This window comes from Bos grunniens, chromosome 4 (genome assembly GCF_055505025.1).
Source record: "Bos grunniens cultivar Pamir isolate PY7600 chromosome 4, Bosgru_T2T1.0, whole genome shotgun sequence".
In the NCBI taxonomy this organism is placed as follows: Eukaryota; Metazoa; Chordata; class Mammalia; order Artiodactyla; family Bovidae; genus Bos; species Bos grunniens.
This window is the reverse complement of record NC_141168.1, coordinates 32,367,411-32,511,589: the sequence shown is the minus strand read 5'-3', so window position 1 is coordinate 32,511,589 and position 144,179 is coordinate 32,367,411. Positions and strand designations below refer to the sequence as shown.

The following is a 144,179-nucleotide window of genomic DNA, read 5'->3' as shown; positions in this document are numbered from 1 at the left end:
TCAAAAAGAGATCAAAACAGAGATGATTTCCTCTTTATTCCCAATTCTATCCTGCCTTCAAGCCTCCACTACATTTCTCAGGAATCTGTCCTTAGCTCTCTTTCTTACTTGCAGTCCCTGTTTCCTTATTTCCATGTATTTCTGATGATTCCTAAATTATAACTCAGGCTGCACCCACCAGTCTCCTGAGTTCCACTCCCCAATCCCCAATGCTTCCTGTATATCTCCTTTGCATGTTTCATAGGTACCATATCTTAAGCATATCTTTATCCCAACAAAGTTTACCATCTCTCTTCAAGCCTGCTTCCCTATTCCATCATCAATCCTTCTTGATAGGTGCCATCTTTACCCTTCAGCTCTCTCAAATTTAAAACATCAGGGTCATCTTCTTCCACCCAACTATATTCAATTCCCTGGTGGCTAAGATGGTAAAGAATCCACCTTCAGTGCAGGAGACCCAGTTTGATTCCTGGGTTGGGAAGATCCCCTGGAGAAGGAAACGGTAACCCACTGCAGTATTTTTGCAGAAGAACCTGGTCGGCTACAGTCCATGGAGTTACACAGGGTCAGACATGACTGAGCAACTAACAGTTTCACTTTCACTTTCATTTTCAATTCAGTAATTGATCACTTAAATCTAACATTCTGCTTCTAAGGTGTTTCTTGTATTCACTATGTCTTCATATCTATTCTGCTTCAAGCCCTTAACATTTCTTTTCAGGACTCTTGCAACAGAATCTTTAATGGTTTCTAATCTCTACCTCTCCAATTAATTCCCTAAATATAATAGTAGGCTGTGATATTGTGATTTACAGTGTAGAACTAAACTAAAATGGAGTCACTTATGTTGAGGACAAAACGGAGTTGGCCAATGCAAGTGCATTAAAGAAGAAGAAACTTAACATTACCCAACATCAGTTGAGGGAATTGAAAGCTCACTTTAGAAACCAGAAGAGGACATCACCAATTCTCAAACATCAAGTCTGTTCCCAGCAGGTTTGGACTTCCTTGTTTCTCTAACTCAGTTACCTGATCCAAATAAGGAAGAAGACCACAGGCAATCAACCAGTTGAAAAGATAAACAACTTCCAGTTTACCACATAAAAAATGCTTGGTCTGTGAGCAACTCAAAACTCAGCCTTGAGTTTCTAGATTGAAACCCTTGTAATAAACTCATCTTTCAGCTTTGTTTTTTTGGTGTGCAGAGTTTGGTTTCTGACAATATGAAAACACGTATATCTGACTTTCATCCCTGTTTCTGGCATGGAGCTCCTAGGATGGAATTTCTAAGTGATGAGAACATAAAAGTGTATTTTTGTCATGTTAAGGAAGTGACTCTTGGAAAATGTTTAGGATGGGGGTTGGTTGCCAGTAGAACCAAGTATCTGATTAAAGGGTTAAAACTTTCAGCCCCTACCTGAGCCATTTCCCACTGCACCTCCAGACAGAGGAGAGGAGATTGTCAGCAGCATAGCAAACAAAAGGCAGAATTAGTGTTGATGACAACTGAACTAGAATTATAAAAAGGTAGTGAAGACTGTCTGGAGAAGGAAATGGCAACCCACTCCAGTATTCTTGCCTGGAGAATCCCAGGGACAGAGGAGCCTAGTGGCTGCCATCTATGGGGTCGCACAGAGTTGGACACGACTGAAGCAATTTAGCAGCAGCAGCAGCAGTGAAGACTGTCAGGTGCGTGTGGGAGGCTTCCCAGGTGGCTTAGTGATAAAGAATCTGCCTGCCAATGCTGGAGACATAGGAGACCTGGGTTTGAACCTCAAGTAGGGAAGATCCCCTGGAGTAGGAAATGGCAATCCTCTTCAGTATTCTTGCCTGACATATACCATGGACAGTGGAGCCTGGCAGGCTGCAGTCCATGGGGTCACAAAGAGTCGGACACGACTGAACAATTGAGCATGCGCACACACAGTGACGACTAGTTTAGACTGACACAAGAAAGTGGCTCAAAGTCTTTAAGGTTTACAGATACATTTGGAATGGCAACCACAAAGTGGTCTGATGGGAGACGTTTTGAATATAGAAATTGCAATTCTTCTCAACAATCTCCCTATAGAACCATTAAGGTTTCACAGCTCTTTGGTATTCTTTCCACCACGCCTCAATGCCTGAAAGTCAAAGGTGAGTGAATACTTGGCTTCAGACTTTTTAGGCTCTGAGGTACACCACAGTTATGATCTTAGACTTGGTTAACACGTCCTCAGGGTTAAAATCATTCTTGACTGTGTGCTTTCCTCTCTAACCTCAGGTTTAGCAGATTCATTTTTAGTGAATAGTAAAACTTAAGCTAGAGCTCTATCTGAGAAGTCCCAAGTCATTTAAAATGCTAATGTATTTATCCTGTCACATCAGTTTGTGAAAAGGGTAAGATAAAGACTAAAATGTCTAACAGAATTATAGAAAAGAGATAGACCCATTAAACTTTTTAATACTACTTTCTCAATCCCCAAATGGATGCAGTACACTTTTAGCAAGAGGAAGGATTCATGTTTCATTTATTAATAAATTCATCTATTCAGGTCAGTTCAGTCACTCAGTCATGTCTGACTCTTTGCGACCCCATGAACTGTAACATGCCAGTTTTCCCTGTCCATCACCAACTCCCAGAGCTTGCTCAAACTCATGTCCATTGAGTCAGTGATGCCATCCAACCATCTCATCCTCTATCATCCCCTTCTCCTCCTGCCTTCAATCTTTCCCAGCATCAGGGTCTTTTTCAAGTAGTCAATTTTTCGTATGAGGTGGCCAAAGTATTGGAGTTTCAGCTTCATCATCAGTCCTTCCAATGAATACTCAGGACTGATTTCCTTTAGGATGGGCTGGTTGGATCTCCTCGCAGTCCAAGGGACTCTCAAGAGTCTTCTCCAACACCACAGTTCAAAAGCATCAATTCTTCTGCACTCAGCTTTCTTTATAGTCCAACTCTCACATCCATACATGACTACTGGAAAAACCATAGCCTTGACTAGACAGACCTTTGTTGGCAAAGTAATGTCTCTGCTTCTTAATATGCTGTCTAGGTTGGTCACAGCTCTTCTTCCAAGGAGCAAGTGTCTTTTAATTTCATGGCTGCAGTCACCATCTGCAGTGATTTTGGAGCCCCCCCAAAATTAAGTCTGTCACTTTTTCCATTGTTTCCCAATCTATTTGCCATGAAGCAATTGGACCAGATGCCATGATCTTAGTTTTCTGAATGTTGAGCTTTAGGCCAACTTTTTCACTCTTCTCTTTCACTTTCAACAAGAGGCGCTTTAGTTCTTCACTTTCTGCCATAAGGTTGGTGTCATCTGCCTATCTGAGGTTATTGATATTTCTCTTAGCAATCTTGATTGATTCCAACTTGTGCTTCATCCAGTCCAGCATTTCGCATGATGTACTCTGCATATGAGTTAAATAAGCAGGATGACAATATACAGCCTTGATGTACTCCTTTCCTGATTTGGAGCCAGTCTGTTGTTCTATGTCCAGTTCTAACTGTTGCTTCTTGACCTGCATACAGATTTCTCAGGAGGCAGGTAAAGTGGTCTGGTATTCCCATCTCTAAGAATTTTCCAGTTTGTTGTGATCCACACAGTCAAAGGCTTCATGTTTTCATTTATTAATAAATTCATCTATTCAAAGGACATTAATTAAACATACTCTAGACACCAAGCATTTTATTTTGACACATAAGACATTAAATTTTTTTTTAAATAAATAAGCTGCAGTCTCAGTCATTAAAAAGGTTGAGGAGACGATCAGTTAAGGAGCAATTACAATATAATGCAATATAGTAAGGAAATCACTGATAGAAGTAACATGGATGCTATGAGAATCCTCCTATGAAGTCAAGTTATCAAAGGGAGTGAGCTAGGAGGAGAGCAGGTGGTGGCCTCAGAAGCAAAGCTTGAATGTGAGATTAGAGATGGTTGCCCTGTAGCTCTTAAGTCAGCTCCCTTATTGTAAGAAAGTTTTTTCTCTCCTCAGGAGAAGAGGAAACTCAATTAGAGTAACAATTGTCTCTCTTTGTGCCTTAACTCACTGTACCCTTATGCAGATTCAATGGTTGGTATGAATGTAAATTTGGAGGAACAACCCATGCTGGACTCGACTCCACCCTTTTTCCTTTGGGAAGCCCTAGCACCATTCTCCTCATGCCCTCAGGCAGGGCTCCCTCTGTCGTGGGAAGAAGGGGAGGGAGAAAGGCAAGCTCCTACCCAGTATTGCTAGAAACTACGTGCTTCCTGATTCTTGGGTTCAAAATTATAAGTTTACGTGGCATATGAACCTAATATTCCCATAGAAGATGGAACTGCTCCTGAGGATTTGAAACCCCAAGTTGATTCTATTCCAGAATATATGCCTCTTTGAGATGGCTGAATCATCAGCTTTACTTTTTTTTTTTTATTATTAAAGAGAACAAGTTTAAGAGTCAAGTGTGAGTGAACTTAGCTTAAGAGTCAAGTGTGAATGAACTTAGCACCCACATAAGAACGAATCTTCTTCTCATAGTGCTTATTCTAAGGGACAAGAAGGATGGTTTGAAAGCCAAGAGTGGAAAAGGGTGTGCTATCAAGACAGTCATCAACTCTTCATTTAGGATGTAGCATGCTTGCAGGGAATACTGGAAACAACATGGTTTTGGAGTAAAACAAGGATCCCAGTTCTACAGTTGCCATTTGCTTGTAAGCTTCTTTAAGCCTCATTTTCTCATCTATAATATAGGACCTGCTCATGCTTGATTGCTTCAGTCGTGCCCGACTCTTTTCAACTCCATGGACAGTATAGCCTGCCAGGTTCCTTTGTCGATGAGATTTTTCCAGCAAGAATACTGAAGTGGGTCACCATTTCCTCCGCCAGAGCATCTTCCGAACCCAGGGATTGAACCCACATCTCTTACATTGGTAGGCAGATTCTTTATCACTGAGCCACCTGGGAATCCCACCAAAAGAGCACACTAATACCAATCTTGCCAGGATATTATGAAGATTAGAAATGTGTTTGTAAATGTATAGCAGCATCATGTGTTTACAATGTAATCATATACTAGATGCAAGCTGAAGGAAGATGTCTCCTTGTAAAATGAGAAAAATGATAGACAAGGATTGAAAATAATTGTACCATGATTTAAACCTACGCCAAGAAAAGGAAGTACAAGAAACTTGCCTCAATTTGATACAGTTTGCCTTCGCCAGTTATTCACAACATAGGGAGGTTTAGTTCTATCACAGAGACAGGAGCCAGCCTGGTATGTGCAACATGGAGAAGGAGAGCCTCCTGCAAGAGGTGGAAGCCAGTGTCTGTGGATCTTGACAGACGTGCCAGGGAGTTAACCTGAGTCCTCAGGTTACAGCAAATCTGAGAACACATCTAGCATCAGTTTAAAAATCTAAATATGACAAAATGCCAGCTCTCTCTAAACATTTCATTTTTGTTTTCTGAATTCTTATTAACAGATACCCCTAACTTAGATGTCACTGAAAAACTATTCATGAGCCTATAAACATCTTTTCAAATGTGCTCAGCTAAATCAAAGTATGTTTAAGCAAATCTCTTCCAATCTTTAGTAACCCCCATATGCTAAAAGTTCTCTATTTTAAATAATTTAAAGTAGAAATTTCAATAACACAGTGAGATAAACTGTTAATACAGTAAATGTGTATAAAAATAAATATTGTCATAAAAGTAAAAATATATATTCATTCAACAAATATTGCTTGCATGCTAAATACACGTACTGATCTTGGTACAACAAATGAACAGCATGAAGGTCCTTCTTTTAGTTTCTCCTTGAGGCTAAAAAGATTCAATTCCAAGCCAATTTGTTCAACAGTAATTTAAAACTGGTAAATCGATCAAAGACTGATTGGAGAACGTAGCAAATTTTGTAGTTCCATCAAGGAGACATTCAGGTGCAACAAAGGATGGACTCTCCTTTAGAGCCTTCTTGTTCAGTCACTCATTCGTGCCCGATTCTCTTGCTTCCTGACCCAGGAGTCAAACTCATGTCTCGTGTACTGCAGGTGGATTCTTTACCACTAAGCCACCAGGGAAACCTTGGGACCTAATTACCAGTTGCACTTTTCAGATTTTTTTGGTAAGTTACCTACTGACTCTGTACCTCAGTCTTGGGCTGAATGAAAGGTGGCTAGATTAAGCATCAGAGGACATATGTACAAAGAATAATTTTAACTAGATTGCAAAAACAACCAATTAATGAAAAAATGAACTAGTGAAAGTATTCATGTCTTAAAGAAGACTTACCCTATGAAGAGAATTGATTTAATTCATATCATCCTTGTCTGCCTCTTAACAGTTCAGAAGGCTTCTTCCCATGTTTGATGTTTTCTTGCCAAAGCATTGTTTTGTTTGTTTGTTTGTTTTCAACCCTACTGCTATTAGCTGGATGGCAGACATTTTTTTCCTACCAAACTGGAGAGGAAAATTCACTAGATTTATTTTTCTCTCAGTATCTCTAAAGTTTACTTAAGTAAACTTCATCTCCACATTTACTCTAATGAATCCCTATTCAAGGATTTTCTCTGAGAACACAACCATATCTTTTCCCAAGGACACCATCATTAATTGACTGTCTATCAGTTACAAAGCAAACTCGAAAGAGTTTGCTCAGGTTGTACATTTACATAACCATTTCATTCCAAGAATTGCTGAGACCTTTGCTGGCAAACATACCACTAAGCAAACGCGACATATGGAGATTCAGTTTCACCTAAAAGATAAATTGAGAATATTTTTCTTTACAAAAAGAATTGTTGTAGGCTTTGTTCTGCCAACTCTGATGCATACCATCAAACACATTTTTAAAACATTATTAAAACTGGGATTTCCCTAGTGGTCCAGTGGTTAAGATTCTGTGCTTCCTTCATGGGGCACGGGTTCGATCCCCAGGTGGGGAACTAAGATCCCACATACCACATGGTTTAGCCAAAAAACTTTTTATTTTAAATTATTAAATACTGTCTAGAAGTTCACTCTGTGAGGTACACTGGAGAATGACTGCCCCCAAGGAATTTACAATTCAGGTGGAATAGAGCTACATAAACAACTAACTATAGCTCAAAACCTTTAAATCAGCTAGAAGTAGGGGTTTAAACAATATGTTGTAAACATAGAAAGCAGAGAATAATACACTCTGATTAAAATATTAGTGAAGATTTTCCAATTACCATATCATACTACTACTACTACTAAGTCACTTCAGTCGTGTCCGACTCTGTGCGACCCCATAGACGGCAGCCCGACAGGCTCCCCCATCCCTGGGATTCTCCAGGTAAGAATAAGCATTAACATATCAGAAACATTTTGATAAATGCTGCAACAGACTGTCTTGGTGTCCTGCTCAGAACTCCTGCCATCCTTGATGTACCCAAACCCTAGTTGCTGTAGAGTGCTTCAGCTAACAATTCACACCTCCAATCTCCTCTGGAGGCATGCCTGGGATGACTGAAGCTTATCTTGACACCATTTGTCCCACTGCAATGGCCAATGATTGACTGGACAGGAATCTAACAGCCCCACTCCCCGTCTCAAGATGGGACAGTGTTTGTGGTACAATTTACATTTCAGAATTCCCAACCATATCATGATGACACTAGACTCTTCCTGAAACTACCAGGGATCAGATTCTTCCACAGCTCCTTCTTGTTCTCTATATTGTTTCCATTCCTCAGATTTTACTCTGAAGGAGTTACAGGCCCCAGATTCTACTAGCTGGAACCAGGAAAATATGCCTGGGAGGGTTGCAAAGGGTGCTGGACCAAGGGGTGGCATAACATAAGGCTGGATAAAGCAGAGTTTATCAATATGAGGGCACACTTCCTGTAAGACAGACTCTAATATCCTGTCAAGAGCCTCAGTCCTGAAGCACGGCTGGGGAGGTTTTTAGATGCTTGGGAAAGTGTTAGCTCCCATGAGATGGGTAGCGATACTGGAATTGTCTGGCAGTGTGTGAAAAGAGAGCAAAAGCTCGGGAGATGGCCTTGCTAGAGTAGACCAAAACTCCCAGTGGACTGTGTTTTTGGAATTCCCAAAGGACTCTCCTTACTTGGTAGATTAGCTCCTTGGCGGTCTTGACCTCAAAGAGCAGACCCTAAGGTAACAAGCCATGTCCCTCAAGGCAGATCTTTCCAGTTGTTGCTGTTCAATTGATCAATTGTCTCTGACTCTTTGACCCCATGGACTGCAGCATGCCAGGCTCCCCTTCCTGCACTATCTCCTGGAGTTTGCTCAAACTCATATCCATCAAGTGAGCGATATCATTCAACCATCTCATCCTCTGTGGTCCCTTTCTCCTCCTGCCTTCTGTCTTTCCTAGCATCAGGGTCTTTTCTAATGAGTCAGTTCTTTGCATGAGGTGGCCAAAGTGTTGAAGCTTCAGCTTCAGCATCAGTCCTTCCAGTGAATATTCAAGTCTGATTCCCTTTAGGATTGACTGGTTTGAACTCCTTGCTGTCCAAGGGAGTCTCAACTCTTCTTCAGCACCAGAGTTCCAGAGCATCAGTTCTTCGGAGCTGAGCCTTCGTTTTGGTCCAACTCTCACATCCGTGCATGACTACTGGAAAAACCATAACTTTGACTATCAGACCTTTGTTGGCAAAGTGATATCTTTGCTTTTTAATACAGTGTCTAGGCTTGTCATTCCTCCAAGGAGCAAGCGTCTTTTAATTTCATGGCTGCAGTCACCATCTGCAGTGATTTTGGAGCCCAAGAAAATAAAGTCTGTCACTGTTTCCATTGTTTCCCCATCTATTTGATCTCTCCAGCGTACATGATAAAGGAACCCCTGGTCAGTATGGCCAAATGGAAGGAGTCTGAATTGCAGTATATATAGATCAGCTGTCCTTTACAAAATAAAAATACATGGGGCATAAGCAAAAAAAAAAAAATAGAAGGGAATTAAAATATTTTCAAGAAAGTCAGTGAGACTAGAAAAATGATTCTGAATTAATCAGAAATGCCCCTCCATCTTAGAGAAAAGCAGCAACAATGGATGTGAATTCAATTCAGAGGGTTTATGTCAGGGCCAGATCAGACCCACATCACCCAGTCCCTTCTCTGTTCAACCCTATATCTCAGAGTGGATCAGGGACCTGATACATGAACATGAGACTCTGCAGGCAGCACAGAGCAGAACCTCTCCGTGCCTGCAAAAGCTCTTTCCCACCAGTAGGAAAAACCCTGTTGATGGGACTGAGTGCGCCATAACAAGAGCAATGACAGCATGAGCAATTACAGCCTCAAAGATTGGCACTTCTGTTATTCCATCACAGAAGGTGCATTTGGAGGCATTGACACATGGTTTGTTGGGAGGAACATAATGTTGGCCCCAAGAAAAGTGCTCCGTAGCCATGAAAAGTATGGCCCTCTTCCTAGCAACATCTGTCACCTTTGCCATACCCAAAGTGTTGTCACTGTGGCTTTTATCAGAATGCATTTTAGGCTTTCCTTTTAGGCAAGCTATCACACTCACATCACCATCGACCCTATTACAGCATTTGCAGAGACATATGGAAAGAAGAGCGAGGAACAGGATAGCTTTTGGAAAAGTGAGAAAAGGGCAGAGCCAAAACTGGTTCTCATCGTTAACCCAGAGTTTACCCAGCATGGAATTCTAGAAGCAAGTATGTTTGCAAAACAGAAGAAATGTTCATTCCTTTTATATCATAAATGTCTTGAAATAATCTCTGTTCAACAGCTGTCATACCTGTGCTTAAAGATCATGTAAATCAGTACAATATATACAAAATAAGGTGCTCCGAGTTTGCACACACTGGCAGCTCCACTCTAAACACCACACATGATCTGTATGTCTTTGGTTATTATCAAATCTTTCCTGTTACATATGGAGCTCAGGCCAGTGCTCTGTAACCACTTAGAGGGGTGGGATGGGGGGTGGGGGGGCGGTGGGATGCGGGGGGTGGGAGGGAGGCTCACAAGGGAGAGGATATATGTATATTTATGGCTGACTCACATTGTTGTAAGGCAGAAGCCAACATTTTAATTGGAGCAATCATTTTCCAATTAAAAATAAATTTTAAAACAATAAAAATCTTTCATGTTAATAATTTTTTATATTTGAAATCAGTGGAGCCTATTGTCTCTTTAAAAATGCATTGAAAACAGCAAATCTGGTTTGATTTAACTTGACTTGTTCCTAGATTTGCTTATCACAGCAAAGCAGCCACAAGATAGTACCACAATCCTTCGTGACTTTATGCCAACCATCTAGTCCCTCTGAGCTGTAAACGTGTCATCTGTAAGTCTCCTCTTGGAATTTATAACTATAAAATTGCTGACTTTTGGACCTGATATTCATGTGTAAGTTATTTGCAAGGTCATGAAAAACCCATGTCAATAAAATTGAATTAAAGTGGTCTATTGGACAGCGCAGGAGCAGCCCAGAGGAGCTACCCAATGTCCGAGGTCACGGGCAGCGGCCAGGAGGGGCTACCCCCTGCCCAAGGCCAGGGGCAGTGGCCGGATGGAGCAACCCCACGTCCAAGGAGCAGTGGCCGCACAGGCGCAGGAGGCCCTAGAGGAGCTATTCCACGTTCAAGGTCAGGAGGGGCGGCGGTGAGGAGATACCCCTTGTCCAAGGTAAGGAGCAGCAGCTGCGCTTTGCTGGAGCAGCCGTGAAGAGATACCCCACATCCAAGATAAGAGAAACCCAAGTAAGATGGTAGGTGTTGCAAGAGGGCATCAGAGGGCAGACACACTGAAACCATAATCACAGAAAACTAGTCAAAAAACTAGTCAATCTAATCACACTAGGACCACAGCCTTGTCTAACTCGATGAAATTAAGCCATGCCCATGGGGCCACCCAAGACGGGCGGGTCATGGTGGGGAGGTCTGACAGAATGTGGTCCACTGGAGAAGGGAATGGCAAACGACTTCAGTATTCTTGCCTTGAGAACCCCATGAACAGTATGAAAAGGCAGAATGATAGGATACTGAAAGAGAAACTCCCCAGGTCAGTAGGTGCCCAATATGCTACTAGAGATCAGTGGAGAAATAACTCCAGAAAGAATGAAGGGATGGAACCAAAGCAAAAACAATACTTACTTGTGGATATGGCTGGTGATAGAAGCAAGGTCCGATGCTGTAAAGAGCAATATTGCATAGGAACCTGGAATGTCAGGTCCATGAATCAAGGCAAATTGGAAGTGATCAAACAGGAGATAGCATTAGTGAATGTCGACATTCTAGGAATCAGCAAACTAAAATGGACTGGAATGGGTGAATTTAATTCAGATGACCATTATATCTACTACTGTGGGCAGGAATCCCTTAGAAGAAATGGAGTAGCCATCATGGTCAACAAAAGAGTCCAAAATGCAGTACTTGGATGCAATCTCAAAAACGACAGAATGATCTCTGTTCGTTTCCAAGGCAAACCATTCAATATCACGGTAATCCAAGTCTATGCCCCAACCAGTAATGCTGAAGAAGCTGAAGTTGAACGGTTCTATGAAGACCTACAAGACCTTTTAGAACTAACACCCAAAAAAAAAATGTCCTTTTCATTATAGGGGACTGGAATGCAAAAGTAGGAAGTCAAGAAACACCTGGAGTAACAGGCAAATTTGGCCTTGGAATACGGAATGAAGCAGGGCAAAGACGAACAGAGTTTTGCCAAGGAAATGCACTGGTCATAGCAAACACCCTCTTCCAACAACACAAGAGAAGACTCTATACATGGACATCACCAGATGGTCAACACCGAAATCAGATTGATTATATTCTTTGCAGCCAAAGATGTAGAAGCTCTATACAGTCAGCAAAAACAAGACCAGGAGCTGACTATGGCTCAGATCAAGAACTCCTTATTGCCAAATTCAGGCTGAAATTGAAGAAAGTAGGGAAAACCACTAGACCATTCAGGTATGACCTAAATCAAATCCCTCATGATAATACAGTGGAAGTGAGAAATAGATTTAAGGGACTAGATCTGATAGACAGAGTGCCTGATGAACTATGGACGGAGGTTCGTGACATTGTACAGCAGACAGGGATCAAGACCATCCCCATGGAAAAGAAATGCAAAAACGCAAAATGGCTGTCTGAGGAGGCCTTACAAATAGCTGTGAAAATAAGAGAAGTGAAAAGCAAAGGAGAAAAGGAAAGATATAAGCATCTGAATGCAGAGTTTCAGAGAACAGCAAGAAGAGATAAGAAAGCCTTCCTCAGTGATCAATGCAAAGAAATAGAGGAAAACAGCAGAATGGGAAAGACTAGAGATCTCTTCAAGAAAATTAGAGATACCAAGAGAACATTTCATGCAAAGATGGGCTCGATAAAGGACAGAAATGGTATAGACCTAACAGAAGCAGAAGATATTAAGAAGAGGTGGCAGGAATACTCAGAAGAACTGTACAAAAAAGATCTTCACGACCCAGATAATCACAATGGTGTGATCACTGACCTAAAGCCAGACATCCTGGAATGTGAAGGCAAGTGGGCCTTAGAAAGCATCACTATGAACAAAGCTAGTGGAGGTGGTGGAATTCCAGTTGAGTTATTTCAAATCCTGAAAGATGATGCTGTGAAAGTGCTGCACTCAATATGCCAGCACATTTGGAAAACTCAGCAGTGGCCACAGGACTGGAAAAGGTCAGTTTTCATTCCAATCCCAAAGAAAGGCAATGCCAAAGAATGCTCAAACTACTGCACAATTGCACTCATCTCACATGCTAGTAAAGTAATGCTCAAAATTCTCCAAGCCAGGCTTCAGCAATACATGAACCGTGAACTTCCAGATGTTGAAGCTGGTTTTAGAAAAGGCAGAGGAACCAGAGATCAAATTGCCAACATCTGCTGGATCATCCAGAAAGCAAGACAGTTCCAGAAAAACGTCTATTTCTGCTCTATTGACTATGCTAACACCTTTGACTGTGTGGATCACAATAAACTGTGGAAAACACTGAAAGAGATGGGAATACCAGACCACCTGACCTGCCCCTTGAGAAACCTATATGCAGGTCAGGAAGCAACAGTTCGAACTGGACATGGAACAACAGACTGGTTCCAAATAGGAAAAGGAGTGCATCAAGGCTGTATATTGTCACCCTACTTATTTAACTTCTATGCAGAGTACATCATGAGAAACGCTGGGCTGGAAGAAGCACAAGCTGGAATCAAGATTGCCAGGAGAAATATCAATAAGCTCAGATATGCAAATGACACCACCCTTATGGCAGAAAGTGATGAGGAACTCAAAAGTCTCTTGATGAAAGTGAAAGAGGAGAGTGAAAAAGTTGGCTTAAAGCTCAACATTCAGAAAACGAAGATCATGGCATCTGATCCCATCACTTCATGGCAAATAGATGGGGAAACAGTGGAAACAGTGTCAGACTTTATTGTTTGGGGCTCCAAAATCACTGCAGATGGTGACTGCAGCCATGAAATTAAAAGATGCTTACTCCTTGGAAGGAAAGTTATGACCAACCTAGATAGCATATTCAAAAGCAGAGACGTTACTTTGCCAACAAAGGTTCGTCTAGTCAAGGCTATGGTTTTTCCTGTGGTCATGTATGGATGTGAGAGTTGGACTGTGAAGAAGGCTGAGCGCTGAAGAATTGATGCTTTTGAACTGTGGTGTTGGAGAAGACTCTTGAGAGTCCCTTGGACTACAAGGAGATCCAACCAGTCCATCCTGAAGGAGATCAGCCCTGGGATTTGTTTGGAAGGAATGATGCTAAAGCTGAAACTCCAGTACTTTGGCCACCTGAAGCGAAGAGTTGACTCATTGGAAAAGACTCTGATGCTGGGAGGAATTGGGGGCAGGAGGAGAAGGGGACGACAGAGGATGAGATGGCTGGATGGCATCACTGACTCGATGGACGTGAGTCTGAGTGAACTCCAGGAGTTGGTGATGGACAGGGAGGCCTGGCGTGCTGCGATTCATGGGGTCACAAAGAGTTGGACACGACTGAGCGACTGAACTGAACTGATTCCAGGTTTGGTTCTTCAGAAGCAGAGCTGAGGTAAGAGACTGAGGGAGTTGTTTATTAGGGATGAATACCTGGGAAGGGAATAAAGAAGGAGTAGGATGGGGTGGAGGAAGAAAAGGAACAGCGATGCAGGACAAAGCCTTGGCCAACCCAGTGGGGTGATCTGGAGTGAGTATTCCAAATGGGGTAGGTATAGCCAGGCCATTACACTTGCTTCATGATCTGTTGAAGACCATATAAATCAGTATAATATATACAAAATAAGGCGCTCAGCATTTGCACATACTAGAAGCTCCACTTGAAGCCCCACAAGTGATCTGTATGCCTTTGATTATTGTTAAATCTTTCATGTTACACAGGGAGCTCAGCCCGATGCTCTGTGATGACCTAGGGGTGGGATGGGGGTTGGTGGTGGAAAGGAGGCTCAGAAGGGAGGAGATCCATGGATACCAGTGGCTTCCTACAGCTGAAAGAAGCTGAATGCAGTGGCTTCCTACAACTGAGAAGAACCCAGGTGGATAAAAACTGGAGGTTGTCTATTTAGCACACTCTCTGCAGTGGAGCAGCAAGTTCTCTCTTGAAACTGGCTCTAGATGCTATATCTCTGTGTCAACCACACAGTTTCAGAGTAATGTTACCCTCTGGGTCCCAGCAGCAGAAAATATTTTCTGGGGGTAGTTCTTCCTGATTCATGCCTCTTAGATTAAGTTCAGCCAAGTATGAGTTCAAAATAATAAAAGTAGCAAACACATAAGCAAATAAGCCAGTGTGAGAGAGAATTGGAAAAAAATAATAAAATATATTGACACCACACAAGACTTGAATACTGACTAGAAAATTTTAGCTTAAATTGAATTTTAAAAGTAAAGATATATTGAAAGTATAATTGAGAAATAAAAAGCTGTCATATTGACTGGGTAACTTCATACAATTCTCTGGAACTAGATTTGAAATTCTAGTACAAATTGTTAGTCTATTAGGAAAATTAATTTAGCAGAATTGGCTCAATTGAGATAAAAAAAGTCCAAAGAGACTTTAATCATAAAAAGATTAAGAAAATTGTAAAAATAACTTTCATGTTAAAATGTATGAAGCTCAACTAGTTTCACAAGGGAATTTTATTGGATTTTTCAAGATCAAGTAATCCTAAAGCTATTTAAATTATTTAAACCCTAGGAATAAAACTGAAAAATTATTTTTATGAGGCAGATTCACATTTAATGTCAAAATATGTTAAAAATTGCACAAAAAGTATAGAAAGATATCTTTTGAAAGACATCTCCTTTCAGAAAATTAGTACAAAAATTTCAAGTGATTAGCAAGGACACTTGAAAAATAAATTAAAAAACAATGTATCATGACTAACTAGCATTTACTTCAGGACTCTAAGGTTATTCATTGTTGGAGATCCAGTAATATATTCATCACATTTAAAAAGTAAGGAGAAAAATCATGGATTTTTAATGAAAATTTGACAAAATTCAAACTCCATTTAAAAACCCCACTTAAAAACGGTAACCTACTGAATATACAAAATATTTGCAAGTCATACATCTGATAAGACGTTAATATTCAAAATACATAAACAACTCATACAGCTCAACAGCAAAAAGAAACCCCAAACAATTTGATTAAAAAATAGAGAATCTGAACAGACATTTTTCCAAAGACATACAGATGGCCAACAGTTACATGAACAGATGCTTGACATCACTCATCAGGGAAATGCAAATTAAAACCACAAGATATCACCTCACACATGTTAGAATGGTTATTATCAAAAAGACAAGAAATAACTAGTGTTAGGAGAGGGTAATGGCACCCCCCTCCAGTATTCTTGCCTGGAAAATCCCATGGACGGAGGAGCCTGGTAGGCTGCAGTCCATGGGGTCGCTAAGAGTCGGACACGACTGAGTGACTTCACTTTGACTTTTCACTTTCATGCATTGGAGAAGGAAATGGCAACCCACTCCAGTGTTCTTGCCTGGAGAATCCCAGGGACGGGGGAGCATGGTGGGCTGCGGTCAATGGGGTCACACAGAGTCGGACACGGCTAAAGCAACTTAGCAGCAACAGCAGCAGCAGTGAGAATGTGGAAAAAAAGGAATATTTGTGCACTGTCAGTGAGACTGTAAATCGGTACAATCACTATAGGAAACATTACAGAGGTTCCTCAAAAAATTAAAAATAGAACTATCATATGACCCAGCAATTCCACTTCCCGGTATTTATCTGAAAGGAACAAAGACACTATTTCAAAAAGATATATACACGCCCATGTTCACTGTAGTGTAATTTTATAATAGCCAAGACATAAAAACAACCTCAGTGTCCCTTGATAGATGATTGGACGAAGACCGAAATCAGATTGATTATATTCTTTGCTGCCAAAGATGGAGAAGTTCTATACAGTCAGCAAAAACAAGACTGGGAGCTGACTGTGGCTCAGATCATGAACTCCTTATTACCAAATTCAGACTGAAATTGAAGAAAGTAGGGAAAACCACTAGACCATTCAGGTAGGCCCTAAATCAAATCTCTTATGATTATACAGTGGAAGTGAGAAATAGATTTAAGGGACTACATCTGACAGATAGAGTGCCTGATGAACTATGGACTGAGGTTCGTGACATTGTACAGGAGACAGGGATCAAGACTATCCCCATGAAAAAGAAATGCAAAAAAGCAAAATGGCTGTCTGGGGAGGCCTTACAAATAGCTGTGAAAAGAAGAGAAGTAAAAAGCAAAGGAGAAAAGGAAAGATATAAGCTTCTGAATGCAGAGTTCCAAAGAATAGCAAGGAGAGATAAGAAAGCCTTCCTTGGCAATCAGTGCAAAGAAATAGAGGAAAACAACAGAATGCGAAAGACTAGAGATCTTGTCAAGAAAATTAGAGATATCAAGGGAACATTTTATGCAAAGCTGGGCTTGATAAAGGACAGAAATAGTATATATCTATACAATGGATCATTGCTCATTTGAGAAAAAGAAGAAAATCTTGTCATTTGTGACAACATGATAGACCTTAGGGCACTATGCTAAGTGAAGAGAAAAATCAGAGAAAATAAGTCAGAGAAAAATCAAATGCCATATGATTTCACTTATATGTTGAATCTTAAAAAACAAACAAACCCTAAGCTCATAGAGAGAACAGATTGCTGGCTACGAGAGGCACAAGGTAAAAGGTGGGAGAGATGGGTGATGGTGGTCAAAAGGTACAAACTTCCAGTTATAAGAAAAAAATGAATCTCGTAATGTAATGTTCAGCATATCACAATAGTTAACACTGTTGAATAACACACAGAAAAAGTTGATGTTAGTAAATCTGAGTCCTCATCACAAGGAGAATATTTTTCCTTTATTTTTTTCTCCTTTCTCTTCTACGTATTGTGTCTGTAAGAGAAGATGGATGTTAGTTGAACCTATTGTGGTAATCATTGTACAATATATGTAAATCAAGCCATTATGCTGAACTCCTTGAACGTACTTACACATTTTCCAACCTAGTACAAATCTGTTCTTGTCTTCCTGCTTAGAACTGAAATTTGATAACATTAAAATTGCTTAACCGTGACTTAAGGGGGTATAAATGATTCAGACTCTAGGAGGAAATCTTTCAGCATTTCAGCAGACTTTTCTACTCTTTTTAAGTAAATCTTCCTCATTGCATCTTTCTGATGTAAAATCTATTGCCTTTGCTTTGAGCATTGGCAGGTGAGAAATCCCCCTGAAACTGTGTGCAGTTGACTCCTGACAGGAAGTGAATGGAGCCTGAATAAAGCATGGAAAATCATGACTAACCAATTCAATGGCAGATTGCTCTATGACTAGAGAGAGAATTGTAACTTGGAAAATAGCAAGGCATTTAAGGCACTTACAGCCAGTCCTCCTTTCTGCATCCTTAGAACTCCATAAATTCCACTCCATGAACAAAACCAGATTCTTAGGTTTGAACCTTTAAGCTCTTCTTGGACTCCTCCCTTTGCTCTCGCCACAACAGGTAGATCAGCTGGTCTCAGTGAGTCTTTTCTCATGTGGTCTCCCAAATCCATCCCTCCATTCCTGTTTACAACTGTTCTAATTCCATTTTGAGTCACTACTTTCCTTTGCTTCTCCCAAACATCCCATAAATTGTAGCTGGTTGAAGATAAGAAGAATGATGATCACTTTTTCCATCAAATCAAATGTTGACTCATCTGTAAAGTTCACAATACCTACTCTCCAGAGAATGACGTAAAGGAAACTGGTCAGGCCAACTTTTTCTTTCAGTCTGAAAATCTTAGTTGACTTTGGCAATCCTGGCTCCTCAGCTTTTTTTTGATAGTGTCCCTGTTTAGGGCACTAAATTCAACTTTTTCATTTTTACATCAAATTCAAATTACTCACTGGCTATGTCCTCCAAGTGGACATATATCATCTATTCGGATTATTTATTTAAAAAAAATAAAAGAGAGAGAGCGAAGATGAAACAAATGAAAAGGAAAAAAAAACGCTAGTGAGTAGAACCCAGAGTCAGTGGGTCACATTTAAAATCCACTCAATTCAGCCATACATCAAATACTCTTTTCACTATATTCAAGTCCAAACTCTCATTATACTCAGGCTTTTGCCACTTCTCTCTATCTTAACCCTGTATCCCATTATATATACAATCACTTGGCCTGGAAGTAGGCTTGCTTCACTAAGTCCTGCTTTACTATTTCCACAACTACAAGACAATTAGCTTTTGCACACTACCAAGCAACTGAGTTTTTCCCAAAGAACTCAAATAATCCTTGAGTTCTATGCTGACCTATTCACTCCCAGACAGTGGTTTTATCTGCAGAATTTCACTCATTAAAGAGATGGTGGGTTACTTCAGAGTCTATGAACATGGAGTTGGCTGAGGTGCCACTCACCTACTGAAATGGAACATTTATATGAATAAGCTAGGGAAAGTCTGCACAACATTTTGCATCCTTCCGTAGACAACAGACAACACTAAAGCAAGAAAAGTCAAACTTACCATTACTCTGTCTTGGGCCCGACTTTCTGTATTGGCCATGAAGACGCACTTCAGAGAATGCATCCATATTTTACTAGTTTTGCAGTTCCTTTGTACTTTAATTTAGCTGAAATTCAAAAAGCATATTTTTGGACATGTGATGCTTAGAACCATGCTAGGCTTTGTGGGAAACATTATTTCCTTTATAAGTTTAAAAAAAAAAAAAAAAACCTGAAGAAAGCAGGAATGTTATTTAGCTTGAAAATGCATCATTTTTAATAATACCAGTTAGAAGTACGTACTTAGAAACTAGGAGAAGAATGTGACTTCCAGGATGTTTTGGTCACTATCTGAGAATGTAAAAATGTGTTCTACTCCTTATCGGTCAGTTTCCAGTGAAGAAAACAGAAATTGTTCTAGGTACTTCCAACAAAGAAGGATTTTGTTCAGGGAATTGGTAATGAACGTGTTAGCAGGTCTGGCTGAGCAACACAGAGACAGGATGTCACTCAAAGACCAGGAAGCTGCTGCCACTGAGGCTCCAGAGCCAGGAGGTTAGACTCACCACTGACCCTACTGGAGACTCAACCACTGCAACAGGGAAGGACTAGTCCCAGCTGCTTGTCCTAGGTTTCCTGTGCTAACTCTAGAGAGCAGCTGTCGCCAAGGCTGCTGGATCCACCGCCACCACTGAAGAATCCTGCCACCACCAGGGCCAGGAACAGAGGAACACTACCTTCCTCCTGCCTTTTGTTTCACTTCCATTACTCCGACTGGAATGGCTATCTGAAATCCAGCCCTCAAAAGATTCTAAGAAAATGGTTCCAATCTTCCTGAAAACAGAAGAATGCATGGAAGAGAGGGGTTGTGGTTGAGTATTAGCAAACAGGGGACTTCCCGGGTGGTACTAGTGGTAAAGAACCCACCTGTCAAGGCAGGAGACATAAGAGATGCAGGTTCCATTCCTGGGTTGGGAAGATCCTCTGGAGGAGGGTATGGCAACCCACTCCAGTATCCTTGCCTGGAGAACCCCACGGACAGAGGAGCTTGGCGGGCCACAGTCCATGGAGTCACACTGAGTAGCACAGAACTGAAGCGACTTAGCACGCACACACTAGCAGACAGTCCCTGGCACACTTAGACATTTTAAAAAGAATATAAAGAAGGAATTATACCATTAAACTGGCTTGTATCTTAACAGTTCCAGGTTAATTCACATCTTTAAAAATGCCCGTTAAAAGAACTGTACATAGTTTGAAGAGAAACTTCCTTCTTAGAGAATCAGTTCAGTTCAGCTGAGTCGCTCAGTCATATCTGACTCTTTGCAACCCCATGGACTGCAGCACACCAGGCCTTCCTGTCCATCACTAACTCCCAGAGTTCACTCAAACTCATGTCCCTTGAGTCAGTGCTACCATCCAACCATCTCCTCCTCTGTTGTCCCCTTCTCCTCCTGCCTTCAATCTTTCCCAGCATCAGGGTCTTTTCAAATGAGTCAGCTCTTCGCATCAGGTAGCCAAAGTATTGGAGTTTCAGCTTCAGCATCAGTCCTTCCAATGAATATTCAGGACTGATTTCCTTTAGGATGGACTGGTTGGATCTCCTTTCAGTCCAAGGGACTCTCAAGAGTCTTCTCCAATACCACAGTTCGAAAGCATCAATTCTTCAGTGCTCAGCTTTCTTCATAGTCCAACTCTCACATCCATACGTGACTACTGGAAAAACCATAGCCTTGACTAGATGGACCTTTGTTGGCAAAGTAACGTCTCTACTTTTTAATATGCTGTCTAGGTTGGTCATAACTTAGAGAATACTACATAGTAAAACAGGCTATTGACTTAGTTGGCTTTTAAACTCTACTTACAAGAAAAAATAAGTAAAAGCCAAGTTTATGTGGTATATCATTAAGCCAATCTTCAGTTAAAGAGATTTCTAATGTGAAACTTTTTTGCAGTGAAACAAGAAGCTAAAACACAACATCATTCATTAATCCACTCAACAGTTTGATAAGGGATGGCTCTATTATTCTGTGGATAGATCATGAGAATACCCATGGCTTTATCTGGACCCACACAATTGAGATAATCTCCCAATGAATAATCACAGCGTACTGTAATGTGGTATAACAGACATTTGCACAAAATACAATAGAGGCATAGAGATGGAGTGAGAGAGAGCATTAGAAGGCAGGAGTAATAGTATATGTAAAGCTACAGATGCATGCAAAAAAAATGTGGTGGGTTTGGGAAGTGCTATTGAACTGTCTCCCAATATCAATTTCATCTTGTTACTTTTCTGTATCTCCAGCCTTCCATCAGCCTCCCTTAACAGTAAAAGTCTTTACAAGGCCCTGTGCATTCTGCCCCCTGCCTGCTACTTGGACTTCATCTCCTCTCCCATTGGCTTTCTTGCTGCTCAAGCCTCAAGGTCTTGGCTCTTTCTGTTCCTCTGCACAGATCTCTCCACCTCAAGGTATTTCCTGGTTTACTCCTTTGCTTCAATTAGGTTGCTGTTCAAATACACCCCATCAAAGAGCCTTTCCTGACCACTGTTACTAGTAGAACTTCTCTCTTCTAACCTTAACTGTTCTTAATGGTATTTATCTCCAGCTGACACTATATATTTATACTTTTATGTTTCAATATATTCAGCCCTCCGTATCCATGAGTTCCACATCCACAGGCATGGAGGGCCGACTATACTAGCTATTTTATATTCAATATAAGAGATTTAAGCATTCCCTGGTGGCTCAGGCAGTAAAGAATTCACACGCAATGCTGGAGACCTGGGTTTAATCTCTGGGTTGGGAAGATCCCCTGGAGGAGGGTATGGCAACCCACTCCAGTATTCTTCCCTGGAGAAACCCATAGACAGAGGAGCCTGGAGGGCTATGGTCTATGGGGTTGCAAAGAGTTGGACATGACTGAGCAACTAAGCACATCACAGCACAAGCATCTGCAGATTTTGGTATCTGCAGGGGTTTGGAATCATTCCCTGATGTTATACTAAAGGACAACTGTACTTATACATACTTATGTATTTGTACATTACATACATATTCACTCGCATTATGTGTTACTTATCCATTATTTGTCTCCTCCCCTAGACACACATATGGGTTCAAGGACATTGCTTCCTTCATATACTGTTGTGCTGTACCTCTGTACCTAGAACAGCCAAGTACTCAGCAGATACTTAACAATCACTTGCAAAATGAATTAATACATAACCAAATAAGCAAAAGAACTGACAAGCAGCAGAAAGAGTGAGGACCTGTATAGAGTACTCTGGTAGGAAAACAGAATGTAATATGAGGGAATCAGAACCTTATATTTGAGGTCAAAGAAGTGCCACCGGAATGAGTGACTACATGGGAGGGTAAGAGGGAGCCCCCATCCATTATCCAGGTTCCAAATTTTGCTTAGCATTGGCCCTTGGGCAAATCATTGTGGCTTTTCGATTCAAGAGGAAATGCTTTTGCTATACTTAGGAGACTTGCAAGGGAGAAACTCTACCTAGTGTTACTTCAAACTTCAGCCTAAAAAAAAAAAAAAGGAGATATTTGCTTCTAAACATTGTAGCCAGAATAAATTATGTGAAGGATAAAAATATCACAGAACTCTGGTTGTAAATCCCCTGCCCATCCTCCCTCCCCAATCATTGTCTCCCACAATAATTGCAGGGAAATCTCTTGGAGATACATGTAGTGAAAGCAATCAGTTCTAAAGAAAAAAGAGAAAGGAGCGGTGGGATTAAAATTAGAATGATGACACGGTAAGTGAAATTAACACCAGAAAGGGAAAAGGGCTTGAAATCCAAGTCAGCCTGACAAGCCACAAGCAACAGTACCACTCACACATCTATTCTCCAGCTGTACTGGTAAGATTGGAGAAAGTTATGCCTTTCCCTTTCCCAAAGAACCTCTCCCCATTAACCACCCTGGGTATTCCCGCTCCCAAACCCTCACCAGACACTCTCATTCCTTGCCTCTGTCTCCCTGACTTTGAATCCAGGCTTGTTTTCCTTGGTGCCTTGCCAAGAAAAAGATGTAAATTCCACATAAATGTGAAACAGGACCGTGAAGCCCCTTCTTGGTCTAATAAATTGGCTTTCCTGGCTGAATATTCATTGGAAAGACTGATGCTGAAGCTGAAGCTCCAATACTTTGGCCACCTGATGTGAAGACATGACTCATGAGAAAAGACCTTGATGTTGGGAAAGATTGAAGGCATGAGAAGGGGACCACAGAGGATGAGATGGTTGGATGGCATCACTGACTCAATGGACATGAGTTTGAGCAAATTCTGGAATGTGGTGAAGGACAGGGAAGCCTGGCATGCTGCAATCCATGGGGTTGCAAAGAATCAGACGTGACTGAGTGACTGAACAACAACCTGGCTGCTTACTTAACTGGAGCACTAGCACATAGATTTTTCTCAATTTGTTCAAAATGTAAGACACTTAACAGAGGACATTAGGGAATCTAGATTGGGAATCAGGATACCTTCTGAGCCCCAGTAGGGCTTTGTAAGATGGTTGAAACACAATACAAGCAGCTTACCTTGTTATAATCAGTATAATGATGTAAATTACTTATATAGATAGGCACAGATAAAAGTGAAATTAAAATGCCATTAATGAATATCACCATGCTCTGTTCTGTTCTGTCCTGGTGCACTTTAAAGCTTTTGAGAATGAAAAGGCATGTTGATGAAGATGAAGAAAGTGTACTAGAATAGATGCCTAATTAATCACTTTTCTGGTTTAATGAAAGTTCTCTTCAATTCTCTGCCTTTTTTCAAATGAATTGGGATACATAAATGCAGAGAATTACCACTACAATAGACTTTCTAGATTTAACAAACAAAAATACAGCAAATAGACATTCAGATTTAACTGGATGTTTTGTGTGTTATCTGGCAACTCTGCCCCATGAGGAGCTTGTCTTATTCAGTGTCATGATCAAAAGCATGGCTTAGAGACATACAGCTCTGTTACCTTAGTAGATAGTTTAACCTCATCAAATTTTTGCTCCTTCATATTCAGAATAATTACTTAAAATATACCTCATAGAATTATTTTGAGGATTAAATAATTCAGAATGGTGTTTCACACAAAGAAAATATTCAATTAATTTTTTATCATCAGCACCATCATTATTATCAAGGGATGATAAATTTTTAACCAGTTAATGAAATTAATTTACAGAGGATTATACACAAGTAAAAATTCAAGCAAGTTTCCATATTTTGATTTTGTTTTGTTGTGTTTTTACTTTAGGAATTGCTCTTGAAACTAAGAACAAAGGGTATATAAAATTATATAAATATTAAAAATATTGACTTTTAATTTCTATATTGGCTACCTAGGAGGAATGGGGAAGGAAACAGAACAGGAGGTGATGAAACAAAGAAAGTCAAAAACAAGCAGATGTGCTTGGTTTGGACTGCATGGTATCTTAAAAGTTATTTTACAACCCAAAAGTTTCAAGTTGTTTTCCAACACTTAGAGACTGTATATACACAGTTCTGGTTCCTCTGGACAAGTCAGATCCCCAGTCCTTGAGCTGCCTTTATTAAGTGAAGCATGTGCATTCCAGTTTGCCCTATAATCCACCAGACTCTGAGGCTTCGTGTCTTAGTTGCCATCATTCATTGTACTTGGTACTGTTTTCATTCTTAGACCCCGTCAGTTTTACTCATTTATGTTTCCTGCTTGGCACAACACGGGGGTCCAGGTGTGGTTTCTGATTGCATTAAACCTCCAAAATAATCTCTAACCCAACTCCAAGCCACCCAAATAAATGAAACATGCAAGCAAAGAACTGGTGGGCTTGATGAGATAAATTAACTTCAGACAAATCACCAAGACCAACAGACTTTGAATATCTTTGCTCAATTACCTCCTAGAGGAATTTTGAAACCTTTGTACCTCTTGTACATTTTTATGTTGAAATTTTTAAAATGCTGTCATATGGCTTAACAGTTGAAATGATATAATTTCTGGCATAATGTAAGTACTGTTTTAAATAGAATTCATATCATTCCTTTAAAAGCGTCTGAGGGACTCTAAATAGGATTGCATATTTTCAGCATTTTATATTGAAATTTTAGATTTTAAGACTCAAAGATAGTACAGAATGCTCTCTGAACCCTTCCCCCAACTTTTCCTAATGTTCATATCTTACATAATTTTAGTATAAGTATCAAAATTAAAAAATTAACATTGCTTAAAAAAAGTATTAACCAACACTAATGATGAAAGACTAGATTAGACTGCCCTAGCTTTCCCACCAATATCCCTTTTCCAGTCTAGGGTTCAATCCAAGGTGTGTATGTATGCTCAGTCGTTCAGTCATGTCTGACTCTGCAACTCCATGGACTACAGCCCACCAGGCTCCTCTGTCCATGGAATTTTCCAGGCCAGACTATTGGAGCAGTTTTCCATTTCCTATTCCAGGGTATCTTCCTGACCCAGGGATCAAACCTGTGTCTCTTGTATCTCCTGCATTGGCAGGTGGATTCTTTACCACTTGAGCCACCTGGGAAGCCCATCCAGGCTACCACATTGGGTTTAATTGTCATGTACCCTTAGCTCCTCCAATCTGTGACAGGTCTTTGGTCTTTCTTTATTAGCTTTCAGAATCTTGACACTTTTGGGGAGTACTCATCAGTTCAGTTCAGTTCAGTCGCTCAGTCGTGTCCGACTCTTTGCGACCCCATGAATCGCAGCATGCCAGGCCTCCCTGTCCATCACTAACTCCCGGAGTTCACTCAGATTCAAGTCCATCGAGTCAGTGATGCCATCAAGCCATCTCATCCTCTGTCGTCCCCTTCTCCTCCTGCCCTCAATCCCTCCAAGCATCAGAATCTTTTCCAATGAGTCAACTCTTCACATGAGGTGGCCAAAGTACTGGAGTTTCAGCTTCAGCATCATTCCCTCCAAAGAAATCCCAGGGCTGATCTCCTTCAGGATGGACTGGTTGGATCTCCTTGCAGTCCAAGGGACTCTCAAGAGTCTTCTCCAACACCACAGTTCAAAAGCATCAATTCTTCGGCACTCAGCCTTCTTCACAGTCCAACTCTCACATCCATACATGACCACAGGAAAAACCATAGCCTTGACTAGATGGACCTTTGTTGGCAAAGTAATGTCTCTGCTTTTGAATATGCTATCTAGGTTGGTCATAAGTATTTTATAAAATGTCCCTCAATTTAGGTTGGTCTCATATTTTCTCATGGTAAGACAAGGTCATGGATTTGTTGGAGAATTCCACAGAGATGATATTCTCTTCTCATTGCATCACATCAGAAACCACATGATATATCAATATGCCTTATTACTGGTGATGTTTTCCTTCATCACTTGGTTAAAGTGGTATCTGTTGGCTGTCAGCTTAAAGTTACTACACTTTCATTGTAATTAATATATACTTTGAGGTAGACACTTTGAGACTACTTAAATACCCTATTTCATCCATTGGGTATCCATGGATGGGTCTTGCCCATGAAAATCACTCTGGTGTTCTACAGTGATTTTCTGTTTCCCTTTTCCCTTCTTCATGTATTAAGTGGAATTCTTCTGTAATGAACAGTTTCCCCAGTTATTTATTTACTTATTTATATTAGCATGGACTCATGGATAGTTATCTTATTCTTTGGGTTATCAAGGGTTCTCCAGAGAGACAGAATGAACAGAATATGTGTGTGTATATAAATATACACATATATACACATATCTGGGGTATGGGTGTGTGTGTGTGCATGAAGAGAAACTGAGAAAAGAGTTTCAAGGAATTAACTCACACTAATGCGGAGGAGCAGGTCTAAAACCTACAGTTCAGTTCAGTCACTCAGTCGTGTCCGACTCTTTGCAACCCCATGGACTGCAGCATGCCAGGCTTCCCTGTCCATCACCAACTCCTGGAGCTTGCTCAAACTCATGTCCTTCAAGACGGTGATACCATCCAGCTGTCTCATCCTCTGTCATCCCCTTCTCCTCCTGCCTTCAATCTTTCCTGATCTTTTCCAATGAGTTAGTTCTTCATATCAGTTGGCCAAAGTATTAGAGTTTCAGCTTCAGCATCAGTCCTTCCAATGAATATTCAGGACTTATTTCCTTTAGGATTGACCGGTTGGATCTCCTTGCAGTACAAGGGACTCTCAAGAGTCTTCTCCAACACCAAAGTCAAAAGTATCAATTCTTCGGTGCTCAGCCTTCTTTATAGTCCAACTCTCACATCCATACATGGAAAAACATACCGGAAAAACCATAGCTTTGACTAGGTGGACCTTTGTTGACAAAGTAATGTCTCTGCTTTTTAATATGCTGTCTGGGTTGGTCATAATTTTCCTTCCAAGGAGTAAGTGCCTTTTAATTTCATGGCTGCAATCACCATCTGAAGTGATTTTGGAGCCCCCCAAAATGAAATCTCTCACTGTTTCCATTGTTTCCCATCTATTTGCCATGAAGTGATGGGACTGGATGCCATGATCCTAATTTTCTGAATGTTGAGTTTTAAGCCAATTTTTTCACTCTCCTCTTTCATTGTCATCAAGAGACACTGGTTCTTCTTCACTATCTGCCATAAGGGTGGTGTCCTCTACATATCTGAGCTTATTGATATTTCTCCCGGCAATCTTGATTCAAGCTTGTGCTTCCTCCAGCCCAGCTTTTTTCATGATGTACTCTGCATATAAGTTAAATAAGCAGGGTGACAACATACTGCCTTGATGTACTCCTTTCCCGATTTGGAACCAGTCTGTTGTTCCATGTCCAGTTCTAATTGTTGCTTCTTGACCTGCGTACAGATTTCTCAGGAGGCAGGTCAAGTGGTCTGGTATTTCTCTCTCTTTCAGAATTTTCCACAGTTTGTTGTGATCCACACAGTCAAAGACTTTGGCTTAGTCAATAAAGTAGTAGTAGATATTTTTCTGGAACTCTCTTGCTTTTTTGATGATCCATCTGATGTTGGCAATTTGATTTCTGGTTCCTCTGCCTTTTCAAAATTCAGCTTGAACATCTGGAAGTTCATGATTCACATACTGTTGAAACCTAGCTTGGAGAATTTTGAGTATTATTTTGCTAGTGTGAGAGATGAGTGCAGTTATGCGGTAGTTTGAGCATTCTTTGGCATTGCCTTTCTTTGGGATTGGAATGAAAACTGACCTTTTCCAGTCCTGTGGCCACTGCTGAGTTTTCCAAATTTTGCTGGCATATAGAGTGTAGCACTTTCACAGCATCATCTTTTAGGATTTGAAATAGCTCAGCTGGAATTGCATCACCTCCACTAGCTTTGTTCATAGTGATGCTTCCTAAGGCCTACTTGACTTCACATTCCAGGATGTCTACAGAGGAGGTCAATAGGCTGGAGTTCCAGGAAAGAGTTGTAGTATGAATCCCAAAGCAGTCAGCTTGCATAATTTCTTTTTGCTCAAGGGAAATCAGTTTTTGTTCTATATTCAGGACAACTGATTGGATGAAGTCCATCCACGTTATGGAAAGTAATCTGCTTAATCTCATCTTTAAAAAAAATACCTTCACATAAACATATAGAATAATGTTTGACCAAATATCTGGGCACCATGGTGGAGCCAAGTTGACACATAAAATTAATCATCACAGGTTATAATCTTGTGACTATTATTTATTTGGTTTCTCAAAAATTTCCCTTTATCTATTAGGAGTTCCTTCAGATTGGCTCTTATGGTCTCTTGACAAGCTTCTTTCCTTGTGTACTTTTCTAGTTCCTGAATTTATGAAATATCCCAGGCTCATTTTGTATTAATATTGTACTTGATCCAGCCCTAGAACCAACCACTTCTCCAAGGAAACGTGTTCTTTGTATGGAGAAAGCTATTTAGAAATAAAGACTGAGACACTAGGTGCGCTTACTGCTACTGGGGTATCAAAGCTTGTAGGACCTCTTTGTGGGCAGAGTTAAGAAATATGTTTATGTACACTTAGCTACGTATATGCTCAAATACATGATTATTTCTGTATCTATCTCTTGGAATATTTCAAAACATGAGTTTACATTGATATCTCTGACTCCAGTTTAGTGCCACAGTTCTAGCCTTCCCTCTTTCCTTATTTGTCTTTCTTCAATAGTTAAAAACCTTTGCTAACATTATGCACAACATATTTTTTTTTTACTCTTAGCTTACATATAAAGTAGTTTCAGTATTGCTAATCCATACCCCTGTAGGAAACAAATTTACCAACCAGTGTTCAATGATCATGTTTAGTAATTTGGTCTTATATTATCCAGTCAAAACTCTGCTTTTCAAAGCTACTTAAGTCATTTCCATTCATTCCCACTTCCTTCCGTGTGGTTATGACATTCCTTTGAACTAGTGAAAATCATTTGTCACAGTCTATTGGATGAAGTACAAGCTGGAATCAAGATTGCTGGGAGAAATATCAATAACTTAGATATGCAGATGACATCACCCTTATGGCAGAAAGGGAAGAAGAACTAAAGAGCTTCTTGATGAAAGTGAAAGAGGAGAGTGAGAAAGTTGGCTTAAAGCTCAACATTCAGAAAACTAAGATCATGGCATCTGGTCCCACCACTTCATGGGAAATAGATGGAGAAACAGTGGAAACAGTGGCAGACTTTACTTCTGGGGTCTCCAAAATCACTGCAGATGGTGATTGCATCCATGAAATAAAAAGACACTTACTCCTTGGAAGAAAAGTTATGACCAACAGTTATGACCAACCAGCATATTAAAAAGCAAAGATACTACTTTGCCAACAAAGGTCCATCTAGTCAAAGCTATGGTTTTTCCAGTGGTCATGTATGGATGTGAGAGTTGGACTATAAAGAAAGCTGAGCACCGAAGAATTGATGCTTTTGAACTGTGGTGTTGGAGAAGATTCTTGAGAGTCCCTTGGACTGCAAGGAGATGCAACCACTCCATCCTAAAGGAAATCAGTCCTGAATATTCATTGGAAGGACTGATGCTGAAGCTGAAACTCCAATACTTCGGCCACCTGATACGAAGAACTGACTCACTGGAAAAGACCTTGATGCTGGGAAAGATTGAAGGCAGGAGGAGAAGGGGACGACAGAGGATGAGACAGCTGGATGGCATTACCGACTCAATGGACATGAGTTTGAATAAGCTCCAGGAGTTGGTGATGGACAGGGAGGCCTGGGTGCTACAGTCCATGGGATCGCAAAGAGTCAGACACAAGTGAGAGACTGAACTGAACTGAACTGATCTTCCACCTTTAGTTCCTTCCACATCATAGTCAATTTTTTCTTTTTATTTACATGCAACAGAATTCTCTCTTGGCTGTGGACTGTTCTGTGAGATTTTACACAGTCCTATATCTAATACCATGATCTTAACATTTTGCTGTTTATTAATTTTTTTCTATTTGAGTCAAAATTAACTTTATAGCATTACTTCCATCTTATCTGGGATGGAGTATACCACTAGAATAAAAAACCTAGTTTTACAGATCATGGTCACTATTTAGACTTCATCTACTTCACATTGTTTTTCTGAAGGCCAAATGAGATCATCATGTAACATTGTGTGGTAGGAGATACTGGCTTCAGGCTTTTGGACTATCATATATTTCTTTCTCCTACAGAAATATAGTTTTGGCTCTTGTGGATATTAAAATGCATAAATTCATCTTTAAAAATAAAATGAAATAAAAATAAGTGATCTTTCATTATCCAAGCTTATTATAGGATCTCAGGGATCCATATGTTGATTCTAAAGATACTTTTCAAAAGCCAAATCCATACATAAATTTACACTGGCAAGAGTCCTTTCTTCCTGCTGTAGTGCTTTAAAATTCAAATGCAAAGAGACCATCCTGAAATTATCTTGCCTTGTGAGTGACATTCTCCATTAAGGCCTAAATTTACCTCCAGCCCACATAGATCCAGTGTTCACAGAGTTTGCTGCCATGAATTTTAATAGCTGGAGTGAAGAATAGTGAAATAAAGGTTTGAGAGATTACTTGTGCTGAAAAACCTTAGCCTCACATCAGTTTAGATATCCTTTCTGAACATTTAGTTTCAAAGAGGGAGATTTACAGAGAAACCAACTACAGACTTGGACTCCAGAAAAAATAGGAGGCATGAGTCAATACACCTACAGAGGGTAGCCTGTCTTTTGTCACCTGAAATCAAGAATGGCCTTGAGGAAAAATGCCTTATGGCACCTCTCAGACAGTAAAGCTGGAGTTTAAGAGAACGAGGTGAAATAAGATTTCTATAGTGTATCCCTATATAAAGAATGTCAAAATTTATGACAATATCTATGAAAACAAAGGGCTTCCCAGGTGGCTCAGTGGTAAAGAATCTGCCTGCTAAGCAGGAGACCCGGGTTCAGTCCCTGGCTAGGGAAGATGCTGTGGAGAAGGAAATGGCAACCCACTCCAGTATTCTGGCCTGGAAAATTCCATGGACAGAGGAGCCTGGCAAGCGGCAGTCCATGGGGTTGAAAAGAGTCAGACATGACTGAGTGACTGAGCACACATACATGGAAATAAAGAATAAATATTGGGTACAAAGTTAACTGCAATATTTCAGGTATCAAATGAGAGACTGTCATTTTAAAAATGCTTCTCCATCTTCACTTGCAATGGAACAGAAAGCATAGGCGTAGTCTGTGACATGAAAAATGATGAGTTAAGTAATAGGAATTTCCCAGCTGGGAGGACTTGTAGACTGTGGAATGGTTAACAAGTGAAGGTGTTTTCATTAGTGAAAGCGTTTTTGAATCCATATTCACTTTATATTTATTGCTTCCTTTTTGGGGAGGGGAGGGTGGTGGGAAAATGCACTTGATCACTAGAAGAGTTCACCTCCCACTGATTATGAAAAGAACAAGACTCATGTCTGCCTGCAATGTGGGAGACCAGGGTTCGATCCCTGGGTCAGAAAGATCCTCCTGAGAAGGAAATGGCAGCCCACTCCAGTACCCTTGCCTGGAAAATCCCATGGACAAAAGAGCCTGGTATGCTACTGTCCATGGGGTCGCAAAGAGTCGGACACGGCTGAGCAACTTCACTCACTCACTCACCATAGAAATAGAAAGCTAAGAAGACATCAGATCAGATCAGATCAGTCGCTCAGTCGTGTCCGACTCTTTGTGACCCCATGAATCGCAGCACGCCAGGCCTCCCTGTCCATCACCAACTCCCGGAGTTCACCCAGACTCAAGTCCATCGAGTCAGTGATGCCATCCAGCCATCTCATCCTCTGGCGTCCCCTTCTCCTCTTGCCCCCAATCCCTCCCAGCATCAGAGTCTTTTCCAATGAGTCAACTCTTTGCATGAGGTGGCCAAAGTATTGGAGTTTCAGCTTTAGCATCATTCCTTCCAAAGAAATCCCAGCGCTGATCTTCAGAATGGACTGGTTGGATCTCCTTGCAGTCCAAGGGACTCTCAAGAGTCTTCTCCAACACCACAGTTCAAAAGCATCAATTCTTCGGCGCTCAGCCTTCTTCACAGTCCAACTCTCACATCCATACATGACCACAGGAAAAACCATAGCCTTGACTAGACGAACATTTGTTGGCAAAGTAATGTCTCTGCTTTTGAATATGCTACCTAGGTTGGTCATAACTTTAAGAAGACATAGGTGGTGAATATTATTGGAAAAAACTCTGAGGTGAAAATGGGCTTGTTTATAAAGTAGACAAAGTCTGATGCTAGCACAGTTCGCCTCCCAGTTTCCTCTCATTCTTATGTTGCCAGACCTTGCACCCTGCCTCCTGGTCAGCCAGTTCCTCTAGCATCCTAACACATGGGGTTAATCCTTTCTCTTCTCTAGCCTCGAGCCTCCAAAACTCAGAAATCGAGGGAGGTTTGCATGCATGTGGACCTCTTCTTGTTCTCTTCCTTATATATGCCCACAAATGCAAGCTGCATCATTGTTTTCTTATTTTGTAACTCCTGAGGATTTTTTTCTTCCCTTCTCTGTCATCCTTCCTAAATATCCACATATTGTGTTTTATGTTTCCAAGATCTTGACTGTGTCTTGTGAAGATGCAATAATACATGTAAATGATAGGTTGTGCATGTGTCTCCAGATACTCCAGGATTCTACCCCAGAAATTCTGACTCACTAAGTTCAGCTTTTTTTAAAGATCCCTTGGTGACTTCAGTGGACTCTCTACTTGGGAACAAGTGATCAATAGATATTTCAAAGGGAAGTTATAACTCACTCTGACATTTACACCAAAATGAGAAACAGTTATCTTGATCAAGTACTTTTAAAAATACTAAGTACTATATCTGTTTTCAAGTTGAAGCAGGCTCTTCATCCCTATATCTGTAGGTGTTTGTGTGTATGTGCATGTGTATAATCTCATTCTCTCTATAGATAGATTGATATTTGCTTCTTTCCTTTTTCTACTTTCCCTCTACTTTAATCCCTTTCCCTACTTTCTTTCCCCTCTATCCTCCTTTGACCATACTATAGATTTATATGCTCAAATGTCTACAGAAGTTAGGCCAGTGATGGCCCCAGACATTCTGCACCAGGGAAGCTGAAAGCCAGCAATAATGTGAGAAAGGAAGGCAAATTCAGCAATTTTCAACCTATAATACATGGCCCCAGGACAAGGAGGGCACATAAACAACTTCTGAGGGCACGTGGACAACTTTTAAAACTTCCTATAGTTATGAAGGAATTAACTTCACATACCTCCATCATTCATTCGCATTCTTTACTAAAATCAAGAAGACTCTATTTTCCATCTCCCTTTTCACAATATCTCATCTCTTACCCATGTGAAAGAAAATATAAAGGCTGAAAATGGATTTTTTTTTAACTTAAGTGTGAGCATTTCCATTTTTCTCAGTATTCACCCACAGAATGAGTGATTAGGTGGAATAAAAAGTTACTGTAAATAACTGAAGAAGTACCACCTCATTCTAATTACAATAAGACCTGCAGATGCAAATTTAAAGTTATATCATCTAAACTCAGAAAAAATAAAGCATATAATGAAGTAATAAAATTAAAAACCTAGTACAGTAAAATGTATATAGATATACACACATGTTTCATAATATATATATACACATTATATATAGTATATATAATAAAGTCTTCACTCCAACCTTTTAATTCACTTCTTAAAATGTTTAATATTTACCATAGTCTATAGTACATAAAAATACACAGTAACTACTGGGTCAATTAGTTTTTAGTAGTGTATACTTCTTTCTTTTTTTAGTATCAATACATCAGAAAAGTTTAATCTTAAAATCTAAAGAAATTAATGGACCTACTTCTGACATTTCATACAGAATTCTTTTTAAATTATTCCCTAAAGCTGAACATTACAGTCTAATTTATGAATGTACACCCATTTGTTCAAGCAATACTATGCCTTTTAGTATCTTCTTTGCTTCATAAATAATATTAGCTAGTCACCCAATGCATTAGTAAAATTAAATAGTGAATAATAGCTTATGATTTATTATTGTCTTTAAAACTCTCCAAGAACTTAATTACAGTAGTTATATTAGCTACAGTAGTATTCATTACATTAGTTCTTATATAATTTTAATCTTGAATTGACTGCTTTTCATAATCTTTAATGAGATTTATTCCATAATTTATCTCAGTTTTATAATATCCTGTAAGTTCATATATAGGTAATCGTTTATGTAAACTGAAAAAGAGAGGCAGAATTTCTGACAGAAGTGAAATCTAATTTGACTGACTGTGCTGTCTTTGAAGATATATATGTAAGTTCACTTGCTCAGTCATGTTTAACTCTGTGACCCTAGTCCACCAGACTCCTCTGTCCATGGGATTCTCCAGGCAAGAATACTGGAGTGGGTTGCTATTTCTTCTTCCAGGGGATCTTCCTGACCCAAGGATTGAACCTGTGTCTCTTATATCTCCTGCACTGGCAGGCAGGTTGTTTACCACTAGAACCACCTGGAAAGACGTGCATTCCAGCACACGATTCATGAATTTAAGTGATTTAATGACATCGCCAAAAAATTGGAATTCCAGTTTATATGACTTTTTGTTGCAGAGAAGTAGGACTGTGATCAATAAAAGACTTTCAAGCACTAATATATACTGATTTCATCAAGATAAAGTTCTGTAAGGGAAGTAGAATTGTGAAAATATAATGTACATATCATCCTTGAAAAGGTGGTTACATGGACTATGAGGAATATCCAATTGCTATAGTATTAGTTTCACCTTGGAAAACAGAAAAAGCATTATTCCCACTTTTGCAACAAAGAAAAACCTGAAAAAATGTCAAATTAACAAATTTCCTTTAACCAATTAGATCACTAGGGCTACAAGACAAACAAATGACAGAAATCTGATGACACATGCCTACAGGAAGAAGTAGTTGCTTAACTGCAGTGGATGCTGTCAGATACCACAGACACCAGTAGAGAGCCAGCTGAAAAAATTTAATAAGTTACAAAGGGACGAGCGTAGGCTAGTGTGACAAGGTGAAGCTCTTGAAGGCCAGGTACCCACAGATAAAAGGTCTTGAAATCTCTTGCATGCTTTCCTCCATAAATCCCACAAGGCACACACTGAACTGACAGGGAAGAATCTAGGGAAAGTTCCCTTGTGGTTCAGTTTGGGAGAGGATCAGCAACTGCCACAGAACTCTGAAGAACCATTTCAGATGTTACCCTTCTCCTGAGTCTATCCAAATTCGGATCTGGTTTGTGTTTCTTATAGACTTAAAATTCTGGAAATGTAAGCACCACAGACATTGTCTGGGTCAAATGGTTCATTGCAAAGACAGAGAAATTAAGTTACATATCCAAAGTTAAACACATACCACAATGCAGCATCAGAACTAAAGCCCAAGTCTCTTCAAGTGTCCCATGGATACTTTCAATAACACCTCATTCTCTAGCTTCTTTATGAATATACATTCCAGCCTAAACAACATATATGGGGACACTATAAAATTGTAAGTGAGATATGCTATTCAACCTTCAGAATCAGTCACATTATTTTAGCTAATGTGTGTGTTTTAGAGCCACACATAATGCTAACTGGCATTTCTACTTTGGACAGGTGATTTCTCTAGGCATTTTTCTCAGGCATTTCTCTACCTGAGCATTGCTGACAAACAAAAATACAGACCGTTGCACAACATTCATTATTTGGTTTCCTGAATGGCACCCCTTCCCAGAGATATGGTCAATCTCTTTCAATAAATATGAACTTTTCAGAGGCATATTTACTTTCACTCATAATATCTCATCAGAACAATTCAGAGAACAGGAAAAGAAAGTGAGAGAGAAAAGAAAGAAAACTTGGAATGATTTGACATTAACAGTTGAAAACATTCAACATGTAGATTTCATAGATGAATAAACTACTAAAATAAATTTTGTTTGAGTGAACACTCCTTTCTTAGATTACTCAAACTACTCAGCTTTAAAATTCTAATATACTCATGCATTATTTCAGAGGATGTAATTTTTATGCCCAAAGTCAAATCATGCATTGCATATATAATTGCATATGAATAAGAACCTGCCTCAAACTTTTCTTCTTATAAATGTGCCTTTAGGTTATATGAATCTGAGTAATATTATATGCACAGCATCAAACATATAAAAGATATAAGACTGAACCTTCATCTTGGAAAATATAGATTTTATTCAAAGAGCAGCACTTGACTGTTTTGCATTTTTATAAAATAAAATTATATTGCAGTTACAACATAATACATTTGTTGAATACAGCTAAAGCACTGCCTAGAGGGAAATTTATAAGATGAAACTAATCTATGAGAAAAGGAGATTTTACATCAATTTACTAAATTTCACATGAAGATTAGGAAAAAATAAGTAAATTAACCCCTCAAAAGTAGAAACAATGAATTAATAAAAGAGCAGGTGCTAATGAAATATACAGCAAACAATAGAGAAATTCAATTAAGGTACCAATAAAAGAAGGGAGAAACATCTTTTCAATAAATGGTATAAGAACAACTAGATATCTTCCATAATAATAAAAACCAGAAAACTTTAGAACTAGAGTAATTTCCAGTTACTAGTTACATTTGAGTTATATCATTCAAACTTTGATATTATTCACAGGATCACTGATTTTTATATATGATTTACAAGCATTTTAAATAGAGTTTAAAAAGAAGATATGCATAAAACACAACAATTCATTAAGAGTTTTACCATGTGTTATGCAAGAGTGTTAACATTCTAGGGAAGGGGTGCAGGATGAGGGGCAGAGAAAGTGAAGGAACAGATAAAAGTATTGTATGTATAGACTTAGTATCCAATAGAAATTATTATAAATATTTAAACTGTATTATTATTTGAATATTTTTCATCACATGCATGAGTTAACTTTATATAAAATAAATTTCCTTTGTAATTTCAAAAGAAGAAATCGAAAAGCAAAAACATAAAAAATTTAAAAAAGAAATTTTGATCAACCCCTATCTCACATAATGTACAGAAATTAGTTCAAGATGGATCAAGGACCTAACTATAAAGCTTAAACTAGAATGTAGAAGGAAATAATATCTGCTCAACTTTGGGGAAGGAAAACTTTTCTTAGAGGGGAAACAAAAAGTATAAACTGCCAGAGAAACAGTTGATCAGTTGGATTTTAACAAGTTGCAAACTGTTACTTGTAAAAAGACACCATTAATAAAATTAAACAGAGAGCCATGAACTAGAAGAAAATATCCAAAATACATGTATCTAACAAAGGACCTGTATCCAGAATTTATAAAAAACATTTACACCTAACTAATAAGAAAAACAATTCAATTAAAGAGTGGGCAAAACACTTGAAAATACATATTCCAATAGAATGCATAAGAATGATCAATATGAACCTGAGAGCTGTTCAACATCATTAGCCATCAGGGAAATGCAAATTAAAATTACCAGATGTCACCTACCTCCAGCAACATGACAAAAAGGCCAACAACCACCAACTGCTGGTGAAGATGCCAAGCAAAGAAAATTCTTGTATATTGTTAGTGGGGGTATAAAATAATACAACCAATTTAGAAAATCAATTAGCATTTTCTGCTAAAGTCAAAAGGAGAAGGCAATGGCAACCCACTCCAGTACTCTTGCCTGGAAAACCCCATGGACATGGATGGAAGAGCCTGGTAGGCTGCAGTCCATGGGGTCCCGAAAAGTCAGACACACTGACGTGACTTCACTTTCACTTTTCACTTTCATGCATTGGAGAAGGAAATGACAACCCACTCCAGTGTTCTTGCCTAGAGACTCCCAGGGACGGGGGAGCCTGGTGGGCTGCTGTCTATGGGGTCGCACAGAGTCTGACACGACTGACGCAACTTAGCAGCAGCAGCAGCAGCTAAAGTCAGATACACGTAGCCGACAACCTAACAATTTCAATTATTTATATTTAGTCAATAGAAATGAGAGCATATGTCTCTTAAAAGGTTTGTTAAAAGAAAGGAGATCAGTCCTGGGTGTTCATTGGTAGGACTGATGTTGAAGCTGAAACTCCAATACCTTGGCCACCTGATGCGGAGAGCTGACTCATCTGAAAAGACCCTGATGCTTGGAAGGATTGAGGTCAGGAGGAGAAGGGGATGACAGAAGATGAGACGGTTGAATGGCATCACCAACTGGATGGACATGGGTTTGGGTGGACTCCGGGAGTTGGTGATGGACAGGGAGGCCTGGCGTGCTGCAGTTCATGGGGTCTCAAAGAGTAGGACACGATTGAGCGACTGAACTGAACTGAAAAGAAAGTTCACAGAAGCTTATTTATAACAGCCAAAAAAAAAAAAAAAACACTGGAAATAATCCAAATAAAATATCACTCAACAATAAATATGAACAGGCTGCTGAGACATCCATTAGTGAATCTTGGAAATGTTACATTGAGCAACAATAAACTAAGCACAAGAGTCTTTCATAAAACCTAAGAACTGGCAGTGCTATTATTGGATGATTGAAATCAGACAAGTGATAGTCTATGGTGGGTAGGAACTGACTATAAAGTCACAAAAATACTTTCTGAGGTAACATAAATGTTTTATAACTTGATGGTCTTATTGTATACACAGGTGTACATATTTTTGGAATCTATTGAATAATACATTTGGGATCCACACATTTCACTGCTTACAAATTTTACCTCAACAATAAAATGAAGCAGTAAAATTAATTTCTTACGTACACTTAAGTCATTGAAAATAAAATTTGTTACTATAGGTATTGTTGGGGGATTTGGGATCCTTTTCATGAGTCAGAGGTTGCCAGATTTATGTCTTTTAAAATACAGTTTTTACTTTTAAATAAACAGTTTTTTGCTAGCTTTTATCATAGCATTTTTATTAGCATGTTGATGTTTTTAAAACAAAGTACTTCTATGATGTGTCAAATACCCCAGGTCACTTTCCTTTTCTGCACTTCTGTAACTCATGGAGGAAGACCGAAGAGTATGTGGCATTTTGGCCTACATAAGAAAGTTTATCCTTAAGAGTTATTCACAAGGAAAAGATTGTTTAAATGGCAGATCAAAATGAATTAAGTCAAATAATAATGTCATTAAAAAGCTGGAAAAAATAGCAGACATTAAACTGTGCTAAAAGTAGTATCTTTGGAATTTTGCCCAAAGAAAACAATTACAAAAATATATTGTTAACATAAAAAGGGTGAGGATTTTGTAACCAAATCAGCATTTTTTTTATTCTTTATTAGAAAGCAACTTAAATTTTTTTTCAACTCAAAGGTCTTTTTCTGGCTACTTGCTGTGCATCAGTTCAGTTCAGTTCAGTCACTCAGTCATGTCCAGCTCTTTGTGACCCCATGAACCACAGCATGCCAGGCCTTCCTGTCCATCACCAACTCCCAGAGTCCACTCAAACCCATGTCCATCCAGTTGGTGATGCCATCCAACCATCTCATCCTCTGTTGTCCCCTTCTCCTTTTGCCCTCAATCTTTTCCTGCATCAGGGTCTTTTCAAAAGAGTCAGCTCTCCGCATCAGGTGGCCAAGGTATTGGAGTTTCAGCTTCAACATCAGTTCTTCCAATGAACACCCAGGACTGATCTCCTTTAGGATGGACTTGGTGGATCTCCTTGCGGTCCAAGGGACTCTCAAGAGTCTTCTCCAACACCACAGTTCAAAAGCATAAATTCTTCTACACAGCCTTATAGTCCAACTCTCACATCCACACATGACTACGGGAAAAACCATAGCCTTGAGTAGACGGACCTTTGTTGACAGAAATTAAATGGTTTCTTACACTGGGAAACCAACTCCAGTCGGTTTTATTCATATCAATTTAAAACCAAGTAAGAAGAACAGAGCTATCACCATATATAACATTTTATTCTAATAATCAATATTTTTAAAACTTTTACATTGTCAGAGAATATTTGTAAACTAATAAAGCCTAAAAAGTTTAAGACCACATGCAGTGCTTTGTTTCAGAGCCTCCTGAAGTTTGAGAGAATTACTGGCTTTACAAATTAGAAAAGAGAGAATTAGCGAGTTGTTGTCTTCCTAAAATTGCCCAGCTGCCTCTAATTTGGGAAAGATAAATGCAGGTTAGGAAGACCATTGGGAGCTGCCAAACAGAAGCATTAGCAGGAAGCCAAGCTGAGTGGGAGGAGAGACAGAGCAATCCATCTGCAGATAAAGCCCCTGTGAAGTTGGGGAAGTTTTTTCTGAGTAAGTGCCACTGAGAGTTCATAATAACTTCTTGAACACTTGTACAGTTCATAGCTGCAAGATCTCAGCAGTAGCTATTCACATTTTCTACAGCTGAAAACTTCACCTCCAGAAGGTAGAGTTCAATTCTCTTTTGAATCACTTTCATATACATTAAAAGGAAACAGTGAGGACAAGGGATGACACTCGGACAGAACTAGGATACAATGGCTTTGGACAAATGCCCACTGCACCATGTCATTATTGTACATTAATAACCAGGTAGGGTGCTAAGAAAATGACCAGTCATTGAAGGGCAAACCTAATATCGTGTGTCTCCTATCAGCATATTGTTTTACTTGACATATGGCCCCAAGGCATAATAACTAGCCCATATTAAACTCAAGAAATGTATGTTGAATAAATGAGTAAATAAATGAATGAAGTACAGTTGGGCTAACCTTGAAAGATAACATAGGATTGGAATAAGCAGAAACAAGGAAGTGAAGGTAGAAAAGAAAACTGGGGAATATCTAGCACGTGAAAAGGCATTCTATCAAAGAGAGACAGTCTTATAAGTAGAGACAAGAACAATTTGAAGAGCTCTTAGGAAAAAATAACCCAATTTCCTTCTTTCAATTACTTGTTCTTATACCTAATTCAATTCACAAATCCAATGCTGGTTTGAAATGCCAAACTCCAGTATATCATTTTGTTGGAGAGTCAGAAAAAACACAGACTTCTGAGCTGTACAAAACTTATATTCTGTTCAGATTGATTTGTGTCTGCATCCCCTATATTCATCTTCACATCAAGTCACTTGAATCAGCAGTGATTAAACATTGCTGAATTCAGTTTTGATACACTCTCACTTCAGCTTTGACATGATGTAAAAACGTCAACTCCCTAGAATCTGAGAATAATCACTCTTTGCATGTATTTGTTAAGATTATAATTTAATTCTGAATTGTATGTGGGAGAGAAGAAATTCAAATTCAGTTTACATTTTACAAACATCTTGCAACAGCTGTCTACAAGATCCTATCAAAAGCAGATTTTGAGGCTTTGTAATTATCACAAACTATTCATGTTTAAGAGGTTCATAATTCATATATTTTCCTTTCCTGATTATATAAATACATATTTATGAATGAAAATATTTAAAAATATGAAAATATTTCCTTTGAACCATTAAGATTGAAAGTTGAGTACAAGTATATATTTTTTAAGTTAACATTCATTGATAATATTTTAATCTATTTTTATGTGCATCAGATGTTGTATAAGAAATGTTTTGAAATATTGACTGCATTAAATTTAAGTTGGTAAAAGGATTATCAGAATTCTCTCCAAGTCAAGAGCATCCAGGGGACTTCTAATATCCAGTGCAGCATGTAAAAGCCTAGAAGTCAGCATTCTGCCCTAACAAGTAATAAGCTAAACAAACTGAAAAATCAAGAGATCCTCTTAGATCTGTAAGAAAAGTAAAGTCACAGGATGAACCCCTACCCCCAATATTGGACAGAATGACAGACAAATACAGAGAATTACAACCTATTGGAGCAGAAGCCTCTATGGGAACCAGTGCCTGGAGAGGCAACCTGAATTATAACTGATGAATTGCTAGAGGCTCAGTGTGGACCCCGTCTGAGAGACAGAAAATCCAGGGGGTGGTCCTAAGATGGTGGAGGAATAGGACGGGGAGACCACTTTCTCCCACAAATTCATCAAAAGAACATTTGAACGCTGAGTAAATTCCACAAAACAACTTCTGAATGCCGGCAGAGGACATCAGGCACCCAGAAAAGCAGCCCATTGTCTTCTAAAGGAGGTAGGAAAAAATATAAAAGATAAAAAGAGAGACAAAAGAGGTAGGGACGGAGATCTGTCCCAGGGAAGGGAGTCTTAAAAAAAAGAGAATTTTCCAAACACCAGGAAACACTCTCACTGGCAAGTCTGTGGCAAGCCTTGGAACCTCAGAGGGCAACATGACTGGGAGGAAAAATAAAGAAATAATTAAAACCCACAGATTACGTGCCCAAGGGTAACTCCCAGTGGAGAAGCAGCGCAGATGCCCACATCTGCCACTAGCAAGCAGGGGCTGGGCAGGGAGGCGCAGGCTGCATTGCTAAGAGTAAGGACTGGGCCTGAATGCCCCAAGGGCAATCTGAGGGAACTAACTTGAGATAGCAAACCAGACTGTGGGATAGCTACCCTGCAAAAAACCCTAACCTAAGACACTGCCAGGCCCGCTCACAGAACAAAGGACTGACTAGAGCTATGCGAAAAGCCCTAACCTAAGACACTGTCAGGACCACTCATAGAACAGAGGACTGAGCAGAGCTAGCCGGCTGAGGACTGGCCCATCCCCCGCTGGAGACAGGCAGGCGAGGGCAGCCAGAGATGCCAGAGAGGCATCATTTACCAAACTGCAAGCAGGCTTCGTTGTTAACCAAGACTTCCTGGGATTCTGGACGGTCGACATCCACCTGAGAAGGTGCACCAGTTGTACACCCAGAAAATCGAATGGCAGGGACAGGGGAGGTGATAGGTCCCAGCGACCATGCTCACCAAACACCTGGCCACCTAAGCTGCTCGAACCTGGGAAGGGCACAAAACGCAGGCCCAACCGAGTTTGCACCTTTGAGGACTACCCGAGTACCTGAACCTGAGCCGCTTAGACCTGGGAAGTGCATACAACCCAGGGCCAGCCTCAGACAGTTCCCGACAGAGCAACCTAGAGCCTGACCAGTGTAGACAGGGAAAGCACAAACACCGTGAGCGGGGACAAACCCAGTGTGGCCAAGACACTGCGAGCACTCCCCACACATGCCAGTGTTATTTGTTTGCAGTGTTTCTCCCTCCCCACTGCACAATTGAACAAGTGAGCCTAAAAAACTGTCCACCACCGCCTCCTTGTGTTAGGGTGGAAATTAGACACTGAAGAGACCAGCAAACAGAAGAAGCTAAAACAGAGGGAACCGCCTTGGAAGTGACAGATGGAGAAGTCTTGAGGCTACTGTAAGAATAAGACTAAAAACTAGAGGCAGGAGGCTTAAGTCCAAATCCTGAGAACACCAGAGAACTCCTGACTCCAGGGAACATTAATTGATAGGAGCGCATCCAATGCCTCCATACATACACTGAAACCAAGCACCACCCAAGGGCCAACAAGTTCCAGAGCAAGACACACCATGCAAATGTTCAGGCAACACATGAACATAGCCCTGAGCTTCAATATACAGGCTGCCCAAAGTCACTCCAAACCCATTGACATCTCATAACTCAGTATTGGACACTTCATTGCACTCCAGAGAGAAGAAATCCAGCTCCACCCACCAGAACACCAACACAAGCTTCCCTAACCAGGAAACCTTGACAAGCCACTCGTCCAACCCCACCCACAGCAAGGAAACTCCACAATAAAGAGAACTCCACAAACTGCCAGAATACGGAAAGGCCACCCCAAACACAGCAATATAAACAAGATGAAGAGGCAGAGAAATACCAAGCAGGTAAAGGAACAGGATAAATGCCCATCAAGCCAAACAAAAGAGGAAGAGATAGGAAGTCTACCTGATAAAGAATTCTGAATAATGATAGTGAAAATGATCCAAAATATTAAAAACAAAATGGAGTTACAGATAAATAGCCTGGAGACAAGGATTGAAAAGATGCAAGAAAGGTTTAACAAGGACCTAGAAGGAATAAAAAAGAGTCAATATATAATGAATAGTGCAATAAATGAGATCTACTCTGCAGGGAACCAACAGTAGATTAACGGAGGCAAAAGACAGGATGAGTGAGGTAGAAGATAGAATGGTAGAAATAAATGAAACAGAGAGGAAAAAAAGAAAAATGAATTAAAAGAAATGAGGACAATCTCAGAGACCTCTGAGACAATGTTAAACCCCCCAACATTCGAATCATAGGAGTCCCAGAAGAAGAAGACAAAAAGAAAGACCATGAAAAAATACTTGAGGAGATAATAGTTGAAAACTTCCCTAAAATGGGGAAGGAAATATTCACCCAAGTCCAGGAAACCAGAGAGTCCCAACAGGATCAACCCAAGGCGAAATACCCCAAGACATATATTAATCAAATTAACAAAGATCAAACACAAAGAACAAATATTAAAAGCAGCAAGGGAAAAACAACAAATAACACACAAGGGGATTCCCATAAGGAGAACAGCTGATCTTTCAATAGAAACTCTTCAGGCCAGGAGGGAATGGCTGCTGCTGCTGCTGCTAAGTCGCTTCAGTCGTGTCTGACTCTGTGCAACCCCATAGACGGCAGCCCACCAGGTTCCCCCGTCCCTGGGATTCTCCAGGCAAGAACACTGGAGTGGGTTGCCATTTCCTTCTCCAATGCATGAAAGTGAAGAGTGAAAGGGAAGTCACTCAGTCGTGTCCAACTCTTAGCGACCACATGGACTGCAGCCCACCAGGCTCCTCCGTCCATGGGATTTTCCAGGCAAGAGTGCTGGAGTGGGCTGCCATTGCCATCTCCAGGAGGGAATGGCAGGACATACTTAAAGTTATGAAAGAAAATAACCTACAGCCCAAATTACTGTACCCAGCAAGGATCTCATTCAAATATGAAGGCGAAATCAAAAGCTTTACAGATAAGCAAAAGCTGAGAGAATTCAGCACCACCAAACCAGCTCTCCAACAAATACTAAAGGATCTTCTCTAGACGGGAAACACAGAAAGGGTGTATAAACTTGAACCCAAAATAATAAGTAAAGTAAATGACAACAGGATCATACTTATCAATAATTACCTTAAATGTAAATGGGTTGAATGCCCCAACCAAAAGACAAAGACTGGCTGAATGGATACAAAAACAAGACCCCTATATATGTTGTCTACAAGAGACCCACCTCAAAACAGGGGACACATACAGTCTGAAAGTGAAGGGCTGGAAAAAGATATTCCATGCAAATAGAGAGCAAAAGAAAGCAGGAGTAGCAATACTCATATCAGATAAAATAGACTTTAAAACAAAGGCTGTGAAAAGAGACAAAGAAGGACACTACATAATGATCAAAGGATCAATCCAAGAAGAAGATATAACAATTATAAATATATATGCACCCAACATAGGAGCACCATAATATATAAGACAAATGCTAACAAGTATGAAAGGGGAAATTAACAGTAACACAATAATAATGGGAGAAACTCACACCTATGGATAGATCAACTAAACAGAAAATTAACAAGGAAACACAAACTTTAAATGATACAATAGACCAGTTAGACCTGATTGATATCTATAGGACATTTCACCCCCCAAATAATGAATTTCACCTTTTTCTCAAGCACGCATGGAACCTTCTCCAGTATAGGTCACATCCGGGGCCATAAATCTAGCCTTGGTAAATTCAAAAAAATTGAAATCATCCCAAGCATCTTTTGTGACCACAATGCAGTAAGATTAGTGCTCAGGAGAAAAATAGGAGAAAAACTATTAAAAATTCCAACATAGGAGGCTGAACAACATGCTGCTGAATAACCAACAAAGCACAGAAGAAATCAAAAAAGAAATCAAAATATGCATAGAAATGAATGAAAATGAAAACACAACAACCCAAAACCTGTGGGATACTGTAAAAGCAGTGCTAAGGTAAAGGTTCATAGCAATATAAGCATACCTCAAGAAACAAGAAAAAAGTCAAATAAATAACCTAACTCTACACCTAAAGCAACTAGAAAAGGAAGAAATGAAGAACCCCAGGGTTAGTAGAAGGAAAGAAATCTTAAAATTCGGGCAGAAACAAATGCAAAAGAAACAAAAAAGACCATAGCAAAAATCAACAAAGCCAAAAGCTGGTTCTTTGAGAGGATAAATAAAATTGAGAAACCATTAGCCAGACTCATCAAGAAACAAAGGGAGAAAAATCAAATCAATAAAATTAGAAATGAAAATGGAAAGATCACAACAGACAACACAGAAGTACAAAGGATCATAAGAGACTACTCAGCAATTATATGCCAATAAAATGGACAACTTGGAAGAAATGGACAAATTCTTAGAAAAGTACAACTGTCCAAAACTGAACCAGGAAGAAATAGAAAATCTTAACATCCATCACAAGCACATAAATTGAAACTGTAATCAGAAATCTTCCAGCAAACAAAAACCCAGGTCCAGACGCTTCACAGCTGAATTCTACCAAAAATTTAGAGAAGAGCTAACACCTATTCTACTCAAACTCTTCCAGAAAATTGCAGAAGAAGGTAAACTTCCAAATTCATTCTATGAGGCCACCATCACCCTGATACCCAAACTTGACAAAGATGCCACAAAAAAAAAACTACAGGCCGATATCACTGATGAACATAGATGCAAAAATCCTTAACAAAATTCTAGCAAACAGAATCCAACAAGACATTAAAAAGATCATATATCATGACCAAATGGGCTTTATCCCAAGGATGCAAGGATTCTCCAATATCCGCAAATCAATCAATGTAATACACCACATTAACAAACTGAAAATTAAAAACCATATGATTATCTTAATAGATGCAGAGAAAGCCTTTGACAATATTCAACATCCATTTATGATTTAAAAAAAAAAAAACACAACCCTCCAGAAAACAGGAATAGAAGGAACATACCTCAACATAATAAAAGCTATATATGACAAACCCACAGCAAACATTATCCTCAATGGTGAAAAACTGAAAGCATTTCCCCTAAAGTCAGGAACAAGGCAAGGGTGCCCACTCTCACCACTACTATTCAACATAGTTTGGAAGTTTTGGCCACAGCAATCAGAGCAGAAAAAGAAATAAAAGGAATCCAAATTGGAAAAGAAGAAGTAAAACTCTCACTGTTTGCAGATGACATGATCCTCTACATAGAAAACCCTAAAGACTCCACCAGAAAATTACTAGAGCTAATCAATGAATATAGTAAAGTTGCAGGATATAAAATCAACACACAGAAATCCCTTGCATTCCTATACACTGATAATGAGAAAATAGAAAGAGAAATTAAGGAAACAATTCCATTCACCATTGCAATGAAAAAGAATAAACTACTGAGGAATATATCTACCTAAAGAAACTAAAGACCTATATATAGAAAACTATAAAACACTGGTGAAAGAAATAAAAGAAGACACTAATAGATGGAGAAATATACCATGTTCATGGATCGGAAGAATCAATATAGTGAAAATGAGTATACTACCCAAAGTAATCTATAGATTCAATGCAATCCCTATCAAGCTACCAATGGTATTTTTTACAGAGCTAGAACACATAATTTCACAATTTGTATGGAAATACAAAAAACCTCGAATAGCCAAAGCAATCTTGAGAAAGAAGAATGGAACTGGAGGAATCAACCTGCCAGACTTCAGGCTCTACTACAAAGCCACAGTCATCAAGACAGTATGGTACTGGCACAAAGACAGAAATATAGATCAATGGAACAAAATAGAAAGCCCAGAGATAAATCCACGCACCTATGGACACCTTATCTTCGACAAAGGAGGCAAGAATATACAATGGAGAAAAGACAATCTTTTTAACAAGTGGTGCTGGGAAAACTGGTCAACCACTTGTAAAAGAATGAAACTAGAACACTTTCTAACATCATTCACAAAAGTAAACTCAAAATGTATTAAAGATCTAAACATAAGACCAGAAACTATAAAACTCCTAGAGGAGAACATAGGCAAAACACTCTCTGACATAAATCACAGCAGGATCCTCTATGATCCACCTCCCAGAATATTGGAAATAAAATCAAAAATAAACAAATGGGACCTAATTAAAATTAAAAGCTTCTGCACAACAAAGGGAACTATAAGCAAGGTAAAAAGACAGCCTTCAGAATGGGAGAAAATAATAGCAAATGAAGCAACTGACAAAGAATTAATCTCAAAACTATACAAGCAACTCCTGCAGATCAATTCCAGAAAAATAAATGACCCAATCAAAAAGTGGGCCAAAGAACGAAACAGACATTTCTCCAAAGAAGACATACAGATAGCTAACAAACACATGAAAAGATGCTCAACATCACTCATTATCAGAGAAATGCAAATCAAAACCACAATAAGGTATCATTTCATGCCAGTCAGAATGGCTGCTATCCAAAAGTCTACAAGCAATAAATGCTGGAGAGGGTGTAGAGAAAAGGGAACCCTCTGACACTGTTGGTGGGAATGCAAACTAGTACAGCCACTATGGAGAACAGTGTGGAGATTCCTTAAAAAAACTGGAAATAGAACTGCCATACGACCCAGCAATCCCACTTCTGGGCATACACACCAAGGAAACCAGAATTGAAAGAGACACGTGTACCCCAATGTTCATCGCAGCACTGTTTATAATAGCCAGGATATGGAAGCAACCTAGATGTCCATCAGCAGATGAATGGATAAGAAGGCTGTGGTACATATACACAATGGAGTATTACTCAGCCATTAAAAAGAATACATTTGAATCAGTTCTAATGAGGTGGATGAAACTGGAGCCTATTAAACAGAGTGAAGTAAGCCAGAAAGAAAAACACCAATACAGTATACTAATGCATATATATGGAATTTAGAAAGATGGTAATGATAACCCTGTATGCAAGACAGCAAAAGAGACACAGATGTATAGAACAGTCTTTTGGACTCTGGGAGAGGGCAAGGGTGGGATGATTTGGGAGAATGGTATTGAAACATGTATATTATCATATGTGAAATGAATTGCCAGCCCAGGTTTGATGCATGATACAGGATGCTCGGGGCTGGTGCACTGGAATGACCCAGAAGGATGGTATGGGGATGGGGGTGGGAAGAGGGTTCAGGATGGGGAACACATGTACACCTGTGGCGGATTCATGTCAATGTATGGTAAAATCAATACAATATTTTAAAGTAAAGAAAAAATATATATAAAATTCATGGGACCAAATCATCAGAGATATCCGCATTTTTGTTAAGTTTTATTTCCTGGAGCTTTACAAGATTCTCACAATGAACACCAGAGAAAACTCCCCTCATGCTTCTAGAAAGCTGCATGGGGAAATGAATCATTTCACAATATGCCAGATTATTCTGTTCTTCTGAACATAGTCTGCCCTGTGGAGAAACTAACTGAGACAGACCTACTAGGACTTTATCAGAGCCTAACTGACCAGGGAGAAGGGAAATGCCCAATTTCGTCTCACTCTAGTCCATCCTGTCCCACTAAGTGAAAAAGAAAAACAGAAACCAATGAGTACCTGTGAAGTCACAAACCAGACTCACTAAAAGATTGACACTCAATCGTGGAACTAGAGAACACTTCCCCTCCCCCCACACCTTATCACCACATTACTGAAGTCTTACATTACAGCAGTTCTTTTTACCCAATTAGTGCCCCATTACTTAAAAAAAAAAAAAAAATTACAACACACACTAAAAGACAAAAAAACACAGTTTGAAGAGATACAGCAAGCATCAAGACCAGACCCAGATATGGCAGGGATATTGAAATTATGAGACCAGGAACCTAACACAGCTCTAAATAATATGCTAAGGGCTCTAGTGGATAAAGTAGACAATACGCACAATAGATGGGCAATGTAAGGAGAGAGATGGAAATCCTAAGAGAACCAAAACAAAATGCTAGAGGTAAAAACACTATAATAAGTGCAGATAAAATCAAAACTTTTGTTTTTCTTGTTCTTAATCTAACAGATAAATTTGTTAGATTAGTTAAGATTAATTAATTACGGAGAAGGCAATGGCACCCCACTCCAGTACTCTTGCCTGGAAAATCCCATGGACGGAGGAGCCTGGTGGGCTGCAGTCCATGGGGTCATGAAGAGTCAGACACGACTGAGTGACTTAGCAGCAGCAGAGCCATGGCCTCAGGTGCAGGAAGGACTTTGAGCCGGCCCTTCTCGACCCCCGCGCCCCCACCACTAGCCGCCTGGGGGCCAGCTTCCTTCTGCTCTAGGTCTTCGCCCCTCAGATACTGTTGACTCTTGATTCCAGGAGAAAAAAAAATCCTGATGATGTGCTTCTGTTGTAAATTTTTGACAGTTTTACACAGAAAAAAAAAAAAAGATTAATTAATTAGCAAAATGTATTAACTATACACACATATATATGCTTATGTGTACTTATATACATAATACCTACTACTTATATACATAATACCTAGATACATTATATCTACTACTGTGGGCAGGAATCCCTTGAAGAAATGGAGTAGCCATCATGGTCAACAAAAGAGTCTGAAATGCAGTACTTGGATGCAGTCTCAAAAACAACAGAATAATCTTTGCTCATTTCCAAGGCAAACCATTCAATATCACAGTAATCCAAGCCTATGCCCCAACCAGTAATGCTGAAGAAGCAGAAGTTGAACGGTTCTATGAAGACCTATAAGACCTTTTAGAACTAACACCCAAAAAAGGATGTCCTTTTCATTATAGGGGACTGGAATGCAAAAGCAGGAAGTCAAGAAACACCTGGAGTAACAGGCAAATTTGGCCTTGGAGTACGGAATGAAGCAGGGCAAAGACTAACAGAGTTTTGCCAAGGAAATGCACTGGTCATAGCAAATACCCTCTTCCAACAACACAAGAGAAGACTCTAAACATGGATATCACCAGACGGTCAACAATGAAATCAGATTGATTATATTCTTTGCAGCCAAACATGGAGAATCTCTATACAGTCAGCAAAACAAGACCGGGAGCTGGCTGTGGCTCAGATCATGAACTCCTTATTACAAAATTTAGACTTAAATTGAAGAAAGTAGGGGAAACCACTAGACCATTCAGGTATGACCTAAATCAAATCCCTTATGATTATACAGTGGAAGTGAGAAATAGATTTAAGGGACTAGATATGATAGACAGTGCCTGATGAACTATGGACGGAAGTTTGTGACATTGTACAGGAGACAGGGATCAAGAGCATCCCAATGGAAAAGAAATGCAAAAAAGCAAAATGGCTGTCTGGGAAGGCCTTACAAATAGCTGTGAAAAGAAGAGAAGTTAAAAGCGAAAGAGATAAGGAAAGATACAAGCATCTGAATGCAGAGTTCCAAAGAACTGCAAGGAGAGATAAGAAAGCCTTCCTCAGCAATCAATGCAAAGAAATAGAGGAAAACAACAGAATGGGAAAGACTAGAGATCTCTTCAAGAAAATTAGAGATACCAAGGGAACATTTCATGCAAAGATGGGCTCAATAAAGGACAGAAATGGTATGGACCTAACAGAAACAGAAGATATTAAGAAGATGTGGCAAGAATACACAGAAGAACTGTACAAAAAAGAGCTTCACGACCCAGATAATCATGATGGTGTGATCACTCACCTAGAGCCAGACATCTTGGAATGTGAAGTCAAGTGGGCCTTAGAAAGCATCACTACGAACAAAGCTAGTGGAGGTGATGGAATTCCAGTTGAGCTATTTCAAAACCTGAAAGATGATGCTGTGAAAGTGCTGCACTCAATATGCCAGCACATTTGGAAAACTCAGCAGTGGCCACAGGACTGGAAAAGGTCAGTTTTCATTCCAATCCCAAAGGAAGGCAATGCCAAAGAATGCTCAAACTACTGCACAATTGGACTCATCACACATGATAGTAAAGTCATGCTCAAAATTCTCTAAGCCAGGCTTCAGCAATGCATGAACCGTGGACTTCCAGATGTTGAAGCTGGTTTTAGAAAAGGGAGAGGAACTAGAGATCAAATTGCCAATATCCACTGGATCATCAAAAAAGCAAGAGAGTTCCAGAAAAACATCTATTTCTGCTTTATTGACTATTGCAAAGCCTTTGACTGTCTGGAAAATTCTGAAAGAGATGGGAATACCAGACCACCCGACCTGCCTCTTGAGAAACCTATATGCAGGTCAGAAAGCAACAGTTAGAACTGGACATGGAACAACAGACTGGTTCCAAATAGGAAAAGAGTGCATCAAGGCTGTATATTGTCACTCTGCTTATTTAACTTATATGCAGAGTACTTCATGAGAAACGCTGGGCTGGAAGAAGCACAAGCTGGAATCAAGATTGCCGGGAGAAATATCAATAATCTCAGATATGCAGATGACACCACCCTTATGGCAGAAAGTGAAGAGGAACTAAAGAGCCTCTTGATGAAAGTGAAAGAGGAGAGTGAAAAAGTTGGCTTAAAGCTCAACATTCAGAAAACGAAGATCATGGCATCCAGTCCCATCACTTCATGGGAAATAGATGGGGAAACAATGGACACAGTGGCTGACTTAATTTTTTGGGCTCCAAAATCACTGCAGATGGTGATTTCAGCCATGAAATTGAAAGACGTGTACTTCTTGGTAGGAAAGTTATGACCAACCTAGATAGCATATTCAAAAGTAGAGACATTACTTTGCCCACAAAGGTCCATCTAATCAAGGCTATGGTATTTGCAGTGGTCATGTATGGTTGTGAGAGTTGGACTGTGAAGAAAGCTGAGTGCCGAAGAATTGATGCTTTTGAACTGTGGTGTTGGAGAAGACTCTTGAGAGTCCCTTGGACTGCAAGGAGATCCAACCGGTCCATTCTAAAGGAGATCAGTCCTGGGTGTTCATTGGAAGGACTGATGCTAAGACTGAAACTCCAATACTTTAGCCACCTCATGCGAAGAGTTGACTCATTGGAAAAGACCCTGACTCTGGGAGGGATTCGGGGCAGGAGGAGAAGGGGACGACAGAGGATGAGATGGCTGGATGGTATCACCAGCTTGATGGACATGGGTTTCGGTAGACTCCGGGAGTTGGTGATGGACAGGGAGGCCTGGCATGCTGGGATTCATGGGGTTGCAAAGAGTCGGACACAACTGAGTGACTGAACTGAACTGAACTGATACTTACATAAGGGAAACAAATGACAGCTGCAATACACGGGATGGAAGGGAGGAAATAGGATTATTTTGTTGTTATAAGTCACTACGACTACCTGTGAAGTGGTACAGTGGTATTTGAAAGTGGCCTCAAATTAGTTGTAAAGGTATATTGCCAACTCTAGGGTAATCACTAAAGTGTGAAAAGGTTAGTTACTCAGTCATGTCTGACTCTTTGCAGTCCCATGGAATGTAGCCCATCCAGCTCCTCTTGTACATGAAATTTTCCAGGCAGGAATACTGGAGTGGGTAGCCTTTCCCTTCTCCAGGGGATCTTCCCAACCCAGGGATCAAACCTGGGTTCCCTGCATGAAGGCAGAATCTTTGCTGCTAAATAGGGAAGTCAACAACTAAATAATATGGGAACTATGAGAAAATTTAAAAAACAAGTATATCTGATGAGACCATAAGAATATTAGAGTAAATATAACTAAGAAAGGAGAGACAATAGATTCATATAAAATACTAAATTAAAACCAAAAATAGCAGAAAAAGAACAGAAAACAGAGTAAGAACAAAGAACTTATGTAACAGAAAGAAGGTAGTAACAAACATGAAAGATATTAAAATTATTCCAGCTATATTAACCATCACTTTGAAAGTCACTGTTTTAAATGCACCAATTAAAAAACAGAGATTGTCAATGTGTATCGTCAAACAATACCTACCTATATGTTGCCTCCATAAAGTGAAAGTGAAAGCCGCTCAGTTATGTCCAACTCTTTGCGACCCCATGGTCTGGCTCCTCTGTCCCTGGAATTCTCTAGTCCAGAATACTGGAGTTGGTAGCCATTCCCTTCTCCAGAGGATCTTCCCAACACAGGGATTGCAGGTCTCCTGCATTGCAGGTAGATTCATAAAACTCACCTCCATAAAACTCACTTTAAATACAAAGACAATTTTAATACAGATGAAAAGTAAATGAGTGGAAAGAGATACTCTATGCTAATACTAATCAAAAGAGAGCATGAGTAGCTACATTAATTTCAGATCAAGCAGACATCAGAACAAGGAAAGCTCAGGGATAAAGAGCGGAATTGTGTGTGTGTGCATGCATAATATATGCTCAGTTGTGTCTGACTCTTTGCGACCGTATGGACTGCAGCCTTCCAGGCTCTTCTGTCCATGGGTTTCAGGCAAGAATACTGGAGTGGGTTGCCGTTCCCTACTTCAAGGGATCTTCCTGGCCCAAGGATAGGACCCTTGTCTGCCTGCGTCTCCTGCGTTGCAGGCAGATTCTTTAGCACTGCACCACCTGGGAAGCCCCATAACGAGTGGCGTTACATAATGATAAAGGGGTCAATTATCCAGGAGGACATAACAGTCCTTAATGTGTATGCACCTAACAACAGAGCCTCAAATTGCATGAGTCAAAAACTGATAGAACTGCAAGAAATAGATGAATCCACTTTCACAGTTGGAGACTTCAATACCCCTCTATTATAAATAGATCCAGTAGGCAGCAATTCAGTAAAGGACGTAATTGAATTCAACAACACCCTCAATCACCTGAATATAATGGATATCTACAGACTATATTCTCCAACAGGATATACATTTTTCTCAAGCCAAGAGCATCCACTACATTATTTTCTTTTCTTTTCTTTTCTTTTTTTTTTGCTAAACTCTTAAAATTTTTAATATGCTACTTTAACTGTGAAATAGTTTAAGTCTGAGAACTCTGTAAGAGTCCATGATGCCTCAGTACTGTACCTTAAATAAATTTTTTTCTGCCCTTCAGAACTAGAATTTTTCTGCTTGTATATGTCAAATGGAACCATAGTAGGCTGCTATAGTGGATTGAATGGTGGTTCCTAAAACCAAGTAAATGTGACTTTGTTTGAGCAAAGAATATTTCCAGATGTGATCATGTGCTGATGTGAAGGATCTTGAGATGAGATCATCCCAGATTAGCCAGGTAGGATCTTAATCCAATGACAGGTGTCCTGATAAGAGACAGAAGAGAAGACACAGACACACAAAGAGAAGACAAGGTGACAACAGAGGTATAAATTGGAGTAATGTGGTCAAAACAGCCGAAGAATGCCTGGAGCCAGCAGAAGCCAGAGGAATTCTCCCATAGGACATAGAGAGAGAAAGACGCTCAGCTTACACCTTGATTTCAGGCCTCTGGCCTCCAGAACTATGAAAGAAGAAATCCCTGTTGCTTTAAACCACCTAATTCATGATAATTTGTTACAGACTCCCTAAGAAACTATTCAATAATACAGCTGTCCATTTCATGCCTGTAGATCTGACTGATTACCAATTAACCATTGTTATAAATCCTTGCAGGGACTCTGCCCCTAGGGTTCTTATTATAACTCTGCCCACTGTTTTCCTGATGGTTAAGTTTCAACCTGGCTTCTAGCACTGGGGATTGCATTATTCCCTTTAAATCAGGCTGTCAGATATCACTGCAGCCACCACTGTCATCTCCAGTTTTCATGGAACAGCCACCACAAATTTTTCAAGGATGCTAGTAATCCACTTATGCTCGTATTTGTTAAAGCCTTGGTGAAGATCCTTTTTTTGTGCAGTGTAGACACCATTAAGACATGTCTGAGAAAGCTGCACATAACACTGCAACAAATCTTCCTGAGTAATGTTTTCCAGTGAAGTTCAGGCATTTCAAACTCACTGATACAGGCTGAGTTTTGAGTTTGCTGCTACTGCTGCTAAGTCGCTTCAGTCGTGTCCAACTCTGTGCGACCGCATAGACGACAGCCCACCAGGCTCTGCCATCCCTGGGATTCTGCAGGCAAGAATGCTGGAGTGGGTTGCCATTGAGTTTAGGCTCCAGGTAACATATCCAGCAATTCTCACAGCTTCAAGCCGACACATTAAATCCTGAATTCTAGGCAAGAACTTCAATTTGGCTTGATACAATCTTGTGTTTTACCCCTTTTAGTCTCATACCCTTACAAAAATTCTTGCATGGACACCCCTGGCTCTAAGTAAGAATAAACACAATCCTGCAACTCTTTCGGTATACAGTACAGGCTAACTCATACCAGACTGTACCTTTTTCTTCCTCACCAGTATACTTACCTTAGCAGGAAATCTAACCTAGGTGCACATCTAAGTGACAACTCTACACACCTTACAGTTAGGTTCCAGGCTTAATCCTTACCATCTCTTCTCTCTATAAACAGGAGATAATTTCTTTAAAGTTTTCTTAAGGGCTTTCCAAATTTCTCTCTGGATCTGTGTTGGACATTCAAGATTTTCAATATATCCTTTTCTTTATGGATTCTCTCTAGTGTAAGAAAGACCATCTTATGACACAATCTTTGTTATCAAACTAATTGCCTCAGCCCTTTGACCTCCCTAAGCTTATCTTCCATCTTCACCCCATTCCATGCCTCCACTGGTGATGCACTGAGAAATCATGATGTTATTGCACTCTCCATATTCAGTTCAGTTCAGTCGCTCAGCTGTGTTCAACTATTTGCGACCCCATGGACTGCAGCATGCCAGGCCTCCCTGTCCATCACCAACTCTTGGAGTTTACTCAAACTCCATGTCCATTGAGTCGGTGATGCCATCCAACCATCTCATCTTCTGTCATCCCCTTATTCTCCCACCTTCAATCTTTCCCAGCATCAGGGTCTTTTCAAATGAGTTAGTTCTTCGCATCAGGTGGCCAAAATAATGGAGTTTCAGCTTCAGCCTCAGTCCTTCCAATGAATATTCAGGACCGATTTCCTTTAGGATTGACTGGTTGGATCTCCTTGCAGTCCAAGGAACTCTCAAGAGTCTTCTCCAACACCACAGTTCAAAAGCATCAATTCTTTGGTGCTCAGCTTTATAGTCTGCATATTCTATATGTTCTATATACTCTGCATATATTCTATATATTCCGCATATTACTAGTGTACCATTTCCTGGATGAAGGGTACCTTCATGCTCCTTAAACCTGTGAGCAGCTCAAGCCTAGGATTACATTTTAAAATCCATTTGCTGGGACTACAACTGGTACCAATTACTGTTTTGTTCAGGGTTCAGAAGGAACCTGTTAGCAGACTCAAACTGGCTAATTTGAGAAGTACTTAGTAAAAGGACTATTTACAAAGATGACATGGTTTAAGGAAATAAAAAGGTGAAGCACCTTAACCTAACTACAAAAGAACGTCATTATGACCCGTAAGCTGAAGAAGTAAAAAGAAGGAATGATCCTCAGAACTCAAAGAGAGTTGTAGAACGGGAGGGTTGGCCATCCAACTAGAGCTGGCATCTGGGGGCGATAAAAGAAGTCACTTGCCAACAACTGACCAAAAGCCAGGGGAATAAATATCCCTACCTCTTTCTCTCAGACCTCAAACTTCCTTCTGATGCTTCCTATTGATCAAATCCTACTAAGTGATATTATTTACTCATTGGGGCAGTGCTTAAAGATAAGCCTCCGAGGGCACAAAGCTGAGAAGGGAAGGAAAAAGGGAAGAGATGAAAAGGCACATGAAGACTATCCAGGGAAACCAAATACTATTACATTTTTTTGGATTTGGTTTGTTAATGTTTTATTTAGGATTTTTGCATCTATATTCAGAGAGAAATTGGCCTATCGTTTTCTTTCTCGTGTTATCCTTGTCCAATTTTGATATCAGGGATACGCTGGTCTCATGAGGTGGGGAGTATTCATTCTTTTTATATATATTAGAAGAATATCTCTTAGAATCAGAATCTTTCATTCCTTCGTTGCTCAAAAGTGACACGAGATGATCTACCTAAATTACATAGAGCAAAAGCATTGTTACATAATCCTGCCTCACTTCAAATGGTTGGAGAATTGCCATCACCCACCCAGTGTTCCTGGAAGGACAAGAGAAACAGTATTTTCTACTTCTTGACTCATTTCTCTCTTTTTTCATTTTGAAGGTTTTCTGAGTCAAGAACTGTGAAGTATCTGAAATGTTACCCTAACCACAAGCTAACAAGTTTGGTGCCGCATGTTCATAAACGACAGGAGAAGACATGAAACTCCTGGGTCAGAGATAAAGCACAATTTATTGTTCACAGAAACAACAGCAGCCAGAATATCAGCATTTTGCCCTAATTCCCTCAGGGTGAGACAGGCACACAGTGAGCTGCTTTACAGGTTGAGAATGCGGGCTGAGAGATGCTGAGTCTTTTATAGGGAACAGTAAACAGTATCTCTGTCTTCTAAGACTGCTTGTTTTACAAGTATCCTTGGAAAAAAAGAACTAAGTACTTCTACTCAAAAGACATGCAGAAACGTTAAAAACCTGTGGAGAACTGTTTCCCAATTGACTTTTTGTTTTAAACCTACTTTCATACCTAATGTAGAGATTATTAATTTATATTGTGAAAAGCAATTTACCAAAATAACTTCTTTTGCTCTGTTATTTTTCTTCTCAATTTTATCCTTGATATGAATATTGCCAATTATTTTGGAGTTATCAGTTCAGTTCAGTCACTCAGTCATGTCCGACTCTTTGCGACCACATGAATCGTAGCACGCCAAGCCTCCCTGTCCATCACCAACTCCTGGAGTTCACTCAAACTCATGTCCATCGAGTCGGTGATGCCATCCAGCCATCTCATCCTCTGTTGTCCCCTTCTCCTGCAGCCAATCCCTCCCAGCATCAGAGTCTTTTCCAATGAGTCAACTCTTCGCATGAGGGGGCCAGAGTATTGGAGTTGCAGCTTTAGCATCAGTCCTTCCAGTGAACACCTAGGACTGGAGTTATAGGAGGTGTCTATTTGCATATGACTGATATAGTGTTGCTAAATATCCTTAAATGTCATTTTATTGGGGATACATATCTGGCACACAGCTTGTAATTCACTCCTTTGATACCACATGAGAATAACTGTCCTTTACTAGAATTTTAACCCATTCAAATTTATGCACTGTGATATTTTTAATCTTGTTTTTCTCTCATGTACACCTCCTTCCTCTTAACCTAAAAGACAAACATACACACAAAACCTCTTTATTTCACAATAGTTCTCCTCTTTGCTGCTATTCCCTTGTCTCTCTAGAAATGTGGGGTTTATAATTCCATTTTCATTCTGCTAGGAGTTGCCTTTAAATATTTTAACTACATATTTGAGTATCTTCTTTCCTACCTACTTATCCATTTGCTCATCTCCCCTTGAAAAGATCTGGAACACTTTATCCCCCTGGATCTTCCTACAACAGAATTTAGTTAGAACACTCAGGGTATTTCTGTTGTTTTTGATTCAGATTTTTGTTTTTTGCAGTAGAGACATTTTTTGAAAAATTATTTGTGTCCATTACATTGTTCCATAACCATTTAAGTGATGATCCTTTAGAAAGAATCTTGAAATTTTAATGCTCACCGCCATTTCTCAAACAGACTATCATGCCCAGGTCATTCCTCCACAGTGTCGAGGTCAGCTGGAGTACAGAATGAGTCCATACAGACGGATGACATGCCTCTTGCCTAACAATGTCTTTCTGTTGTTTTCATCCCCCCGCCCCCCAAAAAAAAATTGCCTGAAAGTAAAACTCTCAATTCATTTTTTCACACTCAAAATTCAAAATTCTTCAATAGAAATGTTCCTCCTTTACCTTCTGGTATTTAGCACTGGGGAAGATAAATCTAATGCTATTGTTACTGACTTTGTGTGTGTGTCTGTGGTTTTTCCTCTCCAACTTGAATGTTTATAGAATTTGTCCAAAATTTTTGAAATCCAGAAATGTCATGAAGTTGTGTCTATGTATGTCTCTATATTAATTTTCCCAGTTCTTGGTAGACACTTTATACAGTTAAGGATATATGTCTTTTTAGTTATGGAAATCAGTTTTAAATCTTCATTAATTGTTTCTCCTTCTATACTCCATTTTAGGCTTATGCTATTTCTGGGGTGGACAAAAAAAATCTGTTAAACTTACTGTTTTGCTCATTTACGTCATTTCTCGAAAATTTCCTCTGAATTCCAGGGGACTCTCTTATGCTAAATCACCCAATCTCCATGTTAGTTTTAGCTTTCAAGTACCAGATCTGTTCTTCATTGCCATCAGTGTGTTTTTGTGATTCAGCAACTATTTATTTATTATTTAAATAAATAATAAATATTTATCTATTTATTTATTGTAATTATTTAAGTAATAGTAATTTTTCCTAGTATTTTTCCCAAAGGATGAAAAATGCTATTAAATGTCCTTAACATAGTTAAGAGATTTGTTAAATAAATATGTATTTTCACTCCTCAAAAGGATCTCTTTGATTTTTGAATCTTTGCGTATATGGTGACTCTCCTTTCTTTATCAGCTTGTTTTTGTGATACTGGGATATATCTTTGCTCTGTTCTGTTGTTTAGGCCTTTATCCATATAATACAGTCCTCATAAAGGAGAAGGAAGGAAACCCCTTCTGTGGTTTTTCATTTGTTAGTGGGCTAGGGGAGGCATGCTCATCAGGTAATAAACTAGAAGAATGCAGATACTTTACTTCAAAGGCAGGGGAATTAACTTCTTAGCTAGTTGCTTTCAGGTATCCTGAGACCAGGGTTCTGTAATAGCAGGCCACAAGTGAACTTCTTCCCTGCTGATTGCCCTCCAGCCTGACACCATCTCCCACCCCTTCTGCTGTGGATATTTGGAGATTTGTATAAAAAGACAGCTGTAGTTTTAGCGAGATGAAAAAGAATTTACCAGAAGACCTGACTTTATCAAGGAAAGTCTCTCTGCTGTTGAGCCTATCTTTTTCACTCTTTGTGGTTATTTTCCTAGCCCTAAATTGAGGTGCTGCCCTTTTTCATGTATGATCCAACAGCTCTGGTTGCTCCCCCACCTCAGTTGTACTCCACCATTCTCCCATCACTGTGAGCAAGAGCTATATAGTCAGATGCCTTACTCCAGGGCAACAGAGGAATGCTCACAGTCTTCTACTTGCCCTTCTCTGATTGTTTGTACATTGATTTTACCTTTAATATGATGTACATGAAATTTTAAATAAATTAATGTAGAAAAAGTAAAAATAAAATGTTCTCTTTGAAATAATTTCAGTAACAAAATTATATTTAAATTTCACACTAACAATAAAGCAATGGGGATGTTTTCTCCATAAAACTTATGACAGTATAACAATTAAAATCAATAAAAGGATAAAATTCTACTTCTGTATTGTGTGACCTCTGTATTACTCTATTAGCAGTGGACAAAAATTCTGATCATCAAACAAAGAGTCCTGGATCTTCTAAGGACCAGGCCTGTGGACTTCTAAAATCTTAGTTGTTGGTTCTGACTGATGCTTCTTTCTGATTTCCTCTACTTCACCATCATCAAGTAAAAATGAAGCCAGTAGCGGAATTTGAGAAAAATAGTTCTTAGCCAGGAAGTGTTTGTGTTTGATCTTGTGAATAAACAAGGGTTCATATCCCTGAAAAGAAAAAAAGTCAGATTGTATTAAATGTCACTGATAAATCTTGCCAAACAAAAACACGTTTATGCCTCAGTGCCTTTGCTTGTCAGTTCTTTCAGCTCAGGAAACTTTTTTTTCCCTCACTTTGTCCATCATTTTACAGGGCTCAGCTTTTGATACTTAAACCTGGAAGTCTTTCTAGATTTTCTCTCTGACCTGAGTCCAAACTAACCCCTCCTTCTTCCATACCTGCAAGCACTTTCATATATTTTTAAATGTGTATTTAATTCATTCTGCCTTGGACTTCACTATCTACTTGCAAGTCTCTTCCATGATAATAAAGAAGACTCCTTAAAGATTCAAACTGGGTCTTATTCATACATGTGTCTCTGGTCACCTTAGGTAAACAATCAATATTTTTGTGTGAATGTTCTTGTCACCTTGGTTCTCTTTAAATCTATTTCAATACTGATACAATTACCAACTTGAATTTTTTTCTAAAATTAGTCCTTCCCCTTATATCTCCAGAGTTCAAAATAAAGATCACAATGTACAGCAGAAACTAATACAACATTGTAAAGCAATTATTCTCCAATAATAAAATAAAAATTAAATAAATAAACAATGGTGCTGTGACCATGTAAACTTCTTTTCTGTCACCCTTTTTACTACCACAGATGTGAGTGTCTGCACTATTTCTCTTCTGTCTTCTAAACAGAAAATAATCTTCCTGCCTTTTAGCAAATTTTTGTGCGTTTCCATTTTTCTTTGTTACTAACATTTAACACTCCCTGTCTCTCCACAGCTGTAACAGCACTTTGAACGTTCTCTGTTAGGTAGCTTTGCCACATTACAGACAAAGAAAACATCTGTTTTCTAATAAAAGGGGCACACTGCAAGTTGCCAATCCGATATTCATTCTCTCTTCCATTCATATTTAGAGGCCTGATTTTACAGAGGGGCCCGATTGTGTATTCTGTGACATGCTCAGCTTTCTTAGCCTTTATTATAGCTAGGGTTGATCATATGACAAGTTTCTGGCATTCCTTGAGAGCTCAGTTGGTAAAGAATCTGCCTGCAATGCAGGAGACCCAGGTTGGATTCCTGGGTTGGGAAGATCCCCTGGACAAGGGAAAGGCTACCCATTCCAGTATTCTAGCCTAGAGAATGGTGCAAAGAGTCGGACATGGCTGAGCGACTTTCACTTTCATGTATGTGTGTATGTGTGTATATATATATATACACATATATATGCATATATACACACACATATATATGCACACACATATATATACATGGCAGAAATATGTATATGTGAATATATATACACACACATATGTATATGTGTATATTTTTTAAAAAGAAGTCACTGGATAAAGCTTACAGGGAAGCTCTTCGGGAGTGGGAAGCCTCACCTGTTAAGTACCTTTAGGCTTTTGCTGTATCTAGGAGGTGGGTATAATGCAGGAGGTAAAGTAGCTATCTAACTCTAAGAGTGCACAATCATTAGGATTAAAGCCAAAGTTTAAATATGGCTGTGGAAGAAGTCAGAGGGCCTGGATTTTTGAGAACATTGTAGAGCTACCATACAACCACCCTGTCGTTGCCAAACTCTGGATTCCTGTTATATAAGAAAAGCAGCCCCATATTTGGTTAATTTGTTAAGTTAACTTGCTTGCAAATTGCTTAATTTGTTATTTACAGCTAAGCTCAAATGCAACTGAGATGATTAAGAATTGTATCCATTAGATTTCTCTGTTTTTCCTCAAGCACTCATCATAGTAACCCTCAGATTCAAAAGCAAATTATGGTTGAATTAACAAACACCACTTATTTTCTTTATTAATTTTACCTGACTCTTCTTTTCAACCAAATCACAAAGACTACCTGTACCTCCTCCTAAAATTTGTTTTCTGAAAGGTCAGATTATCTCCTTCCTAAAGATGCTTCCACAGTGTTAGGGTAAAGAAAGCCCTGGAGAAAAGGAGCCAGAGGACATGGCATTCTTACAGAAAACATTACATAGAAGTATCCTGGGCTTATTTTAAGGTTTCCTCTCTGGGATATATATACATATACACAATGGAATAATACTCAATTAAAAAAGAAAGAAAAGCTGCCATTAGCAACACAGATGGACGTAGAAAGTATCATGCTTAGAGAAATAAGTCAAAAAGAGAAAGACAAATGCTTTATATTATCACTTACATGTGCAATCCAAAAAATAAAGCAAATATATATAACAAAACAAAACAGAAACAAGTCATAGATACAGAGAACAAACTAGTAACTACTAGTGGGAAAAAGGAAGGTGTGGGGGCAAGATAGGATTAAGCAACACAAACTACTTTGTATAAATAGATAAGCAACAAGAATATATCGTACAGCATAGGTAAATATAGCCATTGTTTTATAATGACTTTAAATAGAATATAATCTATAAAACTATTGAAACATGTTTTACACTTGAAACTAACTATAATGTTATAAATCAACTATACTTTAATAAAAAAAAAAATTCTTCTCTACAGACAAATTCACCTAGGGAGTTCACTGGCATTCCAAGGAGGCACAGGTTCAATTCCTGGTCAGGAAACTAAGATCTCACATGATGCACAGTGCGACCAAAAAAAGAAAACAACAAAACCCTGATCTAACCTCCTCCCAACACTTCTTAGTCCGTATTTCATTCAAGGAATACTGACACATTTATGTTATATTAATATTAATACAACATTAAACAATACACATAGATAACCTTATAGATTTTCAAAGTGCATAAACAAAGCCAAATCAATCATTAAAGATGAGAATATCACATTATGTTACATACAATAAAAAGAACAATAAGTAACTCTTAAAGAATAATATAATATGGAAAAATATCCAATATTCATTATCCCCATGTTATATATGAGAAAACTGGGGTATTGAGACAGTAACAAACTTGCCCAACTTCTTGCAACTCATAAGTGATAGAGTCAGAATTCAAGCTAAGGCTACTCTTACCCTCTGTGACTTGCCTGGTGGCTTAGACAGTAAAGAGTCCACCTGCAATGAGGGAGACCTGGGTTCGATCCCTGGGTTAGGTAAATCCCCTGGAGGAGGAAATGGCAATCCACTCCAGCATTCTTGCCTGGAGAATCCCATGGATAGAGGAACCTGACAGGCTACAGTCCATGGGGTCACAAAGAGTCAGACCCGACTGAGCGATTAAGCATAGCACTCTAATCCTCTATACCAGATTCATGTTTTTAGCTAATGTTTATAAAATTTTACAAAGCAAAGAAGGCAGGTCCTAATGTCCTGTGGATCCTCAGTGACAGATGGGGAAATACTGGGTCAGGTCTCCTGACTTTAAATCCACCATTTTCCTACTTTGGCCAGTGTACACACTGTGAGAAACTGATCTGCCTCATATACAGTTCAGAGAACAGAAGCCTTTCTCCATGCTTTCCCTACAATTTGTGTCATGACTGACTGTAGGAGTCAAGATTATTTTAATGGTTAAGTATTTTTTTTCTCAATGAGATAGCAAATGTGTGTTAAGCCACTTCAGTAGTGTCCAACTCTTTGCGACCCTATGGACTGTAGCTCACCAGGCTCTGTCCGTGGGATCCTCCAGGCAGGAATACTGGAGTGGGTTGCCATTTTCTCCTGCAGAGGACTTTCCCAACCCAGGGATCAAACCTGCCTTTCCTATGTCTCCTGGACTGGCAGGCGGGTTCTTTACCACTAGTGCCACCTGGGAAGCCCTTTGATAGCAAATAGCTCTGTGTATCTAGGAAATTCTGGAAATGCTTTACTTTGCCACAAGACATAATCTGTTCTTTAACTAGGATGAATATTAATACTTAAAAATTACACCAGTCCCAAACCATAAAACATCAATTTATTTTAGTTTGTCTGAAATAACAATTATGTTTGAAGTCACTTCTTTATTTACAATAGGCTTACTTAGTGTAAATGGAGCTCTATTTACAGAAATTCAATAAGATCCTGAAATTAGAAACGCATGTGAATAAAACATTTAATTTGATACTGCAGTAACTTGATTAAATACACAAAGGGAGCTTGCGCATTAATTGTAGAAGCAGTGGAATATCACCTTTGGGAATGAACTTCAATTCCACTATGGTTCCTATATGAAATGATTCTGCTAGCATTGGCTAGGCTTCCAGTAATTGAATATTTATGGGGCAGCTTAGTTCACTAAATATAATATTTAACACGGCTTCAGTTTGTTACCCTTTCCTCCAGTCCCTAGAGTGAAATTTTTCTTATCCTGGCATCTACTGGAAAATTATTCAAAAAAGTGAACAATTTAATTACTTCCTCCTCTTTATACCTTCCCCCTCCCCAGTAAAAACACCTACAGGGAAGAGCACGATTCAAAATGACTATTATGTTTGAAGTCATTTCTTTATTTTCCCTTAGCTGACATCTTGCATCAAATAAGTACAGCAATTTAATCAGTGGGAAGCAGAGATTCAGTATCAGCTGTTGGGATCGAAGGTTTACTTAGTGCAAATGGAGCTTTCTGAGAACTCATCAGGGACCCCTCAATTCTGTTCATCAAAATGTTTTACAGATTGCATCTTGTAAGTTACTGAAATTAAATGGTGTTTAATTTTTATAGCACTTTCCCCACTCCTAGCTAGTTGGAAGCAAATGAAAAATTAAGCCTCAGAACTACACCCCATCGGTAGGATTGCCATTTAGGACACAAAATTATGAACAGAATTTATCTGAGAAGTTAGTGTGCTTTTAGGCAGACCTGTAAAGAATAATCAAAGGACAGATTCTAGGTTCCATAATACCTATCTGGTGATAGTATTCATCTATTCACTCAACAAATACATATTAATTATCTACTCTGTGACACTGTTGTAAGTATTAGAGATATAGACACAAAAAAACTAAATAATATCCCTGGCTCTTGTGAAATTTACTGTGGTACTAATGTGCTTGAACTTGCTATTATTAGGAGGGAGTGGTTTCATGTTAGGTACTTGTAAGACTTCCAAATGTCTTATCTTTATCTCTTATGTGCCTTGCTGCCAAGCTGCTGCCAAGTCACTTCAGTCATGTCCGACTCTGTGTGACCCCATAGACGGCAGCCCACCAGGCTCCCCCGTCCCTGGGATTCTCCAGGCAAGAATACTGGAGTGGGTTGCCATTTCCTTCTCCAATGAATGAAAGTGAAAAGTGAAAGTGAAGTCGCTCAGTCATGTCTGACTCCCAGCAACCCCATGGACTGCAGCCCACCAGGTTCCCCCATCCATGGGATTCTCCAGGCAAGAGCACTGGAGTGGGGTGCCATTGCCTTCTCCCTTTTGTGCCTTAACCTCCTTTAAATTTCAATCTCTGCCATACATACCATCCAGGTATTTGTTACTGTTATCCATGGGTTCTCTGTTGCTTAATCCAATGAAACTATTCAAATTATGCATGGAATGTAGTAAAAGGCAGTCAAGTGAAAGTGAAAGTTGCTCAGTCATGTCCAACCCTTTGCGACCCCGTGGACTATACAGTCTATGAAATTCTCCAGGCCAGAATAGTGGAGTGGGTAACCTTTCCCTTCTCCAGGGGATCTTCCCAACCGAGGGATCAAACCCAGATCTCCTGCATTGTGGGTAGATTCTTTACCAGCTAAGCTATCAGGGAAACCCTAAAAGGCAGTCAAGTTACTTCTAATAATTCCAGTGATCAAACTAAGGTCACAGATTGATTTTCTTACCTCTTCAATACTCTTTAGCTTGAGATGAGTAGCGCCTTCATCTTTGGTAAGAAGAATGCAGTTCCAGGGAGACCATTCCACAGACTTATCCCATCTAACCATGACCAGATCATTGAGATCCTTCCAAGCACTGAGCACAGACTGGGATGCCCAGATATTCTCTGTCAGGTACTGTATATCTTGTAGCTGCATGTCAAAACATATTTTTAAGATAAAAATATTCTAAACATAAAATTTTATTCTAACCATAAAATTTCTTTAAGATTATTATATTCCTTGAAAAAACAAATTGAGTGTATTTTTTAAAGGGAAACAGTATTCATGAGGTTTTCAGCACACATGGTGGTGGTTGTGGTTTAGTCACTAAGTTGTGTCTAACTCTTGGGACTCCATGGACTTAGCCCACCAGGCTCCTCTGTCCATGGAAATTTTCAGGCAACAGTACTGGAGTGGGTCACCATTTTCTTCTCCAGGGGATCTTCCTGATCCAGGGATCAAACCTGGGTCTGCTACATTGCAGGAGATCTTCTGCATTGTAGGCAGATTCTGTACCAACTGAGCCACCAGGGAAGCCTTTCAGTCCCCATGTGTGTGTGCTGTGCTTAGTCGCTCGGTTGTGTCTGGCTCTTTGTGACCTCATGGACTGTAGCCCACCAGGATCCTCTGTCCATGGGGATTCTCTAGGCAAGAATACTGGAGTAGGTTGCCATGCCCTCCTCCAGGGGATCTTCCCAACCCAGGGATCGAACCCAGGCCTCCCGCATTGCAGGCGGATTCCTTACCAGCTGAGCCACCAAGGAAGCCCAAGAATACTAGAGTGGGTAGCCTATCCTTTCTCCAGGGGATCTTCCCAACCAGAGAATTGAACCGGGGTATCCAACAATGCAGATGGATTCTTTACCAACTGAGCTACCTGGGAAGCCCAATCTCTGCTCACTCTGCAGATTGGAAACTATGTTACCAATCTCACAGTCATGACTGCATCCAGAGAAAGCAGTGTGTATTTCTTCCAACATGCTAGTTGTACCTTACATTTATATGGTATTAAGTACTTTCTAAAATTCATTAGTAACTTTCAGCTTATCCTCAGGGTTATTTGCAGATCATTTTATTCCCATTTTAGAAATTAGGAAATTAAGATGTGAAAAAGAATAAGCAATTCAGTTAGTGTTATTAAAAACATCATTGTTTTAGTGAAAAAAAAAAAAGAGGGAAAGGGGGGAAATGAAATAACTGCTTATAAACTTTTTAAAAATTTAAAGCATATTAGCTACAGCTCTTGAAATGACTTTTTATCAAGAGGACTGCATATATAAACTTAGGACTGCCAGACGGGCAAGCTTCAGAAAGCATAAACACAGGAAGAAGAACCATTATTTTAAAGGCTTGGATGGGAAAGAAGAAATCTTTTCTGTAAAATCAATGAACAGGTTTCATCCATGACTGGCAACATTTACTCATCATACCTGTATCAGGAAAGCAATTTCAGAACCATCTTCATAATCAGCTTCTGAACAGTAGAGCCGTTGAAGTAAACATTTGTACTTCAAATATGATTCTCGTTTTCGACTCTCATTGTCAAGGTTAATGCACTGACGACAGTGGTAAATGCGGTGTGAGGTGGATGATACAGGAAACTCTGTAGAAGGCAAATAGAGCTGGCAACTGTGGCAAAAGTAAATTTTCTTATAGAACTTCAATGGGTCCTGAGGGACCTAAACAATAAAAAAAGAGAAAGAAAGAGAAGTTTAATAGCCAGGCAAAATGTTAAGAGCTAACTTATCTTCAGTTCAGTTCAGTTGCTAAGTCGTGTCCGACTCTTTGTGACCCCAAGAATCGCAGCACGCCAGGGCTCCCTGTCCATCACCAACTCCCGGAGTTCACTCAGACTCATGACCATCAAGTCAGTGATGCCATCCAGCCATCTCATCCTCTGTCGTCCCCTTCTCCTCCTGCCCCCAATCCCTCCCAGCATCAGAGTCTTTTCCAATGAGTCAACTCTTCAAATGAGGTGGCCAAAGAACTGGACTTTCAGCTTTAGCATCATTCCTTCCAAAGAAATCCCAGGGCTGATCTCCTTCAGAATGGACTGGTTGGATCTCCTTGCAGTCCAAGGGACTCTCAAGAGTCTTCTCCAACACCACAGTTCAAAAGCATCAATTCTTCAGCACTCAGCCTTCTTCACAGTACAACTCTCACATCCATACATGACCACAGGAAAAACCATAGCCTTGACTAGACGAACCTTTGTTGGCAAAGTAATGTCTCTGCTTTTGAATATGCTATCTAGGTTGGTCATAACTTTCCTTCCAAGGAGTAAGCGTCTTTTAATTTCATGGCTGCAGTCACCATCTGCAGTGATTTTGGAGCCCCCAAAAATAAAGTCTGACACTGTTTCCACTGTTTCCCCATCTGTTTCCCATGAAGTGATGGCACCGGACGCCATGATCTTCATTTTCTGAATGTTGAGCTTTAAGCCAACTTTTTCACTCTCCTCTTTCACTTTCATCAAGAGGCTCTTTAGTTCCTCTTCACTTTCTGCCATAAGGGTGGTGTCATCTGCATATCTGAGGTTATTGATATTTTTCCCAGCAATCTTGATTCCAGCTTGTGCTTCTTCCAGCCCAGAGTTTCTCATGATGTACTCTGCATATAAATTAAATTAAAAAGGGTGACAATATACAGCCTTGATGTACTCCTTTTCCTATTTGGAACCAGTCTGTTGTTCCATGTCCAGTTCTAACTGTTGCTTCCTGATCTGCATACAAATTTCTCAAGAGGCAGGTCAGGTGGTGTGGTATTCCCATCTCTTTCAGAATTTTCCACAGTTGATTGTGATCCACACAGTCAAAGGCTTTGGCATAGTCAATAAAGCAGAAATAGATGTTTTTCTGGAACTCTCTTGCTTTTTCCATGATCCAGCAGATGTTGGCAATTTGATCTCTGGTTCCTCTGCCTTTTCTAAAACCAGCTTGAACATCAGGAAGTTCACAGTTCACATATTACTGAAGCCTGGCTTGGAGAATTTTGAGCATTACTTTACTAGCGTGTGAGATGAGTGCCTCATGTGTGAGACCACCCAACCTGCCTCTTGAGAAATCTGTATGCAGGTCGGGAAGCAACAGTTAGAACTGGACATGGAACAACAGACTGGTTACAAATAGGAAAAGGAGTACATCAAGGCTGTATATTTTCACCCTGCTTTTTTAACTTATATGCGGAGTACATCATGAGAAACGCTGGACTGGAAGAAACACAAGCTGGAATCAAGATTGCCGGGAGAAATATCAATAACCTCAGATATGCAGATGACACCACCCTTATGGCAGAAAGTGAAGAGGAACTAAAAAGCCTCTTGATGAAAGTGAAAGAGGAGAGTGAAAAAGTTGGCTTAAAGCTCAACATTCAGAAAATGAAGATCATGGCGTCCAGTGCCATCACTTCATGGGAAACAGATGGGGAAACAGTGGAAACAGTGTCAGACTTTATTTTTGGGGGCTCCAAAATCACTGCAGATGGTGACTGCAGCCATGAAATTAAAAGACGCTTACTCCTTGGAAGGAAAGTTATGACCAACCTAGATAGCATATTCAAAAGCAGAGACATTACTTTGCCAACAAAGGTTCGTCTAGTCAAGGCTATGGTTTTTCCTGTGGTCATGTATGGATGTGAGAGTTGTACTGTGAAGAAGGCTGAGCGCTGAAGAATTGATGCTTTTGAACTGTGGTGTTGGAGAAGACTCTTGAGAGTCCCTTGGACTGCAAGGAGATTCAACCAGTCCATTCTGAAGGAGATCAGCCCTGGGATTTCTTTGGAAGGAATGATGCTAAAGCTGAAACTCCAGTACTTTGGCCACCTCATTTGAAGAGTTGACTCATTGGAAAAGACTCTGATGCTGGGAGGGATTGGGGGCAGGAGGAGAAGGGGACGACAGAGGATGAGATGGCTGGATGGCATCACTGACTTGATGGTCGTGACTCTGAGTGAACTCCGGGAGTTGGTGATGGACAGGGAGCCCTGGCGTGCTGCGATTCTTGGGGTCGCAAAGAGTCGGACATGACTGAGCGACTGAGCTGATCTGAGATGAGTGCAATTGTGCGGTTTGAGCATTCTTTGGCATTGCCTTTCTTTGGGATTGGATTGAAAACTGACCTTTTCCAGCCCTGTGGCCACTGCTGAGTTTTCCAAATTTGCTGGCATATTGAGTGCAGCACTTTCACAGCATCATCTTTCAGGATTTGAAATAGCTCAACTGGAATTCCATCACCTCCACTAGCTTTGTTCGTAGTGATGCTTTCTAAGGCCCACTTGACCTGACCGGCACACTAAGCGCAGGCAAAGCGCGGCCGAGTGGAGGTACCCCACATCCGAGGTCAGGGGCAGAAGCCGGGAGGACCCCATGCCCGAAAGGCGGTGGCCAAGAGGAGTTACCCCATGTCCAAGGTCAGGGGCAGTGGCTGAGAGTGCCAGGCTGCGACAGTGCAGAAATGGTGGAGGTGAGCTACCCCATGTCTGAGGTTGGGGGGTGGCTGAGAGGAGCTACCCCACGTCCGAGGTCAGGGGCAGCGGCCGAGAGGAGCTTCCCCACGCCGGAGGCCAGGGGTGGCGGCCGGGAGGACCAGCCCCACTTCTAAGGAGCCGTGGCTGCACGGGCGCAGGAGGGCCTAGAGGAGCTATCCCACGTTGAAGATCAGGAAGGGCGGCGGTGAAGAGATACCCCTTGTCCAAGGTAAGGTGCAGCGGCTGTGCTTTGCTGGAGCAGCCGTGAAGAGATAGCCCACGCCCAAGGTAAGAGAAACCCAAGTAAGACTGTAGGTTTTGCAAGAGGGCATCAGAGGGCAGACACACTGAAACCATACTCACAGAAAACTAGTCAATCTAATCACACTAGGACCACAGCCTTGTCTAACTTATCTTAGAATGAGATAAATAGTTGGTTAATCTTAAAGTTATATTTTTCCCTAACTTTCTATTCTATGAAAAATTTAAATTTCAAGTCATATTCATTCGCTCTGTCAAAATGTTAAAACTCTATTGTTCATCAACTTTTAGATACATGTGGTAAAATCACCTAGAAAATTAACTGGCTGAAAAAAATGAGTAGGTAGAGGCTTTGAGTTGCAATAGCAAGAAAACTTTCCAAAAAGAAGGGGGAAAAAAGTCCTTTGACACTTATTTTTAAGAAGAATTTAGATTTTTGGTGCTATTCTGTATTAATTTTTCTTACAGGCAATAGATAAATTCATATATAAATAAAAGCCCACTAAAACAAGTGTTCTCATTTCATTCCAACTTCACACTAAATTTGGGTTGGCTCATTCATCAGTGTTCAAACTCTGAAATTCTGCATTTTTATATAGTAGTTCTATTTCTAATTTTTTGAGGAACCTCCATAATGGCAGTATGAATTTCCATTTCCACTAACAGTACACAAGGATTCCCTTTTTTTCACATCCTTGCCAATACTTGTTATCTTCTGTTATTTTAATAACAGACATTTTAACATTGAGGGGGTGATATTTCATTGTGGTTTTGATTTGCATTTCTCTGATGATTAGTGATAATGAGTGACAATTTTTCATATACATGTTAACTATTTGTATGCCTTCTTCAGGAAAGTGTTTGTTCAGGTCCTTTGCCCATTTTTAAATTGGATTAAAATTATTTTGCTATTGAGTTGTATAAGTTGTTTTGGATATTACCTCATCTGACACATTAATTAAAAGTACTCTTACTCAAAGATGCTATCATCTGAGTCTTCTTTTTTCTGGTGGGAGGACTTGTATTTATTATATTTTTTAAGTATTGAAATATATTACTTGATGTACAATATTATGTTAGTTTCAGATGTTCTACACAATGATTTGACAAAATGATTTGGTGAGAACTGCCAATACCATGTTGAATAAAAGTGGCAAGAGTGGGCATCCTTTTTTTGTTCCTGATCATAGAGAAAATGCTTTCAGCTGTATACTATTGAGTATTATGTTGGCTGTAGGTTTGTCATATATGGCCTTTATTATGTTGAAGTGTGTTCCCTCTATATCCACTTTGTTGAGAAATTTTAACCACAAATAAACATTGAAGACTGTCAAAACTTTACCTGCATCTATTGAAATGATCATATAATTTTCATTCTTCAATTTGTTAATGTGGTATATGATACTGAATTGCAGTGTTGAAACATTCTTGCATCCCAGAGATGTCTCTCTTGATCATGGTGCATGATCCTTTTAGTGTGTTGTTGAATTCAGTTTGCTAACCTTTTGTTGAGTACTTAAGCATGTATGTTCATCAGTGATATTTGTATGTAATTTTCTGTGTTGTCTTTGGTTTCAGTATCATGGTGATGCTGTCCTCAAAGAGTGAGTTTGAAAATATTCTTTCCCCTTCAGCTTTTTGGAGTAGTTTGGGAAGGATAAATGCTAATTCTTCTTTAAATGTTTAATACCATTTCCTGTGAAGCAGTCTGGTCATGAGCTTTTGTTTGTTGGGAATTTTTGATTACTGATTCAATTTCATTACTGGTAATTGGTCTGTTCACTATTTCTATTTCTTCCAGATTCATTCTGGGAGACTGTATATTTGTAAGATTTTATCTATCTCTTGTAGTTTGTCTACTTTATTGGTGTATAAACTGTTCATAGTAAAATCTCTTATAATCCTCTGTATTTCTGTAGTGTTGGTTGTAACTTTATTTCCTTTTTTATTTCTGATTTTATTGACTTGGTACCTCTATTTTTCTTGATGAGTCTGTCTAATTTTGTTTATCTTTTCAAAGAACCAGCTCTTAGATTTATTATTAATCTCTATTTTATTTATTTCTGCTCTGATTTGTATTATTTCTTTCCTTCTACTAATTTTGTGTTTTGTTTGTTCTTCTTTTTCTAATTTGCATAGGTGTAATGTTAGGTGGCTTATTCTTTTCTTATTTCCTGAAGTAGGTTTGTATCACTATCAACTGTCCTCTTAGAACTGCTTTTACTGCATCTCATTAGTTTTGGATCATTGTCTTTTCATTTTTATTTGTCACCAGGTATTTTTTTAATTTTCTGTTTGATTTATTCAGTGAACCATTGGTCATTTAGTGCACATTGCTTAACCTCCCAATGTTTGTGTTTTTTGCAGTTTTTTTTTTTTCTTGTAGCTGATTTCTATTCTTATACGGTTTGAAAAGATGATTGATAGATTTCAGTCTTCTTAAATTTATTGAGACTTGTTTTGTGGCCTAGCATGAGATCTATACTGGAGAATGTTCCATGAGCACTTGAAAGGATTGTGTATTTCACTGCTTTTGGAGGGGATGTTTCATATACAATATCTATTAAGTCATTTGGTCTACAATGTCATTTAAGGCCACTGTTTCCTTATTGATTTTCTGTTTCAATGATCTGTCCATTGATGAAAGTGGGGTGTTAAAATTCCCTACTATTATTGTGTTACTGTCAATTTTTTCCTTTATGTTTGTTGCATTTCCTTTATATATTTAGCTAATCCTGGTTTGATACATATATATTCACAGTTGCTATCTTCTTGTTGGATTGATCACTTTATAATTATGTAATGTCCTTCTTTGTCTTAGCACAGTCTTTGTTTTAAAGTCTATCTTTTCCCTGGTGGTTCAGACATTAAAGAATCCACCTGCAATGGAGGAGACCTGGGTTTGATCCCTGGGTTGGGAAGGTCCCTTGGAGGAGGGCATGGCAACACACTCCAGTATTCTTGCCTGGAGAATCCCCATGGTCAGAGGAGCCTGGCGGGCTACAGTCCATGGAGTCACAAAGAGTCAGACATGACTGAGCAAATAAGCACAACTAAGCATGCACTCCAGTTTTCTTTTTGCTTTCATTTGCATGGAATACCCTTTTCCATCCCTTCACTCTCAGTCTGTCTGTTTCTTTAGATCTGAAGAAAGTCTCCTGTAGGCAACATATACATGGCTCTTGTATATTTTTTATCCATTCAGCCATTCTATATCTTTTATTTGGAGCATTTAGTCCATTTACATTTAAAGAAATTATTGATAGGGATGTACTTATAACCATTTTGTTTATTGTTTTCTGGTTGGTTTATGGTTTTTTATTATTGTTTTTGTTGCTCCTTTCTTCTTTTGTTCTCTTCCTCTTATGATTTGATGACTTTCTTTAGTGTCATGTTTGGATTTTCTCTTTTGTGTGTTTATCTATTACAGGTTTTGGCTTGTGGTTACCATGAGGTTAATATACAACAACATATATTATTTTTAAGTTGATGTTCCCTTAAGTTCAAATGTGTTCTAATATCCCTGTATCTTTATTCCACCAGCCACCAATGCCATTTTTAATATTTCTGACATTATATTTTACATCTTTTGTTTTTTGTATCCTTTAATTACTTATTGTGGATAGATGATTTTACTACTTTTGTCTTTTAACCTTCCTACTAGTTGTCTAAGTGGTTGATCTACTATCTTTACTGTATGTTTGCCTTTACTAATAAGATCTTTGCTTTCATAACTTTCTTATTTCTAGCTGTAGTCTTTTCTGCTTAGAGTAGTCCTTTAAAATTTCTTGTACAGGTGGTTTAGTGATGCTGAATTATTTAAGCTTTGGTTGTTAGTAAAACTCTATCTCCCTTTCAAATCTGAATGATAGCCTTGCCAGGTAGAATATTCTTGATGGTAGTTTTTTTTTTCCCCCCTTTTCTCACTTTGAATATATTATGCCAATCCTTTTCAGCCTGCAAAGTTTCTGTTGAAAAGTCAGCTGATAGTCTTAAGAGTTTCCTTGTATGCTACTAGTTGCTTTTCTCTTTTTGTTTTGAATGGAATCTTTTTTTTTTTTGAGCAGTAAGTCTCAACAGTGTGCTTAAAATATTAACATTAACTAAACCATGGTTGGAAAAAGATGTGCTGTTATATAAACTTTTGTTTTTCCATTTACAGAGCACAAGCAGAACAGCTTGGTAATAAATCTTAAGGGACCCTAGTATTTTCAGAATAGTAAATGAGCACTGGCTTAAACTTAAAGTCACCAGCTGCATTAGCTGAGAGAGTCAGTCTGTCCTTTAAGGCTTTGAAGTTAGGAATTTGACTTCTTTCTAGCTATGAAAGTCCTAGATATCATCTTCTTCCAGTATAAGGCCATTTCATCTGTACTAAAAATCTGTTGTGTAGTGTAGCCATCTTCATTAATTATCTTGGCAAGATCTTCTGGATAACTTGTTGCTTCTACGTTTATGTTATGGAGGGCTCTTTTCCCTAAATCTCATGAACCAACTGCTGTGAGCTTCAAACTTTTCTACTGCAGCTTTCTTACCTCTCTCAGCCTTCAAGAAAATGAAGAGCATTAGGGCCTTGCTCTGGACCAGGCTTTGGCTTATGGAAATGTTATGGTAGGTCTGATCTTCTATCCAGACGACTCAAACTCTCTCCACACCAGCAACAGGGCTGTTTCAATTTCTTATCACTCATGTGTTCACTGGAGTAGCACTTTTAATTTCCTTCAAGAACTTGTCGTTTGCATTCACAAGTTGGCTAACTGGTGCAAGAGGCTTAGCTTTTGGCCTATTCTCATTAAGTTTAACCATTTCCAGCTTTTGATTTAAAGGTAGAGGTGTGCAACTCTTCTTTTCACTTAAACCATTAGAGGCTTTTCTAAGGTTATTAACTTGCCTAATTTCAATAATGTGTCTCAAGGAATAGGGGTTGTCTGAGGAGGAGGCCTGGTGTGCTGCAATTCATGGGGTCGCAAAGAATTGGACACGACTGAGCAACTGAACTGAACTGAGAAGAGGAAGAGAGAAGGAAGCACCACCAGTTGGTAGAGCAATCAGAATACACACATCAGTTAAATTTGCTGTCTTATATGGGCAAAGTTTATGATGTCCCAAAACAGTTATAATAGCAACATCAAAGATCAACAACCACAAATCACTGTAACAAACTTAATAAACATGAGAAAGTGTGAAACATTCTAAGAATTACCAAAATGTGACACAGAGACACAAAGTGAGCAAAAGCTGTTGGAAAAATTGTGCCAATAGATTTGCTCAATGAAGGGTTGCCACAATCTTCAACTTATTTAAAAAAAGGAAGAAAGAAAAACAGCAACTGCAAAGTTCAATAAAGTGAAGTGCAATAAAACATGGTATGCTTGTACATATCATATGATTCCATTTATAGGACAGGGTTAGGTATAACTACAGAAATAAAATGCTGAACAGTGTTTACCAAGGGTTAGGCATCCTGGGGGACTGATTATAAAGTAGCATAATGAGGGAATTTCAGGGAGGTGAAAAGACTATTTTATCTTGATTGTGCTATTGGCTGTTGATTACACAACACTGTATTTGTCAAAACTTATCAAAAACATTGGATTTTACCAAAGATAAATTTAAAAAGTGAATAAAATGGTATAATGTTATGTGAATGTATAGAACACTGAATTCTATTATACTGCCACAAGCATATGAAAATTGTGTAAGTCCATAGAAGACTAAAAAGTAGTTTGGAAAAATAGAACAATGATAAATAATTTGATGGTCAACTTTTCTCTTGGGCTTTTGTTATATTTTAAAGTTCTCCTGCAATATAATTAAGTTTCAAAAATTCATTAAAAGAAACAACATAAAAATCAAACAATTTTACTTTTTCTAAAAGATTCTACTGAGATTTTTGCTTATGTTAAGAAAAATAGATGTTTGGTCAGCTTCTCAAATTATTAGAGATTATTACTCTAAAAATAATCATTGGAACAACATTATTAATATTTCAAACTCTTTAACAAGCCCCTCAAAAAATTTACTAAAGGTGTTTTAAATAGTCTTGCAAAGTAAGATGGCAAAGCTTTTAGAAAGAAAAATCTCCAAAGATGGCTAAGCATATTGGAGTTGGAAAAAGTAATTTAATTCAAATATTACATTTGAAGTTCTTGCAGGATATCTATGTGAATCACTTCAGTAATAATTATAACTATGTGGTAAGTATTATAAAGGAACACAAAGGTGCATGTAGAATCTCAGAAATGAAGAGTTTAACTTTTTCTGAGGCCTAATGAAGAAGAGTGCATGTGAACTGAGTCCTAAAAAATAAAGAGGAGCTGGCTGGGTAAAGTCAGGGACAACATTCCAGGTGGAAGCAACAGAATGTGCAAAAGCTGGAAGGTGTGAGAGATTGTGAGGTATTCAATACAGTACAGTATTCAACTGGACACTTGATCCAGAGAGTAGGAGAGAATTCAAGGTTGGAAATACAAACAGAAAACGTTAAATGGTTCATTTATCAACATAAAAAATATCATTCAAAGAAAATTTCATCAATAAGATGATCTTCCACATGGACCCCTAGTAAAGTACTAAAGAAAATTTGAATATACCTCATTTTACTATAGCATGAAAAGTGAAGTCGCTCAGTCATATCCGACTCTTTGCTACCCCATGGACAGTAGCCTGCACCAGGCTCCTCCAAGCATAGAATTCTAATAAAGGAATACAGGGGGGAAAAAAGGTAGAGTACCTTAAGGTGTCTCGCAACTTCTGGATTAAACAGAGGTGTTTTGATGTAATGAAAAAAGAGTGTTGCGATCCTTTTTCTGAGTCCTTCAAGATTCTGATGTTTAACTCCTCTCATCATAAGGTCAACCTCCCTGTCAATCAATTCCAGGATTTCCTGAGTCAGTTTACATTCATGTTCCTGTGTAAAATACACACACATATTTTGTATAGAACATTAAATATCATCAAGTTAGCTTTTAAAGTTATCACCCAAACAAGCTAAATCTAGATTCCAAAAGTAATGAACCATTGCTAATGTGAGTATAGATGAAAGTGAAAGTGAAAGTCACTCAATCATGTCCAACTCTTTGCAACCCCATGGATACTCCATGGAATTCTCCAGGCCAGAATACTGGAATGGGTAGCTGTTCCCTTCTCCACGGGGTCTTTCCAACCCAGGGATTGAACCCAGGTCTCTCACATTGCAGGTGGATTCTTTATCAGCTGAACCACCAGGAAATCCCATAAGTATAGATGGATACCACTAATTTGGAAAAGAAATTGACATTATCTACTGGAATTTAAGATATCCATAATCTACAACCCAGCAATTCTACTAAAGTGCTTTAAAGAAATGTGCACGGAGTCATTGTTCAAACCAGTTCAAAATCAGAAATAACCAAATATCCATAAATAAATTGATCACATAAATAAGTGAAAAAGTAGGTGGCTCAGATGGTAAAGAATCCACTACAACACAGGAGACGGAGGTTCAATCCCTAGGTCAGGAAGATCGCACGGAGAAGGGAATGGCTACCCATTCCAGTTTTTCTGCATGGAGAATTCCATGAACAGAGAAGCCTGATGGACTACAGTCCATGGGTTCACAAAGAGTCAGACACAACTGAGTGACTGTGAGTGATTAACACTTTTGTTCATACAATAAAGTATTATCTAATATTTAGAAATGAATTAACTAGAGTTATATACAATAATAAATTTAAATCTTACCAATTAATGTTTATCAAATGAAGCAAGGCACAAAATAATACTTATTGTCTCATTGCATTTAAATAAAATTCAAAAATAAGCAACACTACAGTATATTACTTGGAGATGTATCAGTTCAGTTTAGTTGCTAGTCGTGTCTGACTCTTTGCAATCCCACGAATCACAGCACACCAGGCCTCCCTGTCCATTACCAACTCCCGGACTTTACTCAAACTCATGTCCATTGAGTTGGTGATGGCATCCAACCATCTCATCCTCTGTCATCCCCTTCTCCTCCTGCCCTCAATCTTTCCCAGCATCAGGGTCTTTTCAAATGAGTCAGCTCTTCGCATTAGGTGGCCAAAGTATTGGAGTTTCAGTTTCAACATCAGTTCTTCCAATGAACACCCAGGATTGATCTCCTTTAGGATGGACTGGTTGGATCTCCTTGCAGTCCAAGGGACTCTCAAGAGTCTTCTCCAACACCACAGTTCAAAAGCATCAATTATTTGGCGCTCAGCTTTCTTTATAGTCCAACTCGCACATCCATACATGACTACTGGAAAAACCACAGCTTTGACTAGATGGACCTTTATTGACAAAGTAATGTCTCTGCTTCTTAATATGCTGTCTAAGTTGGTCATAGCTTTTCTTCCAAGGAGCAAGCATCTTTTAATTTCATGGCTGCAATCACCATCTGCAGTGATTTTGGAGCCCCAAAAAATAAAGTCTGACACTGTTTCCCCTTCTGTTTGCCGTGCAGTGATGGGACTGGATGCCATGGTCTTAGTTTTCTGAATGTTGAGCTTTAAGCCAACTTTTTCACTCTCCTCTTTCACTTTCATCAAGAGGCTCTTTAATTCTTCTTCACTTTCTGCCATAAGGGTGGTGTCATCTGCATATCTGAGGTTATTGATGTTTCTCCTGGCAATCTTGATTCCAGCTTGTGCTTCTTCCAGCCCAGCGTTTCTCTTGATGTACTCTGCATATCAGTTAAATAAGCAGGGTGACAATATACAGCCTTGATGTACTCCTTTTCCTATTTGGAACCAGTCTGTTGTTCCATGTCCAGTTCTACCTGTTGCTTCCTGACCTGCATACAGGTTTCTCAAGAGGCAGGTCAGGTGGTGTGGTATTCCCATCTCTTTCAGAATTTTCCACAGTTGATTGTGATCCACACAGTCAAAGGCTTTGGCATAGTCAATAAAGCAGAAATAGATGTTTTTCTAGAACTCTCTTGCTTTTTCAATGATCCAGCAGATGTTGGCAATTTGATCTCTGGTTCTGCCTTTTCTAAAACCAGCTTGAATATCTGGAAGTTCACAGTTCATGTATTGCTGAAGCCTGGCTTGGAGAATTTTGAGCATTACTTTACTAGTGTGTGAGATGAGTGCAATTGTGTGGTAGTTTGAACATTCTTTGCATTGCCTTTCTTTGGGATTGGAATGACAACGGACCTTTTCCAGTCCTGTGGCCACTGCTGAGTTTTCCAAATTTGCTGGCATATTGTGTGCAGCACTTTCACAGAATCATCTTTCAGGATTTGAAATAGCTCAACTGGAATTCCATCACCTCCACTAGCTTTGTTTGTAGTGATGCTTTCTAAGGCCCACTTGACTTCACATTCCAGGATGTCTGGCTCTAGGTGAGTGATCACACCATTGTGATTATCTGGGTCATAAAGACCTTTTTTGTACAGTTCTTCTGTGTATTCTTGCCACCTCTTCTTAATATCTTCTGCTTCTGTTAAGTCCATACTATTTCTGTCTTTTACTGTATCCATCTTTGCATGAAATATTCCCTTGGTATCTCTAATTTTCTTGAAAAGATCTCTAGTCTTTCCCATTCTACTGTTTGGTAACTATGAAGAAAAATCAAGGAAATGACTACCATGAAAAGTAAGTATGGGATTTCTCTGGTTGTCCAGTAGTTGAGAATCTGCCTGCCAATGCAGGGGACACTGGCTTGATCCTTGGTCCAGACGGATTCCACAAATTGCAGGGCAAGTACGCCCACACACTTAGAGCCTATGTTCCTCAACAAAAGAAGTCACCGTAATGAGAAGCCTGCATACCTCAACTAGAGAGTATCCCCCGCTTGCCGCAACTGAAGAAAGCCTACATGTAGCAACAAAGATCCAGAACAACTATAAATAAATAAGTAAACAACATTTTTTTTAAAAAATGAAAAAGAAAGCATGGTAATTATTTTTAGAGGATGAGAAGGTAAATTGAAAATATGAAGAGAAAGGAAGATGATGACAAAGTCCTGTTTTGGGCCCAGGGGGATGGCAACAGGGTTGGTAGTTTTACATTTGCAGATATATACTTGACATGTTTATTTCTGTATATTTATATAATTCACAATCATTTTAAATAAAATACTTGAAATGATTGAATAAGAAAGGCCAAATAAGAGTTAAGTGATTAAAGTAGAAGTATTTAGAAATAATCAAATAGAATTAAGTTGCTCCAACTTCCCAAGAGGGACTACAAGAAACATAGTTTGAAGACAAGAATCAGAAGGTAAAGTCAGTAATTATAAAATAATGTTCTTCTTTTTTAATGCATACTTGGTATGGCTAATAAAAGAATCTGCATTGGTGGTCTTTGAGAGCACATTATAATGACCTGGAATGATTTTAAAAAATCTTAACATTGCTATCACACTTGAGGATCTGATTGACCTTTTCTGAAATGGGGTCTAGATATCATTCCTATTAATTTATTCTCATATTCTCTCTCCCCATTTCTCTATATAACTCTTTATCTCTTTCAAGCTGTCCAGATGATTCTAATGTATATTCAAGTTCAAGATTCACTGGTCTGTATGAGCCATTGTCATCAAAATAATACCTCTTATTTATTGAGGGCTCCCTATTTGTAAATATTGAGACATACAAATTATATATTTTATATTGTATATACAGATGTATGTAGAAGTATATACACAGGTATATATTTATATCCTCAAAGCAACTAATTTTACAGATAACAATAGTTTCAGAAATATTCAATAACTTATCTAAGGTTGTACAGCCACAATAAATAGAATCAGAATTCAAGTTATGCTTAAAGGCCTTGATCCCTCATCAAATATCATTCAGTAAATGTGTGTGTGGTTATGTTAGGTTAAATGTATTAAGATATGCACAACTTATCTTTTATGAGTCTATCCTTTGACTCTTTTAATTAACCAGCTAATGGTCCTAATTACATCAGGTAAGAGGATTTCTACTGTACTCCCTACCAGAACTCTCTTTTTTCCAGTCTGGTCATTTTATTGCCCTCTAGAGATATCATGTTTATTTCCTACCTCTGAACCTACTGCTTCTCCCTCTCTTCCTAACCATCTCTAACTTCAAAGACATAGTTACGAGACACACATCTCTGAAAAGGCAGCCAATACCTACTTGAGTTCATGCCTTTGCTTTCAAGATGGGCAGTAATGTGAAAGAACTATGGAGACTGACCTTCCAATCAGAACCATTTACTCAACTACTTAATGTGCCTTAAGTCAATAACTGATAAGGAAAAAGAAATAAAAATACTTATACAAATGCTGCTTTAAAATGGATAAAAATAAAATTTTCATCACGTGTCAAAATATATAGACAATAATTTCTGTTTTATTGAGTATTAATCTCATGTTATATATATCTGCATTCATTAGAGAGACATTTATATTTAGACTATTCACTGTGTGATATTTACATTAGTATGTACCATAATACATAGTTTGAGAACTTTTAGATAAATACTAATGCATAAACTATATCCTCCCCAAATTGTACCCAAATGATATATTGTTGACAAAATAAAATTAATAATGTATTATCTTTATAATTACTTAATAAAAAACATCTTATTTATTTTAGTATTCAATATTTTTACTGATGATGTGACACCCAAAACCTAAGAGAAAGTTAATGTACCTTTACTGTATGTTTAAGCGTTAAGAGTACATCCAGCCTTTCATCTTGAGAGACATTCTTCAGCATGATGCAGTTATAGATGTTTTGCAGCTCTCTGGCTCTGATGGTAAATTGTGTATCCATGTCAATTATTTTGCCATCAAATCTTCTCCATGTCTTTGGAGCTGAACACTTAAAAAATAATATTATGTTTATAACTATCAGTTAATTAAAGTTTCAAAAATAATTTTATTATGTCTACTGTAAGTTAACCTTATTATTGGGTGATTTATGATTAAAAATATCACTAAAACTTTGTTGTTCAGTCACTAAGTCGGCTCTAATTAGAAAATTAATTAAAGAATTTGTAGACCACGGGAAAGTAAAACAATTTAGGGGAAAAAATATGAGAGAGCTTCAGTCTACAGAAGTGCAAATATTTTCTCAAGATTCAGAATTTGCTACTAATTTGTACTAACTAGTATGATCGCTGGGTTTCCTTGGTAGCTCAGTGCTAAAGAATCCGCCTGCTAACGTAGGAGACACAGGAGGCTCAGGTTTGATCCCTGGGTCTGGAAGATGCCCTGGAGGAGGCAATGGCAACCCACACTAGTACTCATGCCTAGGAAATGCCATAGATGGAGCAGCCTGGTGGACTACAGTCCATAGAGTTGCAAAAGGGTTGGACGCAACTGAGTGACTAAACAACAACAAAGTATGATGGTTAGTTTGATGGATTTGTGAAATAACTCATTAGCCCCCTGGGAAAAACATGCTATTTAGAATGCTAAAAAGATAATCTACTTGGTTCAATTATATTGAATTGGATGAATGTGCCTCAACAATTGAGAAAAACCTTTGTGGAACAATTGTTACAATCCTCAATGTGTCAGACCTACAACTATAGTGAAATGGAACTCAGTTATAGTTCTGTTTCCCATAAAAATAAATCCATAACAAGTTCACAGCTCTTTACAAAGCAGATGTCCACAGTAAAACATCTGTATTTAGCTATCTTAGCAGTGCTTTGGCCCCTGCCTTCCTGATGATCAGTAAGATTCTCACTTTCTATTTCCAGATCTGGCTTGGTGCATCTCAACCTAGCCCACCTCCTGAACTGAGGGTCAAAGATGGAGTTAATTTGTCCTGAAGCCAGTATAGGGAGTCCCACTCTAAGAATTCAGAGACAGGAAATAGTGAGTCCTAGCTGACTCAGGACACCAACAGAATATTTAAAGACTATGTTTGCCAGTGCTATTGTTCCCTCCTGCCAAGACTACCAGAACTTTAAGAGAAGATTAGTTGACCTAGAAAGAGCACAGTGAAAACTCAGTGACTCTTCTACTTTAAGGTATAAAGCTGCTGAGTTTCTTTCCCTGATTATAATTTATCAAAAAAGGTGACTACGTTGATCAGGTCTTCTAACCATTCAATGCTGTATTTTTTGTAGACTGATAATTTGAGGCTTGGGAGACCTGTAGTTCAATTTATGCCATACTTGCAATCATTTCAATCTCAAATTTGATACAGTTTAAAGCTTAAAGAGAAGCCCACATATTGGAACAAATCATCAGGAATGTAGAATAGCCAGATAGAGAAACTATACAAGCCTATATTTATTTAGTATGACAACAGTATGAGGAACTCTTAGTTACAGCCTCAATTTACCTTTTTTTGTACATTTCATATTATCTCAGTTATACTGAAAACTACCAAACTACTATTTAACAACAAATGTATTTCATATGTTTTCAAAGTAATGGCATCATTTTCTTTTTTTTTTTTAATTCTTTATTTATTTTTTAATTTTATTTTATTTTTAAACTTTACATAATTGTATTAGTTTTGCCAAATATCAAAATGAATCCATCACAGGTATACATGTGCTCCCCATCCTGAACCCTCCTCCCTCCTCCCTCCCCATACCATCCCTCTGGGTCGTCCCAGTGCACTAGCTCCAAGCATCCAGTATCGTGCATTGAACCTGGACTGGCATCTCGTTTCATACATGATATTTTACATGTTTCAATGAATGGCATCATTTTCTGATCAAAGATAAAGTGGATGTTGCACAGAGCTAGGAATCTTCATTAGAAACTTTAGATCCTCAGTTCTAGTTTTAATCTAGCAAATGAAAAGCTGCAGCTCTCTGATTAATTTCTATTTTTAGAGCGTAAATATAATATTAAATAGTGTAAAGTTAATTATCAGACTGATAGAATTAATAAGATTTATTAAGATTATAAGAGGGAAATAGCTCAATAAAAATATTTTATGATTTAATTATTATCACTTGGAAATTTTAAAATATATTGTTTTCATGGATATACTCTTGTTTGGGGTAGATCTCAGAGTGTTATTGAAATGTAATATTTATTGCAAAGCTCTTTTTGAAACTTCTAAGGAATAAGCAATCTTAGGCTACATTTCATATAGCAATCTTCTAAAGTCTAAAGCCTTAATCTGCAGTTTTCCTCAGGGAAATGCTATTAAATGTAATTTCTTTTCTTTTCTTCCAGAAATGTGAACAATACCTTCAGCTCTGCAGGCTGATAAGTTATTTCATTTGTAATAATCCAAGTACAATAACCTTTTAATGAAATGCTTAGTTCATCTACTCTATTGTGGTTCTTCTCAGCTGTGGTGTTGATTTAATTCTACCTTTCCTCCAAGTTTTTGGTCCCATTTAAGATACTACAATATAGTAATACCTTGTATTTTTTCCAAATATATTCAACATCAAATCCTTTCTACCCTTCAATTTTTAAACCACTGAAATCACTACTACCCAAAGTTTTATTGTATTTGTTAAAAACAAACACACAAACACACACACAGAATATGCAGTATCTATATTTCAATAACTCTGGGAAATGCAATTTGGGTCCAAATAGTTCTATAATTATTTTGCTTGCTAATTCTATTTCTCCTTACAGAGTATAAGAAATCAATTTCTTATGTAGTTGTATGTATTTCACAGGGCCTACAATATTCATTCATTCAAGAAATATTTACTGTGTTTACTGTATATCGTTCCATGTACTAGGTAGCAAGTAGATAAATCCCAATTTCATGAACTCCAGTCTAAGGGCATAGAAAAATTTCAAAATAATTGAAATAAAAGTTGATTATACTTCTGATGCAGGTAAACAGGTAACTTCAAGGTGACATGAAGCACTTAACTGGTGAAAAGAAAAGAATATCTAAGATAAAACTGAAGAATAACTAAGAATTAGCCAGATTAAAAGTAAACTGAGTGATACAATCAAAGAGTCCTAGATTCAAAGTTTGAGTTCCCTAGTGTCAACACTGAAAAGATGTTTAAAAAAAAAAAAAAAATCTGTTTGGCAAAGTTGTTTTGCTACTTGGATATATTACTGTCAACACGGATAATATGGTCTTCAAGTCTAAGCTTTTTTGATTTCAGTCTTTAAGGTATTTTTTTTATTACTCTGATGCAGGAAAATGTCAACTTTGCTTACTTCTCTTTTCTATTTTTTTCTTCCTTTGAATGCTGTGGCTGTAATAACAGATGTACAATAGTCATGTTCTTAAATTGCTTCAGAAAACAAGAACATAATAAATTCCATTTAGGTGCCAACAGATGAGACAGCATAGATTCTGGAGGAGAGAAACGGAAGAACAGCAGGAAGACACACTTTGAGGATGGGCAGGCGGTGAGATAACAAAAACCCTGAGAGCAGCAAGCTTCCACCAAAGAGAAGAAATGGCTACACTATGAGAGGAGGCCTTTACTTTTCCCTAAATTAATACTCTAGTCCCTCAGGGCACACATTAAGAATAACACTAACCCCCAGAGCTACTGGGTAGTGATCAACTTTGCTTTTACACAGCCAAGGGATTTTGTTCATCCACAGAGGACACCCCTGTGTACTGTGGTGCTGAGAGAGAGGCAAGAGTGGGTTGCATTTTTCCATCCCATTAGCTGCTGGCCACCTGAGTAAGGAGAAAAACAAAACTAAATGACACAGCTAACACAGACCTCAGCTTTTTAGCTTGTGATTGTGAGACACGGTATGTGAATCAAAGAGATTCAAAGAAATAAATGGCCTTGACCCCAGGGAAAACCTCTTGCAGAAATTCAAATTCAAATTGTCTCTTTACACAGTTTGGATAAGCAGCACCCAAGATATATCAGAAACTGGTTGATGATTTTTCTTTAAAATTTCTGACCTGAATTTCTTCACCTCTGTCAATTTGTGAGTTTTTAACATTTGACAACCTGTGGCTGTCAATGTTTGATAGGATAAAAGTAGACTGTTCAAATAATGTTTCAAAAATCTTAAAGGGCTAAATAGATTAACCCTTTCATGGAGAATATAGGCTTAGTATAGAACCCCTAATAACTGATTAGTTCAGTGCTTTTATTGGACTAATTCCAAACAACAGTCATTCATTACTCAAGAGAAATTCTGTGTCCTTGACAAAATATAACTATTAATTCAATATACTATATAACACTTAGACACATTGAAATTAAACTACAACCAAACCATGAAATTTTATTTTCCAAAGTTATTTCCAAATTATAGGAAAGTAAATATTCTCTTTATATATCCATATGTCATGGCACTAAGTGTGGATCTTAAAATCCACATCATGGCCCTGGTTGTGAGTATTCACATTTCAAAATGGTCTAGCCTTAAGGATGAATTCAAACTACTTTTTTCTTAGCAATCAAAAAAACCTATAGAATAAGTTACTTCAAATTTTATGAAATCAGTGCTGACACCTCCTGAATACTTATTAGAGACATTGCCAGGCATGGGTAGGGTTGGGTGGGAAGAGACAGACAGGCATGAAAAGGAAGAGAACTGGTATTAGAATTTATAACAAAGGACTAACTATAAAATCTACCTTAACTGTTTTCTACGATGTTCATTACGGCACCATATACAAAAAGGTAATTTAAATTAATTTTGTGTTAAATTTAACATTTAACACAAAAACATTCCAGAAATAACAAAGATTTCACAGTTTACTATAGGAGGTTAAAAGCGGGCCAAAAGCTACCATTAGTCAGTATTTTTAGAGAATGGATGAATTATGTTATCTCATCGAATGAGGACTGACTTCAAGTGTAGTTGCTCCAGTCCATGGTTGTGTTCCTCTTGCCCTGTGTAACATTTTGGTCAAAACGAGGCAAAATTCTCTTGTATCAGCTAAAACGTCCATTTCTTCTGAGTCTTAGCCTGGAGATTGGTGAGATTAAGTGGTTTATCAGCTGGGGTAACCATAGGTTCAGGACCCCAATTCTAAAACCTCCAACCCACAAAAAACCTTTTTTGTGATTTCTACAAGTTCTTGTGGCCAACTTTTTAATCCTTTTTGCAATCTTCTGATCTTGCACCTTTGTGTGTTGCCCTGAATCAGTCTGGATGTTAAGGCCTAGTCATTTCTCTTGTTCCTTTTCCTCTTACATTAAAAAAAAAAAGAATCCTCTTGCACTAAATACTTCTGTTAGTGATATAATTAATGAAATTACAGTAGGCACACTGTGCCCCACTGACTTCTAACTGTGTTCTCCCCTTCCTATCTCTCCAGCAACACTCAAAGACCTGCATGTTTCTGGCACAATTATCTGGCAATTCTTCCTATACTCAGGATCATTGAGGGTCTCAGATGTTACGCCTAAACTAATCAACATATTTACCAAACCAAAACAAAACAAAACAAACGACAACAAAATAACTTCTTCTTCACAGGAATTCTCATGAACAAAATGTCCCCATCTCATTTTTTTTGGAGAAATTTAAAGAATTTCTTAGCTATACTTGACAACAGGAGTAACCATCATCAACTGGCTCCAGAAGCTCAGATCATGAACTCCTTGTTGCCAAATTCAGACTTAAATTGAAGAAAGTAGGGAAAACCACTAGACCATTCAGGTATGACCTAAATCAAATCCCTCATGATAATACAGTGGAAGTGAGAAATAGATTTAAGGGACTAGATCTGATAGACAGACTGCCTGATGAACTATGGATGGAAGTTTGTGACATTGTACAGGAGACAGAGATCAAGACCATCCCCATGGAAAAGAAATGCAAAAAAGAAAAATGGCTGCCTGGGGAGGCCTTACAAATAGCTGTGAAAAGAAGAGAAGCGAAAAGCAAAGGAGAAAAGGAAAGATATTCCCATTTGAATGCAGAGTTCCAAAGAATAGCAAGGAGAGATAAGAAAGCCTTCCTCAGCAATCAATGCAAAGAAATAGAGGAAAACAACAAAATGGGAAAGACTACAGATCTCTTCAAGAAAATTAGAGATGCCAAGGGAACATTTCATGCAAAGATGGGCTCGATAAAGGACAGAAATGCTATGGACCTAACAGAAGCAGACGATACTAAGAAGAGGTGGCAAGAATACACAGAAGAATTGTACAAATAAGATCTTCATGACCCAGATAATCATGATGGTGTGATCACTCACCAAGAGCCAGACATCCTGGAATGTGAAGTCAAGTGGGCCTTAGAAAGCATCACTACGAACAAAGCTAGTGGAGGTGATGGAATTCCACTTGAGCTATTCCAAATCCTGAAAGATGATGCTGTGAAAGTGCTGCACTCAATATACCAGCACATTTGGAAAACTCAGCAGTGGCCACAGGACTGGAAAAGGTCAGTTTTCATTACAGTCACAAAGAAAGGCAATGCCAAAGAATGCTCAAACTACCGTACAATTGCACTCATCTCATATGCCAGTAAAGTAATGCTCAAAATTCTCCAAGCCAGGCTTCAGCAATATGTGAACCGTGAACTTCCAGATGTTGAAGCTGGCTTTAGAAAAGGCAGAGGAACCAGAGATCAAAGTGCCAACATCTGCTGGATCATTGAAAAAGCAAGAGAGTTCCAGAAAAACATCTATTTCCGCTTTATTGACTATGCCAAAGCCTTTGACTGTGTGGATCACAATCAACTGTGGAAAATTCTGAAAGAGATGGGAATACCACACCACCTGACCTGCCTCTTGAGAAACCTATATGCAGGTCAGGAAGCAACAGGTAGAACTGGACATGGAACAACAGACTGGTTCCAAATAGGAAAAGGAGTATGTCAAGGCTGTATATTGTCACTCTGCTTATTTAACTTCTATGCAGAGTACTTCATGAGAAATGCTGGGTTGGAGGAAGCACAAGCTGGAATCAAGATTGCCGGGAGAAACATCAATAACCTCAGATATGCAGATGACACCACCCTTATGGCAGAAAGTGAAGAGAAACTCAAAAGCCTCTTGATGAAAGTGAAAAAGGAGAGTGAAAAAGTTGGCTTAAAGCTCAACATTCAGAAAACGAAGATCATGGCATCTGGTCCCATCACTTCATGGGAAATAGATGGGGAAACAGTGGAAACAGTGTCAGACTTTATTTTGGGGGGCTCCAAAATCACTGCAGATGGTGAGTGCAGCCATGAAATTAAAAGACGCTTACTGCTTGGAAGGAAAGTTATGACCAACCTAGATAGCATATTCAAAAGCAGAGACATTACTTTGCCAACAAAGTTTCGTCTAGTCAAGGTTATGGTTTTTCCAGTGGTCATGTATGGATGTGAGAGTTGAACTGTGAAGAAGGCTGAGCGCCGAAGAATTGATGCTTTTGAACTGTGGTGTTGGAGAAGACTCTTGAGAGTCCCTTGGACTGCAAGGAGATCCAACCAGTCCATCCTAAAGGAGATAAGTCCTGGGTGTTCATTGGAAGGACTGATGCTAAAGCTGAAACTCCAATACTCTGGCCACCTCATGTGAAGAGTTGACTCATTGGAAGACCCTGATGCTGGGAAGGATTAGGGGCAGGAGGAGAAGGGGACGACAGAGGATGAGATGGCTGGATGGCATCACCGACTCGATGGACATGAGTTTGAGTAAACTCCAGGAGTTGGTGATGGACAGGGAGGCCTGGTGTGCTGTGATTCATGGGGTCGCAAAGAGTCAGACACGACTGAGTGACTGAACTGAACTGAACTGAAAGGAAACAAAGCAGCAGATAAAGCACAAGCAGGAAATCCTGCACAAGGGTCAGTCTTAAACAAGGCAGGTAAGTGTCACCCTCTTCCCAGTCCACTGGCACTTCAGAGGCCTCCAGCTCCTTCTTGAGCCCTGGTTTCATGCTGTCTTCTTACAGTTAACAATCAGATACATAAGGAACACAGTGCCCAGTGATGAAGTTGGTTTCAACAAAAGCAACGTGCCAAAAGGAATTATGTTTAGTTCAAAATATGACTCAGCAGAAGTGTGAATATTATGGCTTCCATACAGTAGGATTCATCGTTTCTAGAATGAAGATATTTAAGCATTTGAAACGATAGCATCTACATTGTGTATTTTCTTATAGTACCTGAAATATAAAATTACAAAAGGATTATTTCTGTTCCTTATTTTTCCTCCCTACCTTCCTCCACAAGCACTTATTGATACTCTGTGATGAGCACTGAGCAAGGATATGAGGATATGGAGATAAAGATAGCTCTTGCCTTAAGAAGCTCAGATCCAGGAGGATTCAGACATAATCCTGACGATAAAACTGACCACTATGCACTAAGACAGAAGTGAAACCAAGTCTTATGAAGGTATATGCATGCAAGTGTGCTAAGTCGCTTCAGTCATACCTGACTCTTTGCAACTCTATGGTTGTAGCCTGCCGGGCTCCTCTGTCCATGGGATTCTCCAGGCAAGAATACTGGAGTGGGTTGTCATTTCCTTCTCCAGGGCATCTTCCCAACCCCCAGGACAGAACATGTGTCTCTTATGTCTGCTGCATTGGCAGATGGATTTGTCACCACTAGCGCCACTGGGGAAGCCCATGAAGGTATACAGTACAGGCTAAAGGAGGAGGGTCAGTAGTCCTTTTTGGAAGAAGGGGTATCTGAGCTTGTTTTGAAGGGTGAGTAGCTGGTTACTGAGGAAGGAAGGAAAGGATGCTACATGCAGAGCCCATAGAAGAAGCAAAAGCACTGAGAGCACGCAGTTTTTTCGTGAATGTGCAACTGAGTGTAACTGGAACAGTCTGGCTGTGGTGCGTGAGCAGGGATGATGGGATGGGTCAAGTGTGCCAAGAATGGATTATAAAAGTCCTTGTTCCCGGAGGGCAGGGGAGAGCTGTGTGGGATGAGGTCCCTATGGCGGCAATATGGAGGATCGGGGAGGGAATTAAGAAGTGAACCTGGATGTTGAAAGCCTCATTTGGGGACATAAAGGAATCCAGATGGGAAGGAAACCCAGATCCAATTAAATCAGTGTCCAGCTCTCACAGCCAAGGTGAGACCTTCTCATGACAGCCTCCTAGGGAGACAGAGGGAAGCAGGAAAGCCGAGGTGCTCCATAACATCTCAGAAGCTTCCCACCCTCTAGAGTTCCAGAGGAGCACAAGGCATTCCACTAAGACTCACGTTAGCTGCGGTTCAAGTCTCTGCCTATATGGCCTATTTGAAGACATGCAAGGTCCTCAATGTGTCATGGCAGAGCCACCTCCCTGTAGGCAGTGGTATGCAGTTTGTAAGGAAGAAGTAAAGAATTGAGGCAGCGATTAAACTAATAGAACAGAGAGGATGGTGGCTAAGTAGGACATCAAGAATAATGCCCAGGTTTCTGCCTGAAGCAACTTAAGTGCATGGTGAAACATTCATGGAGATAAACTATGTGAGTGCTACAGAATAGGAGCCTCAGTTTGGAGGTGAGGGGACAAGGAACGGTAAGACGAGATGAAGTAGGGGTTGACATGTCAGCTTGAGTTGTACTGTGGGACATCCAAGGAGCAAGAGAGTAGGCAATTTAGTACATGATTTGCAAGCTCCTAAAAAGGACGCTTACTCCTTGGAAGGAAAGTTATGACCAACTTAGATACATATTCAAAAGCAGAGACATTACTTTGCCAACAAAGGTCCATCTAGTCAAGGCTATGGTTTTTCCAGTGGTCATGTATGGATGTTAGAGTTGGACTATGAAGAAAGCTGAGCGCCAAAGAATTGATGCTTTGGAACTGTGGTGTTGGAGAAGACTCTTGAGAGTTCAATGGACTGCAAGGAGATCCAACCAGTCCATCCTAAAAGAGATCAGTCCTGGGTGTTCACTGGAAGAACTGATGCTAAAGCTGAAACTCCAATACTTTGGCTACCTCATGTGAAGAGTTGACTCATTGGAAAAGACCCTGATGCTGGGAGGGATTGGGGGCAGGAGGAGAAGGGGACGACAGAGGATGAGATGGCTGGATGGCATCACTGACTCGATGGACTTGAGTCTGAGTGAACTCCGGGAGTTGGTGATGGACAGGGAGGCCTGGTGTGCTGTGATTCATAGGGTCACAAAGAGTCAGACAAAACTGAGCAACTGAACTGAACTTAACTGAAGAGAGTTCTGGCCTGAAACTGTAGGGAGCTCCGGGATGCAGGTAGGAGTTAAAGCCACAAGAAAAACTGAGATCAAACAGGAGAGCATACAAGATGAGTAGGAGGCATTTATAATATCAAAAATTATGGTTTTAAAAAATAAATGTTCTCAAATAACAAGAATCGCATAACTATTAGAATCATTACCAGCAAATATTTTAAAGAACTCCATCCCTTTTCTTCTTGTGGCTGGATAGGCTTTTAATTGTTTGGAGAGATCAAGTTTATAAAAGGAAATTGGTCACTATGGTAAAACTGTGGCAGTTTTACCACAAAAGGGTAATTACTTTAGTTTTTCCTTTAATTGTATGTTTTCATGGTTTTCAATAATCACATATCCTTTTGGTTAGAAAATTTCAGTCAGTTAATGACCTGATAAGCAAAAGCAGAAACACTAATCCATAGCTCTTTGCCCAGGTTGCTTACTATGGGCACTGCGGATCCATACAGTCCTAGATGACTGCTATGGTCTAGATTTCAGTGGGGTGTGCAATTCACCTAATTTCTGTAGGCAGCCTAAGTCTAAATGAACAGAGTCACACAGATGGTGTTTCCATGTTCTCCTTCACGGCCAAAGCTCTTTTGTTAAGAACATGTTAATTTCATGTTACTTATCAATCATTATTCTAGGCTGCAGTGAAAATCTAAAGCTGTATAAGAAAAGAAGAAAAATTATACAAAATTTCAATAATTTCAAAACTATACAAAATTTCAAAAATTATGTCACCAAAAATACTAAACAAAACTCATGAGAATTCTTACAATGTAATTGTCTTCTTTAGTTCATTTGTCTATATTTTTAAACTCAGGACACATTCATATTTAAATAATGTTACTTCACTAACCTTATCCAAAAAACTTTGTATCTCTGCTTCCTGGTTCTCTGTGTAAGTGATATATCTATGTCTCCCAATGGAAGCAATTATCTGCGTCTCTTTTTCCAGAAGTTCACACAAAGCAGCTTTCCTTTCAGCTCCAGTGAAAAACTGGTTAATGCGTGTGAGTTCTTCTTGCCGCCAGACTAGAGGAATAACATGAAAGACTCTGAGTTTTTAAACACCCACATCTTTACAGAGCATTTTTTACTATCACATCCTCACAAGCAGTATTTTATTTTTATATCAATTTAAATAAAATTATACATGAATAGCATCACTCATACTGTACACTTGATACATAAAAAAATAGGATGAAATGGAAGCTGAGACACAGAAATAAAAACAGAGTCAAGCAAACACAAGTCATAAGACATCAGTACAGATGATGTCAAATTATGCCTCCAGGTAAGCATACACACACCCCCAGTACTGGGAAAAATACGGCCTGGATTTAAAGCAGCCATGAATGTGTCCTGCTCAGCTTCCCTCTAAGAGAGTGACTGTAGCTAAGAGGCCAGGTGGCTGACAGTACCAGCTACAGCATTTCAGATCTGCAACCATGTTGGAGCAGAGACCACACTCTTCTCACTAAGCTGTCAGTCAAAAAAGGAAGAAGCACGGGAGAAGGGCCTGGCCATGGCTGCCCAAGAGTGGCATCTTCCGCGGCCAGTTATTACATCAGAGCTGACCACCTGGCTGGCTCAGATTGCCTCAGAGTTCTGTCTGTCTGAGGATCTCCATCCTGCATCCTTTTTCGTCCCCTCTCTCAACTTTCACAGGTGTCAACTCCTATCTCAATCTGAAGACTCTCTGTCTTTCCCTGCTCTCTCTTCCCTTTATCTTTACTTCAAATTCCATCCTGGTGTCTGCTTCTGCCAGTACCCAAATTGACAGTTTCATGTAGAATTGTTGACTTCAATTGTTTTCTTCATTACTAGCACTTTTAGTACCATTTTCCATCTCTTTACAAAATCCTAATTGTATCAGCAAATGTTATAAAATAATTACATTTACACTTAAACCAATGAATTAAGTTAAAATAATATTTACAACATTTTAAAGTGCGGGTTTGAGGACTTCTCTGGTGGCTCACTCAGTAAAAAGCAAACCTGCAAAGCAGGGTTTGATTCCTGGGTTAGAAAGATCCCTGGAGAAGGAAATGGCAACACACCGCAGTGTTCTTGCCTGGGAAATCCCATGGACAGATGCCTTGGTGGGCCACAGTTCATGGGGACACAAGAGTTGGACACGACTTAGTGTTGGACACCACCAAGTGTTGTTGTTGTTATCCAGTCCCTCATTTGTGTACAATTTTTTGCAACCACATGGATTGCAGCATGCCAGGATTCCCTGTCCTTCACCATCTCCCAGAGTTTGCTCAAACTCATGTTCATGGAGTTGGTGGTAATACCATCCAATCATCTCATCCTCTGTCGTCCCCTTCTCCTTCCACCTGCAATCTTTCCCAGCATCAGGATCTTTTCAAATGAGTCAGCTCTTCACATCAGGTGACTGAAGTATTGGAGCTTCAGCTTCAGCATGTCCTTCCAATGAATATTCAGAGTTGATTTCCCTTAGGATTGACTGGTTTGATCTCCTTGCAGTCCAAGGGACTCCAAGAGTATTCTCCAATACCACAGTTCAAAGGCATCAATTCTTCAGCATTCTGCTTCTTTATGGTCCACCTCTCATATCCATACATGACTAATGGAAAAACTATAGCTTTGACTATACTTGGTTGGCAAAATGATGTCTCTACATTTTAATACACTGTCTAGGTTTGTCATAGCTTTTCTTCCAAGGAGCAAGTGTCTTTTAATTTCATGGCTGCAGTCACCATCTGCAGTGATTTTGGAGCCCCCCAAAATAAAGTCTCTCACTGTTTCCATCGTTTCCCCATCTATTTGCCATGAAGTGATGGGACCAAATGCCATGATCTTAGTTTTCTGAATGTTGAGTTTTAAGCGAACTTCTTCACTCTCCTCTTTCATCTTCATCAAGAGGCTCTTTAGTTCCTTTTTGCTTTCTGCCAAAGGATGGTGTCATCTGCATATCTGAGGTTATTAATATTTCTCCCCACAATCTTAATTCCAGCTTGTGCTTCATCCAGCCCAGCATTTCACGTGATGTACTCTTCACAGAAGTTAAATTAGTAGGGTGACAATATACAGCCTTGACATACTCCGTTCCCAGTTTGGAACCAGTCTGTTGTTCCACGTCTGGTTCTAACTGTTGTTTCTTGACCTGCATACAGGTTTCTCAGGAGGCAGGTAAGGTGGTCTGGTATTCCCATCTCTTTAAGTATTTTCCACAGCTTGTTATGATCCACACATTTAAAGTCTTTAGCTTAGGCAGTGAAGCAGAAGTAGATGTTTTTCTGGAATTCTCTTGCTTTCTTTATGATCCAGTGGACGTTGGCAATTTGATCTCTGGTTCCTCTGCCTTGTCTAAATCCAGCTTATACATCGGGAAGTTCTTGGTGCACATGCTGTTGAAGCCTAGCTTGAAGGATTTTGAGCATTACCTTGCTAGCATGTGAAAAGAGTGCAATTGTAAAGTAGTTTGAACATTGCTTGGCATTGCCCTTCTTTGGGATTGGAATGAAAACTGACCTTTTCTAGTCCTGTGGCCACTGCTCAGTTTTCCAAATTTGCTGGCATATTGAGTGCAGCACTTTAACAGCATCATCTTTTCAAATTTAAAATGACTCAACTAGAATTCCATAACCTCCACCAGCTTTGTGCATAATGATGGTTACTATCAATAAAAAATATGTCGCACACTACAAAGTGTTGATTATTATCAACAAAGAATGTGTTGCACACTACAATATATAAAATAGATAATCAACAAGGACCTACTGCATAGCAGAGGTAATTGAACTCAGTACTCTATAATAACCTATAGGGGAAAAGAATCTGTAAAAGAATATATATATATATATATATATGTGTGTGTGTGTGTGTGTGTATAAATCACTTTGCTGTATATCTGAAACTCACACAGCATTGCTTCCCTGATAGCTCAGTGGGTAAAGAATCCGCCTGCAATGCAGGAGACCCTGGTTCAATTCCTGGGTTGGGAAGGTCCCCTGGAGAAGGGAGAGGCTACCCACGCCAGTATTCTTGGGCCTCCCTTATGGCTCAGCTGGTAAAGAATCTGCCTGCAATGTGAGAGACCTGGGTTTGATCCCTGAGTTGGGAAGATCCCCTGGAGAAGGGAAAGGCTACCCACTCAGACACGACTGAGTGATGTTTACACAACATTGTGAATCAATTATACTCCAATATAAAAAAAATTTTTTTAAAAGAATGTGTTACATGAAATACACTCTAAAAGCAAATCATAAAATGCCAAAGAATAGCATTTTTATAAACTTAATTTACCTAAAGATTATGCTATATTCTTAAAATTAACCTGAGAAAATGCAGAGTACTAGAGCCTACCCCAAACTTAAACAAATCAAAATTTCTGGGCTCAGATATACTTATTTTAACAAGCACTACATTCATTTCTTATATATGCTAAATTTGGGGAAGAAAACTGTTTTATATCCAACATTGCAAAAAATGTCAAACTTACATTAAAGGAAAAGCAGTGTTGGAAAGAACCTTAGAAGTTACACAGTTCAACACTCGTCCCCATTTAAGATGGATTCTCCTCCTAGCAGTGCGGAGGAGACCTAGCTCACCCTGGTCCTAGTCCTAGCCTGTGATGCAAAACATAGTCAGTCTACTCTGCACGACATGGCACCAAAGATAACTGTCACAGTCCACTTAGATTTTCTCTTGTCCAGACAAAAACACTTCCCTTTATTAAACTGTATATAATTTGACATAATTTCATGTCCCATCCAGGTCTAGTTACTTTTTAATATATGACATGCCAAGTTTCTGACAAGATGAAGGTTTGTATACAGGCTGCTAGCTGCCCTCTCCTACATTCTTCTAGAAATGATACAAGAAATATGAAATAGGGGGAGGAGAAGCAGAGACTGGAAGCAATACTACAAATCAGAGAGAGGTGTGATCCATGTGGTAGAAACTTTCAGGCAAGTTCTTTAAGACATAGTTGCAGCTACCACTGGAAGACACTCAAGGAGGCACAAGTGTCGTCCCTCAACCAGCTGCTGTCTCATCTCAGAAAGCGAACGCTCTAGCAGAAGGTAGTAAACCTTAATTCAAGGACTCAGAACTAGAGAAAAGGGTGGGCTATAAATCCATCTGATAGTTTACCTCTTTTAAGAACATCTTTGACAAACTTTAATAAGGAATAAAAAAAGAATGCTTACTTTCAAATCATTGCAGAAAATATTAACAATCATAAATGTTTGTGCAGAAAAAGACCAAAAAATTAGAAACAAAATGCATAAAGCAAGATAAGAGAAGCAAAATCAGGCATAATGATTACATTTAAAAATATGAAATGGCTCAATTTTTGCTGACAATAAAATGTTATATTTTTTTAAAAATCCAATGACATAATATTTTCCAAAGGTACACTTAAAGTGATGCCAAAGACTAAGCTTAAGCACAAAAGGATGATAAATATGAACAACAACAAAAAAAATAGATGCAGCTATATTAATATTTTGAAAATAGGAGGGAAAAGACTAAATATTCAAACCTTGGAGTAGAAGATAATTGTATGATGAAAGGTATGACTTTCATCAATTTTATGATGACTGTCATGAATATTTATACTGAAAATCACAGCCCATCAAGCCATATAAAGCAAAACTTCTAACAGTTATAAACACTACTGTGGTGAGTATATTTTATTTTATATAAACAGAATACAAATGAGTTACTCTATGAGAGTCAAACAAAGAGTTAAAAATCAAATTGCCACAGTATGATTAACAAGTTGAAATTAATATACATCAAGCTCTAAATATCAAAGATGAAAGTATATCTTATTTTCAAAGCTCTATGAAGCATTTATACAAATTTAAATAAATTCTATAAATTTAACTAAATTTAAAGAAAATCAACCTTGAATATTCATTGGAAGGACTGATGGCTGAAGCTCCAATACTTTGGCCACCTGATGTGAAGAGCCAACTCACTGGAAAAGACCCTGATGCTGGAAAAGACTGATGTCAGGAGAAGAAGGGGCAACAGAGGATGAGATGGTTGGATGACATCATCAACACAATGGATATGAGTCTGAGCAAACTCCAGGAGATAGTGAAGTACAGGTAAGCTTGGTGTGCTGCAGTCCAAAGAGTCACAAAGAGTCAGACATGACTCTGAACAAGAAGAAATAAATTCTAGGAGTAGGAGTGGAAGAAAACATAAACCCCCCCAAATCAGAAATGAAAAAGACTGCATTTTTTTGGACACAGTGCAATTCAACTACAATTAATAACAAAGTTTCAAAAAGAAATATATTCCTATCTGCTTAGAAATGTAATAAATTCTATCAAAAATAATACTTAATCAAAAAAGGTATGATTATCAACCATTTTGGAAATAAAGGGGCTTCTCTGGTGGCTTAGATGGTAAAGAATCTGCCTACAAAACAGGAGACCCAGGTTGGATCCTTGGGTCAGGAATATTCCCTGGAGAAGGGATGGCTACCCATTTCAGTATTCTTGCCTGGAGAATTCTAAGGTGATAATTAAAAAAAAAAAAAAAACACTACATATCACAATGCATGGGATGAAACAAAAATTGCAGTAAGGCCAGTTTGGGGGGATTTTATATAATTAAGCCTCAAATTTAAATCGGGCTTCCCCAGTGGTTCAGATGATAAAGAATCCACCTGCAATGTGGAAGATCCCCTGGAGGAGGGCATGGCAACCCACTCCAGCATACTTGCCTGGAGAATCCCATGGACAGAAGTACCTGGTGGGCTATAGTCCATGGGGTTTCAAAGAGTTGGACATGACTGAGCAACTAAGCACAGCACAGAACAAATTTAAATCAGGCACCTGAACATTGTGTATTAGGATAGGGAGGATGGTGAGAGACTCAATTCCTAGCCAGGCTGATAAGAAGTCTGGGGGTCCCCAAGGAGAGAGGGGTCTGGGGTTCTCAAGGAGAAGATAGGGGTCTGGAATTCACAAGCAGGAGGAAAGGACAAACTTTTTTTTTAATCTCTACATTCCTTAGTCTTAGTCACATAAAACTTTTTTCTTTAAACTCTGAACTGATGATTACACAACAAACAACTCAGTTTAAACTCTGTACTAAGGATTATATGTTAGGTCCATGTTAGGCCCATGAATATTAGGTCCATGAATCAAGGCAAATTGGAAGTGGTCAAACAGGAGATGGCAAGAGTGAACGCTGACATTCTATGAATCCGCAAACTAAAATGGACTGGAATGGTTGAATTTAACTCAGATGACCATTATATCTACTACTGTGACCAGGAATCCCTTAGAAGAAATGGAGTAGCCATCATGGTCAACAAAAGAGTCCAAAATGCAGTACTTGGATGCGATCTCAAAAACAACAGAATGATCTCTGTTCGTTTCCAAGGTACACTATTCAATATCACGGTAATCCAAGCCTATGGGCCTCCCTGGTGGCTGAGCTGGTAAAGATTCCGCCTGCAATGTGGGAGACCTGGGTTCGATCCCTGGGTTGGGAAGATCCCATGGAGAAGGGAAAGGCTACCCACCCCAGTGGCTCAGAGGTTAAAGCGTCTGGCTGTGATGCGGGAGACGTGGGTTTGATCCCTGGGTCGGGAAGATCCCCTGGAGAAGGAAATGGCAACCCACTCCAGTATTCTTGCCTGGAGAATCCCATGGACGGACAAGCCTGGTAGGCTACAGTCCACGGGTTGCAGAGTCAGACAAAGCTACTTCACTTTTACTTTCCAAGTCTATGCCCCAACAAGTAACACTGAAGAAGCTGAAGTTGAATGGTTCTATGAAGACCTATAAGACCTTTTAGAACTAATGCCCAAAAAGATGTCCTTTTTATTATAGGGGACTGGAATGCAAAAGTAGGAAGTCAAGAAACACCTGGAGTAACAGGCAGATTTGGCCTTGGAGTACAGAATGAAGCAGGGCAAAGGCTAACAGAGTTTTGCCAAGAGAATGCACTGGTCATAGCAAACACTCTCTTCCAACAACACAAGAGAAGACTCTACACATGGACATCACCAGATGGTTAACACAGATATCAGATTGATTATATTCTTTGCAGCCAAAGATGGAGAAGCACTATACAGTCAGCAAAAACAAGACCAGGAGCTGACTGTGACTCAGATCATGAACTTCTTATTGCCAAATTCAGACTTAAAATGAACAAAGTAGGTTCAGATATGACTAAATCAAATCCCTTATGATTATACAGTGGAAGTGAGAAATAGATTTAAGGGACTAGATCTGATAGATAGAGTGCCTGATGAACTACAGACGGAGGTTCGTGACATTGTACAGGAGACAGGGATCAAGACCATCCCCATGGAAAAGAAATGCAAAAAAGAAAAATGGCTGTCTGAGGAGGGCTTACAAATAGCTGTGAAAAGAAGAGAAGCGAAAAGCAAAGGAGAAAAGGAAAGATATAAGCATCTGAATGCAGAGTTCCAAAGAACTGCAAGGAGAGATAAGAAAGCCTTCCTCAGCAATCAATGCAAAGAAATAGAGGAAAACAACAGAATGGGAAAGACTAGCGATCTCTTCAAGAAAATTAGAGATTCCAAGGGAACATTTCATGCAAAGATAGGCTCAATAAAGGACAGAAATGATATGGACCTAACAGAAGCAGAATATATTAAGAAGAGGTGGCAAGAATACACAAAATTGTACAAAAAAATCTTCATGACCAAGATAATTATGATGCTGTGATCACTCACCTAGAGCCAGACATCCTGGAATGTGAAGTCAAGTGGGCCTTAGAAAGCATCAATATGAACAAAGCTGGTGGAGGTGATGGAATTCCAGTTGAGCTATTTCAAAACCTGAAAGATGATGCTGTGAAAGTGCTGCAGTCAATATGCTAGCAAATTTGGAAAACTCAGCAGTGGCCACAGCACTGGAAAAGGTCAGTTTTCATTCCAATCCCAAAGAAAGGCAATGTCATAGAATGCTCAAACTACCGCACAATTGCACTCATCTCACACGCTAGTAAAGTAATGCTCAAAATTCTTAAGCAGGCTTCAGGAATACATGAACCGTGAACTTCCAGATGTTCAAGCCGGTTTTAGAAAAGGCAGAGGAACCAGAGATCAAATTGCCACCATCCACCGGATCATCAAAAAAGCAAGAGAGTTCCAGAAAAATATCTATTTCTGCTTTATTGACTATGCTAAAGCCTTTGACCATGTGTATAACAACAAACTGTGGAAAATTCTTCAAGAGATGGGAATACCACACCACCTGACCTGCCTTTGAGAAACCTATATGCAGGTCAGGAAGCAACACTTAGAACTGGACATGGAACAACAGACTTGTTCCAAATAGGAAAAGGAGTATGTCAAGGCTGTATATTGTCACCCTGCTAATTTAACCGATATGCAGAGTACATCATGAGAAACGCTGGGCTGGAAGAAGCACAAGCTGGAATCAAGATTGCTGGGAGACATATCAATAAGCTCAGATATGCAGATGACACCACCCTTATGGCAGAAAGTGAAGAAGAACTAAAAAGCCTCTTGATGAAAGTGAAAGAGGAGAGTGAAAAAGTTGGCATAAAGCTCAACATTAGGAAAACTAAGATCATGGCATCTGGTTCCATCACTTCATGGGAAATAGATGGGGAAACAGTGTCAGATTTTATTTTTGGGGCTCCAAAATCACTGCATATGGTGATTGCAGCCATGAAATTAAAAGACACTTACTCCTTGGAAGGAAAGTTATGACCAACCTAGATAGCATATTAAAAAGCAGAGACACTACTTTGCCAACAAAGGTCCATCTAGTCAAGGCTATGGTTTTTCCAGTAGTCATGTATGGATGTGAGAGTTGGACTGTGAAGAAAGCTGAGTGCTGAAGAATTGATGATTTTGAACTGTGGTGTTGGAGAAGACTCTTGAGAGACCCTTGGACTGCAAGGATATCCAACCAGTCCATTCTAAAGGAGATCAGTCCTGGGTGTTCTTTGGAAGGACTGATGCTGAAGCTGAAACTCCAATACTTTGGCCACCTGAAGCGAAGAGTTGACTCATTGGAAAAGACTCTGATGCTGGGAGGGATTGGGGGCAGGAGGAGAAGGGGACAACAGCGGATGAGATGGCTGGATGGTATTACCGACTCAATGGATATGAGTTTTGGTAAACTCCGGGAGTTGGTGATGGACAGGGAGGCCCGGCACGCTGCGATTCATGGGGTCGCAAAGAGTCGGACCTGACTAAGAGACTGTACTGAACTGAAGGATTATATACCAACAATGTATCCTGCTTGAGGACAGTTTCTTCTTCCTGAAAACCTTCTGGCTAATCCTGTTATCTTAAAATGTAAATTATGGGAGTGGTTCTAGTAAGATCTTTAGGACCTCCAGACATTCTTTTGATTTATTGTAATAACTAATTTTAAAAGTATATAATCTCCCTGCTAACATGCAATTCTTTTCATTTACATAGAGATGATTTATTACTTTATTGTCAGAATGATGAAGCTTCAGAATCTCATGAACTGCACTCTGGCCATAGAGTCAAACTTATTTTTCCTCTGAACTTCAAAAACCTAGTTCCCTGATCTGGTATTATACTTGCCAAAATGCTATCATTTCCTTGCCAATTCAAAATACTCAACAGTAATTTTTGAACAATTATTATCTGAAAGGAACCATATAAGGTTTGATGGTACATACAAAAGTGAGAAAGGCATAATGCCTTCTCAAAAGAAGTGAACATTTCTCTTTGCCTGTCCCTCGTTGGACAGACCATAAAATCCTTCCACTGGAACAGAATTTTTGCTTTTCATTTCAGTTACCTTTACCCAAAAGCCTATCATTTTTCATCCTTAGGTTTAAAGACTTCCTTTGGGTAAATATCCTTTGACATAAGGTTACTTCCTCTTACATTCTATTACATATAATTCAATCAAGTAAAATGTACTCTCAGTTGTTATATTACAAGCATGATTATTACTCACTTGTTACATTGCAGGGTTATTTCAGAATACATTACATTTATATATAACTTACATAATTAGAATTTACACTTTCCTTTCATTAAAATTTTAGGTTTACTTTTAACACTAGTCTCTGCATCGAAAGGTTAAGTATCTGAAGCCATAAGTGTTGTTTGTGGCCTTCTTCTGTTATAACCACTAACTTTCATGATATCCAATTTACAGTTTTGTCAGATTATTTCTTCCTCCTCTCAAATTTCGATTTGAAATCATCCTGCTAAGGTCAAAGATTTGTCAGTCATGCTCTTTATAAGAATCCATTCTGTCCTTTACCAGGAATACATTATTCAGATACTGTACAGCTTGGTCTATTTGTGAATTTAAAAGCTAAATTGTATTCAGCAAAAGGGTTGTAAATTTAAGAACTAAATTATGTTATGAAAGTCCAGAAAATCCATGATTGATGAGTATACCATTTAAGAGTAGTTTTACTAACCAAAAAATTTTTTAAATTTGACAATATCTATATACTAAAAGGCAGTATATGAATAAAGATGAAAATTGCTTGCTTGTGGAAATAATAACTGAGAATATTTACCTCATGGGATTATATGGATGTTCCCGGAAAGCAAATAAAAACTGAATGATATTAGTAAGCATATTTTACTTCCTAGTTTTACATTAGAAATTTTTGGTACTGGTAATAAATTTAAGCCACTAGAATATTAAACTATTTTGCAAACCTCAAAAAGCAATATACTGGTCAGTTAGATTAACTAGGTGAATCTATACCTATATATAGTGTTTTCAAATACTTTTATATCCATATATATTCAGGTTTTACGTTTTGTTTAAATTATTAGTATGACTTTAAAAAAAGAAACAACCCAATGAGGCTAATTAGAACCATGAAAATAATGGACCTTATTTCCAATAAAATTCTCTATTAGATGAAGAACCTCCATGTAAAGGTTACAACATGGCATAAGGAAAATACTATCACTCAACTACCAATAAGGAACAGAAAAACACAGGAACCAGGAACAGCTATAAAAAGCTGATTTTATAACTGATTTGACAGTTTCTAGAACTATACACAGAAGACAATGAAAAGATGAGAGAGTCTTCCTACTCTCATAAAATATATCCTTCCTGGGAATGAAAAGAAAAGCAAACAACAACAAAAAAGCCTGGAATCCTGCATTAGTTTGCTAGGGCTGTCATAACAAAGCACCACAGTCTGGGTGGCTTAAACAACAGAAATTTATTTTCTCACAGTTCTGAGGGATAGGAGTTCAGGATCAAGGTGACAGCAGAATCAGTCTCTCCTGAGGGCCTCGCTCCCGGGCTCGTAAAGGGGCACCTCCCTCCAGTGGCTCCACACGGTCATCCCTCTGTGCAAGAGTGTCCTTATGGCCTCTTCTTAAAGTCATACTGGGTCCAGGTCCCATATGACCCCACATTTTCTTCATTAGTTCTTTAAAGAACCTATTTCCAAATATTGTCACATTCTGAGAACTGAACATTTGAATTTGAGGGGAACACAATGCAGCCCATAACAGATGTCAGTAACCTCCAGTATTCTTAAAGAAAAAGATATTAAAGCAACTGGTTCACTTGAAAGAATACAATTATTTTCCTGGGCCTCAAGTTCAACTATAAAATGAAAGGGCAATAATAAAATATAAAGTCAATACACATTCTAAAATTTCTAATATAGAATAAACTTGCTATTTCCAAGCAAGAAACAGCAGAACATACAATATTGTCCCCATCACCAGCAATTTCTATGCATTTGCTTTTAAAATTCTCATGACAGACTGGAACCCTGAATGGAAAGAACCAAGAGAGAGTCATACTGAATCCCAGGGTCAGATCTGTCAATAGATGGAGCCCATGGAGTCGCCAGAGGCTAGAAGTCAAGGGACCTTTAGATCAAGAGGTAATAATTAAAAAAGAGAACACCATTAGCACAAGTTCAAGCAAAACAAAGGGTCACTTCAGTTCAGTTCAGGCGCTCAGTTGTGTCCAAGTCTTTGCAACCCCATGGACTGCAACACACCAGAGGCCTCCCTGTCCATCACCAGCTCCCGGAGTTTACCCAAATTCATGTCCACTGAGTCGGTGATACCATCCAACCATATCATTCCTGTTGTCCCCTTTTCCTCCTGCCCTCAATCTTTCCCAGCATCACAGTCTTTTAAAATGAGTCAACATTTTGCAGCAGGTGACCAAGGTACTGGAGTTCCAGTTTCAACATCAGTCCTTCCAATGAACAATCAGGACTGATCTCCTTTAGGATGGACTGGTTGGATCCCTTGCAGTTCAAGGCACTCTCAAGAGTCTTCTCCAACACCACAGTTCAAAAGCATCAATTCTTTTGCACTCAGCTTTCTTTATAGGCCAACTCTCACATCCATACATGACTACTGGAAAAACCATAGCCTTGACTAGATGGACCTTTGTTGGCAAAGTAATGTCTCTGCTTCTTAATATGCCATCTAGGTTAGTCATAGCTTTCCTTCCAAGGAGTAAGTGTCTTTTAATTTCATGGCTGCAGTCACCATCTGCAGTGATTTTGGTGTCCAAAAATATAAAGTCATCCACTATTTCCACTGTGTCCCCATCTATTTGCCATGAAGTGATGGGGCCAGATGCCATGATCTTAGTTTTCTGAATGTTGAGCTTTATGCCAACTTTTTCACTCTCCTCTTTCACTTTAATCAAGAGGCTCTTTAGTTCTTCTTCACTTTCTGCCATAAGGTTGGTGTCATCTGTATATCTGAGATAACTGATATTTCTCCCAGCAATCTTGATTCCAACTTGTACTACATCCAGCCTGAAGTTTCTCGTGATATACTCTGTATAGAAGTTAAATAAGCAAGGTGACAACATACAGCTGCTCTCCCTATTTGGAACCAGTCTGTTTTTCCATGTCCAGTTCTAACTGTTGTTTCCTGACCTGTATACAGATTTCTCAAGAGGCAGGTCAGGTGGTCTGGTAGTCCCATCTCTTGAAGAATTTTCCACAGTTTGTTGTTATCCACATGGTCAAAGGCTTTAGCATAGTCAATAAAGCAGAAATAGATGTTTTTCTGGAACTCTCTTGCTATTTCCATGATCCGGTGGATGGTGGCAATTTGATCTCTGGTTCCTCTGCCTTTTCTAAAACCAGCTTGAACATCTGGAAGTTCACGGTTCACATATCGCTGAAGCCTGGCTTGGAGAATTTTGAGCATTACTTTACTAGCGTGTGAGATGAGTGCAGTTGTGCAGTAGTTTGAGCATTCTTTGGCATTGCCTTTCTCTGGGATTGGAATGAAAACTGACCTTTTCCAGTGCTGTGGCCACTGCTGAGTTTTCCAACTTTGCTGGCATATTGACTGCAGCACTTTCACAGCATCATCTTTCAGGTTTTGAAATGGCTCAACTGGAATTCCATCACCTCCACTAGCTTTGTTCATATTGATGCTTTCTAAGGCCCACTTGACTTCACATTCCAGGATGTCTGGCTCTAGGTGAGTGATTACACCATCGTGACTATCTTGGTCATGAAGATCTTTTTTGCACAGTTCTTCTGTGTATTCTTGCTACCTCTTCTTAATATCTTCTGCTTCTGTCGGTCCATACCATTTCTGTCCTTTATCGAGCCCATCTTTGCATGAAATGTTCCCTTGGTATCTCTAATTTCCTTGAAGAGATCTCTAGTCTTTCCCATTCTGTTGTTTTCCTCTATTTCTTTGCATTGATCGCTGAGGAAGGCTTTCTTATCTCTCCTTGCAATTCTTTGGAACTCTGCATTCAGATGCTTATATCTTTCCTTTTCTCCTTTGCTTTTCATTTCTCTTCTTTTCACAGCTATTTGTAAGGCCTCCTCAGACAGCTGTTTTGCTTTTTTGCATTTCTTTTCATGGGGATGGTCTTGATCCCTGTCTCCTGTACAATGTCACGAACCTCCATCCGTAGTTCATCAGGCACTCTATCTATCAGATCTAGTCCCTTAAATCTATTTCTCCCTTCCACTGTATAACCATAAGGGATTTGTTTAGGTCATACCTGAATGGTCTAGTGGTTTTCCCCACTTTCTTCAATTTCAGTCTGAATTTTGCAATAAGGAGTTCATGATCTGAGCCACAGTCAGCTCCTGGTCTTGTTTTTGCTGACTGTATAGAGCTTCTCCATCTTTGGTTGCAAAGAATATCATCAATCTGATTTTGGTGTTGGCCATCTAGGGATGTCCATGTGTAGAGTTTTTTCTTGTGTCATTGGAAGAGCATGTTTGCTACGACCAGTGCATTCTCTTGGCAAAACTCTATTAGCCTTTTCCCTGCTTTGTTCCGTACTCCAAGGCCAAATCTGCCTGTTACTTCAGGTGTTTCTTGACTTCCTACTTTTGCATTCCAGTCCCCTATAATGAAAAGGACATCTTTTTTTGGGTGTTAGTTCTAAAAGGTCTTGTAGGTCTTCATAGAACCATTCAATTTCAGCTAATTGTTGGGGCATAGACTTCGATTACCCTGATACTGAATGGTTTGCCTTGGAAATGAACAGAGATCATCTGTCGTTTTTGAGATTGCATCCAAGTACTGCATTTTGGACTCTTTTGTTGACTATGATGGCTACCCCATTTCTTCTAAGGGATTCCTGCCCATAGTAGTAAATATAATGGTCATCTGAGTTGATTCAGCCATTCCAGTCCATTTTAGCTCGCGGGTTCTTAGAATGTCAACGTTCACTCTTGCCATCTTCTATTTGACCACTTCCAATTTGCCTTGATTCATGGACCTAACATTCCAGGTTTCTATGCAATATTGCTCTTTAAAGCTTCGGACCTTTCTTCTATCACCAAAGGGTAGAAAAGTCAATTCAACAAACATTGCCCAGACCTAATGAGCAAGGTCCTATCTGGTGCCCTAAAGTATGGACATGGACAGTTAAAAGAACAGTATGTACAGAGAATCACGGGGCAAGGAAAAGATCTCTGAGCACAAGCCATGCTGTTAATTTCCTCAGGATGATGTCTACAAGTCTGAGATGACAGTGTCAGTTCAGATAACAAAAGAAGTCACCCTCAACATACCGCTATATATATTTTTAAAAAAGACATAAAAATCAAATGTTGCCTGAAGATAGTCTTGTCTTTGATATAGCATATTATCTTACATAGTTAAAATCATTCTCCTAAATTGACTTATTTTGCTTTTATTACTGAGGAGCAGGTTATCTGGAGAAAAAGTTAAACTTTGTTATCAGTTTTACAAAACTATGCAATTGTTACTATGAACAAGAGGGCAACAGTTTCAAAGACCAGAGTAAAGAATATAGAATGAAAATTATTATTATAAATTACTTAGCTTGTGAACCAGAATTTTAATTCCCCCCAAAAAGCAGAACTTTAACAATATTATTCTTGAGGTTATTATTCAGAATTTTAGGCCTAGAAGAAAACTAAAAGATGTCTCTTTTTGTGTAAGAAATTCCATTTTCATTTTCTTCCATATAAATCATCTAAGTCATGTCCAACCCTTGTAACCCCATTGACTATAGCCCGCCAGGCTCCTCTATCCATGGAATTCTCCAGGCAAGAATACTGGAGTGGGTTGCCATTTTAGCCATATAAAATATCTCTGTTCTTCTTTAATTTAGAAAATTTATATAAAATTATTTACTGTATAACAGTAACTTACACATGCATATATCTTTGTATTTTTAAGTACCATCATAAATGTAATATTTTGTATTTTTTACTTATAAAGCCCTCTGAAGTAGATATGCCAGAAATTATTAAGTCCTTTTATAGATAAAGAAACTGAGGCTTAGGAGAAAGGAGTAACTTGTCCAAGTAAATACCATTAATAAGTAGAAAAGGTAGAATCTCATTAAGCATATTTTCCACTAGTTTACACAGCTGCCTGTTAGCCAAACAAGATAACAATGATACCTTTGGTCTATCCATATAAATTTAGAATATTATTTAAATAGAGCTCTGCTATAATCCAACTTTACTTCTCTACTTGTCAATAAGACCTTTACAGACAACCTGCAAGCAGTGCTCACTATTTAACTATTAACACTAAGAAACAAGCTTTGCTTTCATCTGAGAGAAGATGGAAATAGAAGTGACATTTAAAATGAAACAGTATTTGCAGAGGTCAGTGATTAGGAGAAAGGGAAAGCAGACACAGAAACCTCAGGAGCAAGTTTAACTGTTACCTCCAAATACTGTCACATTCCCAAAGCCATTCAATTCTGCACGTTATAAAAGAGACAGGTGTATTAATACTATTGCTTTGTTAAACTTGGTGTTTAATTGTTTCATCTTCAGGAAATAGCACAGTACCAGAGAGCTACTTAAATAGACTCAACATCTGACACCTAAAATTATATTCGATTAGAAAGGAAAGGATGACATGAGTAACAAAACACATAATAACATCCACAAACACACAGTATATAAAGAAACAAAGTGACAGTATGAAAATTTTCTTGAAGTTGGTATTATGAGCAATTACAGAGATGTCAGACTATTATTTCTTTAGATAAAAAGGTTGTGTTCAAATAAAAAAAAGAAAAAAACTTGCCGCTATTTTTAATTTTTTTAATTCTTATCTATTATCCCAAGAGCACAACTTTACTTTCCAGTATCTAAGGTAATAAATAACTCTTCTGGTTACTTCCACTTTAGAGGTACTCCTGGGAAAGCAGAAGCTAGAGACAGCTGAATTGCTACATCCATGGGTTCCCCCTCATTCATTCATTTAATCATTCTACCAATATTTGTTGAGGTAAGTACAAAAAAAGAGATCATCCAAAAAAAATAAATGAGTCATTTGCTTATGGAGCTGACAATCCAGTGGTAAAAATTAACATTAAAAAATGTATTGTTACTAATTGTGGTATTATAAAGTAAAATTGGGGGTGCAATGAGAACCATGATATGATAATTTGGATATCCAAGATGTATTGTCTGTCACAGAAGGCTTTATGTAGGTGACATTTAAGATGAGATTAGAAGCTGGGCACTGAGAAAAGGCCTCAAGAAAAATAGTGTATCCTGCTCAAAGTAGTGAGTGATTGGCTTGTACAAATAACTGAGGCTTTTTAACTGTGTCAAGACTAGCACACATCCTGTGGAAGAAATAAGCCATAAAAATCCAACGTGCAGACAATACATATGTGTGTGTGTATGTGTGTGCTGAGTCGCTTCAGTTGTGTCCAACTCTCTGTGACCCTATGGACTGTTTGTTACCCACCAGGCTCCTCGGTACATGGGATTCTCCAGGCAAGGATACTGGAGTGGGTTGTCATGCCCTCCCCCAGGACTTCTTCACACACAGGAATCAAACCCGTGTCTCTTACATCTGCTTCATTGCAGGTGGTTTCTTTACTGTTAGTGCCACCTAGGAAGCCCTATGTATGTGTATACACACATATATATTAATATTTATAATCATTGTAGAGGGGAATAAAAAAGGTTTCTCCTCTGAAGAGGAGAATCAGAGGCAGGGTGCTGGACTGAGGGCTTCAAGACAGTCCAATTCTGAGTTCACAGATTTCTAAGACCATTAAGAGAATCAAACTGGACAATACTTTCTCTTTTTATCTCACAGGGATAAGGATCAAATGAGATAATACACTAAAACTGAATAGTTTATCTTTTGTTAATATAAAAGCATTTTCAATTTTACTCTGGCCTTAATTCCTGTCCCAAATCTAAGACACTATTCATATTTTAAAATTTTCTAGTCCAGATTCCCCAGACAACTTCTTAAAATAACAAGGTCTTCCTTTTGTCTTTAGTAAACTCGTTTTTCCTACTAATGAAAAATTAATATTTTATGCAAAGCCTATTTCAAACTTACGTTCTAGTGCATTATAAAGAAGTTCAAAATCTTCTTTTCTTTGAGGATTATGCCTCCGGTAATAATCCAGTTTCATCCACTCTTCTTTTTCTCTTATCTTCCTGTGTTCTTCCTCTGCTTCCCACTGCAACCTGAACATTTTCCGTCTTCTTAAACCCTCTACCACAACTTTAGCATGCCATCGTCTGTAGTAAGTCTGTATCACAATTATCTATAGTTAAATTAAAGAAAATAAAATATGGTCAACCTTACTAGACAAGGAAAAGAAACAATGATTATTTCTATTGCAATTCAACAACTACTAAAAAATACTGAGTGTCCAGCTTTAGCTGTATGCCATAAATTCTCACATACATTCTAACAGAAATACAATAGCTATCTGACTTTGAAATCTAGTAGCAGGTATACCTTCATAGGAGACAGTTATATGATGTTAAGAGCACAGACTCTGGAACAAAAATTAGTTTAAATCTTCCCTGTTCCTACTACTCACTAGTTAGTTAATTTTTAGTAAGTTACCTGCCATCTCTGTGATTTAGTACCCTCATGGCAAAAGAGTGATAATGACAGTATTATGCATATAAGTGCTTAGCTCAAGCCTGGTACACCACAGGTCCTCAATAAATACTACTCTTGTTATGAATATCAATTTATCTCTAGTTTTTCTTGTCATTAGCTTAGGCTCATATCTTTAAAAAATGGTGCAATCCTGAAGGAAATCAATCCTGAATCTTCACTGGAAGGACTGATGCTGAAGCTGACGTTCCAATACTTTGGTCACCTGATGCAAAGAACTGACTCATTGGAAAAGACCCTGATGCTGGGAAAGACTGAAGGCAGGAGGAGAAGGGGATGACAGAAGACAAGATCATTGGATGGCATCACCAACTCAATGGACATGAGTTTGAGCAAGCTCTGGAAGGTGGTGAGGGACAGGAAGACCTGGTGTGCTACAGTCCATGGGTCACAAGGAGTCAGACATGACTGAGCAACTGAACAACCACCACATAGCAGGGCTTCCTAGGTGGCGCTAGTGGTAAAGAAACCACCTGTCAGTACAGGAGACCTGAGAGACATGTGTTCAATTCCTGGGTCAGGAAGATCCCCTGGGGAGGGCAGGGCAACCCACTCCAGTATTCTTGCCTGGAGAATCCCATGGACAGAGGAGCCTGGAGAGCTTCAGCCCATGCAGTTGCAAAGAGTCAGACACGACCGAAGTGACTTAGTACACAACCACACAGCACATAAGTTACACGTGGAAACCACCAAAGCAAACATGTATTTATTAAATTGTGAGAAAAATACATATGTCTGGAGATACAGTATAGTACTAGAGCCTAAAAAAGCTTGTGACATAAGTGAGAGTTTTTGTTTTTTATTTACTAAACTCATTTTAAAAAAAGTAAAATATAGAGAGGCTAGATCAAGATTGAGGGTAGAGAATAGGCTGACACATCCTTTCCCCTCATCCTAATCCCTAATAATTACATAAAAATTATAGAAGCAGAAATCAGTAAAGACACTGGATCATACTGAAGGAGTCCTCCAACAGAACAGAAACTGTGAAAAAATCCCTTTAAGAAAGGAGACAAGTGGAATAAATTGAAGAAGGAATTAGTGTTACGGCTCTTTTAGAAGTTTTCTAGCAGGATTTCCAATCTGTACCGGAAAATCCCCCATGGAGAGAAAACACTGAAGGAATCTACAGCCTAATTATGTACCGGAGAGGATAGCTAGAAAAAGTGTCTCTAAAATGTTTCAGTCCCAGAATTGGTGGATCCTGTGAGGAGAAGGGCAACTAAAAAGATGACTGCTTGATAAATGCAGAAGAGACAGGCTCCTCTAAAGCAATTCAGACAAAGATCACCAGAGGTATTTGCCTCTAAGTTAGGAAACAGTGGGCTTCCCTGGTGGCTTGGATGGTAAAGACTCTACCTGCAATGAAGGAGATGTGAGTTCGATCCCTGAGTCTGGAAGATTGCCTGAAGAAGGGAATGGCTACCCACTCCAGTATTCTTGAGAATTCCATGGACAGAGGAGCCTGGTGGGCTACAGTCCATGTGGTTGTGAAGAGTTGAACACGACCAAGTGACCAGCATACACAAGAGTGGTTAGGGTCCCAGAAGGCTGATGACACCCAGGATGAATACAAGCCTCCTCTCCAGAAAACTAGATGCCTTCCAGAATTAAGCCTTGCCAATCCCCTAAACCCACTGGGGTTAGTTAGGCTACAGTAAAGAAATATGTTATAACACACTGGACATCAGGAATTTCAAATACTCTGTAGTACACCTCCAAGAATAGACAAAGATTTGAAAGGAAACAACAAAATAAAAGGTTCTTCATTTAATGTAGAAGAAATTACATTTGTGTGCAAGAAAATCACTAAAACGAAGGTTCTCAAAGTATGGTGACCAGAGTACCAGCAGCAGCAGAAACTGGAAAATTGTTAGAAAAAAAAATTCTCGGGCCCCACCCCAGAGTTACTGAATTGGAAACTCTGGGGTAGGCATGGATTCTGTATATTCACACATTTTCCAGATGTTCTGATGCCTGCTAAAGGTTAAGAACCATTCTTAAAGAGTAAAATGAAACAAAAAACAAGACCAGACTAGACAGAGTTAACATTTTCAGAGGGAAAGGAAAGGCCATTGAATCAACAAAAAGGAGCAACAAAAAACTGTGACCAAAGTTTATTTTTTGAAATTAAAAAAAAAAAATCAGTATAGTGAGTTCAGGTTGGGGGCTGTTAAACTTATTGAACTTATTAAAAATACTAAGACCCAGTTGTTTAAACAGCTTTTCCCTTCTCATGTGATAATCTAGGGATTGGGCCTGGATTGGCAAACGGTTTAGGGCCAGTAGGAAGCTCTGTGTTAATATTACAGGTGGCTTCCTCCTTGAATATCTTAGGGGTTGGTCAACTTATCATCATCTTCTAGCCTGTCGAAAGGGGGAAAAGACAAAAGAACTGCAACCCAATCACTTCAACAGCAGTATCCAGAAGGGGCACACATCATTTCCACTCCCATTTCTTTCCCCAGGCCTCATCAACATAGAAAAGAGGTTGTAAAATGTAGTTTTCAATGTTATGGCCTCTTTTGTGCTGTGCTGTGCTGTGCTGTGCTCAGTCGTGTCCAATTCTTTGTGACCCCATGGACTACAGCCTGCCAGGCTCCTCTGTCCATGGGATTCTCCAGGAAAGAATACTGGAGTGGGTTGCCATTTCCTCCTCCAGGGGATCTTCCCAACCCAGCAACTGAATCCGCGTATCTTGTGTCTCCTACACTGGCAGGTGGATTCTTTATCATTAGCTTCAAATGGGAAGGCTGTTCTAGTCTCATGCCCAGCTAAAGATTTACTACAATGAGAAGAATGAGTATCAGCCAATAACTATTAATAGAAGTTTATTCTGCTAATCTGCAGAATATGTGGAGTCTAAGAGGGAATCAGTAAGCAAGAAACTTAGGCAAGAAAATCTTTTAGAACACAGGGTGAAAGACTGCAAAAATTAGAAAGAATGGAGGAAAATTGAGAAACATGGAAGATAAATGCAGACGTTCCAAAATATGTCTGATACAAGTTTCAGACAGAACAAGGAAAGTTGGATTAGAGAAATAGTTCAAAATATAATAGAAGAACATTTCACCAAACTAAAGAAAGACCCAGACAGAAAGGAACCATCACCAGATCAAAAGCACATCGCAATAAGATTACTTCGTGCTCATTCAGTTATATTCAAATCTTTGCAACCCCATAGACTGTAGCCCACCAAGTTCCTCTGTCCGTGGGATTCTTCAGGCAAGAATACTGGAATGGATTGCCATTTCCTTTTCCGGGGGTTCTTCCTAACCCAGGAATCAAACCTGTGTCTCCTGCATCACAGGCAAATACTTTATCCACTGAGCCATTGGGGAGGCCTACAGATTAAAATCCTAAAAGCTTCCACAAAGAGGAAACAAAGAACTGAGAATCCCATTTCCATCAGATACATTATCTTTGTACCTGTTTTAATCAAAAACTGCTACAAAGGTATAAAAGAAAATAATTCTGAAAATAAGTTTGAATCTAACCTACTATACCCACTCAAACTAAAACCCAAAATGAGGTTAATTCAATAGGACTTACATGGTTCACCTCAAATGCATAATAATCTCTGAAATAATTACTAGAGATTATGCACTAAGAAGAACAATAAGTTGAAGATGAAAAATTAAAGAAGTGAACAAAAACTTTCAAAAAAGTTTTAAGCTATAACCTTTATTATTTGAAAAAATTATATATAATAACAATGTAAATATATAAGAATAATCTGAAGTCATAATTATATAGTAAATTATAATGATATATATAATTGTAATTCCAATATCAACCCTCACTGAATGGGAAGAGTGAAGGAGGAGGATAAAGAAATGAAAAAAAGCCAGCTAGGGTCCTTGACTTATTCATGGAAAAAAATATACAGCCCAATTAAGTATGCATTTGGTATAAAAAATCAGGGCTTCCCTGGTGGCTCAGATAGTAAAGAATCTGCCTGTAATGCAGGAGACCTGGGTTTGATCCTGTGTTGGAAAGATCCACTGGAGAAGGGAATGGCTATCCACTCCAGTATTCTTGCCTGGAGAATTCCATGGACAGAGGACCCAGGCAGGCTACGGTCCATGGGGTTGCAAAGAGTTAGACACGACTGAGCGACCAACACTTTCACTTTTCATAAAAATTTTAAGTGCATTAAAAAATTTTATGAATAGCCACTAAAAAAATAGAAACAAAGTACCTACTTCTAAACTATTAAAGAACAAAAACATGAAAAGTTTAGTCAAATCAAAAAAGTTAGTAAACTAAGTCACTAAGTCAAATCAAAAAAGGTAATAAACAAGAATAAATAAATAAAAAGCAAAATGATATAAATGGAAGGAATGACTAGAGAAATATCAGTAGTCACACATAATATAATATTATTCACAACAAGAAAGATTTAAAATAAATACTAAGCATTTAGCTTAGTATTAGAAGTTCAAGAATAAAATAAACATGACAAAAAATAGAAAGGAATCAATCAAGATGGTAGAATTTATTAAATGGAAATTTACTCCTTACACTGGCTTTTAACCAATCCCTCTGTCTACAGCTCACATCTCAATTCTTTCTTGCACAGAACCTCCAATTCACTTTCAAGATTCTATGGGACAAATTAATTTGGTTTTTGATGCCATCCCCTTGGCAGGCATTTAGATTTTCACTTTCTCTGCTCAAGTAAGTCAAGTTAACACTTCTCCATCTGCTTTATATAACTTTAAAAAATCGACTGACATTTACTGTTCTCTCTTCTCATATATTCTTTGTTCCTGTATGTTTATAATTTTCTTATTCCTTTAATATCACTTTATCGGAGTCTGAAAAGTGTTGGAGTGAAAACCCGTAGAGAAAACCTAACAGCTTTTCTCTCCTATTTCCATATAAACCTCAATCTTACTCGGGAGCAACAACATACATCTTTAAAAATGTAATTATCACATACTCCCAACATGGACAGTCACATGACCCAGTTCAGGCCAATGAGCTATAACTTGAATCACTGGCTTTCCGGGGAAATTGCTGAATGGCCTCCATGAGACATGCTCCATGACTTTTCCCTTCTTCTTGCAGATGCAGACATTATGCTGAAGGTTGATAAATCATTTTATCATCACAATAGTGACAAGCTCATGATAATAAGGTGTGTGTGTGTGTGTGTGTGCACGTGCACACATGCGCATGCATTCCATTGTGTCTGACTCTTTGTGACCCCATGGACTGGGGCCTCCAAGCTCCTCTGTCCATGGAATCTTCCAGGCAAGAATACTTGAACAGGTTGCCATTTCCTACTCCAGAGGACCTTCCCAACCCAGGGATCAAACCCACGTCTCTTGCATCTCCTACATTGGCAGGCGGATTTTTTACCACTGTGCTGTCTGGGAAGCAATAATAGGATTAATGGATTGGAAAGGTAACAGGAGTTCAGGTTCCTAATGACATCACAGAGCCACCAGCCAGGCCTCGTACAGCCAAAAATTAATAATTAGTTCAGACTGAGAAAATAAGAATATATCGAGCTCAAATACCAAACACGAGTAAAGTCAGCTACAAAGTTAATAGGAAATAATATTTCTCCCAAGGACACTCTGCAGCTATAAAATGTCATAACAAACCCCTTCTTTGAGTGACTATGATTTTCTTATTCTGAGAAACTTTGTTTCCTAAAATCATAATCTATCACAAACTTGGTCTGAAATTAGATCACTAAGGATGAAACGTCCCACTCTTGCCTGGGGGATCTACATTATTTTGACAGAAAGAAGCAGCCTTGATTCACAACCAACGTGCTGAACTTCAGAGAAGAAACAACATTCCATATCTCCCTCCTAACTTTGTTACGAAAGCAATAGGACTCTGGTCCATGTCTCAGTCCAGACCTGACGTTGATCCATCTACACACAACTTTGTTTTATACCAAAACAGTATATCAAAATACTGTATCACTTAAATTTCACCAAAACGTCACTCCTCCCCAAAACTCTATAATAGCTCCATCTTCTCCTTTTGTGAGAATTAGTTTCGACTGAAAAAATAAAAATTATTCAGGCTGAAATAACTTCAGGCACTAATAAAGTCAGCTACAAAGTTAGCCCCGTGGTCCCCCTGGTGAGCAGTCTCCCTCAGTGCAGTGAGTCAACAGACACCAGTAAAGGCTCATCTCTCAAGGTCCTGGGCTAATTGGGCTAGAACAGCAGTCTAGATCCAGGTTTCTTGTCACACAAAAAACAAAATCACTGCTTTCAATTCTTTCTACTGAAGCAAAATGATGCTAGGAGGTAACACAGATAAAATGTATCTGCTTCATATGTCACGTTTAACTGAAATTCCAAATGTTTAATAGGGTAAAGATGTCAGTTTTTAAAAACACAGATACACAAATTTGTGTGTACACAAATACACACAAACTTTAAAACAAAGTTATATTTATGACTATTGGGTGATACAGCCTTCTGTAACAATATATAAAATGCAAAACCATAAAAGGGAATATTATTAATAATAAATTTTACAATAAAGACATCATAAAGTAAGTATGATTGATAGGTTGAGATAAAATATAAAAACATATGTAATATTATAATATCTATAAGGAGACAAAAAATTTTTAATGTTATGTGCTACTATGAAGGGTACTCCAGCACCCTTGCCTGGAAAATCCCATGGATGGAGGAGTGTTATAGACTCCTCCATGGGGTCGCAAAGAGTTGGACACAACTGAGCAACTTCACTTCACTTCACTATGAAGTCAGCACGGAATGGTTTCTGGTCATATAATTTGGTACAATATTTCTGAAAAACACTGGAAATATCTTAAGACTTTTAAAAAGTCATCATTTTTCTCCTACTAATTCAACTTCTAACATCTCTAAGTATTTTTAAATGCACACTACAATTTATAGAGCATTAAAACATGTCTACATGTCCTACAAAACAAAGTAATTACACTGTTTATATTGTGGCATAATATAATGCCATTAAATCATTTATAATAAAAAAGAAAAGGTAGAGAAATGTTTATGATATAATGCTATGTGTACAAGAAACTTCTTTAAAATTCTATGCATAATTATCTCCCAATGGAAAGTAAGAAAAAGAAAAATCTGAGTGAGAAATTTTCTGCTTTTTTTAAAAATAATTAATGCCATTTGCAGGGCTTCCCGGGTGGCACAAGTGGTAAAGAACATGCCTACCATCGCAGGAGACATGAGATGCAGGTTTGACCCCTGGGTCAGGAATATTCTTGCCTGGAGAATTCCATGGATAAAGGAGCCTGGCAGGCTACAGTTCATAGGGCTGCAAAGAGTCGGACACAACTTATCATGCAATGCCATTTGGAAAAACAGAAGGAAAATACCGTATTGACTACGTTCAGGGTTAGAGTCAGATATGAATAAATTTTTGTTTAAAATATATTGTCAGGGAATATCAATAAAGACACAGGGAAAAAAAAACAAGTAGAAATTTGGGGTTTGACAGTAAAACAACTGAAATGAAAACACAAAAAAACATGCTCAACAGCAGAGTTTAACTGGCAAAAGAAAGAATGAATTTAATAATAAATCATTAGAAATTATCCACTCTGAAGAAAAGGGGGAAAAGATAAAGTAAAAGAGACTCAGAGACCTTTAGGATACCATCAACTAAACCAGGGTACTTAAATACAGAGGAAAGTCTTCAAACTGAAAGAAAATTATATGAAATATTAATTTTAACTCAAGCGAGATGTAGGTGATTGCTATTTGCTTTTCTTATTTTTAATAAGCATGTTTAAACAAATATATACATTTAAAACTTAAAAAATAAAAGTCAGCTGCATAAAAACAATAATTATAAAAGGAATTATAAGACTTAGAACATACAAAGAACATACATGTTTGTATGATGATAGCACAGATAGCCAAAAGAAGGGATAAACAGAGTTCTATTGAAGCAAAGTTTCAATTTGTATTGAATTTCAGTTAGTATTAATATGAAGTATGTTGCTATAAAACGAGATATATATTCTAATGCCTAAATTACACTTGGAGCAACCACTTAGCAAATGATTTTTTTAAATTCTTAAACAATAAAGCAGTAATGAAAAAAACTTCATTAAAATTGGGCAAAGTATCTGAATATACATTTCTCCTAAAAGTATATATGCAAGTTGTTTATAAGTACATGAAATATATTCTGTATCATTAGCCACAGCATATGCAAATCAAAACCACAATGAGATACCACTTCAAACTCACTAGGATGGCAATAATCCAAAAGTGTTGATAAGGATATGGAGAAATTGGAATCCTTACACACTGATGGTGGGACATAAATACGGTGAAACTGCTTTGGAAAACAGCCTGGAAGTTCCTCAAAAAGTTACAGGGAATTACCATTTGATCTAGCAGTTACATTCCTAGCCATATACCCAAGAGAAATGAAAATACATATCCGTATAAAAATTTTTATGTGAATGATTATAGCAGTTTTATTCCTAATAGCCAACAGGTGGAAAAAAATCAAATGTCCATCAACTGAAAAATGGATAAACAAAATGTGGTGTATATATATTGACCTACCTACAGTAGGTATATACAATTGGGTATATATCATGTGCGTGTGTTAGTCGCTAGTCATGTCTGAATCTTTGCGACCCCATGGACTGTAGCCCACCAGGCTCCTCTATCCATGGCAAGAATACGGGAGTGGATTGCCATTTCCTTCTCCAGGGCATTTTCCTGACCCAGGATCGAACCCGAGTCTCCTGTATTGCAGGCAGATTCTTTACCATCTGAGCTATACGTGTTGCAACACGGAGACTATACACTGTATGATTACATGCATATGAAATATCCAGAATGGGCAAATCAACAGAGGCAGAGAGTATATGAGTGGTTGTCTAAAGCAGAAAGGACTAGGGAAACAGGGTCTGGCTACTGTTAGACGCGGTCTTTCTTTCTGGGATGATGAGTTGTTTAGTCACTAAGTTGTGTCTGACTCTTTTGCAACCCCATGGACTATAGCCCACCAGTCTCCTCTGTTCATGGGATTCTCCAGGCAAGAATACTGGAGTGGGTTGCCATTTCCTTCTCCTGGGGATGTTCCCAACCCATGGATCAAAGTCGCGTCTCCTGCATTGGCAGGTGGATTCTTAACCACTGAGTCACCAGGGAAGTTCTCCAGGATGATGAGAATATTCTAAAATTGATGTGGTAATGGTTGCATAACTCTATTTCCATAGTAAAAAAAAATTTTTTAATCACTGAATTGTACACTTTTTTAAAAAGTACACATTGTATGGAAAATGAAAATTTTAATTTAAAAAAAAGGATTAAGATGGTACTATAAAACACTTATTTAACATAAAAGAAGGCACTAAATGAACAGGGGAACCAGACAGCCACACAGCATATAGAAAACAAATAGCTGATATACTCTAGTCTTATCAATAGTCACATTATAAATATAAATTTATTAAACAGTCCAATCAAAAGGCAGAGATTATCAGATTGGATAAAGAAACATGATCCAATTATATGCTCTCTAAAAGAAATATACTCTATATTCAAAGCCTCAAATAGATTGAATGCAAAAGGATAAAAAAAGAAAAACAGATCATATAAACAATAATATAAAAGTGATGGAGTGACTTTATTAATATCAGATAAAATTTATTTTAATATCCAATTGATCTATTAGTTTGGAAAGTTCCATATAAGTGATTCAAATGTCAGAGGGTTCAGGCCAAAGGACAGAAGATTGAAGCCAAGGGACAGAGAGGACAAAGCTAATAAAAAGAAAAGGGATTTACCAAAGGAAAGGGAAGGATTAGGAACATTTAGGATTCTGGTTCCTTATCTCGGGGTGTGACTGGAGACAGTGACTGCTTTTTAGTAGCAATAAAACTTAACTCACACTGGACTTTCCAGGTGGCGCTAGTGGTAAGAAAAAAAAAAAAACACTCTCCAACACAGGTGTTTTTAAGACGGGAGTTCAATCCCTAGGTTGGGAAGACAGGAGGAGCCAGTATTGTGGATCAACCCACTCCAGTATTCTTGCCTGGAGAATCCTATGGACAGAGAAGCCTGGCAGGCTATAGTCCATAGGGTCATAAAGAGTAGGACAAGACTGAAGCAAGTTAGCGTGCACGTACACACACACACACACACACACACACACACACTGACAAACTTTCTCTTCTTGATCTAATTCTAATTAAGTTCCTTTGAGCTTTTTTTCCAGCTAGGCCTTGACTTTTGGGCTTCTCTATTCATCAATGAATTGTCCAGTTTTAGAAAGAGCCCAGCTAAATTGGGCTTCCCAGGTGGCGCTAGTGGTAAAGAACCCGCCTGCCAATGCAGGACACATAAGATATGTGAGTTGGATCCCTAGGTCAGGAAGATTCCCCTGGAGGAGGGCATGACAACCCACTCCAGTATTCTTGCCTGAAGAATCCCTTGGACAGAAGAGCCTGGCAAGCTACAGTCCACAGGGTCTCAGAAGAGTCAGACACAATGAAGCAACTTAGTATGCACACAGGTACCAACTAAATCAGTTTAACCAGAAATCCCACCTTTGACATCTGATTACCCTTAATTGACTAATCACTCTGGCCTGCCTTTACCACAAACGCTGTTAGACTGGTTTAGCCAGGATTCCCCCATACCCCAGATGTTTTCTCTTTGTAATTTTCCATTCACTGACCCCCTCCTACCCTGTTCCTTGATTATATTTTCCCCCTTTTCCTTATTGCATTCAAAGTTGAGCTTAATCTCTCTTCCCTATTTCAAAACTCCATTGTAGTATTCCCTTTTGAATCGTCTGCTTACCATCGTTCACAAAGTGTTTAGAATAATTTTTTCTTGAACAACAACAACACTCATGTGAGTTCCGTAAGCAAGTGTGCTTAGGGAAATACACACAGAGACACACAAAGAACAATTGGCTTATAAATTTACTTTTTAGTATTTCCCTTTTAACAAGTTACCTTACCGCCTGTAATCTCTTAGCATGGTATTCTGCTGCTGAGACATATTTTCCTGGTTTTACCAGCTTATCAGTAATATTTGAAACATACACACCAATTTTAGTCATCTGTGTGGACGTTGTATTTGTAGTTTGCTGGAGCCTTCCTTTCTGAAAAACTGTCTAAAATAAAAACAAAAAAATTAAGTATACACTACACATAAATTGAGTAAAGAGCATATTTTGTACATATTTAATGTACTATTTTTCATTATTTTAATCACCATATAATTCCTTAGAAGATTTTAATTTTAGAGAGCTACACAATATAACCTGTGCTGATTCTGCAGCTTCAAAAATCTATATGGAAAAATAAAACAATTACCTGCGTATCCCTACAAAATGCATTCGGTTTTTCAGGAATCTTTTTAGGTACAGTTTGTGTTCCAGCATTGTGATATTCTATTCCTGTTATTTTATGTCTGAATCCACCAAGAAATGGTTTGTGAAAATCAGATTTTATCATCTCAACAGCTACTTCCTGGTACTGATCAATGCCTGAGGAGATAAAACCAAGTTTAAATGGAAGTTCAACTACAAACAGACTCTAAAATTATTTATCTAAAAGATATCAAATGACAAACCAGTTTGTACTCTGACTGTTATGATCTGAGAGGCTTCAGCTGGTCTAGCTATTCTTCTGACTGGGTATAGATCTGGATGTAAAGAAAACATTTCCACTTGCACAACATCCTGGGGCTTAATTCCATGTTGTAGTAGCGTCTCATGATTTTTAAGAACTGTTCCTAAAAATGAGATAAAATTATAAGAAATATTATGATAAAGAAACAATTATATGTACTCATTTTAAGGAATGTTAAACATCAAAGGTGCCTATATGAATGTATATTGTTTAATTACCAAATAAAAATATTGATGATGTCCATCTCATGCTGTATTGTTAGCATGGAAAACTCCGCAATGGAAAAAATTAAGGTGGTATTCCTGACCAAGAATTCAGCATTAAAAGGAAAGTAAAATTACAACTCTCAAATCATCAGAAATACAAATATACAATAACCATGCAACTATAAACATTTAAAAATTAAAAACGCATTCTATAATATGAGAAAAATCATATTCTAAGCAATGATTCTCTAAAAAGAATCACAATGTGTTATACATTAAGCATGGATCATATCCATATCAGGGAAAGCCTGATTAGTTTAACATACACCCTTCTCTTGAATGCAGAAAAGTATACACTCAGAGTCTAAAGAATCCCTTCTTTTCTGTTTCTATTATCAGAAATTCATATAAATTAATTCATGCCAAGGTGGAGCTAAGCCTGTTTCTTGCTGAAAAAAGGGGGTATGTGATCACTTTATTTTTATGTTTATTGCTTGAACTTATACCTTCAATCCACTGGTTTAGTTCATAAATTCACTGTAAATTTATTTCTATATTTTAAGGTATACAGAAATACATACAATGTTACTGGCTGCTGCTTTGTATAATGACAGAATCTATATCTATCTTTCCAATGTATGTTCATCCTAAATTACAATTAGGAATTTAACATAGCAAAGGGCTGTTTTACTCATTCTTAGAAATATGTCAGATACCACTAGTCTATTTTAGCTATGTTCAAGAAAGCACATTCAAAAATTTTTGAGTTTCAATTTCACCTTAAATTCTTAATTTAATAAAATTAACATTATAGGGATTTTGTGATAGGTTGAATAATGGCCCTAAAATATATCCATGTACTAATTCCCAGAATCTATGAAGGGTAGATTATCCTGAGATGATGATATGACCAGTAGAGAGAGATTTAAATATGCTATGATGCCGGGTTTGAAAATGAGGAAACTCAAGAATGCAAGAAGTACAACTCTAGAAGATGGAAAAGGCAAGGAAACAGATTCTCCCCAGAACCTCCAGAGAGAGAAAATCACTGCTGACACCTTGACTTTATCCAAGCGAAATTGATTTAGGATATTTGGACCCCAGAACTGTAACCAAAATTAATGTGTTGCTTTAAGCCAATAATTTTGTCAATTGTTACAACAGCCATAGAAAATTAATAGAGAATCCTCTTCAAACTAATACAGAGCTCTCTTCATTCTTCTCATTGTTTCTAGAATAGGCATAGCCCCACCAAACCTGAACTTCAGTTCTAGTAGGAGAAAAAAGTACCTATCTTAGAGTATGGTTGGCACAGAATCAAACTCTTTTTTTATTGCTGCTGGCATAAGTCTGTTATCCAGTGGTGATGTGCAGTGCTATGCTGAGCTTTATTGCTCAGTCATGTCTTACTCTTTGCGACCCAATGGACGCCCACCAGACTGCTCTGTCTATGAGGACTCTTCAGGCAAGAATACTGGAGTGGGTTGTCATGACCTCCTCCAAGGGATTTTCCTAACCCGGGGATCGAAGCCTGGTATCCTGCATCGTAGGCAGATTCTTTACCATCTAAGCCACCAGGAAAGCCCAGTGATGCATGGTACTTACACATAAAGACGAAAGGTCATGAAATGCAAAGAAAGAGATCCTTAGGTACCACTGGCCAGCTACTCCAGTCTCAAAACACTCTTCTCCAGTTTTGAATTTCACCTTATAGTTAATGCCAAGCAGTTCCAAATTCCCTTTTTGGAATCATGCCTACAAATTAAGTTCAGACTCTGACATTCATAAGCTGTGGGAATTTGTACAAGTTCCTTAAGCTTTAGCTTCCATCTCCCTTCAAAAAGTTAACAGTAACATCTACCTCAAGGGATTGTTGTGTAGATTGAATGATAGTGTGATAATGTAGATAGAACATTTTGTAAAAGGACTAGCACATGCTGCTGCTGCTGCTAAGTCACTTTAGTCGTGTCTGACTCTGTGCGACCCCATAGATGGCAGCCCACCAGGCTCCCCCGTCCCTGGGATTCTCTAGGCAAGAACACTGGAGTAGGTTGCCATTTCCTTCTCCAATGCATGAAAGTGAAAAGTGAAAGTGAAGTCGCTAAGTCGTGTCCAACTCTTCCCAACCCCATGAACCACAACACGCCAGGCTTTCCTGTCCATCAACAACTCCCAGAGTCCATCCAAACCCATGTCCATTGAGTTGATGATGCCATCCAACCATCTCATCCTCTGTCATCCCCTTCTCCTCCTGCCCCCAATCTTTTCCAGCATCACGGTCTTTTCAAATGAGGCAGCTCTTTGCATCAGGTGGCCCAAGTATTGGAGTTTCAGCTTCAGCATCAGTCCTTCCAATGAATATTCAGGACTGATTTTCTTTAGGATGGAATGGTTGGATCTCCTCGCAGTCCAAGGGACTCTCAAGAGTCTTCTCCTACACCATAGTTCAAAAGCATCAATTCTTCGGCGCTCAGCTTTCTTTATAGTCCAACTCTCACATCCATACATGACCACTGGAAAAACCATAGCCTTGACCAGATGGACCTTTGTTGACAAAGTAATGTCTCTGCTTTTTAATATGCTGTGTAGGTTGGTCATAACTTTCTTTCCAAGGAGTAAGCATCTTTTAATTTCATGACTGCAATCACCATCTGCAGTAATTTTGGAGCCCAGAAAAATAAAGTCAGCCACTGTGTCCACTGTTTCCCCGTCTATTTGCCACGAAGTGATGGGACTGGATGCCATGATCTTCGTTTTCTGAATGTTGAGTTTTAAGCCAACTTTTTCACTCTCCTCTTTCACTTTCATCAAGAGGCTCTTTAGTTCTTCTTCACTTTCTGCCATAAGGGTGGTGTCATCTGCATATCTGAGGTTATTGATATTTCTCCCAGAAATCTTGATTCCAGCTTGTGCTTCCTCCAGCCCAGAGTTTCTCATGATGTACTCTGCATATAAGTTAAATAAGCAGGGTGACAATATACAGCCTTGACGTACTCCTTTTCCTATTTGGAACCAGTCTGTGTTCCATGTCCAGTTTTAACAGCTGCTTCCTGACCTGCATACAGGTTTCTCAAGAGGCAGGTCAGGTGGTCTGGTATTCCCATCTCTTTCAGAATTTTCCACAGTTTATTGTGATGCAAAGCTCATTAAATTAGCTATCATCATCAATATCATCTTCATCAGTATCATCGTTACAGTAACCATTTAAATTTTAGCTTTGTTTCCTCTGTCAAACTTTAATAACCAGTTGTTTGAATACACTGACATCTTACTATTGGAGCACATTCATTATAATAGTTTTCTAAAAATAACCTTGAAATTTCTCTGATTTGGCAAGGAGGAAGAACTTAATAGGTATGGCTTATTACTATTTAGCACTTAGAATTTCCCCCAAAAAAATGTTCTTATTTTTGCCCTAGAAACTTTGTGGCATCTTTTAAGTTAATATGAAAATTTTTAAAAAAACAAAATGTCATGATCTGTATAGGCATAATCTACAGAAACATTTACTGAGCTTTGCCAGTCTGTTTAATTCTATCACAGTTATTAAGACTACAGCCTGTCATGATACAAGGGTAATATAAGGCGTGGTACTCCATATTGCCCACAAAATATAAATAAATTTGAACATCATCAGAACCTAAATTGACCTTAATGTACAGAAGACTGATAGATAAACCATTTTCAGTCCTCTTCTCTTTCTATACATGCTCATTCATCATTTATTTTTCTAACCTCATTTCCTCCTACTCTCCAAAAATAATTTACTTCTAGTACCTCTAAACTTCTTACCATTTCCTCAAAGACCCAGGTTTTCTCACCTCTTTTGGACTTAACACAAGTATTATCACTGTAATTAGATGAAGCTTTCTAGAATCTCCCAGTTTTTTTCTTCCTTGTTCTCACAGATTTTTTTGAGCACATCTTCATTAAAACATTTGCACATTAAAACAAATGCAAAACTACATTTGTGTAGTAACCACTGCATACGTCTTCTTCCTTCCTAGTCTACGAGCAACTTGAAAATAGGGATTTTATTTCATGTTTCTTTCTATCTTTGGTTCTTAGCAAAGTATTTAGAACTTTGTCCTCAGTAATAATTCATTGACTGAAAGAATGTATATAACAGCAGTATAATGTTCAAACAGTAAACATCGAGATATTTAGTTTTACAAATCAAAGATCTTGCTTATTTACATGTTAAGACTAAAGAAGTCTTTGTAAGTTTTATTAGCCTCCAAGCTTACCTGCACATCTTATCTGCAGGACAAAAGCTGGGACACCTAGCAGGGGTGAAAAATGATCCTTCAGGCATCTTAGAACAGTGTCAACTTTAAAGGGAATTACAATTTCCTGGCCCACAGGAAGAAGTATGACTTTTACTGTAGATAAAAAGAGAAAAGAAAGAGTAGTAGTTAAATGCAAGGGTCAGCATCATATAGTATACACACAGATAGAGAATTATGGGACAATTTGTTATCAAAGGAATGCAAGTTGCTTCCGCATGTCTCCCATCATGCCTCCACGATAAGAGTTAGTTTTCATTTTCTAGGAGGAGAAGTGACAAACATTCATTTGCAACGTTTTTGCTTTGAAAATCAATCCATTATCTCAAGAAATAGCATCACTGGTCAATGCCTGCTCCCGCAGCTCCAGCTCAAAGTTCAGCTCTCTCTTCCACTGCCTACTATGAGGATCTGTGCATGTTTGAGATTACCTCCTCACCCAGAATACCATGAGAAATAGGAAATGAGACTAAAATGCTTTTAAAGATTCTTTTAAAATCATTTAAGATTTTTAAAGATTCCCAATATCTGGTACATATTATTCAGATATCAACATAGAGAATATCTCAGAAAAATCAAGCGTTTTTGTGTGGTATTACAAAGGGAGAACCTGAGACCTGAACTTAGAAATGTACATGCTTTGATTACATATTGATAACAGGCATCAGGAAATCAATGCGTATTCATGAAGTTAAGAAAAACCAATAGGGAAATTTTCAGAGAAAATGTTCTTTGACCTTGCAATGACAAAAGATCATCTAAGTCCATTCTTCTTTCCATAATTGATCTATGTCTGTAGCTGGCAGAATGCAAAACAGAAAATCACTGTTTATTATAAATATCTGGAATAACTATGCACAAATCTACTTGTCACAAAAAAATAGACATTATGTGGTTTACTTCTGACTCTAAAATAAAAATCAAGCTACTTACGTGTCAAAAATTGAGAAAAATTGTTACTATAAAATGATTATCTGTTCACAAAATGTAGGAAGGAAATAAAGTACAGAAATTATTATGATGTAAACTGTTTATTTTTACATCTACAAACTTTATATGTTAATAGGGAAGATGTAATAAGTAAGATGGAATGAAGAGTACACATTTCAAACCAAAACAGTTTTGTATATTTCTAGATGCCTGACATGACAGTTCTCATAAAGGTCTGTGAGACATTTATCTGTAATACTAGCATGAAATGTATCAAGGTATTGTTGATGCTAAGGTTCTTTAAGCTTATTTTCACAGCTCTTTCTCAAGAACACTCTTACAGATGTTAAATTATCAGAAGGCTATTTTAATTGTTTCCTGGGTTCAAAGTTCTACAATTAATATATGTTAAACTTTTATTTCCAGATGTTCAAGCTGGTTTTAGAAAAGGCAAAGGAACCAGAGATCAAATTGCCAACATCTGCCGGATCATCGAAAAAGCAAGAGAGTTCCAGAAAAACATCTATTTCCGCTTTATTGACTATGCCAAAGCCTTTGACTGTGTGGATCACAATAAACTGTGGAAAATTCTGAAAGAGATAGGAATACCACATCACCTGACTTGCCTCTTGAGAAACCTATAGGCAGGTCAGGAAGCAACAGTTAGAACTGGACATGGAACAACAGACTGGTTCCAAATAGGAAAAGGAGTATGTCAAGGCTGTACATTGTCACCCTGCTTATTTAACTTATATGCAGAGTACATCATGAGAAACGCTGGGCTGGAAGAAGCACAAGCTGGAATCAAGATTGCCAGGAGAAATAACAATAACCTCAGATATGCAGATGACACCACCCTTAGGGCAGAAAGTCAAGAGGAACTAAAGAGCCTCTTGATGAAAGTGAAAGAGGAGAGTGAAAAAGTTGGCTTAAAGCTCAACATTCAGAAAACAAAGATCATGGCATCTGGTCCCATCACTTCATGGGAAATAGATGGGGATACAGTGGAAACAGTGTCAGACTTTATTTTGGGGGGCTCCAAAATCACTGCAGATGGTGACTGCAGCCATAAAATTAAAAGATGTTTACTCGTTGGAAGAAAAGTTATGACCAACCTAGATAGCATATTTAAAAGCAGAGACATTACTTTGCCAATTAAGGTACGTCTAGTCAAGGCTATGGTTTTTCCAGTGGTCATGTATGGATGTGAGAGTTGGACTGTGAAGAAAGCTGAGTGCCGAAGAATTGATGCTTTTGAACTGTGGTGTTGGAGAAAACTCTTGAGAGTCCCATGGACTGCGAGGAGATCCAACCAGTCCATTTTAAAGGAGATCAGCCCTGGGTGTTCTTTGGAAGGAATGATGCTAAAGCTGAAACTCCAGTACTTTGGCCACCTGAAGCGAAGAGTTGACCCATTGGAAAAGACTCTGATGCTGGGAGGGATTGGGGGCAGGAGGAAGAGGGGATGACAGAGGATGAGATGGCTGGATGGCATCACCAACTCGATGGAAGTGTTTGAGTGAACTCCGGGAGATGGTGATGGACAGGGAAGCCTGGCATGCTGTGACTCATGGGGTCGCAAAGAGTCAGACACGACTGGGGGACTGAACTGAACTGAACTGAACCGAAACTTTTCATGGCAGTGATTTCCTAAGCTTTGGGAAGGGAAACTGTTCAGGAATCTATGAGCCTCAGAAAGTACAGGACCAAGACCACTTCTTTAAAGCACCATGTGTTTGTTATAAACTATAATCATAATTGAAGAAATATCAAAAAATGATGCCCAAATTTATACCAAATAATGAAATTGGGGGATAACAGCATCAATTAGGTATAAATGAGCTTGATTACTTTGTCCTCCTCCTCCTTTATATTCTTTACTTGAGGGATACACCACCCAAGAGCTAATACTTCCCTGGAAGCCACATTTTACCAGCCAGACTAAGCTGCTGTTATTGTTAAGTGATGGCCCATATTCTCCACTCTATGGATGGAAACTTTCTCAAAACTTATGAACAATGAGGAGAAGGAGATGTCAGTTTTACCACCCAAGTAGAATTCTCTGTGTAACCCACCTTCTTGCTGCTCCCCTTCTGCTTTGCTACCAGCAATGTAGTAATAACTTCTAAATGCCATGCCATCAACATTATGTCTTTAATATTAATCCATAATGAAATAAAACAATGACTTTTCTGAAGCTGAATATAAAGTTAACACTAAGAAATATGGAAATACATAAGAGCAACAAGATATATGGAATGAGCACTATAGAAGAAACTAGAAAAATATGGTGTCAAGTTCCCATCCCACCTGTTGCTAGCTATGTAGAATGAATTCCAAAATGGCACACAAAAGAATTACAATTATACTCAAAAATTTCTCCCTAAACATTTAAAGAATCTATTTTATTTGGGAAAAACAGATTAATGATTACTTTAGAATTTATTGATTTTCCTTTATTTAAGGAAAGTAAATACTGCAGCACAGAGGAGAAGCTTCACACAAAATTAAAAGATTCGTGTGGCTCAGCCACAGAATAGGATATGGGAGTGGGAAAGTAATATCAAGTATAAAATAAGTCAACAAGCAAAAAACAAAAACAAAAATCAAGGCAAAAAAAAAAATAGTCTGTCTTCCCTAGGTAATACCTGTTGCTAAAGAATCTTTCGTTGATATTCTCAGAGATTCCTTCACAGCCTTTACTTTTTCCATAAATGTCAGAGACGCTTCTGAATATGGTCTGGCTGACTGCACTACACTCCCAGATTTCGCTAGAGAGCCTCCACCATCTTCAGCTTGTTTAGCTGTCATAACGTCGTCCATGAGTTGCCCGACATCGTTCAGTTCCAGGCTTGAAACGCTCTGGTCACTCAGGTCAACACGTTTTCCACGGCCTCCACTAGATGGATCTAGTTCAGATCCATAGTCTTCAGTTCGATCTGACTCCAGAACCTCTTCCAAGGGAACTGGAATACTGATAGACCCCAGAGCATCCTCTCTTTCTTCTGATGAGTCAACAGCATTCTGAGAATCAGCTTCTTCCTCCTGGTCAGACATTGTCCTGAATTGAAAAAATAAATAAATAAATATATTCACTACACACAAAACTTCTACACCAAATATAAAATTAATTGCTGGTATACAGTATATATATATGTATATATATATACAGTATAATATATATATATATTATATACTTATAATATACTACAATGTGGCTCATTATATATTTAAATATTCTCTTAGTAATGGCATTAGGTAAAAAACATTGGTGAATTTTTAATTAAAACACCACAGAAAGTAAAAATGTATACCAAAAAGAGAACCTCAAAACACAATAAATTTGAGAGAAATCTTCTGTGAAGAAAATAATTTTAAAACATTCTAAAATATACTGTCATCTCTTATTCAATGACCAATCAATTCTTGTGAAAATTTTTTTCAGTAACTTTTTCTAAAATATTCATTTATTTATTTGGCAGCACTGGGTCTTAGTTGTGGCATGTGGGATCTTTTAGCTGTGGCATTCGAACTCTTAGTTGTAGCATGCAGGATCTAGGTCCCCGACCAGGCATCAGACCCAGGCCCTGTGCACTGGGGGCATAGAGTCTCCGCCACTGGATCACCAGTGAGGTCTCTATAACATTTTGTTGTTGTTGTTGTTAACACAAAACTAACATAGGATTTATGCTTCTGCCTTACAATTGAATAGAAGCATCAAGAAACCTGTTATCTCCATATCAACTATATGCTGGAAAGTATACACTGGGCTTCCCCGGTAGCTCATATGGTAAGGAATCTGCCTGCAATGCGGGAGACCTGGGTTCGATCCCTGGGTTGGGAAGACCCTTGGAGAAGGGAATGGTAACCCACTCCAGTATTCCTGCCTAGAGAATTCCATGGACAGACCATGGGGTCGCAAAGAATTGGACACAACTGAGCGACTAACACACACACACACACACTCTATACAGCTTTGCTCTCACAAACTCTAGCAGACGTGTCCAGTGACCTCTGCCCACAAAACACACATCAACAAACAAATGTGGGTTGATCTTGGAGCTCACTAAGGCCTTAGCCACAGCCACCAAGGGCTTTGGCTTGAGAGTCAGTGTGACAGTATACAGAAGGTTGGGCAAGGGTGGGCCAGAGCCTCCCAGAGCCAGGCTTCAGAGGCAGGAGCTGAGCACTGAGGCCCCAGGGTGGCCAGGAGCCTGCCTACAGATGCTGCCAGGAAGAGGGGATGGGAAGGTGGACTTGAGGCTGATTGCTGTGGCAGCAGCACAGGGAAGATTACAACTTGAAACAGTAGTGAGATTGGAAAGCTGTGTTTGGAACTCCTACTTTAAACATAGATCCTTATGCAGAGAAAAATTTTTTTTAAAGAAAAATTAAAAAAACAAAAGAATACCTAGAATAAAAATGTATACTTGTTGAATTTAATGAATACAGCATTAAAGCTGAAGAGACAATCAGTAAACTGAAAGATAAATGAAAAGATTTTATGTAGAATATTGCAAAGAGATATGATATGAAAAATATGAGAGATTAAGGGCCATGAAAAAAAGAAAGAAACAAAGTCTAGCATATATTTCTAAGCATTTATTAATATCTTGCTTTGAGCTAAGAATAGCTTTGTACTATTAAAATAAAAAACAAAAAAGAGTGTAAAACAGAGACTGCCTGTGGCCTGTGAAGCCCTTTTCAGAAAAAGTCTTCCAGCCCCTGATCTGGCATATGGCAAATTGGAGTCCTAGAAGAAAACAAAGAAAGAAAATATTTTAAAAGCTAATGGCCGAAAAAATTTTTAAACTAATTAAAAATATGAATCTACAGGTCCAGGAAGCACAATATAAAAATATACCTAACAAGATAAATAGAAATAATTCATAGCAATGTTATATAACATTGCCATAATTATGTATATAGTTATGTGTTATAACTAAATTACAGAATAACAAAGACAAGATCTGAAAAACAAACAGTGATAGAGGACATATCATCTTCTTTTTGAGTCATATTAATCTGGCAGCATTAATGAAAAGGATAGAAAAATGAAATCATTACAAATTTCTCATCAGAAAAATAGAAGTCAAGGCAATAATGGACTAATTAAAAGAAGGAAAATACCAACCCAGAACTGTACACCCAGCAAAACTACCTTTAAAGGAGAAAAACAGAAACATTACAAGCAAGTTATCACCAAGATATCTGCTGCAAAGGAACTTTTACAGGATATGCTTGAGGAGGAGTAAAACGGGCCAAGTGTAAGTCTGAAGTGCAAGAAGGAAACGCAAACAAATAAATCATAAACCCATGGGTAAACCTGGGCTTCCCTGGTGGCTCAGAAGTTAAAGCGTCTGCCCCCAATGAGGGAGATCCCGGTTCGATCCCTGGGTCGGGAAGATCGTCTGGATGAAGGAAATGGTAATCCACTCCAGCATTCTTGCCTGGAAATTCCCATGGACGGAGGAGCCTGGTAGGCTACAGTGCACGGGTCACAAAGAGTCAGACACGACGGGGCGACTTCACCACTACTATGGGTGAAAGAGAAGTCGCTCAGTCGTGTCCGACTCTTTGCGACCCGTGGACTGTAGCCTACCAGGCTCCTCCGTCCATGGGATTTTCCAGGCAAGAGTGCTGGAGTGGATTGCCATTTCCTTCTCCAGGGGATCTTCCAGACCCAGGCATCGAACCCGTGTCTCCCACATTGCGGGCAGACGCTTTACCGTCTGAGCCACCAGGAAAGCCTAAGTAAATACTGTCAACACAAAATAAAAATAGCCGAAAATTAAAATATGAGACAATAATAACAGGTAACTGGGAAGGGAAAGATGAGAATAAACTATTATCAATTCCTTATACTGTTTACAAAATTGAGATATGATAGTCTTAATCCTAGATACTGTTAAATTAAATATGCATAGTTAAATTTCAAGAACCAATAAACGAACTGAAATAAAGTTTTAAAATTCCAGAAAATTAAGGAGGAAAAAAATGAAATGAGACAAAGTTGAACAAGTTTTTAAGAAGTTTAAGAAAACTCTTTAGGCTGTCACCCATACACACACAAAATCTTCCTTTGGATTTTTTTTTTTTTCCTCCTATAACAAAGTTTAGTTCCCTGATTAGAAAGAAAGCAGCATAAAGAAGGCTTAACTCCTAGCAACATAATTATTTGCCCTTTTTGGAGAATCTGAGGTAATGCTTTCTATCTGGTGGGTCATTCTCCCTACAAAAAATGGCCAATATGGCATCTTCTAAATGGCAATAGTAACAAATCAATAACTTCTGCTATTCAAAAAAGACAACTAGAAGAATCAAGTCAAACCATATACTCAGATGTAATTTTTTGCAAAACTCATATTTCATAAAAGACTCATATCCAGAATATATGGGGGCATCCCTCGTGGCTCAGATGGTAAAGAATCCACCTGCAGTGCAGGAGACACGCACTAGGTCAGGAAGATCCCCTGGAGAAGGGAATGGCTACCCACTCTAGCATTCTTGCCTGGGAAATTCCATGGACAGAGGAGACACAGTCCATGGAGTCACAAAGAGTTGGACATGACTAAGCGACTAACCACGAGCATGATCCAGAATAAATACAGAATTCTCAAAACTCAATAGTAAGGAAAAAAAAAAACCAGTGGAAAAAAATGAATAAAAGATTTAAACAGATCAGTCACCAAAGAATATACACAAAAACACAAAGAAGCAGGGCCAGGACAAGACTGAGACAAATGAGGCATCTGCTCTGCCCTATATGTATTTTTGTGCCTGAGAATAAATGCCACCTAAAATTTTCAATCTAATTGCCTCAGTTTCCTCACTGTAATCCTGACCCCAAGGACAACCACATGAAAAGATGCTCCATATCATTAGTCAGTGGAGAAATGAAACTTCAAAACACAATGAGATTCCAAATTATTCCAAAAATAATTTCAGCCCAACAATAACCAGTGAGTATAAATATGAGTGGAAAACTCTTGTATCTTGATAGTGAAAATGAAAATGGATATAGCATTTGAGGTAACCGTCAGCTTTCTTGTAAAATTAAACACATATTAATCATATGACCCAGCAATTCTGTATCCTTTACTCACGTGGAATGAAAAACTACAATCACTCAAAATGTCCATATGCGTGCGTGCTCAGTCGTGTCCGATTCTTTGCGACCCCATGGACTGTAGCCTGCCAGGCTCCTCTGTCCATGGGATTCTCCAGGCAAAAATACTGGAGTGGGTTGCCATGCCCTCCTCCAGAGGATCTTCTCCACCCCAGGATCAGCTGAACTCTGATCTCCAGCAGCTCCTGCATTGAGGCCGATTCTTTACCCCTGAGGCACCAAGGAAGCCCCAACACAAAAGTTATTAAAGGTTTTATTTTTAATCACCAAAGACAGGAAACAATACAAACATTCCTTAGCTGAGGAATGAATAAACGTACTATGATGCATTCATAAAATGGAATATACCCCATCAATAAAAAGGAATAAACCACTGATACAACAACATGGGTGACTCTCCAGTGAATTATGCTAAATTAAGTAGCCAGTTCTAACGGCTACTTACTGTATGGTTCCCTTAGGTGGAAAAAACAAAGCTCTTGGTTCGAAAGCTCTAGAATTCTCTGGGTAAAGTAGAAAGTGAGCCCGGTACACAGCAGGTAAGGATAACTGAAGAAAGAGGAAGACCACTTCAGACTGTTAAGTAGCAAGGAAACTTACAAAGAGGATTGACTTGGACAGCCTAAAGAGAGTAAATCTCAACATCCACCGCCAAAATTCTAAGAGTTTATGAGACCTTAACTGGGTTCAGCCATAGTATACACTTTCGTTGGTCTCAGTAACACATCCCTTATTGAGGAGCAATGGGGGAAGGTACATTCCAAAGACTGGAGGGGGAAAGAGTCTCCAACTGCCCACTTGGGTAGTGAGTAAACCCCCGGTCATGTCCTTTCAATGACTTCCAACAAAAGCACATGCCACTATATACAATGTTACAGACACAACTACATATTTGTATATGCTCAGAACACTCTGGAAGGTGAACTGGAGGGCAGGGAGTTGGGGAACATGGGTGGAAGGCAGATTTTCACTGTTCATTCTCTTTACTGTTTAAACTTTTAATCATTCTCTTTACTGTTTGAACTTTTTCTTTACTGTATTATTATGTATTCAAGCGTAAATGTTATCATCTTTTAAAAACTGTTTAAAAAGAAAAAATACTCTGACTGCATACAAAAACGTTCCCCTTTCACCTACAATGTATATTTCGTTGCTATATCTAAGCTTAAGTAGTAAGACAAGGATCCAGCTTTCAGTTCAGTTCAATTCAGTCGCTCAGTCATTTCCGACTCTTTGCGACTCCATGAATTGCAGCACGCCAGGCCTCCCTGTTCATCACCAACTCCCAGAGTTCACCCAAATCCACGTCCATCTAGTTGGTGATGCCATCCAGCCATCTCATCCTCCGTCGTCCCCTTTTCCTCCTGCCCCCAATCCCTCCCAGCATCACAGACTTTTCCAAAGAGTCAACTCTTCGCATGAGGTGGCCAAAGTACTGGAGTTTCAGCCATAACATCACTCCTTCCAAAGAACACCCAGGACTGATCTCCTTTAGAATGGACAGGTTGGATCTCCTTGCAGTCCAAGGGACTCTCAAGACTTTTCTCCAACACCACAGTTCAAAAGCATCAATTCTTCGGCGCTCAGCTTTCTTCACAGTCCAACTCTCACATCCATACATGACTACTGGAAAAACCATAGCCTTGACTAGATGGACCTTTGTTGGCAAAGTAACGTCTCTGCTTTTCAATATGCTATCTAGGTTGGTCATAACCTTCTACCACATAGCCTTGTTGCGTTTTTAAATTTTTTAAGAGGTGCAGCAAAGACCTTAGATGGAGAGAAGTGAAAGAGGAGAGTCTGGAAGCGCTGCTGCTGCTGCTGCTGCTAAGTCGCTTCAGTCGTGTCCGACTCTGTGCGACCCCATAGACGGCAGCCCACCAGGCTCCCCCGTCCCTGGGATTCTCCAGGCAAGAGTACTGGAGTGGGTTGCCATTTCCTTCTCCAATGCATGAAAGTCAAAAGTGAAAGTGAAGTCCCTCAGTCGTATCCGACTCTTAGCTACCCCAGTGACTGCAGCCTACCAGGCTCCTCCGTCCATGGGATTTTCCAGGCAAGAGTACTGGAGTTGGGTGCCATTGCCTTCTCCGTCTGGAAGCACGCTACTTACTAAAAACTGTAAATGGCCACAAAGATGGCTAAACGGTTTCTAATACGAAACCTGGGTTGCACACACGTCTTGCTTCTCTATTATTAACCATGATAAGCACTTGGGGTTGGAGGTGAGGTAACCTCCTAGACTAATGCTGCTACTTCCATTCCCAAATTATAGATCCGGAGCCAGAAAAGGAACCAAGTGATGGGATGCTTTGCACAGTTTTTTAGGCAAAGGTGGAACATTCCGGACTGGCCAGTCCCCATGGCCCAGTCTGCTTCACCCCTCACAGAGCCCTCAGAGTCCGGCGCCTTAGCCACCCGCTCAGAGTTGGTCTAGGGATCGGGCCAGTAGAGGGCAGCCAGAACCTATCCTCCTACCTGACCAACAAACGCAGTTACTCGAGTGGAAGCGGTTCCCCCGGCTCCTAGAAAGCAGAGTCCACATCTGCCGAATTCTGTTACCGGCCGTTTCCTAGCAACGGTCCTGGTACCACCCCCTCCCACTAGGACACAGTTCCCGCGAGAAGAGGCGGTGCCCGCGCTGGAAGGGTGGGGGTTTGGGGGAAGACAGGGAGGAGGGGCGGAGACAGGGAGGAGGGGTGGAGCCAGGGAGAGAAGGGGCGGAGAGAGGGACTGAGGCCGAGGGAGGGGCGGGGTGAGGGAGCGAAGGGGTTTGTTACTTACTCATACTTTAATGTGTTGGAGAAGGAAATGGCAACCCACTCCAGTGCTCTTGCCTGGAGAATCCCAGGGACGGAGGAGCCTGATGGGCTGCCATCTATGGGGTCGCACAGAGTCGGACACGACTGAAGTGACAACAGCAGCAGCATTACCTAGATACTAAACTGGTTCTGACAGTAACCACTCTCTTAGATGTCTTTTCATACTTGTGATATGGCACGATTCTCCAAAACAAATACTGACATCAATCTGCCCTTTATGAAAAATCAAGGTTAGAGGAAATATAACTATGAAATGAAGTGAAGACCTAGGCAGGTACAATAGCAGGTGCCTACTTGCTTTTGTTAAACTTGGAACTTGGCTCTTGCTTCCCTGGCAGCCAAAGACAAAAGGGAGATAGGCGCTATTAAATAATTCCTCTTTTAAGTCTGAAGAAGCAAAGCTATTGTTAATCACTGGATTATAAAAGAATTATTTTCTATCACTATAAATTCCTTCAATTGAACTTATAGGTTTTTAAAGAAGCACATATCATCGAGGGAAAGGATCAATTTTATTTCTAATGTAAATTTAGCAAAAAATACCTCATGTGCTTCATAATAGCTAGCATTTATTGTGTTATTTGTTGCTAAATACTTTACCTATACTTCTAATTTAATTTTTACAAAGATTTTATTAAGGAAGAACTGCAATCAGCTTCCTTTTTCTAAGAAGGAAACTAAGGCCCAGAGATGTTTGCTAGAGGAGCCAGAAATAAACCCAAGCAGTCTGACAGCACAACCTCCATTTTAAACCACTATTCTATGCTGCCTTTGACATAACACTGTTTATATTTTAAAAGGATGTAAGATTACATATGACCCAGATAATCATAATGGTGTGATCACTCACCTAGAGCCAGACATCCTGGTTTGTGAAGTCAAGTGGGCCTTAGGAAGCATCACTATGAACAAAGCTAGTGGAGGTGATGGAATTCCAGTTGAGCTATTTCAAATCCTAAATGATGATGCTGTGAAAGTGCTGCACTCAATATGCCAGCAAATTTGGAAAACTCAGCAGTGGCCACAGGACTGGAAAAGGTCAGTTTTCATTCCAATCCCAAAGAAAGGCAATGCCAAAGAATGCTAAAACTACTGCACAATTGCGCTCATCTCACACGCTAGTAAAGTAATGCTTAAAATTCTCCAAGCCAGGCTTCAGCAATAGGTGAACCGTGAACTTTCAGACATTCAAGCTGGTTTTAGAAAAGGCAGAGGAACCAGAGATCAAATTGCCAACATCCACTGGAAAAGCAACAGAGTTCCAGAAAAACATCTATTTCTGCTTTATTGACTATGCTAAAGCTTTTGACTGTGTGGATCACAATAAATTGTGGAAAATTCTTCAAGAGATGGGAATACCAGACCACCTAACCTGCCTCTTGAGAAACCTGTATAACTGGACATGGAACAACAGACTGGTTCCAAATAGGAAAAGGAGTACGTCAAGGCTGAATATTGTCACCCTGCTTATTTAACTTCTATGCAGAGTACATCATGAGAAACGCTGGGCTGGATGAAACACAAGCTGGAATCAAGATTGCCGGGAGAAATATCAATAAGCTCAGATATACAGATGACACCACCCTTATGGCAGAAAGTGAAGAACTAAAGAGCCTCTTGATGAAAGTGAAAGAGGAGAGTGAAAAAGTTGGCTTAAAATTCAACATTCATAAAACTAAGATCATGGCATCCGGTCCCATCACTTCATGGCAAATAGATGGGGAAACAGTAGCTGACTTTATTTTTGAGGGCTCCAAAATCACTGCAGATGGTGATCGCAGCCATGAAATTAAAAGATGCTTACTCCTTGGAAGGAAAGTTATGACCAATCTAGACAGCATATTAAAAAGCAGAGACATTACTTTGTCAACAAAGGTCCGTCTAATCAAGGCTATGGTTTTTCCAGTGATCATGTATGGATGTGAGAGCTGGACTCTAAAGCTGAGCGCCGAAGAATTGATGCTTTTGAACTGTGGTGTTAGAGAAGACTCTTGAGAGTCCCTTGGACTACAAGCAGATCCAACTAGTCCATCCTAAAGGAGATCAGTCCTGGGTGTTCATTGGTAGGACTGATGTTGAAGTTGAAACTCCAATACTTTGGCCACCTGATGTGAAGACCTGACTCATTTGAAAAGACCCTAATGCTGGGAAAGATTGGGGGCAGGAGGAGAAGGGGATGACAGAGGATGAGATGGTTGGATGGCATCACCGACTCAATGGACATGGCTTTGGATGGACTCCGAGAGTTAGTGATGGACAGGGGGGCCTGGCGAGCTTCGGTTCATGGGGTCGCAAAGAGTCGGACACAACTGAGCAACTGAACTGATGGAGGCAATCTTATACAACTCAGTTTTACAATATAAGCCTAACTTAATTGGTAGGCTTCCCAGGTAGTCTACATAGGTTGCAAAGCACATCAAAATCACACACATACACATACATATATTTGTGTGTGTGTGTGTGTGTGTGTGTGTATATATATATATATGAGCTTCCCTGGTGGCTCAGATGATAAAGCGTCTGCCTGCCGTGCAGGAGACCCAGGTTCGATCCTTGGGTTGGGATGATCCCCTGGAGAAGGAAATAGCAACCCACTCCAGTACTCTTGCCTAGAAAATTCCATGGACTGAGGAGCCTGGTAAGCTACAGTCCATGGGACCGCAGAGTTGGACAGGACTGAGCGACTTCACTTTCACTTTCATGTATATATACACACACATAGATACACAAGTATATGATTGTTTGGTTATACAAAATAAATGTAAATGCAAGCTGAAAATAACCAATCAGAAAAAAGACCCTCAGTTCTGGAGATGGAAAGGTAATTCAAAATACCATTTTCCATTTTACTTTTCACAATAAATCTATGCAGTTTTCTCAGGATTTATTGCCCAAAATAACTTACCACTGTTTCTTGTGAAATAGGAATCCGCTTTTATCTCAGCCTTTATTTATTCAATAAACATTTCTTTTAGTTTTACAAAGATGCCATCTAGTGGCTTTATGAAATCAAGCATTTCCAAATATTCCCATTGTTATGTCAGGCTAAAATACAGTTTGATGTAAATGATTGAATTAGAGAAAAAAAGCATTACAAGAATTTAGGCCAAGGACCTGAAAATTATTCTTTGGAAATTACCATTATGAACTGAATTTGGATCATAATACCTTCATGAGCTTAAGAGGCTAGAAATACATAGTCCCTTTTCTGAAACCTTAAGGGACAGATGTGTTTGAAATCTGGTTCTTTCAGATTTTTGGTGTGCTCAGTTGTGTCTGATTCTTGGGGCCCTATGGACTGCAGCCCGCCAGGCTCCTCTGCCAATGGAGTTTTCCAGGCAAGAATACTGGAGTGGGGTTCCATTTCCTACTCTATTTTGAATGGTAATATGAATATATACTGGGCTTCCCTGGTGGCTCAGATGGAAAAGAATCTGCCTGCCATGCAGGATACCCAGATTCGATCCCTG

At 38.9% G+C, this 144,179-nt stretch overlaps 1 protein-coding gene and 1 non-coding gene across 6 annotated transcripts; one reads left to right on the top strand and one right to left on the bottom strand.

The window, feature by feature from the left end:
- Positions 1–61,467: 61,467 nt before the first annotated feature.
- Positions 61,468–140,645, bottom strand: IQUB (IQ motif and ubiquitin domain containing). Of its 5 annotated transcripts, XM_086395821.1 has the most exons (14): positions 140,366–140,645; positions 138,336–138,439; positions 133,410–133,822; positions 129,793–129,927; positions 125,281–125,442; positions 125,022–125,194; positions 124,664–124,819; positions 113,114–113,324; positions 95,189–95,364; positions 83,968–84,138; positions 79,066–79,242; positions 69,038–69,286; positions 67,572–67,757; positions 61,468–61,849 (listed from the first exon to the last, which is right to left on the bottom strand). In XM_086395821.1, exons 3-14 carry the CDS (start codon positions 133,816–133,818, stop codon positions 61,667–61,669), a joined length of 2,388 nt encoding a protein of 795 aa, XP_086251947.1. In that variant the 5' UTR covers positions 133,819–133,822; positions 138,336–138,439; positions 140,366–140,645; the 3' UTR covers positions 61,468–61,666. The 5 variants fall into 5 exon arrangements, with proteins under 5 accessions (XP_086251947.1, XP_086251944.1, XP_086251946.1 ...); XM_086395818.1 differs by lacking the exon at positions 138,336–138,439 and having other exon boundaries at positions 140,366–140,607; XM_086395820.1 differs by lacking the exon at positions 79,066–79,242 and having other exon boundaries at positions 140,366–140,572.
- LOC147373901 (U7 small nuclear RNA) lies at positions 114,729–114,791 on the top strand. Its single transcript, XR_015163301.1, has one exon. It is a non-coding gene; the product is annotated as a U7 small nuclear RNA (small nuclear RNA).
- Positions 140,646–144,179: the final 3,534 nt, after the last annotated feature.

Excerpts from the sequence above, each read along its gene's own strand:
- IQUB (XM_086395821.1), bottom strand. The coding sequence starts at position 133,818 with ATGTCTGACCAGGAGGAAGAAGCTGATTCTCAGAATGCTGTTGACTCA. Across the intron at positions 95,365-113,113 it reads TCTTTATAATGCACTAGAAC|TCTGGCGGCAAGAAGAACTC; the intron begins GTAAGTTTGAAA and ends TTATTCCTCTAG. Across the intron at positions 79,243-83,967 it reads CGCTTAAACATACAGTAAAG|GAACATGAATGTAAACTGAC; the intron begins GTACATTAACTT and ends TATTTTACACAG.